General features: G+C 43.2%; 2 protein-coding genes and 1 pseudogene across 4 annotated transcripts; 1 reads left to right on the forward strand and 2 right to left on the reverse strand.

The window, feature by feature from the left end:
- Window positions 1–4,161: 4,161 nt before the first annotated feature.
- On the reverse strand, window positions 4,162–5,974 carry LOC147624506 (small ribosomal subunit protein uS10z/uS10x-like). Its single transcript, XM_086819526.1, has 4 exons — window positions 5,812–5,974; window positions 5,169–5,293; window positions 4,857–4,970; window positions 4,162–4,443 (listed from the first exon to the last, which is right to left on the reverse strand). The coding sequence occupies exons 2-4, from the start codon at window positions 5,287–5,289 to the stop codon at window positions 4,301–4,303; spliced, it is 378 nt and encodes a 125-aa protein (XP_086675652.1). The 5' UTR covers window positions 5,290–5,293; window positions 5,812–5,974; the 3' UTR covers window positions 4,162–4,300.
- Window positions 5,975–69,616: 63,642 nt separating this feature from the next.
- Window positions 69,617–120,714, forward strand: LOC147624507 (110 kDa U5 small nuclear ribonucleoprotein component CLO-like). Of its 3 annotated transcripts, XR_015269103.1 has the most exons (12): window positions 69,617–70,567; window positions 71,392–71,460; window positions 71,553–72,740; window positions 72,918–73,016; window positions 73,113–73,271; window positions 73,604–73,689; window positions 73,791–73,989; window positions 119,077–119,187; window positions 119,305–119,511; window positions 119,585–119,698; window positions 119,839–119,917; window positions 120,065–120,714. XR_015269103.1 is itself a non-coding variant. In XM_086819527.1 (11 exons), the coding sequence occupies exons 1-10, from the start codon at window positions 69,782–69,784 to the stop codon at window positions 119,678–119,680; spliced, it is 3,000 nt and encodes a 999-aa protein (XP_086675653.1). In that variant the 5' UTR covers window positions 69,617–69,781; the 3' UTR covers window positions 119,681–119,698; window positions 119,839–120,714. The 3 variants fall into 3 exon arrangements, 2 of the variants coding, with proteins under 2 accessions (XP_086675653.1, XP_086675654.1); XM_086819527.1 differs by having other exon boundaries at window positions 119,839–120,714; XM_086819528.1 differs by lacking the exon at window positions 119,839–119,917 and having other exon boundaries at window positions 120,065–120,275.
- A 5,566-nt stretch (window positions 120,715–126,280) lies between these two features.
- The window catches only part of LOC147624508 (uncharacterized), a 1,310-nt pseudogene continuing 538 nt past the window's right edge, over window positions 126,281–127,052 (reverse strand).

A 127,052-nucleotide genomic window follows, 5' to 3' on the forward strand; every position in this document is an offset into this window, starting at 1 on the left:
TACCTTATCTTCAAGCTACTTTGTGTTAGTAGCCAAAAAAAAATGCTTCTTTAGCTCATTCAGGGAGTAAGTTATCCATAGGCTAGTCCACATCACTATAGTTATCCATAGGCTAGTCCACATCACTATTTCTTTGCCTCTGCTTGCTAATTCTTGATGCGTCACTGCCTTCTTCCGTTCCACTTTTAAATTTGTAAACTTCATCTTCCAGACATCAAGATTTCGCATCAATTATGTTTTGCATTTGAAGTTCCTCCACTTTTTAATGCCACCTTTTGGCCTTGCTCCTCTTCTTCCCTCCTATTGACTTTCTAGATTTTGGTTTCTGGTCTTGTTTCAGTAATCTTCCCATATTTCTCCTCCCATGTTGCCCTTTCCGCTCTCCAAATTTTGGTCCTCCTTCTTGTAGGGGATTATTTGTCTACAAGTGAGTGTGGGAGCCTCCCATGATAGCTTTCAATTTTTGCAAATCATCCTCCCACGTCTCCTTAATCCCATTGATGGCATGCTCCTCCCTCCGCATCAAGCTTGAAGACTTTTGGGTACGTATCAGCATCCGCAGTACTACGAGTCATGCTTCAGCTTCCACTAATTTCATCTTGTCCGTGTTTGCTCTTTGCTACACAGTTTTTAGTATGTCTTGATGCTCCTCAAGTATCTGATTCATTTTGGCCTTTGTGCCTTTAAGTCAAACGAGGGTTGTGTCCAGATCTTGTTTCATCTTAAGTCCTTTCTACTCTTATCTAGACACAATGCCATTCAACTCCTTGATTTCCCTTGCCATCCATTTGTTTGTCTCTTATGGTCCTATCACCCGTGTTGCAACTCCTTATTCTAGGCCAGTTCTCCCTTCAATTCTTCACCTCCTCTTGCAAGGACAAATCCTAACTTATTGCATCCGGCATATGCAATTTCCTTCTCCTTGAGATTTGTTTATAGTCTTTAAATTTCACTTGGCCCCTTCGTCATGCATGTCTATAAATATTTTTTATGGCTCCCCTTGATCCCAATCCGCGTCAACTATTTTTAAAAACCTCGAGGTGAGACATGAAGTGTCAAGTTTGGGATTAGTATAGATGGTACAGGCTATGGAAGCAACATCTATAATTTACCTTCAAGCTTTGTGATGCCACTCCATGCTTGTATTTGGCTTTGTGCCTCTTGCAAGTAGCCTAATGTGATTAAGTCTTTTCTCGCCTCTATGCTCGGCTAGGTGCTTTGGCTTGTTGCTCCTTGCTCCAACTCTAATTTCTTATTTTGATTGTTTCTACTCTTCCTTTCATTGAATTTTAAACTTCTCTTATTTGGCAACCAATGTTCTATTATAGAGTCTTCTTGAGCTAAGGGAGAAGTAGTGGTACTATGACCACCCCTACCTTGAAAACTTCTAGCTCTTCATGTTCTTTATAGAGTCTTCTTAGGCTAGGGGGGAGGGGTGGTACAACGTCCCCACCACTCACTTGGAAACTTCTAACTCTTGATGTTCTTTACCTTTTATAATTTGTGCTTCTCCTGTTGGTGCACTTTCTCTGCTCCCCCTTGAAACATGGCTTTAAGATACCCTCTTGTCTTAGAATCATTGTTGGTTTTAGATGGTGGGGATCTTATTAAGAACTCAAACTACCGTGGTTCCTACCTCTGTAGCCTCCAATCTTAGTTTTATTGTTTAGTTTACCTCTTGAGATTATTAATATGCTTCTTGGGATTGTTGATATGCATCTTGAGATTGTTAATATGCTTCTTGAGATTGTTGTATAATATCTCTACCCACGCTATCTTGGTTCTTGCCCTCAACAACCTTCATGTGAGTCCCCTACCCCTCTATGTGTTGTCTAAATGTTTTTTCCTAATCAATAAATGCCTAGTCATTTCATCGCACACTTACATGTAGAGCTTGATGAAAAGTCTACCATCACAGCAACCTCCGTGTAAGACCCCTACCCCTCTATCAATGGCTGAGACCTGAAGTGTCAAGTTTGGCAACAATGTAGATGGTCTTGGCCATGGGAGAAACATCTATAATTAACCTTCAAGCTCTGTGTCATTGTTCCATGCTTGTACTTAGCTTTGTGCTTCTTGCAAAGAATCCTATTCTTCTATGCTTTGCTAAGTGCTTCAACATGCTACTCCTTACTCCAAATCTAATTTCTTATTTTGCTTGCTTGTGCTCTTCCTTTCGCTGAATTTCAAAACTTCTCTTCAATCCTTGTCCAAAACTGGCAACAATCAATGTTCTATTATGGAATCTTCTTGGGATAATAGGATAGTACTAGTACGACAACCACCACCCCTACCTTGGAAACTTCCAACTCTTGTTCTTTGTTGGGTGAGGGGGCAAGGTGGTGGTACAACGGCACCACTACCTTGGAACCTTCTAGTTGTTTTTGCTCTTTGCCTTATGCAGTGTGTGCGCCTTATTAGCCTATTGCCTCTACTCTTTGAAACAAGGCTTCTAGATGCCCTCTAATGTTAGTTTTATGGTTGGGTTAAGACACTTCTTGAGATTTTTGTGTAGGATCAGCCATGCTACCTTGGTTCCTACCTACCTAACTTCTTAGGTAGTTTGATCTTCTTCTTGAGATTATTAAAAGGTTATTGTATAGAACCTCCACACATTCTACCTTGGGTTCCTACCCTCTGCAGCCTTAACCATGCCATAAATTTTTTCTGGGACATACGATAGGCTTTAAGGCAAATTTATCATCTCAACCATCAACTTATTAACCTACTTTTGGATGTACTCGTCTTCTAGTCAAGTTTGTCATCTCGACCACAAACTTCATTTGTTTTTATCTATTTTCATGAAGGGTTCCTGTTGTTATCTTATTATCTTTTCAACCAAACTACACAATGAGATCCTCTTCATCTATGGTCTCTCATTCCACAAATAGTGTAAATCCTTTCACCACAGAGTGTGGCATTAAGTTATACTTATATCTTTATGGGAGGGTAATGGTGCTAGACCTCTTTAAATGCTCCAATTGCTCCTGAAATCTTTAGTTCTGCAAGGTCACCCCATGTGAGTTTCATATACCTCCAATTTCTATTGAGACAATCTACACACTTGTCTACTTCCTCTTATGGAGAGCCTAGCCTTATTCGAGGTTAGATATTTGAATTCCTCCATCTTGCTTGACACAACAGAAATAAACGCAATGACAGGGAAAATGAGATGCAAGAAATTTGGATGTTTGGAGGAAATGTAGAGAAAGCATAGCATTTATAAAATTGAAAATCTCAACTTCACACAATCCACTTGGATTTTAGACATGAAATGGACGATTGGTGAGTGACTGTTTCTTGGTTGTAGTACGAAGCCCATGATTGATTAGCCTCTTAAGATTTTTCATAATCCTATGTTAATTGATCTCTTTAGCATCAAATCAGAGACGAGAGAGAGAATGATGAGGTAGAGGTATGAAAATGTAGATGTGACCACTTTCCCTATGATCCATGCAACCTAGCTAAGGATGCTAATTTTGGTTTTAATGGCACTTCTATGGTAGTTTGATTGCCATCTCTCTTTACTTTACATCTACCCTACATGCCAACACCAAACACCTGCACATTTCCTTTTGGATCCTCTTTTTCTTTTGATCCAATTTTTTATCACTCTTTTGATCAGATTCTTGATCCTTTTTTTTACATATGATCCAAACAGAACCTTAGGCCTAGGCCTAAGAAAACAAGGTTACAATAGGATAGGGGATTGAAAGAAAGAGCATAGCTCTGGATTCCCGCTTTCTCAATGTAAGAGAACCAGAGCGCATAGGCCCAAGGAAACAAGGTTAGAATACAATCAAGGATGGGGCTCATTAACAAGGTTAGAATACAATCAAGGATGGGGCTCATTTAGAGTTGATGTCCAATTATGCCTTACACATTGACTGGTAAATCAATTTTCTAATCAAGACAGTACACACCTTTTGGTGTGCATAAGCAAGTACTTCCGAATTCCCTAAAGAGAGAGAGAGAGAGAGGAGACTAAATACACAATCCTTGCGCTACATAATGTAGACAGACACAAACAAGCACCTTTATATTAGACTCAAACAAAGGAACCATAGATTCAGGCTCAACATGATCCGATGAAGACACTACGGAGCAACTAGAGAAATGAATAAACTAAATCTTCTGAACATGCACACCAAAACATTAACCTCACATAAATCATCCACTGCACATTAAACTAGATAGAATCAAACTTCAAAAAGATTATCCTGCCACAATCAAGTAGCAAGTACTATCTCTCACTGCTACGTATTACTATATCTGGACTTGCTAAAAAAAAAGGCAGACCTCAAACATCTGCAATGGTAACCTCCACTTCCACTCCAGGCTCAATTGTAATGGAAGTGATTTGCTTCACAACCTCAGAAGAACTGTGAAGGTCAATCACCCTCTTGTGTACACGCAATTCAAACCTGTCCCATGTGTTTGTTCCTGCAGAGAAATAAGCCAACATGTAGTGTCAAGTCTTCTGAACAACCCAGATAAGCTCTTAATCATGCAGGTAGAGACAGCAGCAAACATCACAACTAAACAGGTGATGTCAGCATTCCTGCCTACTAAATTACATAAGATGACCAACAGTTAATGACCAAAGATCCAAGAAAGGTTAAAAAATCCAATAGTTTCCAACTTACAAGTTAACACAGTTTTCTAATTTCAAACCATCAAGCTTTATACTTATATTAAAGTAATTGTCCAGGGTTGATGATAATGGGGCAAAGTCACCCATTTTTAATGCTGAATGGGAGATCAGAGGCATTCACCCACTCCTAAGACCTTTTCAGACATAAAACTCTGGCCTTCCTACTAATCCAGATCACAACGAACAAGGTAAGTGGACTCACCTTCTCCACACGGAGACTTGCGGGTGGTGATGTGAAGCACCTTGGTGGGCATTCTCACAGGCCCCTTCACTTTGAGCCTCTTGTCCTTAGCTCCCCGAACCAAATCAGCACAAACTGTAGCGAAGTAAGCATAAAGCAAGTCGCCAGATAAGTCATGTATCCCTGTCGGGGTTTATTTTGAATTGAAGCAAAACTAATACAGGCTTCAAAGTTATCATCAACATATCGAAGTCATAGCAATCCAACAGGACCTGGTTACAAATCATCTAGACACTTTAACAAACAAAAAATCTGGAACACTGGAAAACTGACCTTTCTCTAAATTCTTTACATTCTTAGAAGAGAGGGTGATCCGGATCCTGTGTACAGCTTCCTGAGCTTCCTCGACACCTGCCTTGCCAGGCTTCATTGGAGACATAGTAGCCATCGCCATGTTTCTAAAATCAATAAAATCACAGATTTCACGTTAAGGAGATAGCTTTTTCCAGGATAACACATAAAAGAGACAGGACGTTCTTCAGCTGCTGATACATGTCAAAATAGCTAGAGATGCCCAAAAATCCAGCATACAGGCGTTATGAAACCTAACACAGAAACAACATCTCGAGAATGCACAGAAAACACACCTATGCACAGGGGCCAACAACACGAAAATAAAAGAAACCTAGAAAGCGCGGCTCAGCCGTCTTCAACGATGAAGTCCTCAAGAAAACATATATATCATGAAGCACATGCGCACAGAAACCTTGGAAAGCCCTAGCAATAAAATTTCTGACGAGACCCTGAAATCTTGAAGGAATCCGCGCCAGGCACTTTGGAAAAACCTTAAATTGATGAAGCAGATGCCGCAACACAGAAACCTTGATGAAGCAGATGCCACAACACAAAGATCTAGAAGAAACCTTGGGATACAGATGAATTGAGATCACTGTGTTCGAGAAAGAGAAAGACATACCTGGATGGGTGATGAGGAAAGATCCCCCGAGACAGACACCAGCTCCAGCAGCTGGCCGCTTGCTGAGGGGATGTGGCTCGCGCAGATGTACAGCTTCGAACTCTCAATCGTTGAAAAAAATACTGCCGCAGCCTCGGCAATAAATCTCAGAACTAGGGTTTCCAAAGCTCCTTGCCTTCACACTTGTCCTTCCACTCTTCTTGGGCGCCCGGACACCTCACACATTGCAATGAGAGTCTCAAATTTTTAAGGTTTAGTTATTAATCAAATCAAAGTATGAAGACAGTGCTTGTTTAAAAATGCATTTTTCTATGTTTAAAAATGCATTTTTCTACCACTTGAGCTACACGCCCTTTGGGTTCCACAATGAGGACAAGGGTTCGATACCTAGGGGCTACATGATGAACGGCAACACACACGGCACGCACAAATGCACCCTCCTGAAGATAGTGCTTGTTTAAAAATGCATTTTTCTACCACTTGAGCTACACGCCCGTTGGGTTCCACAATGCGGACAAGGGTTCGATACCTAGGGGCTACATGACGAACGGCACGCACAAATGCACCCTCCTCGAAAAAAAACTGCATTTTTCCCAGAGACACCTGAGATCGCATGAGCCTTTGCCAAGACAGTGAGATTTTTACATCACAATTCTAGGTTGAGATTGTATGAGCCTTTGCCAGGAAGGTGAGATTTTCACATCACATTTCTAGGTTGACTCTAGCCACAGCCCCTCCATCCCTTAAAGCTTAAACATTCCATGGCCCTCAAAAGGCCATTCGTGTCCATGGTCATCACCACTTTTATGGTAAGTGATGGGCTTGGAAGAATCTACGAACATCCCTACATACAAGATTTGAGGACACCCACACATGCACACTCTGATCATATATTAAACATGTCCATTCAATATTGAAATGATGAGTAATTTTTTGTCTCCTCTCAAGGGTAACACACTATAATAAATGTATGGTATCACTCCAAGTGTATAGGAGACTGTTCTTTTATTAGGTCTACTTATATATGTGTTAACAATTACATCAGATATATTTTTTATTAACCTCCCATGTATGAGACTTATAAGAGTGGAGTGATGTTAATTTTCATCTTGCCAAAAAAAACTTAAATGAAATGATCTATACATTTCAAAAATTATTTCTATAAATGTTTACATAGAGTGATATTTTGGATATGCTTATGTAACACTATTATGGATTGAATTAGTAATATTACCTACTAAGGAGAAAGATTTAGCATCTTTTAATATTACCTACTAAATGAGAAAGATTTGGCACCTTTAAATTTTCCCTTAAATGGAATGTAATTTTTACTTGTGAGCAAAGTCTTGATGAGCTATAAAATAATAATGTTTTTTAGAAAATGGAGACCATTAACATTCAAGAAAACAAGATGATTTTTATGAATTTCACACTCAAACATATATATTAAACAAAACACAGCTTCATAGAATAGAAAACATATAAAAAAACATAACAAATTAAAAATCAATGAAAAAAGTTACATTGATAGCATCAAGTTTGACTATTCTTCCTCACTACCTACACCATCACTGGCATCTACAATATCAATTGCATTGCATGATGATGTGTAGTCGATGCATCTTCCTCGGCACTACACAACAACATTTCAAGAGAGATACCATGATTTGATAAGCTTTAGGTCTGCCACCTAGTGCGCATATTTGATACAACTTGTTGAAAATCCCTCTCGTACAACCCACGTAATTTTTTCCTTAAAATAGCTATAGTTGACTTCCTCATATATCATGTCTTTGTAAGAGAAAAGTCATAAATAAGTATATCCACCTCATCGAGTTGAAGGCTCCTTCATGGTTGGCCTTGGTGAGGAAATGGGTTTTAGGATGTCTTCCCACTTTTATCTCTTCAGGGTGGCAGGTTGGGACTTGGGGTTGTCAAAGAGACGTTGCCTCATAAGCCAAGAAAGGGCAAGGTAAGGCACAAGGGATGGAAGCTCCAATGGCATGACAAAGGATCTTTGTAAGCATGTGGACACAACGTAACTTGCCTACCGAGCACTTGCATGAGCTTTGGAGTTCATCGATAAAAGCTTCGACCCAATTTGGTAGTTGGGCCATAAAGTACCTTGGCTAAGATGCTGGTGAGGGACACCCTATTGTGTCTCGGCCCCTAGCCTTTTGTGGTGAGTGTAGAAAGTGAGCACACTAGCTAGGGGCACCTACTCGGGCACTATGATGTCTTCAAATTTAGCCCCATTAGAACATCTTTAGTGATGCTGAACCTTGCCCATGGCTCACTTCTTACTATGGAATTTTGATGCCGTGTGGCTAGGAGGTGTAGGGCTATTTAACAAGATCCTTGGTGTGAGGAGTCTTGTGATGTGACCCATCTAGCATATCGACATTCCCTAAATTGTCCATATATGTGGTAGGAATCAATGTAATGCAAGGGTGAGGGAGATCCCGGCCCCATGGTGATTGGTTTCAGAAAGTCGTGACCTTATCAAGGACGTGAATGAGGGATCTAGGGAGCATGAATTGTCCCTAATGATGAGTGTCAATTTGACAAGTGGATTAGGGAGATCTAAAGGCCATTTTCTAGGTTCCCCACATAATGAATGTGCATATGGCTTACCAGCCATAGTTTCTCCGTGAATGTTCCTTGTGCAAGGGATTAAATCTTTAGTTTGAGTATGTGCACAATCATTGTGTGGGAAGTACGGGGTCATTTGTGAAATGGCTTTTATGGGTTGGTTAGGTTTGGAATGGGATTTTAAACTAAGGCATCATTAGAGTAGGATATCAATGCTAATAAAGATAATTAATGTATGAGTCTAGGCTAATCACAACATTATGACTTGCATTAGTGAGAATGAGCTTCTTACATCAATTTGTAGCCATCCATAAGATAAGACTTCTTTTGGGACCACATGAGGTGTCCACATGTTACATGCCACTATTCACTTTAATGCCACGAACGAACTTGGTTGCCCATTCATTGTTTGCTACCAGCACTTACCGCCACGAGTGCTGGAAAGTTCCAGAATCCATTATTGCTTCGAGCGGGTAAATTAATTCTACTGGGAATAATCGTATTTCCTTCCCACATGGTTCTCACATAAATTCAACCATATATATTTTCCCATATCCTAAATCATAATGGAAATGACATAAACCTATATGGCTTGACATGCACACATACAACACATTTTTTACACTCCCCTTGGTGCCCAAATGGGTCTCATCCCAAGAGAGTAATGTGACACTCTTTGCTCCCACTTGATGGAGACACAATACATCACTTAGCCTACATCATCGGTGGGGCTAGAGGTGATTACGTCAACATGACATAATCATAGACATAGAACATAATCATAGGCATCGTCATATCTAGAAAATGTGTTCTTTTGGAGTATCATCTCAAGAGTTGCTTCTACCATTACATTTGATTATTTATTCTCCTCCAAGGGCCAACATTTCTTCTCAAGGTGGCCTAACTTGCCACATGCATCACATACAAGTTTGGGCTTTTTTCAATGATGACATTAGGCCATTATATGCCCCATTCTTCCACAATGGTTACATTTTGACATTGGACTTGTAAGAAAGAAGTCTCCCTGCTATTTATTGAGCTTTGTTATGTACCTTCTTTTAGCTTCTTATCCTCTTCAAACAAGGAGGATTTTACACCTTCAAGAGTAAAATTTGGAAGATTACTAACAGTTGTTACCACCGAAGAAAGCTCATGAGGCTTCAAGACTGCCCTATTACATCCTTCTCATTCATGGGTGCCTTGATACATGTAAGTTGCATCATAATACTCCTCATCTTATCAACATACTATTGTGGGAGGTTGACATGAACCTATAAAAATGATTGCAATAAATAAAATATTAGAAAATAAACATAAAAACAATATACTCAATATTGGGTCCAATCTGCCCCCACACAAGAGTGAGCCACACTTTCTCTTAGTGTACTTATATATATTTCATGAGTAGCCTTTGGGGCTCAAAAATAGTATACTTTTACAAAAATGTCAACGTCCTCAAGAATAGTATTCTTCAAAAGTGGCTTGCTTCAAAAATAGTTTTCTTGAGTGTGCAAGCTAGGATTAGTAGACACAAGGGAGACTAGATAGGCATCTGTTGTACATTCTAATATCCAACAAGGTACAAGGGGAGTAGATGCCAATCTTCATCGAACACAACAAAGTAGAAAAACATGTCTTGAAGCTAATATAAAATGGTAACAAAGGTATAAATTGGATCTATGCCATTAAAGAGGAGAATATCTCTCTTCTCATCAATATACGGAGCATAAATTTTCCCTGAGGCCACTCTATGCTCATCTATACGTGGAGAGATGAGAATTGACCTATTATGTGTAGGAGCATGCAAGAAAGTTGGGTGATCCATATGAGAATGTCCCCTGGGCCATTCTCATATGCCCAAGAGCATCGAGAATGGGCCATTCTTACACTTGTTGTTGTGCATGAAAAGAATGGCCCTAGAGCCATTCTTGTTGCCCCATGGCCATTCCATCAAGCCCATTCTAGAATGTCCCCTGGGCCATTCTCATATGCCCAAGAGCATCGAGAATGGGCCATTCTTACACTTGTTGTGCATGAAAAGAATGGCCCTAGAGCCATTCTTGTTGCCCCATGGCCATTCCAACACAACCTTAAGATTGAAAGAGGATGCAACAATGGCCTTGGAGAATGGCCCTTGGGTCATGAATGGCCCTGGGATAATTCTTTGACTTGTTGTGGTGCAAGAAACGAATGGCCCACGGGCCATTCTTGCACTCATTGTGCATGACAAGAATGGCCATTCTTTCAGACCACTCTTAAATACTCTTTCAAGCCTTATTTGCCCATGAAAGTGGCCCTAGGACCATTCTTGCACCTGAGGCCATTCTAGGATACGTCAGGGCCACTCTTGCATGTTGTTTGAGGCCTGTAAGGCAAGTAGTGGCCGTTTCTCGCACCTCCTGTGCATGAAAAGAATTGCCCTAGGGCCATTCTTGGATGCCTCATGGCCATCTCAAATATGACCTTGAGGCCATTGGGTCATGCAAGAATGGCCATGGGGCCATTCAAGGATTCCCCAGGGCCACTCTTACATGTTCTTTGAGGTCTTTAAGACAAAACAAGGGCTTTATTTGCCATGCAAGGATGGCCTTAGGGGCCATTCTTAGATGCCCACGAGCATGCAAGAAAGTTGGGTGATCCACCAAGCCCATGCTAGAATGGCCCTAGTGCCATTCTTGCATGCACAAGAGCATCAAGAATGGCCCATTCTTACACTTATTGTGCATGAAAAGAATGGCCCATTCTTACACTTATTGTGCATGAAAAGAATGGCTCTAGGGCCATTCTTGGATGCCCCATGGCTATTTCAACACAACCTTAAGAACAAAAGAGGATGCAAAAATGGCCTTAGACTTAGAGAATAGCCCTGGGATCATGCAAGAATGACCCATGGGAAATTCTTGCATGCCCTAGGGCAACTTAGAGGGTGCTTTTTGAGGCCCTTATATCAAAATAATGGCCTTAGTTTCCGTGAAATAATGGCCCTAGGGCCATTCTTGCACTGGTTGTGCAAGAATGCCCAAGAGCATGCAAGAAAGTTGGGTGGCACCAAGGCTAGAATGGCCCCCGGCAATTCTTGCATGCTCATCAAGAATGGCCCTAGGGCCATCCTTAGATGGTCCATGGCCATTCCAATATGATCTTGAGGCTCGAAGAGCATGCAAGACTGGAATGGTCCTGGGACCATTCTTGGAAGAATACACTAGGGCATTGCCAAGAATGGCCCTAGGGCCAATCTTGATGTGCATAAAAAGAATGGCTCTATGACCATTATTAAATCATTATATTATGTATACAAGAGACTGTGCATAGCAAAAAAACCTGACTTTTCATATGTAGTTTGGACCTAGGGCCATTCTATTGTGCATAGAAGAGATAATAATAACTTCCACAAAATATTTAACTAGACACCTTAAGGTAAACGACAAATTTATATTCAATAAAGAAAAAGACATTTACAAAATCAATGTCACTAGCTCATGAGACTCCTTGTAGGAGAAAGCTCTCTTAGCATCTAGTGAACAATTTCACAAATTATTTTCTTTTCTCTGAGCGTATAAGCTTAGAAACCAAACCTTCAGTAGAAATTTGTCTCACAGGCAAGGATTGGGCTTCTTCAGCTGCTTGCAAAATAGATGCTTGGGAGGTAGAAGTAGTAGTTGGTTGTGGGTCCTCATCAGGGATCTTTGCCCACTATCTAACACTATGATCCAACTTTGCAAACGCCAATAGATTGGAATGCATGTCATCACGGTCTTGAGCTCTCTCAACTAGACATATTATCTCTCTTTTTGCCTTCAGTGCTTACTTTGACACAAAGCCATTACTATATGCATCAATCATCATAAGATCTTGCATACATAGAGTCTTTATGCACTAATGGATGACCATGGCCATTTTCAATTGTAAAAAGACTATGGGGTCCATACTCTTTACTTTATCATACTCCAATGGTAACATAGTTGCATCTAAGATGGGACCCTGAGCACCAACATAGTTGTCATAGCCTTCATATGTGTTTTCCTTGCTCAAAAAAATAAGCACACTGAAGAGCTCGATTGCACCGCTGCATGGTGCATCATGCACAAAATGTAGAGCACTATAGAACATTCTATACCATCTAGGAGCTTTCTATAGAGCATCTTGCAGACGCACAATATCAACAATCTTTAAAAAGGCAAGGAATGCATATTATGATTGTGAAACTGCCATGATGCCATTTAACAATTGAGAAAATCTCTCAATGCTCAACTGTATCTATCCAAGACACACAATCCAATCGGCATTTGATTTTGATAAAATCAAGCTAAAAAGTGTTTTCCTTCCATCTCTAAGCTCAATGGGAATATGCCATGGAAGATTAGTCACAACTTGCTCTTCCCTATTGATAGCAACAATCCATTGTATGTAACCCTTTGCATCTGATGGAAACTCTAAGTTCGTCTTACCAACCTGGAATCTTGCCTTTATCCATGGCTCACACTTTCGATGAAGCACATGGTAGACACTATCATTAATGTGATAAGTTGAAGCTAGCTCCTTTCAGTACTTGCATTTCTTTGAATCATTAACATTGTTGAATTGAAACAATAGCTGTTCTTACAAAACCTTATCCTGCTTCAGTAGCATCACTCTATCAACCATGTCAATCTTTTCCTTGTCTCTGCAACCCCCTTTGAGAGCAAGATGTCCCCTTTCAAAAGCTCTGTTTGATCACGTCCTCTTCTAAACCACACAAGCATCTGAAATGAGATGGATTAGGCTTCTTTCCCCCAAGTTCACCATTACCGACATCTTTTATAATCTTTAGCCAAGTATAGAAGATGTCATTGGGGCATGTAACCATGTGTGCCTACTTCTGTGCAAAGTAGGCACCCATTGATGATTCGGCACTCAAAGATAAATTATGTCATCAACGAAAAAACAAACAAAACATAAACAACAAGATAGTTCCAATTCTGGTACATCAAAAAAGCTATCAAATAAGATTAAAAACATAAGATACAATGACTTACATCCCAATTTACATGAGAAGGGTGTCCCTTTGGGACTCCAATTGTTGCTGGTCTTGAAGGCTTTTTATAATGCTTATACAATACTGGCTTCTCAAGTGCTTTAATATGTCACTATAGGGTTGCTTGGTGAATAATGCTTGTGCCTCTAGATTTGCCATCTTGGAGATGGCCACCGTCATTCACAACAATCCGAGCCTTACGATACCTATAAACATCTTTCAAGTAGAGTAAGCTCGGATCAAGATTATCCTATGATACAATTACCTTTGCAGCATAGATAGAATGCTGGCCATCTATGATCCAATATGCATATTTTTTAACATCCACTGCCCTTCGATCTTCCTTGGCTAGTGGCTTGTGTATCCCTTCAGAAATTAGCTTGATAGGCATTAGGTACGCACATGAACAAGGATTGTTTGCCTTTCCAACAAACCATCCACAAATTTTCTTTGCTTTGATAATGTCCATGGGATGACATATAGTGTGGCTGGGTGTTACCAAACAATTCTCCACGGGGATTCCGTACTCAGTATATAAACCCAGAGGAAAATATTGTGCATACTGCTCCATCTCTCCTAAAGGGGAAGCCTTTGCCTTTTTTCCTTTCATAACTGGATCTTTTAGGTTAGAAATGGTTAGAGTGGAGCCCCAAGTCTCTAAAGTTGTGGCCACCTATTGTACCTTTGACTTTTTTTATCTTTTTTTGTTACTTTCTTTTGTAGTATCACAGTAAAAGCATTGAATAGCATTTCACAAGTAATGTCGGAGATAGTCAAGTTCCACCCTCTAGAGAACATAGAGTCCTCTTGATCAACCCTCATACGATCCCTCCTATATGCAGTGGGAGAGAGTTGGTACGTGAGATCCCTCCTATATGCAGTGGGAGAGAGTTGGTACGTGAGATCCCCATGGGTCTCAACATCAATGCATTTGATTTCTTGTAGGGCCATTCTTCCACCTGTTCTGGATGAAAAGAATGGCCCTATGGCCATTCTTGGATGCCACCATGGCCATCCCGAAATGACCGTGAGGCCTTGGGGTCATGTAAGAATGGCCCTAGGGCCATTCTTCCACATGTTGTGCATGAAAAGAATGGCCCTATGGCCATTCTTGGATGCCCCATATCCATCCCAAAATGACCTTGAGGCCTTAAGGTCATGCAAGAATGCCCCTAGGGCCATTCTTCCACCTATTGTGCATGAAAATAATGGCCATTTGGCCATTCTTGGATGTCCCCATGGCCACTATTTCATTCTCTATGATGCATTTCAAAGTAAAACAGTGGATATTTGAGGCCTTGGGGTCATGCAAGAATGGCCCTTACACCTATTGTGCATGAAAAGAATGGCCCTTAGACCATTCTTGGATTCCCCAATGGCCATTCCAAAATGACCTTAAGGCCTTGGGGTCATGCAAGTTCTTCCACTTGTTCTGGATGAAAAGAATGGCCCTATGGGCATTCTTGGATGCCACCATGGCCATCCCGAAATGGCCTTGAGGCCTTGGGGTCATGCAAGAATGGCCCTAGGGCCATTCTTCTACATGTTGTTGCATGAAAAGAATGGCCCTATGGCCATTCTTGGATGCCCCATATCCATCCCAAAATGACCTTGAGGCCTTGGGGTCATGCAAGAATGCCCCTAGGACCATTCTTCCACTTGTTGTGCATGAAAAGAGGCCATCCTTGGATGCCCCATGGCCATTCCAAGATGACCTTGAGGCCTTGAGGTCATGCAAGAATGGACTTTGGGGTCATTCTTCCACCTGATGTGCATGAAAAGAATGGCCCTAAGGCCATTCTTGGATGCCCCATGGCCATCCAAAAATGACCTTGAGGCCTTAGGGTTATGCAAGAATGGTCCTAGGGCCATTCTTCCTCATGTTGTTCATGAAAAAGAATGACCTTGAGGCCTTAGGGTTATGCAAGGCCATCCCAAAAATGACCTTGAGGCCTTAGGGTTATGCAAGAATGGTCCTAGGGCCATTCTTCCTCATGTTGTTCATGAAAAAGAATGGCCCTAGGACCATTCTTGGATGCACCCATGGCCCCTTGGGGTCATGCAAGAATGGCCTAAGGTCCATTCTTGGATACCCCCATGGCCACTATTTCATGCACTGTGATGCATTTTAAAGTAAAACGGTGGATATTTTAGGCCTTGGGGTCATGTAAGAATGGTCCTTACACCTATTGTGCATGAAAAGAATGGCCCAAGGGCCATTCTTGGATACCCCATGGCCATCCAAAAATGACCTTGAGGCCTTGGAGTCATGCACAAATGGCCCCACGGCCATTCTTTCTCGTGTTGTGCATGAAAAAGAATGGCCCTAGGGCCAATCTTGGATGCCCCCATGGCCATCCCAAAATGACCTTGAGGCCTTGGGGTCATGCAAGAATGGCACTAGGGCCATTCTTCCACCTGTTGAGCATGAAAAATAATGGCCATTTGGCCATTCTTGGATATCTCCATGGCCACTATTTCATGCTCTGGGATGCATTTCAAAGTGAAACAATGGATATTTGAGTCCTTGGGGTCATGCAAGAATGGCCCTTACAATTGTTGTGCATGAAAAGAATAGCCCTTGGGCCATTCTTGGATGCCCCAATGGCCATTCCAAAATGGCCTTGGGGCCTTGGGGTCATGCAAGAATGGCCCTACGGCCATTCTTCCGCCTATTGTGGATAAAAAGAATAGCCCTATGGCCATCCTTCCGCTTGTTGTGTGGATGAAAAGAATGGCCCTATGGCCATTCTTGGATACCCCCATGGCCATCCCAAAATGACTTTGAGGCCTTGGGGTCATGCAAGAATGGCTCTAGGGCCATTCTTCATATGGTGTACATGAAAAGAATGGCCCTTGGGCCATTCTTGGATGCCCCCATATCCATCCCAAAATGACCTTGAGGCCTTGGGACTATGCAAGAATGGCCCTAGAACCATTCTTTCACATGTTGCGCATGTAAAGAGGCCATCCTTGGATGCCCCAATGGCCATTGCAAAATGACCTTAAGGCCTTTAGGGTCATGCAAGAACTACCTTTGGGGTCATTCTTCCACCTATTGTGCATGAAAAGAATGGCCCTATGGCCATTCTTGGATGTCCCCATGGCCATCCCGAAATGACCTTAAGGCCTTGGGGTCATGCAAGAATAGCCCTAGGGCCATTCTTCCACATGTTTGGTATGAAAAGAATGGCCCTATGGCCATTCTTGCATGCCCCCATATCCATTCCAAAATGATCTTGAGGCCTTGGGGTCATGTAGGGCCATTCTTTCACCTGTTGTGCATGAAAAGAGGCCATCCTTGGATGCCCCATGGCTAATCCAAAATGACCTTGAGGCCTTGGGGTCATGCAAGAATGGCCTTTTGGGTCAGTTCTTCCACTTGTTGTGCATGAACAGAATGGCCCAGGGCCATTCTTGGATGCCCCATGGCCATCCCAAAAATGACCTTGAGGCCTTGGGGTCATGCAAGAATGGCCCTAGGGATATTCTTCCTCATGTTGTGCATGAACAGAATGATCCTAGGGACATTCTTGCAAGAATGGCCCTAGGACCATTCTTGGATGTCCCCATGGCCACTATTTCATGCATTGTGATGCATTTTAAAGTAAAACGGTAGATATTTTAGGCCTTGGGGTCATGTAGGAATGGTCCTCACACCTGTTGTACATGAAAAGAATGGCCCTAGGGCCATTTTTGGATGCCCCATGGCCATCCAAAAAATGACCTTCAGGCCTTGGGGTCATGCACAAATGAAAAAGAATGGCCCTATTGACCATTCTTCCACACTATGTGTATGAAAAGAATGGCTCTATGGCCATTATTGGATGCCCCCATATCTATCCCAAAATGACCTTGAGGCCTTGGGGTCATGCAAGCATAGCCCTAGGGCCATTCTTTCACCTGTTGTGCATGAAAAGAGGCCATCCTTGGATGCTCCATGGCCATTCTTTCACCTGTTGTGCATGAAAAGAGGCCATCCTTGGATGCTCCATGGCCATTCCAAGATGACCTTGAGGCCTTGGGGGTCATGCAAGAATGGCCTTTGGGGTCATTCTTCCATCTATTGTCATCCAAGAATGGCCTTGGGGCCTTTCTTGGATGCCCCATGGCCATCCCAAAAATGACCTTGAGGCCTTGGGGTCATGCAAGAATGGCCCTAGGGCCATTTTTCCTCATGTTGTGCATGAAAAAAATGGGCCTAGGACCATTCTTGGATGCACCCATGGCCCCTTGGGGTCATGCAAGAATGGCCCTTGGGCCATGCTTGGATGCCCCCATGGCCACTATTTCATGCACTGTGATGCATTTTAAAGTAAAACAGTGGATATATGAGGCCTTGGGGTCATGTAGAAATGGTCCTTACACCTGTTGTGCATGAAAAGAACGGCCCTAGGGCCATTCTTGGATGCCTCATGGCCATCCCAAAAATGACCTTGAAGCCTTGGGGTCATGCAAGAATGGCCCCAAGGCCATTCTTCCTCATGTTGTGCATGGAAAAGAATGGCCCTAGGGCCCTTCTTGCAAGAATGGCTCTAGGACCATTCCTGGATGCACCCATGGCCCCTTGGAGTCATGCCATAATGGTCCTTAGGCCATTCTTAGATGCCCCCATGGCCCCTTGGAGTCATGCCAAAATGGCCCTTGGGCCATTCTTGGATGGCCCCATGGCCACTATTTCATGCATTGTGATGCATTTTAAAGTAAAATGGTGGATATTTCAAGCCTTGGGGTTATGTAGGAATGTTCCTTACACCTATTGCATGAAAAGAATGGCCCTAGGGCCATTCCTGGATGACCCATGGCCATCCCAAATATACCTTGAGGCCTTTGTTGCAGTCATGCAAGAATGGCCCTTAGGCCATTCTTTCACCTCTTGTGCATGAGAAGAATGACCCTAGAGCCATTCCTGGATGACCCATGGCCATCCCAAAATGACCTTGAGGCCTTTGTTGCAGTCATGCAAGAATGGCCCTTAGGGCATTCTTCCACCTCTTGTGCATGAGAAGAATGGCCCTAGGGCCATTCTTGGATGCCCAATGACCATTCCAAAATGAACTTGAGGCCTTTGGGTCATAGAATAATGGCCTTGCACATGAAAAGAATGGCCCTATGTCCATTCTTGGATACCTTCATATCCATCCCAAAATGACCTTGGGACCTTGAGGTCATGCAAGAATGGGCCTAGGGCCATTCTTCCACCTGTTGTGCATGAAAAGATGCCATCCTTGGATGCTCCATGGCCATTCCAAAATGACCTTGAGGCCTTGGGGTCATGTAAGAATAACCTTTGGGGTCATTCTTCCACCTATTATGCATGAAAAGAATGGCCCTAGGGCCATTCTTGGATGCCCCATGGCCATCCCAAAAAATGACCTTGAGGCCTTGGGGTCATGCAAGGCAATGGTCCTAGGGCCATTCTTCCTCATGTTGTGCATGAAAAAGAATGGCCCTAGGACCATTCTTGGATGCATCCATGGCCCCTTGGGGTCATGCAAGAATGGCTCTTGGGTCATTCTTGGATGCCCCCATGGCAACTATTTCCTGCACTGTGATGCATTTTAAAGTAAAACGATGGATATATGAGGCCTTGGGGTCATGTAGGAATGATCCTTACACATGTTGGCATGAAAATAATGGCCCTAGGGCCATTCTTGGATGCCCCATGGCCATCCCAAAAATGACCTTGAGGCCTTGAGGCCTTGGGGTCATGCAAGAATGGCCCCACAACCATTCTTCCTCATGTTGTGCATGGAAAATAATGGCCCTAGGACCATTCTTGGATGCACCCATGGCCACTATTTTATGCACTGTGATGCATTTTAAAGTAAAACGATGCATATATGAGGCCTTGGGGTCATTTAGGAATGGTCCTTACACCTGGTGTGAATGAAAATAATGGCCCTAGGGCCATTTTTGGGATGTCCCATGGCCATCCCAAAAATGACCTTAAGGCCTTGGAGTCATGCAAGAATGGCCCGAGGGCCATTCTTCCACATGTTGTGCATGGAAAAGAATGGCCCTAGGACCATTCTTGGATGTACCCATGGCTCCTTGGGGTATAAGAATGACCCTTGGGCCATTCTTGGATGCCCCCATGGCCACTATTCCGAATGGCCCTTAGGCCATTCTTGGATGCCCCCATGGCCACTATTCCGAATGGCCCTTAGGCCATTCTTGGATGCCCCTATGGCCACTATTCCGAATGGCCTTGGGGTCATGCAAGAATGGCCCTAGGGCCATTCTTGCTCATGTTATGCATGGAAAAGAATGCCCTAGGACCATTCTTGGATGCGCCATGGCCATTCCAAAATGACGAAGCACCAGGAAAACGAAACTCAAGTACAAAGGCCTAGGACCCTTCCGAGTGTTTGAGATCACACCTTAGGGGTCGGTTAGAATTGAGACAATTAACGACATACAGATAGAGGATTACGTCAACGGAGCAAACTCAAAAAATATTTTGGACCACTAACCCAAGAGATGCTCTTATAAGAACATCTCTTAAAACAACAAAAGCAGCTTACAAATGAAAAAATCCAACAAGCTGAAGAAGAGGCTAAGGCAAGGGAGGCCAAAGCTAAACAATTACTCCAGAAGAGAATGTTTCACATAAACATGGCTTCCTTAACTCTCCTGGAATGAAGAGGAACTAAACATTGAGCCAGCACGACTCAGGGTGGAACTCTCTATGGCTAAATGCCATGCAACAAGCATTGCATTAATAGATACAGGATCAAGTCATAACTTGATCTCATATGAGACATGGGTAGCCTTAGATAAACTGTACCTTGAGCCCACCAATGCACAAGTACATAGTGTGCACTTGACAACTATGAAAGCTGAGGGATTTTTAAGTGTTAACATTTCCATAAAAAATAATGCCTTGGTTGGGAAGGGGTTTGTCATGCCTGCAGGTTCCATGGAAGAGCAAAAGATCTTAGGACGATCCTAGATTTATGCCAACAAATGTAACATCCAATGGGAGAAGAGGATAGCACTACTGAACGAGGGCAACAATTTCATGTTTGTACCCTTATGGAGCCTAACAAACACAAGGAAGCAAGCCATGATTGAGGAGATAGCAATACCAAGCACGGTGACATAAACTCATGAAGCAAAAAAGGCAGCAATTCCGTAAACCCTACACAAAAAACTTCCTAAGTCACAGGGTACACAACAATGGGTGCCCAAGTTCAACTTAGAAACCAGCCCCACAAGGGGTAGAAGGGGGTTAATAAGGAAACAATAAGAAGGGTTCAAAAGGAAGTCAAAGATCGAAAATGGCCTTCACAATCAGGTTTGCGGCACTCCAAACAAATCAACACTCCATAAGGCATTCATAAGCAATGGGTCCAAAAGGATTTGACTGGCACAAGGTTACTACTAAGGCAATACGACAGTGTGGGTGCCCAAACCCCACCCACTAGTGGCCACCATTGCAAACACACCCGAATACAAAAGAAAGGGTAGTAAAAGCATGCAGAACCAACTCCCAACAAAAACCAATGCTCAAACTGCACAAACATTGGTATGGAGGAAGAAAATATCTCAACAAGATAGGTTAAATATTGCCAAAACAATACCACTAAACCACTTCGATCAAAGAGCTAGACAAGGACCTTGTGAAGGGAGAAAAAAAGTTTAGCAAAGGGACACGTATAAAAGCCCCAATCCATAGGACTCAGTAGTAAAACTGTTCAGTTGGGTGGAGAGCAGAATCACTCCCACACGAAACTAAAATGCCTGCAACAACACCTACCCAAAAGTGCCAAGGAATTACCTTGGTTCACATGGCAATAAAAGATGAAGGTATCCATTAGTCATGAAATGGATACAAGGTAAAACTGGGCATCATTCACTCCTTTATATGTATGTTTGAGTGACTGAGCATGAAGAAAAATAGAAGTTAGCAATCTTGCACACTCATGATCCGAAGAGGTTCATGCTGTGAAGGTACTATGAGAACTCCTCAGTGGGGGCACCACTTTTATGAGGGAGGATTCTAGAGGGGTTGCCTCTAACACTCTCCTAGATCCCTAGCTCACAAAACACAAGGAGGAGAGGCAGACAAGGTTAGCGTGATATGACCTTTCTTGATTACCACACATGGAGGGAGGTTGTAATTCACCAATACAATAGGCCAAGTAGACCATGATGTGGACTTGAAGCCAAATGGGTTAACACCATCCATGCCCAAGCCAAGGCATAAGTGATGGGGCTCATCTTTAAACTCTGGCCAATTGATGCTCCACATGTTGCCATGCTGGTGAATCAGCTATCCTCATGATGCCATCAGTTGAGATATGAGTAGCATGCCATGTCATGAGTTCTACAATCCCCTTACATTTAAACATGTGTTGGATGTGAGGAATGATAGGGAAGTGTCTCAACACCTTCTGGGGAACTTTGTCTCCCTATAAATCATCCCTATAGTGGCTCTCCCCACATTGTAGACATTGTGTTGCATCTTATCAACCCCTCTAAATAGCATGCAATCATTGGGACATGCATGTATTTTTGTGTAATCCATACCTATCATAGAGAGCATTTTAGGACACCCATCTCGTGAGTTTGGTAATAGATTTTGAGGGGGAAGAATCTTCTTAAGAAGCCTACAATATAATATAAGAAATCATATGTCAAAATATTAGCAAGGAGAGTATATAAAACATAAGACATTTTCTATTTAGAATGAGGCGGTCTTACTGAAGAAGACTTGCGAGACTTGCATCACTCCATCCATAAGTTGTTTGCAAGTTTAATAGCTCTAAGTTTTCTTGTAGTGTGGAGTACGAACATTCCTCATACAAAGAGATGCTTGCCTCTCTGTGCAAGGTTTCCTCCTCTTGTAACATTGGAGCTTGCTCACTATCATCTATGACCTCCTATCTAAAGAAGTCATTCACCATGTCGTCCATGATGAGATTCTCTTCCTCCTCATGTGGAAATGGTGGAGGCACCTCATTCATTGGTTGGGGACAATGAGTCTCAGAATGCTTTCCATATGAAGCCTTGCCACCTTCTGCGCTCTACCCAATGTCACCAAATGGTGTGGCATGTTACCTAGCACTCTCCTATGATTCTCATCCATGTCATCATCCGCACTTGGTCATACTACCAATGCCTCATGAAGACCATATGTCATCATCCGCACTTGGTCGTACTACCAATGCCTCATGAAGACCATATGTCCGAACATGCTCAATTATTATACGACATTGTCGTATATATTGTCCCTTAAATCAATCACACACATAACAAATTTTTTCTCTTAACCATGCCTTGGAACCAACTTCCGGCCCTTGATTATCAATGTAAAACATTTGAAACCTGGCCAAAACTGATTGTGTTAATACAAAACATGAGAGCTATGCAAAACTTATGACAGAAAATTATCCGGGATTTCATTGCTACATAGAAACTACAACAGTGAAATATCGCTATCTAGCAGTAAAATTAGCAAAACGAATTTTGTTGTTGGTGGGTAACGACTTGAAAACTGGGACTCCCGCCTAAATCATTGACAATGGGAGTTAATCTTTCTAGGCTGCACATGCAAAAGCTACACCCGCATAACATCTATTCCTACCACCACACCTCTTCTTTCAAGGCTATTCCATCAATAATCTCTTCCTCTCCAAGGTAAGTACCCCTTTCTTGCTTTCTCCCAAGCTTTCAGCTTCAATTCTTTCCATTATTCCAAGCTTTCATAGAAAGCTTATACATAGCTCTAGAGATGTAAGCTTATACGTAGCTCTATGTAAGCTCTATGTAAGCTTATACGTAGCTCTATGTAAGCTTATACATAGCTCTATGTAAGCTTTTCTTTCCCGTCCCTTCTCTTTCCTTCCCCTTTCTCCCTTCCCGTCTCTTTCCTCACCTTTGCCCTAACCATAGCCCTATGCATAGAGCTCTAGTAGAGAGCTTTGATGGAGAGCTCTAGTAGAGAGCTTTGATGGAATCAAAGTTATCTATGAAGCATTCTATACATAGAGCTTGGTTTAGGGCAACATAAATTAATTTATTTCAATCATTTATGCATTAGGAGTAGGGTTTAGGGTACTTGACTCTTTTTCCTCTTGTTCTCCTTGCTTGATAATATGTTAAAATAAACTAACATTTTTATTTATTATGTTTATTTTTTGTAGGTTTATTCAAGTGATCAAGGATTTAGGTCAATCCTCTCATACGGCTTCTCAAAGAAGAGGTAAGCCCTCTTTTTCTGTTCTTTGTTTATGCTTCTTCTCTTTGTGTTTTTGCACCCTTGGTGGGTGCCGAGGATTAGGGTTAGGTTAATAGGCTTATGCATAAGCCCTTATGCAATAGGCTTATGAATAGGCTATGCAAAAGGCTTATGCATAGGCTATGAATAGGCTTATGCATTAGGCTTATACAATAGGCTATGCATAAGCCTTATGCAATATGCTATGCGTAATATGTTAAAATGAACTAAAATTTTGATTTATTATGTTTCTTTTTTGTAGGTTTATTCAAACAAACAAGGGGTTATGCATAAGCCCTTATGCAATAGCCCTTATGAAATAGACTTATGCAATAGCTCTTATGAAATAGGCTTATGCAATAGCCCTTATGCCGAAGTCCTTATTCATGATCCCTTATGCATAGCTTTTATACATATAGGCTTATGCATAAGCCCTTATGCAACATGCTTATGCATAAGTCTTATGCATAGGCTTATGCAATAGCCCTTATGCATAAGCTCTTATGTATAGCCTTTATACATATAGGCTTATACATAGTCTTTATGTATAGCCCTTATACATAAGCTCTTATGTATAGCCTTTATACATATAGGCTTATGCATAAGCCCTTATGCAACAGGCTTATACATAGTCTTTATGCAATAGGCTTATGCATAGGCTATGCAATAGGCTTATACATAGTCTTTATGCAATAGGCTTATGCATAGGCTATGCATGAAGTTTAAATGTATTCACCTTCACTTTTTCTCATGTTATTTTTTGTAAGTCTTGCATTGTTGTCCCCTCCTCTCCTTCAGTTGACATTGTTGAGGTAAGCTCTCTTATTCATTCAACCTCATGTTTATTGCACCCTTGGGTGCCAGGTTTAGGGTTTAGGCTTATGCATAGAGATATGGGGCATTATTGTAGGCCATTTAGAATTCTGTTTATGTCAAGTTAGGAGTGGTTATCCACAAGTTGGTAGTTATAGTGGAGGGGGAGTCTTCGATCTTCTCACTATCCTTCTCTTGTAAAAGAGAAGTTACCTTTGGCTTTAATAATGGGGAGCGTGTGGAAAGTCCTCATAAGCTATCATTGTTATGGGTTACCACACCTCCAAGAGGGAACTCAATAATGCATTCACATAAAGGAAGAGAAATAGAACACAACTATCGTAGGGCACTTTACCAATGCTTCAAACTTGAGTCCCTTGAGGCCTCCAAGCTCACTTGTTTAGCTCCAAACCTCCAAGCTCCACCTCCATGTTGTCACCGTAGAGTCGCTCGCACCGTCACATAAGGCAATCACTCTCTCTCACTCTTCCACACAAGCATAAAACATACAAGCATAGAAGAGGCACAATTGCTAGAATGCTCTCTCTCAATCTCTCTCAATCTCTCTCAAGACACAAAGAAGAGCTCTCAATAGCACAAAGGGAGATTGTGTCTTTTCATTTACGAGAAAATGCCTCAATCTCTCTCAATCTCTCTCAATCTCTCTCAAGACACAAAGAAGAGCTCTCAATAGCACAAAGGGAGATTGTGTCTTTTCATTTACGAGAAAATGCCTTATATACATTTGGCCCTTATTCACACTTGGGCGCCCAAAACTTACTTAACTAAGGCCTTAGGTAGCTAATATCTCATAGTGTACAACTTTTATAGTGCCTTTTCATGACACTTATGAATGTCCTCAATTGAAGGAGCACATTTATTAATCCAAAATGGGATTAACATCCTCCCCCTACCTAATGTAGGTTCTGTCCTTAGAACCTGTTATCAAGGTCGAAAGACCTGGTCACCAAACTCATGACGGTAAAAGTTTTGGCGTGATTGAAGCTTTTTTATGGTTCTTCTCTGAGTGTGATTGCCAGAACCCTGTGTCCACCATGTCCTCAAATGTGACATGCATGTAGGCAGGAAGACATCGCAGGCAATGATAGTACAACATCATGCCCCTATCAGATGGACCTTGATTCATGTCGAATTGCAGTTGTTCAGCTTCATATCCATCATATGGCTCCTTGGGTTGATCAATCAGGACCACATGCAATTTTAAGAATCTAACACTGGCCACTATTGCTAGGTCCAAGATACGATGCCATGCCTATATCCAAGTTAGCTTCTATTTTCTTTGCTCCCTTATGTCTGTAAATGTTGCTGGCATGAAGATTGGGAAGTTATAACAGACATGTGAGTCGCACTGCTTGGCCTCTTGAAACTCCAGCGGAGTCCATCTTCTCTTTAGTGGCATGTACAAGGGGTCAACTCGTTGAGTTGGGGGCGCATACATATAGACATGGCTGTATTATGGAATTGTTAGGAATTCCTTTCTCCAGTCTATGATTGTTGCATAGCCCCCTCGTGTGTGGACTGGGTGAGCTTTTCTCCACCTACAAAAGCAATAACTGATCATGAATGTAACTACTCGGATTTCTAGTAGGTCGACCAATTATGGATTGGCTAATTTGGTCTGTCATGCCACGTTAGACCACAATGTACCCTCTCCAGCCAAAGATAATAGTTCTTCTAAATCTGGGCAAGGTGCGCATAGAGGGTATGGTACATAATGTTGTTTTGTTGCATGACATCGAAGTAGGCCTCAGCTAGAATCCTTCAAGTTGGCTCAAATGGTGTTATTTGCATTAACACCTTGAACATTAGCTTTGGCTTTAGTAGTGGATTGCGAGCTCGAATGAAGCCTTCATACTCTACACCAGACAATGAATCCAAAATAGTATCATCAGTAAAAGCTTCAATATTGTCTTGGGGGAGAGTATGGCATACCTCCTAAGTTTGCCACGGGGGAGATGGGTGAGGTGCCAGTATCTCCTCGGGGGCGAGAGGGTTAGTGGGAAAATCTATATGTTGATTGTGAGTGAGAGTAGAAAAAATGTAGTCGACTTGAGACTAGTTAGTAGTAGGCAATGCATTTGGATATGGATTAAGTAGTTTACCTCATGAGTTTGCCATGGGGGAGACGGGTGAGGTGCCAGTATCTCCTTGGGGGCAAGAGGGTTAGTGGGAAAATCTACATGTTAGTGAGTGAGAGTAGAAAAAATGCAGTCGGCTTGAGACTGGTTAGGAGGCGGTGCATTAGGATATGGATTAAGTAGTTTACAAGCAACATTAGAATATACTGGGTAAGTGGAGATGGAAGATGAAGTTTGTCTCTTCCTCCTAACCATGGCCTGAGCTGGGGGGGTGGGTGGCTAGGTTTGTGGGATTTCATAAAATCTTGAAGTTCAGTGATATCTTCTCATGACTTATGTTAGGATATTCAATATGGGTGTTATCAAAAGTGCAAAGGACACTAGTTAACATGGATTCTAAATGTTTGTAGATATTATGGTATAGTTTTAGAATACCAAAAGGGTGATGTAAAGAAGGCTCACATAAGTTTAAGTGCTAGTGATGAGTATTGTAGACTTCTAGCCACCCATGGCTTATAATCCATTGATAACTTTGTGCTACCACACCTCGTAGTTGGCCGGTGTTTCGGGAATACCATATGGAACAAACAGATTTAATTTTTCGACACTATTGTCCAAGATTTCAAAGTTTTGGAGTACCCGACACTAACTAAGAAGGTTTAATACAATAGGGTGCAATGGATAAAAGTAAATACCTTATGGATAAGTTAATACTATATCTCCCCACAAAATATCTTGTGGATTAGTTAATACTATATCTCCCCACAAAATTTCCATAATGATAGTGGGATCAGCATCACGCTCAATATTTTGCTTAATGAGGGTTAGTTCACCTAGGCTTAGTTCCTCATACATATTTATATCATATTGAAGTAATGAGAGGGTTAGTGCAGACAAAAATAGAGTAAGAGTTTGAGGAGGCACCCGAGGAGTTATTGGCCAACTGACCTATCTCCGAGGCTCGCTCAAGGAGTCGACACATTTCATCTGTAGGCTCTTGTCTTTGATTGCGGTCCTATATAGACAATTGGCATTGCAATTCTTGTAGATGGGAGTCGTTAGTGCTTGCTGAGGAGGTTTTATATGGTTGTTTCTTGGACCATCCGTGCAGCATCCAACTCCTTGAAGTGCCTTGTTACTTCCTCCTGGGCACGTCTGGCGGTAGCCTCTCTTTCGTGAGCTTCTGTGATTCTCTGAAGTCTTTTAGTAGCCAGTCTTTGACTGTCTTGTAACTGTTGGGTGACTTGTGCCATTGCCTCTTGGTGTGCTATCACCATTCTCTATAGCTCAACTTGATTGGTGCTAATGGTATCACTAAGGACTCTCACCTTTTTTACATGTGCCTTGTTTGTCTATTCCCTTTCTTATTGTTGCAAGTGAGTAGCTCTGCTTTCTACTTCCTCTCCAGACTTAAGGATAATTGTTGGATCTGACTTTGGAGCTCCTCTTCTTTGGCCAGGGATGTATGCTGGAGCTCGTGTACCTGTTGAGTATGAATGGCTGTTAGCTCGTGGTTGTGGGTAACTTCCTTCTGAAGTTGCACTTTAGCCTGCTCCAACTTCGCCTTAAGATCTATATTCTCTTTAATTCTTTGGACAATAGTTTGGCTGAGAACCAATTATTATTTTCTAGTGCTTTGTACCTGGTCTCTTACTCCTCGGTGGCCTTTAAATTCTTCATGATCACATCTCGATGTGTGGCCTCTGTTGCTGTCAAGTGTTCTTTTAAGTTTTGTACTTGTGTGTTGGACTCTTAAACTTGCTTCCAAAGTGCAGCATTACGATCATGAAGCATATGTGTAGTGAGGAGATGGCAGCACCATACTTGTTGCTCCTGCTCCCAAAGTGCTGCACTTGTGTCTGCTGCCCCTTCCAGTCCAACATGTGGCAGGTTCAGTAGCCATCTAAGCCTTCCAAAGTTTCCTGTAAGAATTGTTCATAGTCTATATTCTGTAGAAATAATAGCTGTGGTATTATTTCTTCGTCCTCCAGACACCTTCTTTTGCTCGCACTGGTGTATCTTCATCTCTTGGTATTTTACCTATATCCAGTGGTGCTGTTGGATCTTGTACTGGGATTGATGTTGCTGTTTCAAGCTCTCAAGATTCTTCAGTCGCGGCACTACTTCTATTGCTGTCTCTGGCTCCATTCCCACGGGTGTGTTTATCATAGTAGAATCCTTAAGCGGAGACAGGTTTTTAAATATTAGCTGAGTTGGGCTTTGAGGAGGAGTCATCTGCTATGTTTGTTCTTGTGTGGCCTCACTGACAGTGGCTTCTTGTAGTTCCAGTACTTCCTGGTATGATTTGATCTCTTGTGCGAGCTCAGCTTCAATCCGTTGTGTTTCCTCAGCCATGTCTAGAATGATGCCCCTCATCTTTCTTTCCATCTTCTTTTTTCTTCCTTTCTTGATCTCCTTCATTATGGTTGTTGTTTCCATGAGGACAACTTGCCCTTCTTGCATCTCTGTAGCAATCAGCACTAGTTGCTCTAGAAGGAGTGCCAATCGCATCTGCTCTGCTGGTTCTAGTTTTGGAAGGGTTCTCTGAGCCACGTGGTCTAGGACTTGTATCATGAGGTATGGGTTACATATCTTGGATTGATAGGCTTTGAGGTAGTTCTCCATTTCCCGATGTATGTAGTATGCCTAGTCCTCCTCCTTCTCTTCATGGACTTTTGCGATTCTGTTTAGCGGTACCTTGTTATAGAGCAGTCCACTAGCTTCACCTGCATGATTAAAGACATTGCCATGTATGCCTTCTCTATTGCCTCATCTCTGATATTCTCATATTCAACTCCATTGGAATTATAGGAGCTCTTCTTCGGCATAGCATCCAGGGGCATCTTGTCAAAGGCATGGGCATGTATCTTGACTGTGGTAGGAGCTGCAGAGCTTCACGGATTAGATCTTCCGTGTGATCGGGACCTGCTTTGTTGTGCCATCGGCCTTCGTTACTGTATCCCACTTGGTGGATTTGTCATATGTTTTGATGTACTCGGCACAAAGCTCCGTGTCGAAATTCTTGGGAAGAACCTATGCCATTCTATAGAGGCCCACCTTCTCCAGTTTGTCCTTTACTTTTGCCTCTTCTAGAATTTGGAGGCACTCCGAGCTATGGTGCTACAGCGCCATCTTTCCATGTGCCATATGGATCTCCTTGCTGATGATGGCACCATGGAAGGCTTGGGCATATGGGCCTAGGTAATTCATCTTTGGTCCCCGTGTTGGCCTCTTCTTCTAGCTCACCAGGGAGCCCGTAACACTGGCATGTGTTACTACGGGGATCTCTGTGTCGCTTTGGGGTCTGAGGTTAACATCTGTACATGTAAAGAAGATCAGTCTCTAGACTGGTGGGGCAGGTACCATTCCTTGTTTTTTTTTGTATGAATGGCAAGAAGGTTATTCATGAAGAGAAAGCTGTTTTAATGGTGGAGCAATAAACAAGGTGTGTTAGTTGAAGAGGTCAATTATGTAGGGTGAAGGTGCAGGTGCTCAAACCGTGAAAGTGCAGGTCGTGAGGAGTAATCTCGTGAGTCCAGAAAAACTCGTGAGATGGAAATCCGTGAGAGTTAATAGCATGAAGTGGATTTCCGTGAGAAAGAATTCCGTGAGAAGGATTTCCGTGAGAGTTAATAGCATGAAGTGGATTTCCGTGAGAAAGAATTCCGTGAGAAGGATTTCCGTGAGATGAAAATTTGTGAGAGTTAATAGCGTGAGTTAAAAGCGTGAAGTGGTTTTCCATGAGATGGAAATCTGTGAGAAGGATTACGAAAATCCATGAGAGTTAATAGCGTGAAGTGGATTTCCATGAGATGGTGAGATAGGGTGAATTGAGATTCCCCATGCATTAATTTTTTCTCATAGGGCTTGGGAAAAATGCACAAAATCTTGCCCCCCATCTCCCTTCTGCCTTTTCAAAAACCCTTAGGTACTATATCTATAACTACACTACAAGTATACATATTTCTACCACCTACTATTTGCCATATTTTTTCTCTCATCTTTATATATATATACTTGCACAAGTAAATAAATCCTAAGTCTATTTCCTCATATATATTTATGCCTAAGATATCTTTTTCCTAAAAGTCTCCTTTTGCACCCAACCTATCCTAAGATATCTTTTTCCTAAAAGTCTCCTTTTGCACCCAACCTACTATGCCCTATCCTAGCTATGCTATGATACTACTATATATATTATTTACACCACCATATTGTATTTATTAGAGTTCACACCTAATAGATACAAAAGCCATGCTACACCATATATATATATATACACATATATGCTATATAATATCATTTTTTCTCCCTCGTTATCAATCTCCACTCTTCCACCCTCTTTTTCCTCGACACCACTTGGTGGGGCTCACATGAGCCTACCCACGCCCATGTGTTTACATGGCTCCCACTTGTCCCACACGCATGCTAGAAGGCACAAGATCGAAGTCGAGGTGGTAGGGGCTGCGGTTGTTGGATCAGCTAGTTTTGCCGTGTACGAGAAGAAGGAAGAGCATACAGGGGAGCTTGGAGCGCTTGCAGCTCTGGTGCCTTTGCTATGTATGAATCTCATAAAGCTAAGATAGACACTGAACATGCTGGAAGCTCCCTCCTCACACCCTCATGCATAGCCTCTCCACCCAGGCCCACGTGGGCCACGTCGAGCCATCCTACACACACATGCCACACTCCATGTAATTGTTAAAGGAGGCCGCCCTCTTGCATGTGCGATCTGTCTGCTACTCGCCCTGGGCATACAGAAATAATTTATCATCAACCTACAAAAGTTAAGACCATCTTTGGATTATATATATATATATATATATATTCCTAAAAGTAGCCTCACTAGTCTTAAGCCCACACAAGGCCTACCTTTTGAAAAATATGTAAGCCAATAAAGGCATGTGAGGATGCACACTTTGCTACAAGGATACAAGGCTCCAAAAGAGATATTCAAAGGTGGTCTCTACTTCATCAACAATTTCCAACCTTTCATTTAATAAGGCATGTAAAGTCTACCTTCCCTTTTTTGTAATAAAGAAACAAAATATCAAAGCTTGGTATTATCTCAAGATTTTCTTTTGTGGAGAAACCCACCATCTCTAGAAACATCCATGAGGTTCACTAAGCCTCTACACACCATCTACATATCCTTGGAGAGGCTCATTTTGGAGAATTACTTGGAGATATTTTAGCTCATGTAACCCCAACTCACCTTGGATATCCAAAGTATCTCCATCTATCAAAATATCCTCATCTATCCAAAGTATCCCGCCACATGGCAGGCTAAGAGGACACCAAACCTTGTAATATCTCATGATATGAAATATCTTTGTACTCTTGGAGGCCTATAAAAAGGGTCATAGTCTTGGCACCAACACAAGAGAGAATAGAGATCCATCCATAGGAGCCATTACCCTTCATCTCTATCCATCATCCTTAGGCTATCACTCTAGTCATCCTCTCCATCCTCAAGCCTTGTTATCCTTATGCTTGTATCCCTACTTTTCATATCAACAAGGTTGTATTGTAGGCTTTTCATATCATCAAGTCCATATCCTCTCTCTCTCTCTCCCTCTCCCTCCCCCCCCTCTCTCTCTCTCTCTTATTTTAATAGAATATTTGTATTCCGTGCTTAAAGTTTCTCTTCGGTAGAGTCTTAATGTGCCCCGTGCATGTGAAGTAAGGAGGAACAAGAAAAGGTGTGGGCTTGCCCCTACTCTCTTCTCCACTAGGCTTGGTGTGTCACTAGAGGGTTGAGGAGGAGCTCCCTTAAGAGTGCGGTCCAAGGCCTTGAGTGTTTTGGTGTGAGGTTCAAGAGACTTTTCCTTTGGAGCCCTTTCCATCGTACCTTGAGCCTTTGATTGAGGAGCTTGAGACACTATGGCGAGGTATCAAAGCACATGATGTTTCAAGGCCAATAAATAGGTGTGAGGCAAAGGTGAAAGGAGTTTTGCTTTGGACGATGCATGACTACCCCGATGGGATGTCTAGACACTTAATCTTCTCTCAACTTCCATATTGGTTGTGTGACATGAAGATCAAACATCTCTTAAATCCCATACATATCTTTAAGAATGTGGCAACAAATATTTGGGACCATTTAATTAGTAAAAGAGATACAAAGGGTGCAAGGGATGACTTATAAAAAACTTCAAAGTGCATGGTGAATTGAAAGTGAGTACCAAAGGCACCATGGGTATTAACCAAGAACGAGCACAATAAGGTAAAAAGTGTGATTGCCTCTTTTTGTACACCAACAACAGTAATGCACATTGAAGGGTGCCTTCACAAAGACCAAAAAGAAAGGAGAGGTACAATTATATAGCCTCAAGACACATACTTGGCACAAGATATTATAGGTATATAAATATTCGCTTATTCATTTTCTCTTTATGGTACATAATTTGTAGGCTCCATTTTTTTAATGCATAGTTTATTCTTCCAATTGCTATAGTTAGTTGTGGAGACAAGAAGGTGAGAGAGGCTATTTACAAAATGGGAAGCTTGGTGAGGTATGAATCTTCTCTTCAATTCACTAGCTAAGCTATATTGCATATTTGGTATTCTCATGCACTCACAAGTTATGTATTGGTAAATAGTACACATGATTGCTATGTATGTAGGTACATATCCTTAAAGGAGATAGATCCTACATTCATTGAGATGGCTCATCTCAATGCTATTGAGACAGTGTGTATAATCGATGACAACTTTCCTAGAATAATTCTCACTAGCCAATTGCATCTTGTGGTGCATTTGGTTGGTGAAGTGGCGCTTTGTGGTGTTGTTCATATTCAATGGATGTTTTTTCCTTGAAAGATTCATGAAAAACTTAAAGGACTTTGTGAGATAAAGATCATGGCCATAAGCAATCATGGCAGAGGGATGGTTAATGCAAGAGTCTCTTGTGTATATCTCAAAACATCTATCTCGCATAGACCCTTCCATGCCACAATTGTGGAGCAATGAGGAGGATGACTAACTAATCACTAATGTGCCACAAGGAAAAGGAAGGCCACGAAGATTGGATGAAGCATTATGCCACAAGGTGAATACATTCTGCATTCTAAATAGTCCCATCATGGAGAAGTGGATTGGGAGATACAAGGATAAAATTAATAGATGAAAGAATGAGAGAAGAGCTTTCAGAAGAGCAAATAGACGCTTGCCATTCCCGCCTAACTTGGAACCTCTACTACCAAATGTGATCAATATAGAATGGCTTCACATGGCAATATTAATGGCATCGCAAAATGGAGAGATGATCACAAGAGAAGAGCATGAGTATGCAAGAGGATGTGACCCTTAAGTAAGTACATTCTTCATCTTTGTCTCATGTATATACCTTGTTTAATGCACTTAATAAATGTCATGCTTTTGTTTAATGTTAGTACAAACTATATAATGTAATATGGTTAGAGAGAAGGCACTTTCGCACGAAGCGTGTGGATTCTAAAAGAAACACATTTGATTGTGGTGTGATGGCAACTTTTGAGGAAAAAAGTCGAGCTAGCAGACATGATACCAATGTCATAGAGGACTATCTTGAGTATTGTAAAACTATTCAAGATATTCTTGAGGTTGGATTTAGAGCATTTAGTCTATTCATCTTTGATGTCAAACAGTTCAAGGTGATATATAAAGGTGAAGAAACATCCAAATGGGTTCTTTCAAATTGATTCCACCAAGTTTTTGAATAATGAGAAAGATACTTTCATACTATCTCAACACTGTCAACATGATAATGCTTCATTGGATAATGATAGTGATAGTGATATTGATATGGAACCCCATCTTTTCATTGAGCTTCCATTAGATATAGACATTGATAAAACAACACATATGGATTTATTACAAGATGGGATAGATTCATGATCTTGACATTGTTTCCTTTCTCAAAAGTTTTCAACTATGTTTTTATTTTTTGCTCAAGACATGGCTCCAAGGGTTCTGATGGATGTTTTTTTAAAACTATAATCATTTTCTGTCTGTATGTGACATGTATAACTTAAATTCAGCATCTAACAACTCTCTGGAATTTTATGCAACAAAAATAACAGCGTAATTTTGATGCTCAATAGCAAAATTACAGTAGCAACAAAATTTTGCTGCTCTACAAGCAGCTGAGCAATACCCAAAAAATACCCAAAAATGAGTAAATGCCCACATAAGATGATGAGTAAATTCTCACATAAAATCCAATGAATAAAAGAAAATATCCAAAAATGAGTAAATGTCCACATAAGATGAAGAGTTGACTGAGTACAAGGTTTATTAGTTAAAAACTATGAGATATTACAACAAAAATAGATATTTTGGTATAATGATACATTTTTGACACCTTGGTAAGGAGGGGGGGAGACTTCAAGGAGGTGCCTATTTCACACATGTGGTGGAGTTTTTAACTCAAAAAAATTGTGATATTTTTATCTCTCCTCTCTCCTAGATCAAACCAAATCAAAAGGGAGTCAAACTAGGTCCAAATCTTGTCCAAATTCAACCAAACTAAACTTGAAAAATTCTAGAACCTAGTTGGACTTGGTTAGAGGCCTACCTCACCTATAAAGAGATCCTTAGTCTTTTGTAAAAAAAATATATGAACTATACCATGCCAGTATTACATTAAAATAATAATATTTTTATTATCCCTTAAAAATCCTCTACTTTTGGAGAGAGTGGAGCCTCTCTCTCTCTTCAACCATCCTTGGAGCTTTCCTTTCAACACACTAACCAATTGATTGGTTGGGGGCTTCTTCTAAGATAGAGAAGTAAGCAAAAATAAGAGGTAAAGTGTAATTTTATGATTTTTTCTCTACTATTCTCAATGTTTTCACTTCTCAACCCCTCTCAAGCTTGAGAAGTTTCTAAATTAAGTGTTTATAATGCAAATCAGGCTTTTCTTAAGAGTTATAATGAATAATTAAGAAAAGTTTACATTTATGCTTTTTATGTTTATCTCTCTCACCCCCAAAGAATGGTCATTCCTATGACCAATTCTCTATTCAATTGATGCTTCTCATGGAGAAATTCTCAATTCACAAATCAAACTCTAGGCTTGTGAAGCTAGAGGTTAAGAAAATAGTTTTTTTATACTTATATGCTAGTAAATTATGGTAATCTTATGAGTTAAATCCATAAATTATATTTAAGATTAAAAGATCGTTATACTATCATAATTACATTACTAAGTCTTATTCTTTTTAAAAATATTAAAAATTATCAGTAATAGCAGTAAAGCTATGGTAATTTTTTTAAGAAATTGATACATAATTCCTTCTTATGCATAACGTGAAAAGAGGACTTCCTACCATATTCTAGGATTGAATATCCTAGGCTAAAAGAATGATTTTCATCACATTCAATGAAAAACTAATTTTTAAGATTTATGTATAATTAAATAATTAAGAAAAGAGAAAATTATGATAATTTTATTTAAATGATAAAAGAGAAATTTCCATGACATTTAGAATTCAATCATTTAAATAGAAAGAGTGAAATTCTTAGCATATTGGAATTAATGGATATTTTATTTAAATTTAAAGAGAAATTTTAGATAAATTTATTTTATGCATGAGAAATATTTAAATGATAAAAGAGGAATTCCCATGACATTTGGAATTCAATCATTCAAATAGTAAAAGTAAAATTCTTAGCATATTGAAATTAATGGATATTTTATTTAAATTCAAAGAGGATTTTTAGATAAATTTATTTTATGCATGAGAAATATTTAAATGATAAAAGAGGAATTCCCATGATATTTGGAATTCAATCATTTAAATAGTAAAAGTGAAATTCTTAGCATATTGAAATTAATGGATATTTTATTTTAGATAAATTTATTTTATGAGAAATATTTAAATGATAAAAGAGAAATTCCCATGACATTTAGAATTCAATCATTTAAATAGTAAAAGTGAAATTATTGGCATATTGAATTAATGGATATTTTTATTAAAGAAAAGAAATTTTTTAGATAAATTTATTTGATGATAAAAGAGGAATTTTCATGACATTTAGAATTCAAGCAATTAAATGTAGAAAAAGAGGAATTCCCATGATGTTTGAGATCCAAGAAATTAAATGGAAAAAGATGAATTTTTAGTATAATTCAATTTATGAATATTTATCAAAAGTGAAAATATGGGTAGAATTGATTTTTGTAAATCCCATGAATTCTTTTATTCAAAAGAAGAATATTGAATATAATTCATTTGAGAAATTGAGAAAGAATATGAAAATAGTCATCGAGAAAAAGAATCTTTATCTAAGCCAAACAATTAGTAGAAATTTAGAAAAAGTTCCATTATCGATATCGAAGTAGAAACAGCTACTAAATGGGAATAAGATGTGAATGGGATGCGATAGGATGTGAATAGATGTGATAAGATGTAAATGGGATGTGAATAGATGTGATAAGATGTAAATGGGATGTGATAGGATGTGAATAGATGTAAATGGGATGCGATAGATGTAAATGGGATGCGATAGGATGTGAATGGATGTGATAAGATGTGAATGGGATGTGATAGGATGTGGTGTGATGAAAATGAATGTGGATGAGATGTGAAGTAAATGGATGTGGATGTGAATGATGAGATGAGAATGAGATGAGAGGATATGTGAAAGGGTGAGATGGGAAGTAAATGAATGTGGATGTGTATGTGAAAGAATGTAATGTAAATGGATGTGGATGTGTATGTGAAAGAATGTGATGCAAATGGATGTGGATGTGTATGTGAAAGAATGTAATGTAAAGGGATGTGGATGTGAAAGTGATGTGGATGTGGATGAGATGTGATGTGCTGAAAAGAGATGTGGATGTAAATGTGATGTGGATATGGATGAGATGTGACGTGATGTAAGGGGATGTGGATGTGAACGTGATGTGGATGTGGATGAGATGTGATGTAATGTAAAGAGATGTGGATGTGGATGAGATGTGATGTAATGTAAAGAGATGTGGATATGAATGTGATGTGGATATGGATGAGATGTGATGTAATGTAAAGAGATGTGGATATGAATGTGATGTGATGTAAGGGAATGTGGATGTGAATGTGATTTGATGTAATGTAAAGAGATGTGGATGTGAATGTGATGTGGATGTGGATGAGATGTGAATATGAATGTGATGTGGATGTGGATGAGATGTGGATGTGAATGTGATGTGGATGTGGATGAGATGTGATGTAATGTAAAGAGATGTGGATATGAATGTGATGTGATGTAAAAAGATGTGGATGAAATGTGATGTGATGTGAATATATGTGGATGTGAAGTGATAGAGATGTGAATGTATGGATAGATGTGGATAGTCGTGCATGTGAATGATTAGATGGATGTGGATAAATGAGATGGGATGTGTATGAATGAGATATGATGTAAAGTAGATGGAATGAATGAGATATGATGTGGATAGATGTGGACGTGATGTAATGTGGATAGAATGTATGTGATGGAATAGGGATACAATGAATGTGAATGGATGTGATGTGATGTGAGTCGAGATAAGTGTGAATGGGTGAGATGTGATGTGAAATGGATGTGATGTGATATGATGTAAATTGGGATAGATGTGAATGGATGATATGTGATGTGATGTGAATCGAGATATATGTGAATGAATGAGATGTGATGTGAAATGGATGTGATGTGATATGATGTAAATTGGGATAGATGTGAATGGATGATATGTGATGTGAATGGATGTGATGTGAATCGGGATAGATGTGAATGAATGAGATGTGATGTGAATGGATGAGATATGATGGGATGTGAATCGAGATAGATGTGAATGAATGAGATGTGAGGTGAAATGGATGTGATGTGATGTGATGTTATGTGGATCGGGGTAGATATGAATGGATGAGATGTGAATGAATGTGATGTGATGAGATGTGGATATGGGTAGATGCGAGTGCATGAGATGTGATGAGTATAAATGTGGAAAGATGTGATGAGATGGAAAATGATGGAATGGATGAAGGACGATGGGAATACATATGATTGGACTTGGATTAAGTAATGTGGATTGATGTGGAATAATGTGGAAAGATGAGAGTTCGTTATAGAAACTGTATTTATGACCTATTTTTAAATGACTGTTTTATGTCAAGAATGCTAGGGAAGCATTTTGACCGTCTTGTGAATGAGGTTGTGGAGGCCTAAGTGATAAAGTTGCAATAGCTGATGGAGAGTCAACGGAGGACGTCTCGCGTAGCACAGTCGGCCGAGGTCTTGACCAGCCTCGGTTCGATTTAAATGGTGAGCTTCCGGTACGGTGGATGAGGGACCAAGGAAGCGGCCTATGAGAGTGAAGCGCTAGGCGACCTACAAAGAATCCTAGAGGGTGCTGACCATAGGGCTCTGGGTTATCGAAGATACCCACGCGTGCATCGAGGAAGATATTGGAACAAGGAATAAGAGTTGTTTTCTGAATTTGGGTATGGATCTGGTTGATTGACCTTGCTGGTCCTCAACGAATGAGTCCATGGCTCTTTTATATGGATGTGTTGGTTGATCTTGCCGATCTTCAAGGTCCTTGAGTGGACAGGTGGTAAGCGTTCTGGTTGCCAATGATGCCATAGGTACACCGATGAAGGAATGATTGGAAACTAGAATTCAACAGGATATTTTGGAGGATTATGATCAGTGATACTATGATTTCATTAAAAGATTGTTTTAAAGTTAGCTGAATCTGTGAAACAAACAATTTCATATTGGGTGTGTAAGTGGTGTGACTATCTTGAAGTTTGCATGAAGCGCTGGCTAGGGGACCTGGGAACTCTTTTCCCTGGTACCAGGGACAAAACATAACCAAATTTCTAAACGGATTCTATCACTATAGTGGTTGGACGGTTGGCTAACCCATGGGATTGGATGGGGTTAGGCTAGACTGATGGATCCCTAAAATGAGACTCAATTTTGTTATGGTACGGTCGATGAAGTAAATCTCGGACAGTCCTTGTTCTATGGAAAAGAATCAACGGTTGTGCCTCTCGATGAGGAAAAAAGCGTTGGTCTGTATGATCCAAGTGCAAGTCTTTTCCTTGATCTGACCATGTGACTTATGGGTTCGGTCAGATCGGTTTGGTTACCTTGACTATGTTAGAATAAAAATATCCCATGGAGGAATCACCCGTGCTTTTTGGGTGAGGGAAGTTTTTTCAGGTTCATTTTTGGAAGAACCGAGGGATTAGTCTCTTGTCCGAATATCCGTGGGCGAGGCCCTGAGAGTGAGAGGCTCTGTCCCACGCAGGAAGTGCTACTTCCGCTGCTAGCACCCCCGAATTCTTTGCATGGAGGGGGCAGGGATATTTCAACCATTAAGACTCTTCGATTGGGTGAGCTTTATATTTGGCCAAATATCGATAAACATTGCCTTTGGTTCTTTTCTAATTCCGTCTAATTAGATGATGAAAAGAAAAAGTTATAAATAGATGATTATACAATATATTATATAGTCGGAGCAAAAAGTTTTGTTATGACATGGGTTAAATAAAATGAATCTACAATCCTCTATAAACATTTGTTTCCATGGTCACAATGATATTTTCAGGGAGAAGGATGGATTGTAGGAAACAAAGGTTTTCAAGAAAATCTTCACAAGTTCTATTCTATACCCATCACGAATTATTCCATATTGTTCCATTAGTTAGCAAAGTTGAATGTTTGGGCAAAACACTCATGTGTTGCCTATAAGTACTATAACATAATAGGATTCATGGTTATTTTCCCAGATTTTAGCCCATTCGTCCTCTTGTTTCCCACCATTAAATATATGGATTAATGCCTGGAAGAGATGTGCATTGTGTGTTGAAATGTAAGCGAGACAGAGGCATTAAGTCATAAGTTGTAGAAGTTTGGGTAGCTGGCATGGATTTATACTAATTATTTTGGCAAAAACAAAGTCATAATATATTAGTTGCAAAATAAATTTGAAATAATATTACCTTGATCTTACATGTAAGTTTTTTCGAGAACATGCCCGATTTGTTAAAAGCGGTATTGTTGAGATGATACGCGACTAAATGTTGAAAGTTTCAAAAAGAAAGATTTCTCCATAAACATTCAAAATTCTTCTCGAGTTTAAACCTTGATGTTCATTTGTGAAGAAGTAAGATATATATATAGAACATACTCAAAGGTGAACTAATTTGGGTTTTCGGTTCGCTCTCATCCAATATTGATGGCTTGTCAGTCCCATTGATTGTAGTTTTTCCTTAGCATAAACAAGGATTTTAAATTTAGCTAAACTATATGTATATATATATGTATATACAAGCTAAACTTATGTTAGAATTAAGCAAAGAGGGTGGAGAAAAAGGAAACATGCGGCATCGCACAAGGGGGGGGGGAGTCGATGGGGGCAGTGCACAGGGGAGAGAGAGGCTTGCTTCAAAAATAGCTTTCTTGAGTGTGCAAGCTAGGATTCCTTTTACAAATAGGTGTGAGCCTTAAACCTTATAAAAGTGCACATGTCTTAAGAATTAAAATATGCACTAGGGAGCTTTCACATGTCTCAATTAACATATATACATTGCCAATAAATATGAAGTGTCCAAATAAATTAATGGCACTTGTCATAAATTAATGGCGCTTGTCATAAAATCAAATATTATTTGTTGATATTCAAAATTTATCATCTCAAAATATATTTTATGATCATCACCACTCCATTATCCTGTCTAATGATCTACACTTGCATCAACTAGCCAATCAATTAATAAATTAATTGATGAAAATAAACATCCGTATATCAACAAGATGATGCAACTAATACTTTCCACGCATGTACGGATTCACCTACGTACGCGTAAAGTAAGATATGATCGCTCGAGTTTAGAAAGGTGTCCGAATCTAAACCTGCCTGGAGAATTCATAACATAAAAACTTGGGAATACCTTGAGATCATCTCCATTTACTACCCCCCAAAGCTCTTTTTTCATAGTAGATACATGGCTTTTGTTTGCCATGTATAGAATCCTTCACCACTAAATTTATCCACTAAAATTTGGTTAGCCATGGCTCAATGAGGAGGGTCTTATTGAGATTTATAGTTGTATCTTACATTGTCTACTCCCTTACAATGATTTGAATAAGATTTAGCTTAAATTTAAGTGCTAATCTTGATTAAGACCACTAATCACTCACTAATCCCCAATATATAGGCAGTTTTCAAGTAAACAAATAGGATAGTTGTACTCACAATTGAATCAAGTGCTTTAAGAGAGTGAAATAGCATTAAGTGAGAGAAGAATTAAGCTAATGAGACTTGAGATTAACACACTTAATCAAGGGTCTAGTAAAGTTAGTGAAACCTCAATGGAAAGAAGGGTGCAGGTCCGGATCTCACTCTACGCACCACCAAATGTGATTCAGAAGCCACTAGTGTGTCAACATGATCAAAAACCCCAGGACTAGCTCAAATGGTCATGAAGATGCACGATGGTGAATGGCCATTTTTCCCCAAATTTCTGAGCACCAACTACTACAGTGTAGAATTTGCTCGATTCTTGATTATTTTGCTCGACTTTTTTGGTGTGTGCGTGGATGCCTCAAGGTGCAAGCTTATGGATAAGGTTGCTTGTGATTAGTTAGTGGCTTAATTAATCTTAATAATACTACTAATTATTGTTGATGTTGGGCTGAGAATGCAATGGTGAGCCTAGCCATAATACCAAGTTGAGAAAATACAAGATTTGAGAAGGCTATGGAGTGTGTGGGAGTTGCAAGAGAGAGCTATGGTGGGTGGAAGATGAAACAAGGCATAATTAGAGTATAATATCGACACTAATAGAGATAATTAACGTATGAGTCTAGGCTAATCACAACATCACGATTTGCATTATTGAGAATGAGTTTCTTACATCAATTTGTAGATAGGATCTTCTTTTTGGACCACATGAGGTGTCCACATGCTACATGCCATTATTCACTTTAATGCTACACATGAACTTGGTTGCCCATTCATTGTTCCTACCCACATGGTTCTCACATGACCTCAACCATACACATTTTCCCATATCCTAAGGTTTCTACACATAAATCATAATGGAAATGACATAAACCTATATGTCTTGACACACACACATACATTTGGCACCATATTTTCAATAGTATGGTGTGCATGTGTGGGCACATGCGGGCGTGGGTTGTGCATGTGAGAGTAAGGGGTGTGCATGTTTTTTTGTTTTTTTATCATTTCTAGTTTTGTTTTAGGCTTTTGGGTTTTTAATTATTCCTAGTAAATATGACTATAGAGTGAGGGTATTATGTTACATAGTTACATATGTACAACTAGAGGTTCAGGGTTTTTGGCTTACTGTGTGGGCTCAATGAGCGAAGGCAAAGACCCACTTAACATCCATGACAAAGACTTGGACACCACCACTATTGGCTTCACTAGTGCACTTGTTTAAACTTTGGCCTTCTAGTGGGCAAGTTGATGTTGTGGCATGGCACACGGGGTGTTAAGGCCATAGTTATCCTCATGGGTCGTCTCGGGAGCATCTTGGAGTAGTTCCAAGGGAGTATGTATGCAACTGTTCCCCTGAACTTGTGTGGCACTTATCTCATCTGAAGTGGGAAGATCCTGTAATGGTGAGAGGTTTTTGAACACAAAGGTGGCAGGGCTGGTTGGTGGTGTTTTTTATTGACTCAAGAACTATGGTTTCTGAGGGTAGCTTTCCTATTAAGCTCATGCTCTCCACTCTCAATTATGTGGTTTTGACCTCTGATGTTGCTTGTTATTCCTTGAGAGCCCCTCTGCTGATACGAATCTATGTGGCAACTTCTTCCTACAGGCGCTTTGTCTCCTCTTCCACTTGCTGTAGGTTGCCCCTCATCTTTTTAGGTTTTCTTGTCTTCTTAACTTCTTTGATCCCCTTGGCAATGCCCTGTATTTGCTCCTTTGTTTCTTTAAGGATAGCTTGTCCTTGTTGCATCTCTCTAGTATGTTTGCAGTTGGATCCTTTTCTCCATTGGCTTGTTATATTTTGGCTTCCTAAGTGACTTCGGGTATGGGGATGTTTCCTACATGGCTTAGACCTTTCATGAGAAGGTAAGGGTTGCATATTTTAGACTAGTGAGACCGAAGATCTCCATTTCCCTGTGGATGTACCATGCCCAATCATTGGATTTCTCCTCATGTACTTTGGTAATTATGTGGAGAGGAATCCTGTTGTACCTGTCCACTGGTTTCACTTGCATGAGCATTGACATCGCTCGACAAGCTCTTTCATCTGCTTCCTCTCGTATATGTTCTCATACTTAGCCCCATTGGAATTAAAGGAGACCCTCTTGAGCATGTCCTCCATGGAATTTGATCCTCCAGTGAGTGCACATGTGATTGAACTAGAGGGGGAAACTCTAGTGCATCTATGATTAGGGCTTCAGTGATGAGAACATACTCTTGAGATCCATCTGGCTTTGTGATGGTCCCCCACTTTGTATTCTTGTCATAGGTCTTGATGTATTCTACACATAATGATAAGTTGAATGTATGGGAAGTATGTCTACCCCACCTTCTCCAACTTATAGTGCACGCCAATGTCTTTGAGAATCCTGAGGCACTCCGGGCTATGGTACTGGAAGAGGGATGTACCTTGATTGGTCTGGATGTTTGTTTGGAGCATTGTCCCTTGTAAATCATGTGCATATGGCCCTAGATATGTCAAATATGTGCCCCTTTATGCCTGCTTTCTTTTGACGGCTGGTGATCATGATGATCGTGTTTGCGATGGCTTGGGTGATGGCCCGGGTGATGGCCCGGTTCCCTTCACACTCCGGGTTGGAGGAAGGATGCCATCTGTAACATTTTGAAAATTTAATTAGTCACTAGTGACTTGTAGGAGCTCGTGGTAGTGGTGCCTCTTTTGTGTGTGTGTGTGTGTGTGCGCGTGTGTGTGTGTGTGCGCGTGTGCATGTGCGTGTGCATGTGTGTGTGATTTTCTAAGTGATGGTGGATGATGGAAAATGTGTTAGTGTGGTGAGTAATCAACAACAAGGGATGGATGGATGTTAGTGTGTTTTTGGTGAAATAGCAAGGGAAGCTCATGAACCAGTAGTGCATGAAGTGTTAGTTCATGAAGTGTTAATGCATGAATTGGTCAAGCTGTGAACTATTAACACGTGAAGTGCTAGGTCGTGAAATGTTACCACGTGAAGTGTTAGGCCATGAAATGTTGACTCTTGAAGTGTTAGGCCGTGAAATGTTATTTTGTGAACTAGCTTAACACGTGAAGTGTTAACTCGTGAAATAGCACTATGTGAATTATCAGACTGGGATTCATGGCTAGATGATTATGATGTGCTGTGAACTATTCCTTGAGTGATGAATCATTATTCATTAGTTAGTTTCTTGTGAGTTAGTAGGAGCAGGAGTGATATCGTAAAACAATAGACCATTATTTTACGTTATAAATCCCGTAAGTTATTTGATGAGAAGTGATTTGAGGAAATGATGCAATAGGAAGTTTAAAAGAAAAAAGAGAAAAGAACAAGCAGCAGATGCAAGCATTAGGGTCATGATCATGTGCACATAATCATAGATTTGTTCGATTAATAAGTACGATTGAAGTAATCCATAGGCAAGTTGAGAGCTCCTACCTGAGAATGATGACCGCACGTAAGCAGACGATGATGGTGATGTGTAGGACAAATGGGATGTCGATAATTTTGCAAGCACACAGACGAAGGCAGAGGAGAACTCTCAAAAAAAGACAATGAAAGATGCATGAAAGAAGAAAGGTGAAGTATTTATGATTTAGCTGTTGGCACCGACGACCATCTTGATTGGGTATGACATGTGTTTGAGTGCGATACGTGGAGGCTTTTTGATCGTTTAACGGCATGAACTGGCATGAGTCGGTTCACGATGTGAACTAGCTTGAAGTGTTTCATGACGTGAAATAGCTCGGAGCAGTTTATGATGTGAAACAGCTCGTAGTGGGTGGTACACGAGATATGAACTAGCCTCATTCCTCTTGCATTCAAATGGTGATACCCTATGGATTTCTATATGGTCAAACATTCCAAGGCATTTCACAAACCATTGGCATGGTTGGTGAGATTATGGGTGATATGTGGCCAGTGGGATGACAGGCTGTGTGACAGCCATTTTGGATTACTAGATACTAACATAGTTATAGCGCCAACTCATTTAGTCGGGTTTGGTTGAGTAGAGAAGAAGAAGATAGAAGAAAATTCAGCTATCCATCTCTCTCCTGTGTGTGTGTTTGCTTGCTAGGGTTTGAAGCTCTCTCTCTCCCCCACACTCTTTATGGTATCAGAGCCTCGTTCGTGTGAGAGCTAAGGAGGTAAGCAAAAGGCAAGAACAAGCAAGGAAGGAAGTGGTACTACACGGGTAAGAGAACCATCATCTCTTTGCCCTTCTTGGCTTAGGTACAACACCCCCTCAGTAGCTCTGGGAGCTACACATCTCCAATTAGAAGCTGTCTTCGTGGGAGTGAAGCTACAAGGCAGGTATAGTGTAAATCAATCAAATAGATCACTATTAAGAATTAATAGTAGAGAAGCCAGGGCCATGTCTCAACCCCTAAGAATGAGGACAATGTTTTTCAGCCAGATTCGCGTTTCAAGCACATTACGGCCCTCGATTCGTCACTGCATGGTATTTTCAACAGTTTTTTAAAAGTTCTGGTAGAGAATTGTTTCTGCTCAAAATCTACTTATTGTAGTGTAGCAGTGCATTTTGGAAGTGCAGATAGGGTTTGCACATGTATTGTTGCTCTAGTCACATTTGGTGACATTCGGGCTATGCTGAAGTATCATTGTTGCAACAATTACATGAGATACTACAGCATTACAGGTTGCATACATAAGTTGTCTGTTTGCAGGTTATTTGATTGCTGCAGGAAAACATGTCTGATGGAATTAATCAGATTAGTAAGAAGCTGGATAAGAATAACTTCCATGCCTAGAAGTTCAGAATGACCAATTTCCTAATTGGGTAAAGGATTTTGGGATTATATAGAAGGAGACAATGAGTTATCTGAGGAGAATGCCACTCCTACAGATATAAAGGCATTCAAGGATTGGAATCAAGGTGCAAGAAAAGTCATGTATTGGCTTTTAATTAGTGTCACAAACACTATGATAGGACACATACATGATGCAAACACTCCAGCAGTTGCATAGTAGAATCTGGTTTAGATATTCCAGACTAACACAAAGGCAAGGAAGTCGCAGTTAAAGCAAGAGTTGCATACTGTGGAAAAGAAAAGCATGTCCATCAATGAATATGCCTTAAAGATCAATGGCATTGTGGAATCCCTTGGGTCTATCAATGTATCAGTGGAGGATGATGATGATTTGGTGAGTGTCTATCTAAATGGGCTTGGCAAAGAGTACAAGCCATTCAAGACCTCCATTGTAGTTAGGGAGAATATTCCCAACTTTCGGGACTTGATATCTATGCAGATCATAGAAGAAAAGGCTTTAGATGAGGATTCTTCTTCACAAAGCAAGAACACATCGGAACAGGCCTTCTACTCTAAATCAGGTAGAGGCTGTGGTCGAGGCCAAGGTGGTGGTCGACAAGGAAATCAGAATTCTAGACAATAATAGTCCAATGATTCCCACAAATAGCAATTATACACAGGTGGAAGAGGCCAACATAGAGGGAGGGGGAGCCAAAGAGGCTGAGGTGGTTGGCAAATAAATCAAAATGCAAATAGCATAAAGTGTTATTACTATGGCAAACCAGGACACATGGCAAAGGATTGCTACAAAATGCAAGATAAGATTAAGCAGCAAGGCAACTATGCATCATCTAGCAACAAATATGGAGGTCATGATAGAAGTGAGCAGCTGTTTTTGTGATGCAGCACATGCTTAGTTCCATAACAGGGGATGTGTCAAGATCTCAAAATATATGGTATGTGGATTTTGGCGCCTCTAACCACATGACCATTCATGCTGAGTGGTTTAGAGATATGTAGAAAATGAAAAAACCAGGTTATGTAGTAGAAATAGGTGATGATACTGTGCATCCCATTGTGCATGTTGATAAAGTTCCATTGTCTATGCAGGATGGCAAAATGAAGTACTTGGCTGATGTACTTCATGTTCCAAATATTACAAAGAACCTAGTTTCTGTTGGACACATGGTTGAGCAAGGTCTGCAAGTTATTGCGCCAGCTTATTTAGTCGGGTTCACATTATGAACCGACCCTTGTTTGTTCTAGTAGTTGAGTACTAACCCATATAGTTTGTACTCTTATCTTTATGTTATGTTGGTTGAGGAGAGAAGAAGAAGATAAAAGAAAATTCAGCTATCCATCTCTCTCTTGTGTGTGTGTGTTTGCTTGCTAGGGTTTGAAGCTCTCTCTCCCCCCCACATTCTCTTTAGAGCCTCGTTCGTGTGAGAGCTAAGGAGGCAAGCAAAAGGTAAGAACAAGCAAGGAAGGAAGCGGTACTACACAGGTAAGAGCACCATCATCTCTTTCCCCTTCTTGGCTTAAGGTATTAGAGCCTGGTTCGTGTGAGAACTAAGGAGGCAAGCAAAAGGTAAGAACAAGCAAGGAAGGAAGCGGTACTACACAGGTAAACAGTGCAGCAATGCATTTTGAAAGTGTAGACAGGGTTTGCACATGTATTGTTGCTCTGGTCACATTTGGTGACACACAAGCTGTGCTGAAGTATCGCTGAGGAGATACTGCTGTATTACAGGTTGCATATAGAAGTTGTATGTTTGCAGGTTGTTTGATTGCTGTAGGAAAACATGTCTGATGGAATTAATCAGATTGTTAGTGAGAAGCTGGATAAGAATAACTTCCATGATTGGAAGTTCAGAATGACCAATTTCCTAATGGGAGTAAAGGATTTTGGGATTATGTAGAAGGTGACAATGAGGAGCCTCCAGAGTTATCTGAGGAGAATGCCACTCCTACAGATATGAAGGCATTCAAGGATTGGAATCAGGGTGCAAGAAAAGTCATGTATTGGCTTTCAATTAGTGTCACAAACACTATGATAAGACACATACATGATGCAAACACTCCAGCAGTTGCATAGTAGAATCTGGTTCAGATGTTCCAGACTAACACAAAGGCAAGAAAGTTGCAATTAAAGCAAGAGTTGCATACTGTGGAAAAGAAAAGCATGTCCATCAATGAATATGCCTTAAAAATCAATGGCATTGTTGAATCTCTTGGGTCTATCAATGTATCAGAGTAGAGGATGATGAGTGTCTATCTAAATGGGCTTAGCAAAGAGTACAAGCCATTCAAGACCTCCATTGTAGTTAGGGAGAATATTCCCAACTTTCAATGAGTGTCTGATTTGGTGAGTGTCTGTCTAAATGGGCTTAGCAAAGAGTACAAGCCATTCAAGACCTCCATTGTAGTTAGGGAGAATATTCCCAACTTTCACGACTTGATATCTATGCTGATCATAGAAGAAAAGGCTTTAGATGAGGATTCTTCTTCACAAAGCAAGAACACGTCGGAACAGGCCTTCTACTCTAATTCAAGTAGAGACAGAGGTAGAGGCTGTGGTCGAGGCCAAGGTGGTGGTCGACAAGGAAATCAAAATTCTAGACAATAATAGTCCAATGATTCACAAACAGCAATCATACACAGGTGGAAGAGGCCAGCCTAGAGGCAGGGGGAGCCAAAGAGGCTGAGGTGGTTGGCAAAGAAATCTAAATGCAAATAGCATAGAGTGTTATTACTATGGCAAACCAGGACACATGGAAAAGGATTGCTACAAAAAGCAAAATGAGATTAAAAGTGGGAAGTTGCAGCAACAAGAAGGCAACTATGCATCATCTAGCAAATATGGAGGTGATGGCAGAAGTGAGCAGCTGTTTGTGATGCAGCACATGCTTAGTTCCATAACAGGGGATGTGTCAGGATCTCAAGATATATGGTATGTGGATTTTGGCACCTCTAACCACATGACCATTCATGCTGAGTGGTTTAGAGATATGTAGAAAATGAAAAAACCAGGTTATGTAGTAGAAACAGGTGATGTAGTAGAAACAGGTGATGATACTGGGCATCCCATTGTGCATGTTGATAAAGTGCCATTGTCTATATAGGATGGCAAAATGAAGTACTTGGATGATGTACTTCATGTTCCAAACATGTTCCAAATATTATAAAGAACCTAGTTTCTGTTGGACACATGGTTGAGCAGGGTCTGTAAGTTATAGCGCCAGCTTATTCAGTCGGGTTCACATTATGGACCGACCCTTGTTTGTTGTAGTAGTTGAGTACTAACCCATATAGTTTGTACTCTTATCTTTATGTTATGTTGGTTGAGTAGAGAAGAACAAGATAGAAGAAAATTCAGCTATCCATCTCTCTCTTGTGTGTGTGTGTGTGTTTGCTTACTAGGGTTTGAAGCTCTCTCTCTCCCCCACAGTCTCTTTATGGTATTAGAGCCTGGTTCGTGTGAGAGCTAAGGAGGCAAGCAAAAGGCAAGAAAAAGGAAGGAAGGAAGTGGTACTACACGGGTAAGAGCACCATCATTTCTTTCCCCTTCTTGGCTTAAGTACAGCACCCCCTCTTGGCTTAGGTACAGCAAGGAACGAAGTGGTACTACACGGGTAAGAGAACCATCATCTCTTTCCCCTTTTTGGCTTAGGTACAGCACCCCCTCAGTAGCTCTGGGAGCTACACATCTCCGATTGAGGAGCTGTCTTTGCGGGAGTGAAGCTACAATAGGCAGGTATAATGTAAATCAATCAAATAGATCATTATTAAGAATTAATAAAGAAGCCGGGGCCATACCTCAATCCTAAAAATGAGGACAATGTTTTTTAAGCCAGATTCGTGTTTCAGGCGCATTACGGGCCTCGATTCGTCACTGCATGGTATTTTCGACGGTTTTTTGGAAGTTCTGATAGAGAATTGTTTTTGCTCAAAATCTAGTTATTGCAGTGCAGTAGTGCATTTTCGAAGTGCAGACAGGGTTTGCACATGTATTGTTTCTTTGGTCACATTTAGTGACACACGGGCTGTGCTGAAGTATTGCTGCTGTGCAGCAAATACAAGAGATACTATTGTATTACGGGTCGCATACAGAAAATGTCTATTTGCAGGTTGTTTGATTGTTGTAGGAAAACATGTCTGATGGAATTAATCAGATTGTTAGTGAGAAGCTGGATAAGAATAACTTCCATGCCTGGAAGTTTAGAATGACCAATTTCCTAATGGGTAAAGGATTTTGGGATTATGTAGAAGGAGAGAATGAGGAGCCTTCAGAGTTATCTGAGGAGAATGCCACTCCTACAGATATGAAGGCATTCAAGGATTGGAATCAGGGTGCAAGAAAAGTCATGTATTGGCTCTTCAATTAGTGTCATAAACACTATGATAGGACACATACATGATGCAAACACTCCAATAGTTTGCATAGCAGAATCTCATTTAGATGTTCCAGACTAACACAAAGGCAAGGAAGTTGCAGTTAAAGCAAGAGTTGCATACTGTGGAAAAGAAAAGCATGTCCATCAATGAATGTGCCTTAAAGATCAAGGGCATTGTTGAATCCCTTGGGTCTATCAATGTATCAGTGGAGGATGATGAGTGATGATTTGGTGAGTGTCTGTCTAAATGGGCTTGGCAAAGAGTACAAGCCATTCAAGACCTCCATTGTAGTTAGGGAGAATCTTCCCAACTTTCAGGACTTGATATCTATGCTGATCATAGAAGAAAAGGCTTTAGATGAGGATTCTTCTTCACAAAGCAAGAACATGTCAGAATAGGCCCTCTACTCTAATTCAGGTAGAGGCAGAGGTAGAGGCTGTGGTCGAGGCCAAGGTGGTGGTCGACAAGGAAATCAGAATTCTAGACAATAATAGTCCAATGATTCACAAACGTAATCATACACAGGTGGAAGAGGCCAGCCTAGAGGCAAGGAAGGCCAAAGAGGCAGAATGAGATTAAAAGTGGAAGTTGCAGCAAGGCAACTATGCATCATCTATTAGCAAATATGGAGGTGATGAACAGAAGTGAGCAGCTATTCGTGATGCAGTACATGCTTAGTTTCATAACAGGGGATGTGTCAGGATCTCAAGATATATGGTATGTGGATTTTGGCACCTCTAACCACATGACCAGTCATCATGCTGAGTGGTTTAGAGATATGCAAAAAATGAAAAAACCAAGTTATGTAGAAACAAGTGATGATACTGGGTATCCCATTGTGCATGTTGATAAAGTGCCACTGTCTATGAAGGATGGCAAAATGAAGTACTTGGTTGATGTACTTCATGTTCCAAATATTACAAAGAACTTAGTTTTTGTTGGACACATGGTTGAGCAGGGTCTGCAAGTTATAGCGCCAGCTCATTTAGTCGGATTCACATTATGGTCCGTATAGTGTACTCTTACCTTTATGTTATGTTGGTTGAGTAGAGAAGAAGAAGATAGAAGAAAATTTATCTATCCATCCCTCTCTTGTGTGTGTGTGTGTGTGTTTGCTTGCTAGGGTTTGAAGCTCTCTCTCTCCCCCACATTCTCTTTATGGTATCAGAGCCATCGTGTGAGAGCTAAGGAGGCAAGAACAAGGAAGCGGTACTACACGGGTAAGAGCACCATCATCTTTTTCCCCTTTTTGGCTTAGGTACATCACCCCCTCAGTATCTCTGGGAGCTACACATCTGCGATTGCGGAGCTATCTTCGCGGGAGTGAAGCTACAAGGTAGGTATATAAATCAATCAATAAGATCACTATTAAGAATTAATAGAGAAGCCGGGGCCATACCTCAACCCCTCAAAATAAAGACAATGTTTTTTCAGCCAGATTCATGTTTCAGGCGCATTACAGGCCTGGATTCGTCACTGCATGGTATTTTTGACAATTTTTTGGAAGTTCTGGTAGAGGATTGTTTCTGCTCAAAATCTAGTTATTGCAATGTAGCAGTGCATTTTGGAAGTGCAGACAGGGTTTGCACATGTATTGTTAGTCTGGTCACATTTGGTGAGACACGGGCTGTGCTGAAATATCGCTGCTGGCTGCAGCAAATACAAGAGATACTGCTATATTATGGGTTGTATATAGAAAATGTCTGTACAGACAAGGCTTGCACATGTATTGTTACTCTAGTCACATTTGGTGACACACGGGCTGTGCTGAAGTATCGCTGCTCTGCAGCAATTACAAGAGATACTACTGTATTACGGGTCGCATACAAAAAAATGTCTGTTTGCAGGTTGTTTGATTACTGCAAGAAAACATGTCTGATGGAATTAATCAGATTGTAGTGAGAAGCTGGATAAGAATAACTTCCATGCCTAGAAGTTCAAAATGACCAATTTCCTAATGGGGGTAAAGGATTTTGGGATTATGTAGAAGGAGAGAATGAGGAGCCTCCAGAGTTATCTGAGGAGAATGCCACTCCTACAGATATGAAGGCATTCAAGGATTGGAATTAGGGTGCAAGAAAAGTCATGTATTGGCTTTCAATTAGTGTCACAAACACTATGATAAGACATATACATGATGCAAACACTACAGCAGTTGCATAGTAGAATCTAGTTCAGATGTTCCAGACTAACACAAAGGCAAGGAAGTTGCAGTTAAAGTAAGAGTTGCATACTGTGGAAAAGAAAAGCATGTCCATTCAATGAATATGCCTTAAAGATCAATGGCATTGTTGAATCCCTTGGGTCTATCAATGTATCAGTGGAGGATGATGATGATTTGGTGAGTGTGTCTAAATGGGCTTAGCAAAGAGTACAAGCCATTCAAGACCTCCATTGTAGTTAGGGAGAATATTCCCAACTTTCAGGACTTGATATCTATGATGATCATAGAAGAAAAGGCTTTAGATGAGGATTCTTCTTCACAAAGCAAGAACACGTCGGAACAGGCCCTCTACTCTAATTCAGGTAGAGGCAGAGGTAGAGGCTGTGGTCGAGGCCAAGGTGGTGGTCGACAAGGAAATCAAAATTCTAGACAATAATAGTCCAATGATTCACAAACAGTAATCATACACAGGTGGAAGAGGCCAGCCTAGAGGCAAGGAAGGCCAAAGAGGCTGAGGTGGTTGTTGGCAAAGAAATCAAAATGCAAATAGCATAGAGTGTTATTACTATGGCAAACCAAGACACATGGCAAAGGATTGCTACAAAAAGCAAAATGAGATTAAAAGTGGAAAGTTGCACAGCAAGGCAACTATGCATCATCTAGCAAATATGGAGGTGATGATGACAGAAGTGAGCAGCAGTTTGTACAACACATTCTTAGTTCCATAACAGGGGATGTGTCAGGATCTCAAGATATATGGTATGTGGATTTTGGCGCCTCTAACCACATGACCAGTCATGCTGAGTGGTTTAGAGATATGCAAAAAATGAAAAAACCAGGTTATGTAGAAACAGGTGATGATACTGCGTATCCCATTGCGCATGTTGATAAAGTGCCATTGTCTATGCAGGATGGCAAAATGAAGTACTTGGCTGATGTACTTCATGTTCCAATATTACAAAGAACCTAGTTTCTATTGGACACATGGTTGAGCAGGGTCTACAAGTTATAGCGCATTTAGTCACGTGCAAATAGCATAGAGTGTTATTACTATGGCAAACCAGGACACATGGAAAAGGATTGCTACAAAAAGCAGAATGAGATTAAAAGTGGGAAGTTGCAGCAAGGCAACTATGCATCATCTAGTAAATATTCAGGTGATGACAGAAGTGAGCAGCTGTTTGTGATGTAGCACATGCTTAGTTCCATAACAGGGGATGTGTCAGGATCTCAAGATATATGGTATGTGGATTTTGGTGCCTCTAACCACATGACCAGTCATGCTGAGTGGTTTCGAGATATGCAGAAAATGAAAAAACCAGGTTATGTAGAAACAGGTGATGATACTCTGCATCCCATTGCGCATGTTGCGAAAGTGCCATTGTCTATGCAAGATGGCAAAATGAAGTACTTGGATGATGTACTTCATGTTCCAAATATTACAAAGAACCTAGTTTCTATTGGACACATGGTTGAGCAGGGTCTGCAAGTTATAGCGTCAGCTCATTTAGTCGGGTTCACATTATGGACCGTCCACCCTTGTATGTTGTAGTAGTTGAGTACTAACCTATATAGTGTGTACTCTTATCTTTATGTTATGTTGGTTGAGTAGAGAAGAAGAAGATAGAAGAAAATTCAGCTATCCATCTCTCTTTTGTGTGTGTGTGTGTGTATTTGCTTACTAGGGTTTGAAGCTCTCTCTCTCCCCCACATTCTCTTTATGGTATTAGAGCCTAGTTCGTGTGAGAGCTAAGGAGGCAAGCAAAAGGCAAGAACAAGCAACGAAGGAAGTGGTACTACACGGGTAAGAGCACCATCATCTCTTTCCCTTTCTTGGCTTAGGTACAACACCCCCTCATCAATAGCTCTGGGAGCTACATATCTCCAATTGAGGAGTTGTCTTCATGGGAGTGAAGCTACAAGGTAGGCATAGTGTAAATCAATCAAATAGATTACTATTAAGAATCAATAGAGAAGCCGGGGCCATACCTCAAGCCCTAAAAATGAGGACAATGTTTTTTCAGCCAGATTCGCGTTTCAGGTATTTTCGGCAGTTTTCTGGAAGTTCTGGTAGAGAATTATTTCTGCTCAAAATCTAGTTATTGCAATGCATACAGAAGTTGTCTGTTTGCAGGTTATTTGATTGCTTAGGAAAACATGTCTGATGGAATTAATCAGATTGTTAGTGAAAAGCTAGATAAGAATAACTTCCATGCCTGGAAGTTCAAAATGACCAATTTCCTAATGGGTAAAGGATTTTGGGATTATGTAGAAGGAGACAATGAGGAGCCTCCAGAGTTATCTGAGGAGAATGCCACTCCTATAGATATGAAGGCATTCAAGGATTGGAATCAGGGTGCAAGAAAAGTCATGTATTGGCTTTCAATTACTGTCATAAACACTATGATGATAGGACATATACACTTTCGGGACTTGATATCTATGCTAATCATAGAAGAAAAGGCTTTAGATGAGGATTCTTCTTCTACTCTAGTTCAGGTAGAGGCAGAGGTAGAGGTTGTGGTCGAGGCCAAGGTGGTGGTCAACAAGGAGATCAAAATTCTTGACAATAATAGTCCAATGATTCACAAACAGCAATCATACACAGGTGGAAGAGGCCAGCCTAGAGGCAGGGGGAGCCAAAGAGGCTGAGGTGGTTGGAAAAGAAATCAAAATGCAAATAGCATAGAGTGTTATTACTATGGCAAACCAGGACACATGGCAAAGGATTGCTACAAAAAACAAAATGAGATTAAAAGTGGGAAGTAACAGCAAGGCAACTATGCATCATCTAGCAAATATGGAGGTGATGACATTAGTGGGCAGATGTTTGTGTGATGCTTCACATGCTTAGTTCCATAATAGGGGATGTGTCAGGATCTCAAGATATATGGTATGTGGATTTTGGCGCCTCTAACCTTATGACCAATCATGCTGAGTGGTTTAGAGATATGCAGAAAATGAAAAAACCAGGTTATGTAGAAACAGGTCATGATACTGCGCATCCCATTGCGCATGTTGATAAAGTGCCATTGTCTATGCAGGATGGCAAAATGTACTTCGGTAATGTCATGTTCCAAATATTACAAAGAACCTAGTTTCTGTTGAGCAGGGTCTGCAAGTTATAGCGCGACCTCATTTAGTCGGGTTCACATTATGGACCGCAAGCTCATTTAGTCGGGTTTACATTATGGACTGCCGACCCTTGTATGTTGTAGTAGTTGAGTACTAACCCATATAGTGTGTACTCTTATCTTTATGTTATGTTGGTTGAGTAGAGAAGAAGAAGATAGAAGAAAATTTAGCTATCCATCTCTCTCTTGTATGTGTGTTTGCTTGCTAGGGTTTGAAGCTCTCTCTCTCCCCCACATTCTCTTTATGGTATCAGAGCCTGGTTCATATAAGAGCTAGGGAGCCAAGCAAAACGCAACAATAAGCAAGGAAGGAAGCGGTACTACATGGGTAAGAGTACCATCATCTTTTTCCTCTTCTTGGCTTAGGTACAACACCCCCTCAGTAGCTCTGGGAGCTACACATCTCCGATTGAGGAGCTATCTTCGTGAGAGTAAAGCTACAAGGCAGGTATAGTGTAACTCAATCAAATAGATCACTATTAAGAATTAAAAGAGAAGCCGGGGCCAATAACTCAACCCGTAAGAATGAGGACAATGTTTTTTCAGCCAGATTCGTGTTTCAGGCACATTACGGGCCTCGATTCGTCATTGCATGGTATTTTCGGCAGTTTTCTGGAAGTTCTGTTAGAGAATTGTTTCTGGTCAAAATCTAGTTATTACAATGTAGTAGTGCATTGGAAGTGCAGACATGGTTTGCACATGTATTGTTGCTCTAGTCACATTTGGTGACACACAGGCTGTGCTGAAGTATCGCTGCTTCAGCATAATTACAAGAGATACTACTGTAGTACAGGTCGCATAAAATACAGAAAATGTCTATTTGCAGGTTGTTTGCTGCTGCCTGCAAGAAAACATGTCTGATGGAATTAATCAGATTGTTAGTAAGAAGCTGGATAAGAATAACTTCCATGCCTAGAAGTTCAGAATGACCAATTTCCTAATGGGTAAAGGATTTTGGGATTTTGTAGAGGGAGGCAATAAGGAGCCTCCAGAGTTATCTGAGGAGAATGCAACTCCTACAAATAGAAAGGCATTCAAGGATTGGAATCAGGGTGCAAGAAAAGTCATGTATTGGCTTTCAATTAGTGTCACAAACACTATGATAGGACACATACATGATGCAAACACTCCAGCAGTTGCATAGTAGAATTTGGTTCAGATGTTCCAGACTAACACAAAGACAAGGAAGTTGCAGTTAAAGTAAGAGTTGCATATTGTGGAAAAGAAAAGCATGTCCATCAATGAATATGCCTTAAAGATCAAGGGTATTGTTGAATCCCTTGGGTCTATCAATGTATCAGTGGAGGATGATGATGATGATTTGGTGAGTGTCTGTCTAAATGGGCTTGGCAAAGAGTACAAGCCATTCAAGACCTCCATTGTAGTTATATGGAGAATATTCCCAACTTTCAGGACTTGATATCTATGCTGATCATAGAAGAAAAGGCTTTAGATGAGGATTCTTCTTCACAAATCAAGAACACATCGGAACAGGCCTTCTACTCTAATTCAGGTAGAGGCAGAGGTAGAGGCTGTGGTCGAGGCCAAGGTGGTGGTCGACAAAAGGAAATCAGAATTCTGGACAATAATAGTCCAATGAGTCACAATCATACACAGGTGGAAGAGGCCAGCCTAGAGGCAAAGGGAGCAAAGAGGCTGAGGTGGCTGGCAAAAAAATCAAAATGAAAATACCATAGAGTGTTATTACTATGGCAATTCAGGACACATGGCAAAGGATTGCTACGAAAAGTAGAATGAGATTAAAAGTGGGAAGTAACAGCAAGGCAACTATGCATCATCTAGCAAATATGGAGGTGATGACAGAAATGAGCAACTATATGCAGTACATCCTTAGTTCCATAATAGGGGATGTGTCAGGATCTCAAGAGATATGGTATGTGGATTTTGGCGCCTCTAACCACATGACCAGTCATGCTGAGTGGTTTAGAGATATGCAGAAAATGAAAAACCCAGGTTATGTAGAAACAGGTGATGATATTGCACATCCCATTGCGCATGTTGATAAAGTGCCATTGTCTATGCAGGATGGCAAAATGAAGTACTTGGCTGATGTACTTCATGTTCCAAATATTACAAAGAACCTAGTTTCTATTGGACACATGGTTGAGCAGGGTCTGCAAGTTATAGCACCAGCTCATTTAGTCAGGTTCACATTATGGACCGCCAACCCTTGTATGTTGTAGTAGTTGAGTACTAACCCATATACTGTGTACTCTTATCTTTATGTTATGTTGGTTGAGTAGAGAAGAAGAAGATAGAAGAAAATTCAGCTATCCATCTCTCTCTTGTGTGTGTGTGTGTGTGTGTTTGCTTGCTAGGGTTTGAAACTCTCTCTCTCCCCCACATTCTCTTTATGGTATCAGAGCCTGGCTCATGTGAGAGCTAAGGAGGCAAGCAAAAGGCAAGAACAAGCAAGGAAGGAAGTGGTACTACATGGGTAAGAGCGCCATCATCTCTTTCCCCTTCTTGGCTTAGGTACAACACCCCCTCAGTAGCTCTGGGAGCTACACATCTCTGATTGAGGAGCTGTCTTCGCGGGAGTGAAGCTACAAGGCAGGTATAGTGTAAATCAATCAAAGAGATCACTATTAAGAATTAATAGAGAAGCCGGGGGCATACCTCAACCCCTAAGAATGAGGACAATAGGAACCAAAGGCTAATGAAAACCTTGAAACACAAGAAGAGATGGACACTGATAACATGTGGATGGGGGTGACATCTAGAAATGCCACTATGATAACATGTGAATGGGGGTGACAGTAGAACCCATCAATGAGAAACCAAAGGCTGATGAAAGCCTTGAAACACAAGAAGAGGTGTACAATCTACCTAGGGTATCTGTAAGAGGAGAAGATTGACTCTACACAAGAGAGGATATACAAGAAATGATCAATGATCCCAGATTCTTGCAGAGCATGGAACTTTTAATCTAGGAAAGGTGGGCTAAGGTCGCTAATAATGAGCCAGGTGATGAGGATTTACCCGGACCTGCGATATAGAGCCGCCAATGCCAAGAAAAGCGGACGAATCAACAGAACATGCATCCATGCCAAAACATCATCCCCAGTCAAGTGAACAACAGCAAAGGCAGCAAATGTATCTCGTTATACAATAATGGGTTCCCAATAAAGAGAATGTGGAGGAGAGAGAGAGCTTCAAACCCTAGCAAGCAAACACACACACACAAGAGAGAGATGGATAGCTGAATTTTCTTCTATCTTCTTCTTCTCTACTCAACCAACATAACATAAAGATAAGAGTACACACTATATGAGTTAGTACTCAACTATACAAGGGTCGGTCCATAATGTGAACCCGACTATATAAGCTGGTGCTATAACTTGCAGACCCTGCTCAACCATGTGTCCAACAGAAACTAGATTCTTTGTAATATTTGGAACATGAAGTACATCAGCCAAGTACTTCGTTTTGCCATCCTGCATAGACAACTGCACTTTATCAACATGCACAATGGGATGTGCAAAATCATCACCGGTTTCTACATAACCTGGTTTTTTCATTTTCTGCATATCTCTAAACCACTTTGCATAACTGGTCATGTGGTTAGAGGCGCCAAAATCCACATACCACATATATCTTGAGATCCTGACACATCCCCTGTTATGGAACTAAGCATGTGCTGCATCACAAACAGCTGCTCACTTCTGTCATCACCTTCATATTTGCTAGATGATGCATAGTTGCCTTGCTGCAACTTCCCACTTTTAATCTCATTATGCTTTTTGTAGCAATCCTTTGCCATGTGTCCTGGTTTGTAATAGTAATAACACTCTATGCTATTTGCATTTTGATTTCTTTGCCAACCACCTCAGCCTCTTTAACTCCCCCTGTCTCTAGGCTGGCCTCTTCCGCTTGTGTATGATTACTGTTTGTGAATCATTGGACTATTATTGTCTAGAATTCTGATTTCCTTGTCGACCACCACCTTGGCCTCGACCACAGCCTCTACCTCTACCTCTACTTGAATTAGAGTAGAAGGCCTGTTCCGATGTGTTCTTACTTTGTGAAGAAGAATCCTCATCTAAAGCCTTTTCTTCTATGATCAGCATAGATATCAAATCCTAAAAGTTGGGAATATTAACCCTAACTAAATGGAGGTCTTGAATGGCTTGTACTCTTTGCCAAGCCCATTTAGACAGACACTCACCAAATCATCATCATCCTCCCACTGATACATTGATAGACCCAAGGGATTCAACAATGCCCTTGATCTTTAAGGCATATTCATTGATGGACATGCTTTTCTTTTCCACAGTATGCAACTCTTGCTTTAACTGCAAGTTCCTTGCCTTTGTGTTAGTCTGGAACATCTGAACCAGATTCTACTATACAACTGCTGGAGTGTTTGCATCATGTATGTGTCCTATCATAGTGTTTGTGACACTAATTGAAAGCCAATATATGACTTTTCTTGCACCCTGATTCCAGTCCTTGAATGCCTTCATATCTGTAGGAGTGGCATCCTCCTCAGATAACTCTGGAGGCTCCTCATTGTCTCCTTCTACATAATCCCAAAATCCTTTACCCACCATTCTCCTCAGATAACTATGGAGGCTCCTCATTGTCTCCTTATACATAATCCCAAAATCCTTTACCCACCATTAGGAAATTGGTCATTCTAAACTTCCAGGCATGGAAGTTATTCTGATCCAGCTTCTCACTAACAATCTGATTAATTCCATCATAGATGTTTTCTTGCAGCAATCAAATAACCTGCAAACAGGCAACTCATGTATGCAACCTGTAATACAGCAGTATCTCCTCTAATTGTTGCTGCAATAGCGATACTTCAGCACAGCCCGTGTGTCAGCAGATGTGACCAGAGCAACAATACATGTGCAAACCCTGTCTGCACTTCCAAAATGCACTGCTACACTACAATAACTAGATTTTGAGCAGAAACAATTCTTTACCAGAACTTCCAAAAAATTATCGAAAATACCATGCAGTGACGTATCGAGGCCCGTAATGCGCCTGAAAAACGAATCTGGCTGAAAAAACATTGCCCTCATTCTTAGGGGTTGTGGTATGACCCCGGCTTCTCTAATAATTCTTAATAGTGATTTATTTGATTGATTTACACTATACCTGCCTTCTTGTAGCATCACTCCCGCGAAGATAGCTCCTCAATCGGAGATGTGTAGCTCCCACAGCTCTACTGAGGGGGTGTTGTCCTAAGCCAAGAAGGGAAAAGAGATGAGGGTGCTCTTACCCGTATAGTACTGCTTCCTTCTTTGCTTGTTCTTGCCTCGTTAGCTCTCACACTAACCAGGCTCTGATACCATAAAGAGAATGTGGGGAAGAGAGAGAGCTTCAAACCCTAGCAAGCAAACACACACACACACACACATGAGAGAGAGATGGATAGCTGAATTTTCTTCTATCTTCTTCTTCTCTACTCAACCATGAAGAGAATGTGGGGAAGAGAGAGAGCTTCAAACCCTAGCAAGCAAACACACACACACACACATGAGAGAGAGATGGATAGCTGAATTTTCTTCTATCTTCTTCTTCTCTACTCAACCAACATAACATAAAGATAAGAGTACACACTATATGGGTTAGTACTCAACTACTACAACATACAAGGGTCGGTCCATAATGTGAACTCGACTAAATGAGCTGGCGCTATAACTTGCAGACCCTGCTCAACCATGTGTCCAACAGAAACTAGGTTCTTTGTAATATTTGGAACATGAAGTACATCAACCAAGTACTTCATTTTGCCATCCTGCATAGACAATGGTACTTTATCAACATGCACAATGGGATGCGCAGTATCATCACCTGTCTCTACATAACCTGGTTTTTTCATTTTTTGCATATCTCTAAACCACTCGGCATGACTGGTCATGCGCCAAAATCCACATACCATATATCTTGAGATCCTGACACATCCCCTGTAAGCATGTGCTGCATCACAAACAGCTGCTCACTTCTGTCTCATCGCCTCCATATTTGCTAGATGATGCATAGTTGCCTTATTGCAACTTCCCACTTTTAATCTCATTCTGCTTTTTGTAGCAATCCTTTTCCATGTGTCCTGGTTTGCCATAGTAATAACACTCTATGCTATTTACATTTTGATTTCTTTGCAAACCACCTCAGCCTCTTTGGCTCCCCCTTGCCTCTAGGCTGGCCTCTTCCACCGGTGTATGATTGCTGTTTTTGTGAATCATTCGACTACTATTGTCTAGAATTTTTATTTCCTTGTTGACCACCACCTTGGCCTCGACCACAGCCTCTACCTTTTCCTCTACCTAAATTAGAGTAAAAGGCCTGTTCCGATGTGTTCTTGCTTTGTGAAGAAGAATCCTCATCTAAAGCCTTTTCTTCTATGATCGGCATAGATATCAAATCCCGAAAGTTGGGAATATTATCCCTAACTACAATGGAGATCTTACTCTTTGCCAAGCCCATTAGACAACACTCACCAAATCATTATCATCCTCCACTGATACATTGATAGACCCAAGGGATTCAATAATGCCCTTGATCTTTAAGGCATATTCATTGATGGACATGCTTTTCTTTTCCACAGTATGCAACTCTTGCTTTAACTGGTAACTTTCTTGCCTTTGTGTTAGTCTGAAACATCTGAACTAATTCTACTATATGCAACTGCTGGAGTGTTTGCATCATGTATGTGTCCTATCATAGTGTTTGTGACACTAATTGAAAGCCAATACATGACTTTTCTTGCACCCTGATTCCAATCCTTGAATGCCTTTATATCTGTAGTAGGAGTGGCATTCTCCTCAGATAACTCTGGAGGCTCCTCATTCTCTCCTTCTACATAATCCCAAAATCCTTTACCCCCCATTAGGAAATTGGTCATTCTGAACTTTCAGGCATGGAAGTTATTCTTATCCAGCTTCTCACTAACAATCTAATTAATTCCATCAGACATGTTTTCGTGTAGCAATCAAATAATCTACAAACAGACAACTTCTATATGCAACCTGTAATACAGCAATATCTCCTGTAATTGCTGCAGTAGTGATACTTCAGCATAGCCCGTGTGTCACCAGATGTGAGCAACAATACATGTGCAAACCCTGTAAGCACTTCCAAAATGCACTGCTGCACTACAATAACTAGATTTTGAGCAGAAACAATTCTCTGCCAGAACTTCCAAAAAACTGTTGAAAATACCATGCAGTGACAAATCAAGGCCGTAATGCGCCTGAAACACAAATCTGGCTGAAAAAACATTGTCCTCATTCTTAGGGGTTGAGGTATGACCCCGGCTTCTCTATTAATTCTTAATAGTGATCTATTTGATTGATTTACACTATACCTGCCTTGTAGCATCACTCCTGCGAAGATAGCTCCTCAATCGGAGATGTGTAGCTCCCTCAGTAGCTCCCAGAGCTACTGAGGGGGTGTTGTACCTAAGCCAAGAAGGGAAAAGAGATGAGGGTGCTCTTACCCGTGTAGTACCCCTTCCTTCCTTGCTTGTTCTTGCCTCCTTAGCTCTCACACGAACCAGGCTCTGATACCATAAAGAGAATGTGGGGGAGAGAGAGAGCTTCAAACCCTAGCAAGCAAACACACACACACACACACACACACACACACGAGAGAGAGAGAGAGAGATGGATAGCTGAATTTTCTTCTATCTTCTTCTTTTCTACTCAACCAACATAACATAAAGATAAGAGTACACACTATATGGGTTAGTATATGGATAGCTGAATTTTCTTCTATCTTCTTCTTCTCTACTCAACCAACATAACATAAAGATAAGAGTACACACTATATGGGTTAGTACTCAACTACTACAACATACAAGGGTCGGTCCATAATGTGAAGTCGACTAAATGAGCTAGCGCTATAACTTGTAGACCCTGCTCCAACATAAACTAGGTTCTTTGTAATATTGGAACATGAAGTACATCAGCCAAGTACTTCATTTTGCCATCCTGCATAGACAATGGCACTTTATCAACATGCGCAATGGGATACGCAGTATCATCACCTGTTTCTACATAACCTGGTTTTTTCATTTTTTGCATATCTCTAAACCACTCAGCATGACTGGTCATGTGGTTAGAGGCGCCAAAATCCACATACCATATATCTTGAGATCCTGACACATCCCCTATTATGGAACTAAGCATGTGCTACATCACAAACAGCTGCTCACTTCTGTCCATCACCTCCGTATTTGCTAGATGATGCATAGTTGCCTTGCTGTAACTTCCCACTTTTAATCTCATTCTGCTTTTTGTAGCAATCCTTTTCCATGTGTCCTGGTTTGCCATAGTAATAACACTCTATGCTATTTGCATTTTGATTTCTTTGCCAACCACCTCAGCCTCTTTGGCTCCCCCTGCCTCTAGGCTGGCTTCTTCCACCTGTGTATGATTGCTGTTTTTGTGAATCATTCGACTATTATTGTCTCGAATTCTGATTTCCTTGTTGACCACCACCTTGGCCTCGATCCAGCCTCTACCTTTTCCTCTACCTGAATTAGAGTAGAAGGCCTATTCCGACGTGTTCTTGCTTTGTGAAGAAGAATCCTCATCTAAAGCCTTTTCTTCTATGATCAGCATAAATATCAAGTCCCGAAAGTTGGGAATATTCTCCCTAACTACAATGGAGGTCTTGAATGGCCTGTACTCTTTGCCAAGCCCATTTAGACAGACACTCACCAAATCATTATCATCCTCCACTGATACATTGATAGACCCAAGGGATTCAACAATGCCCTTGATCTTTAAGGAATATTCATTGATGGGGATATGCTTTTCTTTTCCACAGTATGCAACTCTTGCTTTAACTGCAACTTCCTTGCCTTTGTGTTAGTCTGGAACATCTGAACCAGATTCTACTATATGCAACTGCTGGAGTGTTTACATCATGTATGTGTCCTATCATAGTGTTTGTGACACTAATTGAAAGCCAATATATGACTTTTCTTGCACCTTGATTTCAATCCTTAAATGTCTGTATATCTGTAAGAGTGGCATTCTCCTCAAATAACTCTGGAGACTCCTCATTGTCTCCTTCTACATAATCCCAAAATCCTTTACCCACCATTAGGAAATTGGTCATTCTAAACTTCCAGGCATGGAAGTTATTCTTATCCTGCTTCTCACTAACAATCTGATTAATTCCATCATACATGTTTTCCTACAGAGCAATAACCTGCAAACAGACAACTTCTGTATGCAACCTGTAATAGAGCAGTATCTCCTGTAATTGCTGCACAGCAGCGATACTTCAGCACAGCCCATGTGTCACCAAATTATGACCAGAGCAACAATACATGTGCAAACCATGTCCGCACTTCCAAAATGCACTGCTGCAATACAATAACTAGATTTTGAGCAGAAACAATTTTTTTACCAGAACTTCCAGAAAACTGTCAAAAATACCATGCAGTGACGAAGAATGGAGGCCCGTAGTGCGCCTGAAATGCGAATCTGGCTGGAAAAACATTGTCCTTATTCTTAGGGGTTAAGGTATGGGCTTCTCTAATAACTCTTAATAGTGATCTGTTTGATTGATTTACACTATACCTGCCTTGTAGCTTCACTTCCGCGAAGATAGCTCCTCAATCGGAGATGTGTAGCTCCCACAGCTACTGAGGGGGTGTTGTACCTAAGACAAGAAGGGGAAAGAGATGATGGTGCTCTTACCCGTGTAGTACCGCTTCCTTCCTTGCTTGTTCTTGCCTCCTTAGCTCTCAGACGAACCAGGCTCTGATACCATAAAGAGAGTGTGAGGGAGAGATAGAGCTTCAAACCCTAGCAAGCAAACACACACACGAGAGAGAGATGGATAGCTGATTTTTCTTCTATCTTCTTCTTCTCTACTCAACCAACATAACATAAAGATAAGAGTACACACTATATGGGTTAGTACTCAACTACAACATACAAGGGTCGGTCCATAATGTGAAGTCGACTAAATGAGCTGGCGCTATAACTTGCAGACCCTGCTCAACCATTTGTCCAACAGAAACTAGGTGCTTTGTAATATTTGGAACATGAAGTACATCAGCCAAGTACTTCATTTTGCCATCCTGCATAGACAATGGCACTTTATCAACATGCGCAATGGGATGCGCAGTATCATCACCTGTTTCTACATAACCTGGTTTTTTTATTTTTTGCATATCTCTAAACCACTTAGCATGACTGGTCATGTGGTTAGAGGCGCCAAAATCCACATACCATATATCTTGAGATCCTAACACATCCCCTACTATGGAACTAACCATGTGCTGCATCACAAACAGCTGCTCACTTCTGTCCATCACCTTCATATTTTCTAGATGATGCATAGTTGCCTTGCTGCAACTTCCCACTTTTAATCTCATTATGCTTTTTGTAGCAATCCTTTTCCATGTGTCCTCGTTTGCCAAGGTAATAACACTCTATGCTATTTGCATTTTGATTTCTTTGCCAACCACCTCAGCCTCTTTGGCTCCCCCTGCCTCTAGGTTGGCCTCTTCCACCTATGTATGATTGGTGTTTGTGACTCATTAGACTATTATTGTATAGAATTCTGATTTCCTTTTTGTCGACCACCACCTTGGCCTCGACCACCACAGCGTCTACTTGAATTAGAGTAGAAGGCCTGTTCCGATGTGTTCTTGCTTTGTGAAGAAGAATCCTCATCTAAAGCCTTTTCTTCTATGATCAGCATAGATATATCAAGTCCCGAAAGTTGGGAATATTCTCCCTAACTACAATGGAGGTCTTGAATGGCTTGTACTCTTTGCCAAGCCCATTTAGACAGACACTCACCAAATCATCATCATCCTCCACCCACTGATACATTGATAGACCCAAGGGATTCAATAATGCCCTTGATCTTTAAGGCATATTCATTGATGGACATGCTTTTCTTTTCCATAGTATGCAACTCTTGCTTTAACTGCAACTTCCTTGCCTTTGTGTTAGTCTGGAACATCTGAACTAGATTCTACTATATGCAACTGCTGGAGTGTTTGCATCATGTATGTGTCCTATCATAGTGTTTGTGACACTAATTGAAAGCCAATACATGACTTTTCTTGCACCCTGATTCCAATCCTTGAATGCCTGTATATCTGTAAGAGTGGCATTCTCCTCAGATAACTCTAGAGGCTCCTCATTGTGTCCTACATAATCCCAAAATTCTTTACCCATTAGGAAATTGGTCATTCTGAACTTCCAGGCATGGAAGTTAGTCTTATCCAGCTTCTCACTAACAATCTGATTAATTCCATCAGACATGTTTTCCTGCAGTAATCAAATAACTTGCAAATAGACAACTTGTAATAGAGCAGTATCTCTTGTAATTACTGCAGAGCAGAGCGATACATCAGCACAGCCCGTGTGTCACCAAATGTGACCAGAGCAACAATACATGTGCAAAACCTGTCTGCACTTCCAAATGCACTGCTGCACTACAATAACTAGATTTTGAGTAGAAACAATTCTCTACCAGAACTTCCAGAAAACTGTCGAAAATACCATGCAGTGACGAATCAAGTCCTGTAATGCGCTTGAAACGTGAATCTGAGTGAAAAAAATATTGTCCTCATTCTTAGGGGTTAAGGTATCGCCCCGGCTTCTCTAATAATTCTTAATAGTGATCTATTTGATTGATTTACACTATACCTGCCTTATAACTTCACTTCCGCGAAGACGGCTCCTCAATTGGAGATGTGTATCTCCCAGTGCTACTGCGAGGGTGTTGTACCTAAGCCAAGAAGGGGAAAGAGATGATGGTGCTTTTACCCGTGTAGTACCGCTTCCTTCTTTGCTTGTTCTTGCCTTTTGCTTGCCTCCTTAGGTCTCACATGAACCAGGCTCTCTGATACCATAAAGAGAATGTGGGGGAGAGAGAGCTTCAAACCCTAGCAAGCAAACACACACACACAAGAGAGATGGATAGCTGAATTTTCTTCTATCTTCTTCTTCTCTACTCAACCAACATAACATAAAGATAAGAGTACACACTATATAGGTTAGTACTCTACTACAACATATACAAGGATCGGCGGTCCATAATGTGAACCTGACTAAATGACCTGGCTCTATAACTTGCAGACCCTGCTCAACCAGTGTCCACCAACAAAAACTAGGTTCTTTTTGTAATATTTGGAACATGAAGTATATCAGCCAAGTACTTCATTTTGCCATCCTGCATAGACAATGGCACTTTATCAAAATGCGCAATGGGATGCGCAGTATCATCACCTGTTTCTACTACATAACCTAGTTTTTTCATTTTCTACATATCTCTAAACCACTCCAGTATCATCACCTGTTTCTACTACATAACCTAGTTTTTTCATTTTCTACATATCTCTAAACCACTCAGCATGACTGGTCATGTGGTTAGAGGTGCCAAAATCCACATACCATATATCTTGAGATCCTGACACATCCCCTGTTTATGGAACTAAGCATATGCTACATCACAAACAGTTGCTCACTTTTGTCATCACCTCCATATTTGCTATATGATGCCTAGTTGCCTTGCTGTTGCTTTCCACTTTTAATCTTATTCTGCTTTTTGTAGCAATCCTTTGCCATATGTCCTGGTTTGCCATAGTAATAACACTCTATGCTATTTGCATTTTGATTTCTTTGCCAACCACCTCAGCCTCTCTAACTCCCCCTGCCTCTAGGCTAGGCTCTTCCACTTGTGTATGATTACTGTTTTTGTAAATGGTTGGACTATTATTGTCTAGAATTCTGATTTCCTTGTCGACCACCACCTTGGCCTCGACCACAGCCTCTACCTTTTCCTCTACCTGAATTAGAGTAGAAGGCCTGTTCCGATGTGTTCTTGCTTTGTGAAGAAGAATCCTCATCTAAAGCCTTTTCTTCTATGATCAGCATAGATATATCAAGTCCCGAAAGTTGGGAATATTCTCCCTAACTACAATGGAGGTCTTGAATGGCTTGTACTCTTTGCCAAGCCCATTTAAACAGACACTCACCAAATCATCATCATCCTCCACCCACTGATACATTGATAGACCCAAGGGATTCAACAATGCCCTTGATCTTTAAGGCATATTCATTGATGGACATGCTTTTCTTTTCCAGAGTATGCAACTCTTGCTTTAACTGCAACTTCCTTGCCTTTGTGTTAGTCTAGAACATCTGAACCAGATTCTACTATATGCAACTGCTGGAGTGTTTGCATCATGTATGTGTCTTATCATAGTGTTTGTGACACTAATTGAAAAAGCCAATACATGACTTGTATTACAGTGGATTTTTACAAACGGTGACGTAACGTGTTGAACGACATAGAAGTAACGTTCTGAAAGCGACAGAGCAAAAAGTAACAAACTTTCACCCAAAACCTTTCGACACATGCACAGATTATAACAAATTAATAAATAAAAAAAACTTTTTGGGTCCTTATTATTTTTTCTTAGATTTTTGTCATTGCTTGAGATGTAGAGCTAGGAACCTTTATCAATATACATCACAATACAACGTGCTTTTAAATCTTTGTCTGTGCTCTTAAACCTTTACGAGCGAGAGCTCAGAAGCAGCAGAAGCAGAGAGAAGAAGAGCTCACCATGGACGATACGCTGTATGATGAGTTCGGAAACTATATTGGCCCAGAGCTCGACTCAGACGAGCAAGATTCAGAAGCAGAGGAGGACGAAGAAGAAGACGAGGAAGCAGCACAAGAAGCTGATGGCCATGGCCATGGCCGTCTGCAGGACGGGAGGGGGGCCGATGCAGGAGATGGCGAGAATGGCTATGGAGTTGACCTCGCAGAAGAAGACATGGAGCTCGACACCAACAACGGCATTGTCCTGGCTGAAGACAGGAAGTACTACCCTACCGCCATGGAAGTATATGGCGAGTCTGTCGAAACCCTAGTTATGGATGAGGATGCGCAGCCACTTGAACAGCCCATTATCAAACCTGTCAAAACCAAGAAATTTGAGGTCGGCTTCAAAGAGGGCAGCATGCCCTCCCATGTCTCCACTGACTTCCTCCTTGTCCTCATGTCCAACCCCGTCCTTGTCCGTAACGTTGCCCTTGTCGGACACCTCCACCACGGGAAAACCCTTTTTATGGACATGCTCGTTGAGCAGACCCATGACATGAAGACCCTTGACCCCAACAGTGAGAAGCACCTTCGGTACACTGACACACGAATCGATGAGCAGGAGCGGCAAATCTCCATCAAGGCTGTGCCGATGTCCTTGGTTCTGGAGGATAGCAACAAGAAATCTTTTCTTTGCAATGTCATGGATACACCAGGGCATGTGAATTTTTCGGATGAGATGACTGCCGCACTGCGGCTTGCAGATGGTGCCGTGCTCATAGTTGATGCTGTCGAAGGCGTCATGGTACTATTCTCTGCTGGAATCTCTTCTGTTCCATGGATCAGTTGCATCCTCTACATTAGAGTAGTGGCATCATCTTGATTCTGCTTAGATTAGTGTCATAATCATAGGTTAAATTTTACATTGATTAATGGCATTATCCACATTTAATCAGTGGCATCATCTACATTGTATAGTGGTATCATTGGCGTTATGCATAGATTAGCTGCATCATTGGCTTTTGTTTCATAAAATGCTATGAAATTTCTTGATATGATTTTTATTTTGTAGATTAAGGGGAATTCTTTTTTTCTTTCAACTGGCCTTTGGCCCATCCTCCCATAGTTACCAAATTTCACCATCCGTAGACAGCCACAGCCACCCGTAGGTGCTTATTTATCCACCCGTAGGCAATGCTACTGAAGAAGCACCTAGGGGGGTTTTGAACCCAGGACCTCTTTGTCCTAGGCAAACACCTTCACCACTTGAGCTATCACCTCATTGGCTTTTGTTTCATAGATCAGAATCATCATCTACATTATGTCTATGTTTATCATGAATATGCAAAGCTGCATACCTTTTTTCATGAAGTAGTTTAGTGTTTACACCCTGCATGTTGTTGTGATTGTTTTGTGATCACGCTTGTTTCTTCAAACCGAGGCTCTTATAAATTTGTATATCTGTATGGTGTGTGGAGCATGTAGTGTACACAAGCTTGAATCATCGAGTACATATACTTCTGAAGAGTTTGAATGGTTTTGCAAGGGTTTATATAATTTCTTGCTAGCAAGGTAAAGCTAATGAATCGCATTGATGAGGTGCTGTTTGTCGCTCTCCTATGCTGGCAGGTGAACACAGAAAGGGCGATCCGGCATGCTATACAGGAAAGGATACCGATTGTTGTCGTTGTGAATAAAGTAAGTGTGTGATATTGGACTCTCTCTTATCTAACACTCTTGTATATCTGATTTGTAATGAATCTTCATTTTTGCCCCAAATTTTTTGGCAGGTCGACAGGCTTATCACGGAGCTGAAGTTACCGCCTACAGATGCTTACCATAAGCTGCGTCACACTATTGATGAGATCAATCAAGTGATTGCCAGTTTCTCCACAGGTGCAGATGACCCTCAGGTCGTTGATCCAATTCTTGGGAATGTTTGCTTTGCAAGTGCAACTGCAGGATGGTCTTTCACTCTCTTATCATTTTCCAAGCTTTATGTCAAATTGCATGGCATCCCGTTCGATGCAGCACAGTTTGCTTCTAAGCTTTGGGGTGACTGGTATATTCATCCTGACCGGAAGTTCAGGAAGAAAGCGCCTCCAGGTGGAGATAGAACATTTGTGCAATTCATTCTAGAGCCACTTTACAAGCTTTACAGTCAAGTGATTGGAGAACACCGGAAAAACGTGGAAACAACGCTGGCAGAATTAGATGTTACTCTCAGTAACGCTGCATATAAGTTGAACGTGAAGCCACTGTTGAAGCTGGCTTGCAGCTCTGTATTTGGTTCTGCCACTGGCTTCACTGACATGCTGGTTCGTCACATTCCATCTGCAAAAGCAGCAGCTGTCAACAAAGTTAATCACAGCTACACAGGGCCTCAAGATACTGTTCTTGCAGATTCTATGAGGGAATGCGACTCCAAGGGGCCGTTAATGGTCAATGTCACAAAGCTCTATCCAAAATCTGATTGTAGTGTATTTGACTCTTTTGGGAGAGTGCTTAGTGGTACCCTTTGCACTGGCCAGACTGTACGCGTGCTAGGTGAGGGCTATTCTCCAGATGACGAGGAAGATATGGCCATCAAGGAAGTCACAAAGATGTGGATCTATCAGGCACGTTACCGCATACCCATAAGCCAAGCCCCAGCAGGTTCATGGGTTCTTATTGAAGGGGTGGATGCATCTATCACAAAGACAGCAACATTGTGTCCTGAGTATTATGATGAAGATGTGTATATTTTCCGGCCGCTTCGGTTCAACACATTGTCAGTAGTGAAAACTGCCACAGAACCTTTAAACCCTAGTGAGCTGCCAAAGATGGTGGAAGGCCTTCGAAAGATAAGTAAAAGCTATCCACTGGCAATAACAAAGGTTGAGGAGTCCGGGGAGCATACTATCCTTGGTACTGGAGAAATCTACTTGGACTCCATAATGAAAGATCTAAGAGAACTCTACTCTGAAGTCGAAGTAAAGGTAAGGAATTCTCCTTGTTGAGATAGATACAAGGTGGATGGGATCATCTATAGGGGTCGGGGTTTGAACTCGCCCCCTTCTCTGAGGAAGATAGCCACTCGGACAAGGGATGGGATAGTTGCTCTGCAATCAATACAAACTAGGCATAGAGTGGCTTATATCATGGTTTCAATGCAGGTAGCAGATCCTGTGGTATCGTTTTGTGAGACTGTTGTAGAAACATCCTCTTTGAAGTGTTTTGCTGAGACACCAAACAGGAAGAACAAGATTACGATGGTGAGTTATATACAGGACACAGGTTTCCCCTCTTATTAGGACACCTGTTGGGACAAAGATGAAGTAAGATTGTTTATGCTTGCATGAATTATGCAGATTGCAGAACCTTTGGAGAAAGGCTTAGCTGAAGACATTGAGAATGGAGTGGTCAGTATAGATTGGCCTCGAAAAAAATTAGGTGACTTTTTCCAGGCAAGGTACGACTGGGATCTACTAGCTGCTCGGTCAATATGGGCATTTGGTCCCGACAAACAGGTTCTCTCTCTCTCTCTCTCACACACACACGCACGCACGAACGCATGCACGCACGCACACGCACCCGCATGCCCACTCGCACATGCATGCCTGCACGCACCCGCAGACTTCCAGTTCCACTACCACTTCCACTTTCACCTCCACTCCGAGTCACATAAACACTCACATTCACACGCACACACGAAATGCATGCATGGGCATGCACAGATGCACCCAGATATCCACTCATACTCACTCAATCGCTCATGCCTGCCCACTGCATGTGAACACCCACATGCACATGTGCTTTATGCACCTTCTTGTCTTAATGGTGTTCTTGCTGTTTTGAACAGGGGCCTAACATTCTTCTGGATGATACTCTCCCTAGTGAAGTTGACAAGGGATTACTTAATGCGGTTAAAGACTCTATTGTTCAAGGGTAAGTTCTTTTTTGAGACTTCAGGAAATTTTTGCTCGTGCACAGCTTTGGAGCTCTATATAGCAATAATGAATTTTACAAGCTTTTTTTAACCCTTCCAGATTTCAGTGGGGTGCTCGGGAAGGTCCTCTTTGTGATGAACCAATTCGAAATGTCAAGTTCAAAATTCTTGATGCAACCATAGCTCAAGAACCGCTTCATCGTGGAGGGGGTCAAATCATTCCCACATCCAGGAGAGTTGCATATTCGGCATTTCTTATGGCAACACCTAGGTTAATGGAACCAGTTTATTATGTGGAGGTGCGTATTTTAGTTCATGACTGGAAGCCTGCGGAGATTTCTCTCCCTCCCTTGTCCCCCCTCTCCCACAAAAAAGAAGCCCTCACACTCACTCTCTCTCTCTCTCTCTCACACACACACACACACACACACACAGAGCAAGCAAGCGAACGAGAGAGAGAGAGAGAGAGAGAGAGAGAGAGAGGGACAGAGGGGGATTTTATTAACGTTTAGAAAAGACCCACCGGGTCTATGAGACCAACGTGTATTACAAAAGTTCCATGTGTAAACTGTGAACAGGGAAACAAAAAGTACTGAAAAAGAAGACCCACTTATGACACAGACCTTCCATATAGTGTCGGAATGTGCAGTGGAAATGAGACAACAATCAGAGAGCAGAAAACTGCAGAAGAGCAAGAGAGGAAAGATGGTGTCGAAGTTCGAACTCTACTATATACAAGAGTATATCTGGTACGAAACTGGGGGGGGGGGGGGGCAAGAGCCCCAATATATATGGGCTGGGGCTGCAGTTGGCCCTGTCTAAAACAGGCCGATAGCCCCAAAATGTCCCTTGACTAGGTAAAAAACCAGTTGGCCAGCAGTAGGCAAGTCGACCAGCCCACAACCAGAAAAATACGTGGTCGGGCAGCACCAAACAATGGGCCCCTCTTGAGCAATGTATGGTGCACATTTGTACGGCCCCCATTATAAGGAGAAGCCATTGGTGCACATATCTTTAGCGGGAACCCCAGCTTAGATGTTGGAAGGGGTCGTAGTTGTGATCGTTGATGGTTAGGAGATGATGAGGGGTACAAGCGTTAACTGGGGCCCAAAAATTTATAGGGATATTGCTTCGAATATTCCCTCGGATACTAATTTCATTGTTAGTGGGCGGTGGTTGGTTGGGACGCGTTATGAATATGTGGGCGGTGAGTCGCGTGAATGCTGCGTAACCGTTCACGTCTTGAATGCATTCATTGCACTACCTCCAGCACTATAAATGGACATAGTTGGCACAAGCAAAGACATCCAATGCTTGTGAGCATATATTCCCTAGTCTCAATACGTCCTTCATCTAGAGTCTGTTTAGATCGCTATCTAAGCTCTACACTAGAGCGCATGGGTGGACAACACCCATGCGCATGTGAGCATATATTTCCTAATCTCAATACGTCCTTCATCTAGAGTCTGTTTAGATCGCTATCTAAGCTCTACACTAGAGCGCATGGGTGGACAACACCATCATATCATACCTATCTCTTGTTTGGTATTATGCATTATCGAGTGTACTTTCTCCGCTGTGCCATATTCTTACAAACAACACCTTCCCACGACTACTACTGGAAAAATGGAAAAAACATGAACATGATCAAGGAGTCCTCATACGGGCAAGCACACCCACATCACTGGCCCTCACTCCCTACAACGTAATATGGAGAGGGTGGGACTCGGGAGAGGGAGAGAGGTAGGGGAGAGAGAGAGAGAGAGCTTGAGAGCTTGAGCTTGAGCTTGAGAGAGAGAGCTTGAGAGCTTGAGCTAGAGAGAGAGAGAGAGAGAGAGAGAGAGAGAGAGAGAGAGAGAGAGAGAGCTTGATCCTTGAGAGAGAGAGAGAGCTTGAGAGCTTGAGAGCTTGAGCTTGAGCTTGAGTCTTGAATGATGAGAGAGGGAGAGACCTTGAGAGGTCTTATACAAGGGCCAAGGCTCAAGCCTGGAGGTGAAAGCCTAAAGGGATCCAAGGGTCAAGGCCATGTGGCCCATGGCACATGTGACATGCCCAACTTCCAAGGGCCAAACGGCTACAACAAACGAGCAAAAGACACGCGAAAAAACGGGCGCAAAAAAACGATAAAAAATGGGCAAAAGAAAAGGTCAAAAACGGCGTTTTTGCCAGGTCTGTTTCGCAGTTGTCCAGTCCGGTACGGTACGCTGGTACGAAAGTCGTTTCGTTTCGCTCGACCAAAACGTCCGCCGGCCTGAAAGACGTTTCGCATCCGTTTTGCTTTGCTCGTTTCGACCCGTTCCGTACTTTACGTACTTGTGGTGCAGTACACATCCCGCATACAACTATGCATCCTAGTAGAAGGGAGCCATAATCTTTATCCATAAACATCCAAATCCCTAAAAAAGAAGTCCAAGAAGTGGCTGGAAATCATAATACAATGATTAAATACTCTTGCCTTCAGTATTTCTTCGTGATGGAAGCCTTCAAAATAGTCCCCACACAGCTGGTATACTTCATGGCAGTCTTTAAGTGATAGAGAAAGTGAGTAGCCATCATTAGGGCAGCTTGTAACGGTGGTAGAGGCTAGTGTGTAGCAAGAGAGCCTCCCTAAATGAAGAAAGAGTGCTCCAATTTATAGATTTGGGACTCCCATGAGTGAATGGAAAGAGAAGGCTGTGATGACAAGTGGAGAGTTGAGGGGACAAATGTGAGGACACTTGTCTCACTTTGATCCACTTTCTTGCCATGTGTCCTAATTTAAGAGATGGTTCCTCCCATAAACTTCATCTCTAAAAATATCTTGTAGACATTCTATCAAAGGTGCTTAAGCAAGCCCCCTCATTTGCTTAGCTTATGGACGTAATTGTGAAAGCATACACAGGTGGAAGTGATCATCATATAGACAAAGTAGAGAGTCAAAGAGGGACATAATAGGTAATGATGAAGTGCTATTTTCATAGCATGAGATTACAGTCAACAGATGGGCTTCATACAATATGCGTTGGGATTGATTGGTTGCAACAAGTGGGAGAGAGGTCCTTTGTATAGGAAGGCCATGTAGGTGGCGACTTCACAAGGAACTGGCCGAGAGCAGTCCACGATTCACCATGCACATAAAATTCTAACACCCCCTATGCAAAAGTGCTCCAAAAAACGTAGAAGAGAGGAAGGGAACAAAATGTAGACGATGGAAGCCGGGACCTAGACCTCTGATACCATGTGAAAGTATGCATAGGCGGAAGCAATCATCGTATAGACAAAGTAGAGAGAGTCAGAGAGAGGGAGAGAGTAGGCAATGATCAAGTTCTATTATCATAGCATGAGATTTACAATGGGGTTGTACAACCAGTGTAACATGTAGCGGATTTGTGCGTAATGAAGGATCCTGTCACACCTTCTTTATCCTGAGTTTTGCGAGTCTTTAGCAATCCACTTTTAGCACTTCAAACTTTAAGAGATTAGAGAGAGAGTGATAGAACTGTACACCGTATTGAGTCACTGAAGTATTTATTTTATTATCTCTGAAGAGAATGACTGAGGGGCTGACTTTGGACTATAGATAAGCCAAACGCAAGACCTTGGAAAGACCAAGAGCTTTGGACTATAGATAAGCCAAACGCAAGACCTTTGAAAGACCAAGAGTCGGGTTGAACTGTACGCGGCTGTAGAAGCACCAATGATGACCGATCTCAAGCCTATGCACTCTTCCAATGGAATGTAGGAATGCTGCAAATTCGAGGCTGAGAGATGGGGCCGATTGGGACTGTTCTAGGCTGTGAATGAATGCTGAAAATGATTGTATGAAAGCGTTTTACCTTCACCGGAAGGGGCTGTAGAAAAATGATGATATGATGAATGCTGAATTCTGCATGAAGGCTGAAAATGCAGGTTCTGTAGTGCTTCCTTCATTGGCTGAATATGGCTGATGCGTTTGGTGAAATATGCTCTATGTGCACGAGCGATGAAGCTCCACGTGACTGAAGACTAAAACGCTTGAAGGCTGAGGAGTATGATATGAATGAATGATGGGGAATGATGCTATTTATATGGAGTCTATGGGCTGGTCGGTTGGCTGTAAATCTGGCTGACTGGCTCCCTAAAGCTACATGATTGAATAATATGTGAAATAATGGTATTAAATGCTGAAAAAATATGAAAAAAATGCCAAATAATTAGGATAAAATAGTGGATGATATCCCGAGGTCTAGGTGGTCTATATGCATATGGGATGAATGCTATGCAAAATGCAAACATGTCTTGATGCAAACCCTAAGGGTTCTATGACTTCTATATGCATGAATGATTCTCTCCAAGTGGGTTAAGGGACTTTGACTGACTGACTGACAGACAGACAGACTCTCTAGACTGACTCTCAAAGGCTGAGGAATGACCTACGTAGCTCGTGCCTGACATATCCTGGACTGAGGATTACAATGGGGTCACGGTGTACGACAAATATCAAATCCTAAAGGGTTCTATTGCTATACAGTGTTGCACTGATGATGAGCCATCTTGTCACCATGCACTACAATGCAGAGTGCATGTGACAATTAGCAGATGGGCTTCAGACAATATGCATTGGGATGGATTGGTTACAACAAGTGGGAGAGACGCCCTGCACCAGGAACTAGCTGTTGACAGTAGCAGCCCACGAACAAAATTTCCATCGGAGTCGGGCCAAAAATAGCAACTCCTAAATTTTAGGAGAGTGATTCTTTGTATTCTAGGATAATCCCCCACTCCCAAAGCTTGTACTTTCCAAAAATTTTGACGACCTAGAGTCCACCAGACCCCTTTCATACTGGGAAATGTCCAGGCTGGTGACAGATGCTCGCCATGCATCAGGAATATGTTTCCATTTTGAAGAATGGCACTTGGGATTTTAGTTGACTTGCCTTTTGGCAAGAAAGCTATCGGTACGATGTGGGTCTACAAGATCAAAAGAAAGTTTGATGGTAGCATTAATTGCTACATAGCCAAACTTGTGGCAAAGGGCTATGCAGAGCAGAAAGGCATAGATTATGATGAGACCTTTGCACCCACAACTCGTATTACCACCATCAAGTGTAGCATTGCTATGGCAGCACATCATGGTCAGATTGTGCATGAGTTGGACATCAAAACCACCTTCTTGAACGGTGACTTGCATGAGGAGGTTTATGTATCTCAGCCTCATGGTTTTGTTCAGAGGGGTTGGGAAAACAAAGTGTGGAGGTTATGGAAAGCTTTGTATGGCCTTAAGGAGGCTCATAGAGCATGGTACCAGAAGATACATGAATACTTGGTTGCACATGGGTTTCGTAATTGTCCCACAGAGAGCACCCTCTATGTCAGGAAGATGAAGGTGGATGTGCTGGTTATCGTTTTTATACGTTGATGATAGGCTACTCATAGGCCTCGATGTTGAGAAAATTTCAGCTTTCAAGGCTGAATTACAGGCTTCTTTTGAGATGTCAAATTTGGCCCCCTTGCTTTACTATTTAATTATTCAATTCTCACAGTGTGATGATGGGATTGTCTTGATTCAGTCAAAGTATATATAGAGACTGCTCCAAAGGTTTAGTCTTGAGGATTGTAAGCATGGTTAGTTAGTACGAAAGGTACGATACGGTACGGTACGATAAAATACGGTACTAATTGGTACCTTAAAATTTTTTGAGGTACGGTACGATATTAGTACGTTTTTTTTTAAAAAAAATACTTCCTAAACTTAAAAATTGTAGACGAGAAGTTACAAAATAGTAGAACCATGAACATAATGTCATCATGCCATTAGAGTACAAAATTGCTACAAAAGGATAGGCCAAAAACTCATGGCATGGGCGACCGCCAACATGCGTACATACATGATACTGCATACTACAATACATCATCGATGGGCTAGAAGGAGATAGTTGCCCAATGCCTAGAGAGCTATAACATATCAAAAGTCTACATCATCACCAACATCTGCATGATCATCAACATGCTCACTACTAGAGTGTCCATCAAGAGAGTTCTCTGAAGAGGACTCTTCGAAGGTGGATGAGACACTCTGGGGATCATTCTTGCTAAGTAGATTGCCATCATCATCAAACAAGGGCTCTCTAGGCAGTGGGGTATCATCATGAGGGGGCAATGGAATATCATCATGAAGGCGGGGGGATTGGAGCTCGAGGATCCCCGCCTCACATATGTGCGAAGGCCACCCTTTGCCGATGTCGAAGGCGGAGGCCTATGAACTCCAACTGCTCGGCCCCGTCCATGCTGACTCCTGGTGCTGCGAGTATCTGCTGCCACAAGCTCACTATAGAGCTCCATGAAGATTGCCTCCTCCTCCTCATCAGGTTGTTGATTGACACTTGCAAAGTTTTCACTCGTCAAGGTGAAAGTGTCAACATTGACCTACACATTAAGGCACAAAAGTTAGAGTCTGTACAGTGTACACAAAACTTAAAAGTTATGAGTCATGACAAGTTAGAGTCTAGACTTGTCACTTACTTGCTTGGGACTACCCATACTAAGAATGCCCTGCATCATGCGCAAGTTAGTGCGGCAGTAGACCAACCGCTCCAACTGTCGTGTGCTTAGTCGATTGCGTATCCTCGTGTGTATGAGAGAATAGGAACTCCAGTTCCTCTCACATGCACCCGAAGAACAATCCTGGGCTAGGACCCTTAAGGCTATGGGTTGGAGATGCTCTAGTCCATACCCAAAATTGTCCCACCAAAAAAGGGGCTTCACAAGTGACTCCCTCCTCCAGCAAGTGGGAGACGAAAAGGAGGTTTGACCTCTCTGATCAACATAGTAGCCCAACTCCTCTAGAAAGGCATTGTGCTCATCAACTGGCACAGCTCGAAGCATATATGCATCCCGATCTTGTCGAAGCTCCCTATCGGTGCAAACTACTGGAGACTTGTAGGCTGGATGTACCAATGCTGCAAACCCGTGGATTGGTTTGTGCATCCACCTCCATCTCTTCTGTGCAATCTCCATGATTTGTGCTCGCTCCTCAGATGTAATGTCTGTGCAAGCCTCCAACTCCACAAGGGCAGCTCTAAAGAAGTGGACAAGAAGGCCCATGATGGACCCCTCGCAATCTGTCATCCGCAAGAGCCTATAGAATGGAGTCATAGCAATGACAATTGCTCGGACTCTAGTCCAAAATCTCTCCTCTAGGCAAAAGCGTTGCATGGCTTTGGCCTCTTCAGTGACGTGCTCATCCCAATCGTTCCACATGGTGGAAACAACTGTCTGGCGAAGGGCGGGCCTCACATCTTATAGACGCTCCAAAACCAGCCACATGTAGGCAAAGCGGGTGGCCGATGGCTTCTTCAAGTCAAGCTTGCTATGCTCACGAAACATAGCAAGCACCTTCACCTCTAGCATGAAGAAGTTGACAATAGATGTAGCTTGTTGCACAATCCTCTTCACCCAGCCGAGCTTCGCCACATCCTCCATGAGTAAGTCAATGCAATGACTTGCACATGGAGTCCACACAATGGTGGGGAATTCCTCCTCAAGCAAGCGGCCCATGCGTCGACAATTTGATGCATTGTCGGTGATGACTTGCACCACGTTTTGAGCCCCAACCTACATGGTAGATAAATCATATGAGTTGAGGGCTTTGCACAAATGACAAAATCAGCCACACTTACGTAAAATAATGCTTACCTCTATGATCGCTTGCCTAATATGGCGGTAGATGAAATTCCCGGTAGTCTTTCTCCCCCTTCTCCCGGTGTCAACCGCACGCAAGAAGTATGTGCCAAGCGGGCAAGACACAAGGATGTTGATAATGCCACGCTTCCTTTGATCACTCCATCCATCTGTGAGAATAGAACATCCATACTTCGTCCATGCGGCTCGAATCGGGTCAAGGGCTCGATCAATTCTCTCCTTCTCTTCATCAATCTTCCTCGCGCGCATAGCCGTGTAAGAGACCCCCGTCCACCCCTCACATGGGCCCACATTTGCAATCGCCGTCACCATCTTCTTCCATTGCTCCTTTTGGAGTACATTGAAGGCAAGATTGCATTCAATAATGGTGCGAGCAATCTCTATCTCCGCAAGGCGTTGTCGCTCCTCAAGGAATGCAACCGAACCTCTCACACTACCCATGACTTGGTGGAGAGAGGGTTGCACCCCTTCACGTTCCACCACCCTTTGCCTTTTGCCCGGTGCGGAGGCGGACCATGCATCCGTGGAAGTGGCAGTGGAGGATACACCAATGAAAGAGCCGGTGGCCGCTTCATCATGTGCCGATGGTGGTGCCGGTGCGCGTGTTGATGATGCTCCTCTACTTGAATTTGAGCCGCCGCTCATCTTCCACGAAATGTCATCGGGAATGCTTTGCGGAATCTCCTTGCATGGGGCAACTTGTCCCCCAATCTTCGAAAGGTGTTGGAGAAGCCTTGTTGTTCCACTAGTGTATGACTTGCCGCAATATCGGCATGTCCAATGATGGGAGTTGGACTTCTTGGTGTCCTTCTTCACATTGCGGCAATGCAAATCAAAAGCCTCATGCTTCTCCCGAGGCATGATGGATAAGAGAAGGGTTGAAGCGTGGAGTAGAGGAGAGAGCGTAGAGAAGATGAAGTATGGGAAGAGCTTGGAGGAAGAGAACTTGGAGTAGAGGCTCAAGTGGGATGGAAGGAGCTTGGAGGAGGGTGGAGGAGGGTGGAGGAGAGGCTTGGAGTAGGGGCTTGGTGCTTGAGGCTTGGAGTAGATGGAGGGTGGTGGAGGAGAGGCTTGGAGTAGATGGAGGAGAGGCTTGGTCCTTGAGGCTTTTATAGAAGGACTCAAGAGAGATGAAGGCAAACAACCAAAAAAATGGGCAGAAAACGGCTAGAAAAACGGGCAGAAAACGGCTACTTCCAACAGGCAGGAAGAGCTACTTCCAACAGGCAGAAACAGGTGAAATTTGTACCTGATCGTACGGATCCGCACGATACCGTACGGTACGATTCGTACGTACGGACAGATCTGTACGACGTACGGAACTAAGCCTGATTGTAAGCGTGTGGCTACACGAGTTGAGACAGGTGCCAAGCTTAGCATTTAGGATTCTGGTGAGCCTTTTGAGCAGACTCTATATCAGCAAGTTGTTGGATGCTTGATCTACTTATGCAACATGTGGCTAGACATTCACTATGGGGTCTCACAGTTGAATAAATTCATGCATAGTCCAGGTACGAGGCATTGGCAAGCTGGGTATTTCGCTATTTGCAGGGCACTCAGCACCTTGGATTGTTCTATCATGGGGGGAGGTGAGTCACAACCGCATGCCTTCAGTGATTCCGATCGGGCTGGATGTTACGACATGCGAGTGTCTACCAGGGGCTTTTGCTTTCATCTTGGTAATTCATGTATATCATGGCTGAGCAAGAAGCAGCCAACAATGGCCACTTCCAGCTGGGAAGCTGAATATAGGGAAGCTTTTGAAGGAGATAGCACATGCGGAAGCATAAACAGTAAACATATGAGAGAGTGCAAAGGAGATTGAGAGAGTTGGACAAGATCACCTTTTATAACAACAGTAAAGCTTTACAATAAAGGAGTGAATAATGGGGAACTCCTTATATAGTGCATGAGTGAGCTGGCCGACTACCTCTAGGGTGGCTGATTGTTCACAAGACAAATAAATAGGAGAAATACAATAAAATACCAGAGATAAATGGTAAAGCCCTAGAACATTGAGATGAACAATTCTAACACCCCCTCTGCACCTCATAGTGTCCAAGAGTCGGAAGAAGATAAGTCGATGAAGATGCAACCATGGACCCTCTAGCATTGCGAATACTCGAATTACCTCAGAGAGAGCACCCACCAACTTGTTTCCTCGAAACAAGATGCCACCACGAACAGCAAGGAACTTTGCTTGGCCACGAATTTCTACACAAGTGTGCAGTGAACTCCAAGAATAGATGGTGAGGTGTTGGACACACTGCGTCCATAATCCCCAATAGTGGACGGAACACATCACATCCCAAAAGCCTTGAACAATGAACTTGGAACAGATCCAGTTCATAATCTCAGTTGTACCAAAGATAACCATGTCTTGCCAAATGTCTAATGCTTGGAACTCCGAATCATGGTCCCCATGCACCAGTAGGTGGAGTTGTAATCAGCCCCCTCTCCCGGAGTTGTAATCAGCCCCCTCTCCCGTCCACAAGCCTCTTTTGGCTAGAAGCACATGGGGGGAAACTGCATGTGTACTAGAAGTGGTACTAGAATCTGTATCACTATCTTGTGTCGTGTCTTTGCCTTTTCTCTGAGATGAAGCCTTGCCCTTGGTCTTGTCCTTCTTCTTGGACAAACAATCCTTGGACATATGTCCTCTTTTCTTGCAAGAGAAACAGTGACTCCGACCCTTCTTTTGAACTGAGGAAAGTGCTTGGTCAGAACTGTTGACTGACACCCAAGGTTGCATCCAAACGTCGTTTGGATCTGATCCAAACGTTCGAAACGATCACTAACGTTAGTGAATGTGGGTCCTTGGGATTTTGATTGAGGGTAAAAAAACCCACGCACGTCAACATCAAGTTTTTTTTTCATGTTTCTTATGTGCGTGCAGCTCTCTCGCTCTTTGGCGGCGGGCGCTCGTGGGCTGGTCGTGCTGCGCTCATTGCCCAAGTCACTCAGAGTCAGTCTCTCTCTCTCTCTCTCTCTCTCTCTCTCTCTCTCTCTCTCTCTCTCTCTCTCTCTCTCTCTCTCTCTCTCTCTCTCTCTCTCTCTCTCTCTCTCTCTCTCTCTCTCTCTCTCTCTCTCTCGCCTTCGCTTCGCTACTGTCCACCTTCTGTTCGCGCCTCTGTGCGTAGCCGCCGCCTTCGCCCTTGCTCACTGCCCATTGGGTCTTCAGTAGACGCTTAATATCTCTCTCTCTCTCTCCCGCCTGCGCTTCGCTACTGTCCGCCTTCTGTTTGTGCCTCTGTGCGTAGCCGCCGCCTTCGCCCCTGCTCGAGCAGAGCGCATTTGCAGATTATGCCAGACGGGGGTATTGACAGAGGAGCATTTTGTTTGCCAGTGTGGTGCTTTGCAGGAGATCAGGGCATGCTATCCTGAGGTTTTTAGAGGGACCACATCACTCAGACTGGGAGAGATCGGACCAGAGACAGCTAGGCAGACTACTACTAGCACTACAGAGACACAGGGAGATCTTACTTCAGACACCCGCACATCATAGCGGAGGAAGAGAGTCCCAGTTGACTGACTTCTTCGAGAGATTGGCACCAGTAGCCCAGCCACACATTGGGAGTGACATCTCAGCGAACGGAGGAGATTCGAGCTAGGCGACGACCCAGACTAGCTGGCTATTAGACACCACGGCTACACCACAGAGAGATTGCGGCCATCCGGTCTCGACACCAGCAGGAGGTCCAGGAGCAGGTGGCACATTTTCGCTCTGATCCAGGACACATGTTCCAGACATTTACGGCATCCTCAGATCGGATGTATGACATATTGTACCCAGACTATGGGACTGGATGGAGTTAGGAGTAGATGACATATCATACTTGTATCACCCCTTCAGCATATAGAGATGCATTAGTAGCCCTAGTACTCCATCCACACCCTCTCGTTTGTACACCACTATTGAGTCCCCTATGGTCGTGTTGTCATACTTGTACATTTTATTCTCACTCCACATTTTCCTCTTGATGACTGGAGGAACATCATTGTACTACTTGTTTGTCTCATAGGCCAATTTTGGCCTTTTGTCTCTCTCTCTCTCTCTCTCTCTCTCTCTCTCTCTCTCCGCTTCGCTGTTTGCCGCCTTCTATTCGCTTCGCTATTCGCCGCCCGCAACTCTCTCGCCTTCGCTTCGCTACTGTCCACCTTCTGTTTGCGTCTCTGTGCGTAGCTGCCGCCTTCGCCCCTGCTCGCTGCCCTCTGGGCTGGCTTGCTATGCTGGCCCGTCTGCCTTTCCGCTAGCCCCTCCGCTTTCCTTTTCCCACCCACCCTTCCTCAGGTCCCCAAGGCAGCAACATAACTCTCTCTCTCTCTCTCTCTCTCTCCTCCCTGCTTGTGAGAAGCGTTGCAGAGTAAGCTCGAGGAATGGCTCCGAGTCTCCAAGAGAAGCTTGAGGCCCTCGAGACGGCAATGAAGGCACTAATCAAGGAGAACAAGAAGACATCCGATTCTAACCTCAATGAGGTGGAGAACAAACTACACCGGCACATCATGGCCCTCGAAGCACGGGTCACGGACCTTGAACAAGAGAACACAACACTCAAGGAGAAGGTGAGTACATTGAAAGTGGAACTGGTAGCCGTCAAGAACACCGAGAAGGAAGAAGGGGAGATCAATGACAACACTCTCACGGCCATCAAAGAAGAGATCTCCAAGGAGATCACAAAGGACATGGAGGGAAAACTCGAAGCCAAGCAGTCAGGATGGGTTGAGGTGGTGAAGAAGAACATCTGTAAAGAAGTGAGGGAGGAGACTCAAAGGGAAGAACACCAAATCATTCACACCACCATTGAGGAGAAGATGAGGCATGCCTGCCGCCTCAACATTCGAGTCACAAGTATAGCCGAGACACCCAACTCCACTCCCCAGAAAGATGGACAGCTTCTATACATGAAGCTCGGCTATAGGGAAGAGGACCCTCTCCCCTTCACCAAAGCATGGAGAGCCGGGAAAGACTCAACACGCAAGCGAGCCCTCATCCTACAGTTTGCAGGAGAGACGGAGAGGGTCACCTTCATGAGAAAGAGGGTGATTCTACGAGGATTACAGGGAGATCCCATCTATTTGGATGACGACCTTACAAGGATGCAGATAGAACACAGGAAAACATGCATGCCGAGAGTCCTACAGGCTTGGAAAGAGGGCAAGAGAGCATTCTATCGCGATGGCCGTGTCATCATCGATGGCAAGGCCACCGATTAGCGCCAGGCGGCCTATGGGACATCGGCTATGGAGGATCCAGATTCACAGATACACATAGTAGTTTGGAACTGCAATGGAGCACTTTGGACACATCTTGGGAGGATGGAGGAGGTCATGGAGGGACGGGACATCATACTACTTACAGAGATGCACCAGAGCCCAGAGAGGGGGCTACCCAAAGTAGAGGGCTATCAGTGGGAGTTTACATACAGGGGGACCACACGGCAAAGCACATCGAGAGGATCTGGAGGTATAGCGGTACTCTTCAAGCGAGAGCTACAGGAGCGCCTACAGGTGGTAGCACATGACCAGGAGGCTAGATACATGTGGATTAGACCGCAGCTCTCAGCAGACAGGGTGTTATACATTGCTCTATGCTACTTCTCTCCTAGAGGATCGAGATATGCCATGACAGTAGAGGATGAGAGTAGAGGCGAGGAGGAGGACACAGGGCCATTGGGAGAGTCACCATATGCAGCCCTTTCAGATGAGATCATACACTACTCCAACCTGGGGGAAGTCCTCCTTATGGGGGACTTCAATGCACGGACACAGAGCCGACAGTGCGACATTTATGATTTCGAGCACCCCGAGGTGATGCACACACTAGAGGTGGAGGACACGGGAGCTTGTAGGGTGTCAGAGGACATGGGGCCGGGTAACACCAGATATGGTCATCACTTACTTGAGCTGGGAGTGCGACACCATCTCGTTATTTATAACGGGATGAGACAGTGTGGCAGGATTCAGGAGCACTGACATGCTTTCCACGATCAGGGGGGTAGCACAGTGGACTACATCATGGGGTCCATGGAGACCACACAGGCAGTGACATCTTTAACTATCCCCCCCTATCCTATTGGTGCGGATCACACGTACCTCTTACTGTCACTGGCGAGCTCCACACCATGTAACACGCGGAAGCTCTGGGAGTCTTCTTTCAGCCCTAAACACTCTTGGAAACCTTCTGATGCAAAAACGCACCATCTGATGCAAAAACGCAGATATAGAGAGAGAGTAGAGAGAGAGAGAAGTGCTGGAAATTCAGTATATACTATGGTACAAAAAGGTACATGTCTGCAGCCCTTGGCTGCCTTCCTGAAAAGGTGGTAAAACACCCAAAATTCTGCCCTAGACTAGGACCCTACTGATCCAAACCCCTAGTGGGCTGAATGACTACAACATAGAGCAAGGGGGACTATTTTTAGCCCTTGGACTACATGGGGAACTGGCCGACTGCTGGTCGGCCAGTTACAAGTTCATAAAAATCCATTTAATGCAGCCCGACTAGATCTGCTTCATGTTCTTGATGCGCCTGCTGCCCACACTCTGCTGACGTCAACCGATAGCTCTTTTGGCAGCCAGCATCCTCTGTCCTGCACAGCAGCTGACAGCCCTCTGATCCATGCTTTGCTCCAAGTCCTGCTCCATGTCCATCTTCTACTGGTTCATGGTCTTTATCTGTTTGCCTCTTCTGGATCTAGCCCTGAGAATGTCCATGGCATCTGTGATGCACATGACATCCCCCTCTGCTAAACTTGATGACGGGAATCCAACCTGCTCTTGGATGACTGTCATCATCCCAATCCTGTCCCGAAGTCCCTATGTCATCTTCCATCCCTGGCAAACCTTTTTCTCTGAAAATCCGGTCTGTTCTCCAAACCACTCTGTCTCTGATGAAGATCTATGCATCTGGTCTTCCTCTAGTCCACAATCCATTCCTGCCCTGGCTCTGAAACACCGTCTTGGTCTTCATTCCTGGAACTGAGTCTGGCACTCTCACATCACCCTTGGAGGATCAACCTCCCTTGGGACCGTTACCTAAGAACCTATCTGGTTCACGGAACTGCCATCCCCATCTGGCACTGTGGAACACCACCAACAAACCTCCTGGGAATTCTTCCCGATTTGTGTTCTTGCCTTGGGCTTCGAATCCGTGTACTTTCCTGTACCTTGGACCTGTACACCATCATCTGGGACTGAATCAGTGTTTAGCTTTGCGGAGCCCGATGCTCTGATACCAATGTAACATGCGGAAGCTCTGGGAGTCTTCTTTCAGCCCTAAACACTCTTGGAAACCTTCTGATGCAAAAACGCACCATCTGATGCAAAAACGCAGATATAGAGAGAGAGTAGAGAGAGAGAGAGAAGTGCTGGAAATTCAGTATATACTATGGTACATGTGATATGCAGCGGAAGTCTTTGTATTGGTTGATCCTGTCACACAAATGCTCACACCGTCTTCTGTATCCTGAGTTTCGTGAGTTTAGCAATCCATTTCATTACTTCAAACTTTAAAGAGTTGAGAGAGAGAGAGATGAGAACTGTACACCAGATTGGGTCCCGAATTACCCACTGAAGGGCCCCCTATCCCGATAACGAGATAGTATTTGCTTTATTACTTTAGAGAGAATGACTTTGGACTGTAGATAAGCCAAACGCAAGATCTCGGAGGATCGGAGAGCGGTTGATCTGTACACTGCTGTAGAAACACCTCAATGACTTGATCTCGAGCCTATGCACTCTTCCCAAGGGCATGAGGAAGGGCTGCACACCTGAGGCTCAAAGAAGAAGAAGGTGGACTGTTCTACACTATGTTAGAATGCTGAAAACACATATGAATGCTATGTTACTTTCACCAGATGACTGCTGCATGTGTGGATGATGCATAGAAGGCTGGACACTGATGCAAACAATAGATTCAGGGCTGGAAACTGCTGTAGACTGAACCTTCAGGGCTGGAAACTGCTGTGGACAGAAACGCTGAAGTGTAGAGGTGCTGTGGACTGAAACGCATGAGAAACAAGGCTGCAAACTGCTGCTGTACGGCTGGGCAAAAACGCAGAGAAGATGCACTGTTTGCTGGCGTTGAACTATGCTGAACTGTGGGCTGAATCTGGGCCTGAACTGATGCTGAATTCAGGGCTGAATGATGCTGAAGGCAGGCGCCTAGGGCTGACTGAAGCTATGGTTCTCAAGGGGCTGGGGAAGCAAGCTTATGGGCTCTAGGGCTGGATTAGTCTTGGGCTGAAAGCAAGGAGAAGGAGAGCTCTTAGCACAATGAAGACTGAATGAGAAAAGAGGCTCTAGGCAAGCCTATTTATACTAACTGGAGGTTGGTCATTTAATAAAGTTAATATTTATAAATGCCCAATAATGCAAATAATGATAAATAAATACTAATAAATATGGAAAAAATACCAGATAAATCCCAGTAAATTCCCTAAGGCTTTGGGGATGTTCTAAATGATGCATAGGCATATGTATGCATATTATGCAAGATGCAGAGTGCTTTCTGATGCAAACCCTAAGGCTTCTACTGACTCTACATGCATGAATGATTCTCTCCAAGTGGGTTAAGGGACTTGACTGACTCACTAAGGCTGAGGAATGACCTACGTAGCTCGTGCCTGACTTATCCTGGACTGAGGATGTACAATGGGGTCACGGCGTACGACAATTATCATCCTATTGGGTTCTAAAATTGTACAACTGCTGCACTTCTGATGATGAGCCATCTTGTCACCATGCACTGAGTGCAGAGTGCATGTGACATTCCCTCCTGATTAGCTTGGCGGCAGGTTCATGGCTTCCAAGTAGTCCGCCAATAACTGGGGGTACTCCTGGAAGAACTCCTCGTCGAGCCATACGGCTTCGTGGGTACCTCGATCTCGGAACTTCGTATAGAACTGACGAATCCGTCGACCGGAACCATGCTTCCATCGATGAAGAAGGATCTGCTCAGGCTCAATAACTTCTGCCTCGTCTACCACGTCTGGTTGCTGTTCATCTGAAACATCAAACACTTTTGGACCAACATATGGTTTTAGCCAAGAAACATGGAAAACATCATGCATTGTCCTGAGACATTACTTATCTTCTTAACTATTGGAAAAGGGCCAAAACTACGGAATGAAAGCTTGGGACAACGTTTGCCCACTTGTTTCAATCTCTGCTTCATGATACGCAAATAGACCCAATCCCCTTCCTTGAAGTGGACATCTCGTCTAGATTTATTTGCCTGTCTGCTATATGCTTCCTGAGCTTTGGTCAAGCGGTCTTTGACTGACTCAATGATCTCGGAAAATGCTTTCGTGGTTTTATTAGCCTCTAAAGATGGAGACACCATTCTCGTCAAAAGAAGAAAAACGGCGACCAAAGGCTGCTTCATATGGAGTCCGTCCGACACTGGATGAATGAGTGTCGTTTAAGATAGCTTGGACCAATGGAAGATAGTGCTCCCATTTGGACTGCTGGTCATGACAGTATGACTTGAGGACATCAAAGGTCAACTGATTATAAATTTCTGTCTGGCCATCTGTCTGGGGATGGAATGCACTAGACAATTGCAACTTTGTTCCAAAGTTTTCAAATAATGCCCTCCAGAAATGCGAGGTAAACTTGGAATCTCTGTCTGATGTTATGGTGCTAGGCAAACCACAAATTGGATACCAATGCGTGAGAAACAGACGGGCTACGTCCTCGGCTGTGGCCGTATGCTTGCATGGGATGAGCATGCAGAACTTACTAAAGCGATCCACAATGGTAAAACACTGAGTGTTACGGGATCCAGTGGATGCTGGTAGAGGCCCTACAAAGTCCATAGATATGTCGATAAAAGGTCCGTCGGGGATAGGCAAAGGTTGAAGTAAACCTGTCTTCTTTGTATGGGGAACCTTGACTTTTTGACAAATCTTACAGGCTTGTACATGTGCATAGACATCACTCCTCATCTTTGGCCAATAAAAGGACCGTTCTAATTTCTCGAGGGTACTGTTGATACCCCTATGTCCTCCAACTAAGGAGTCATGGGCATCGTGGAGAAGAGCAGAGCGCTTTTTCCGAGTAACACAGAGATGGTTTTTGTAGAACAACCAACCGTTCTGTACTGAATAGTAGCTAGGCTCAGAAGTGAGGGCCAAACTATACTGAGTACCAAACTCAAGAGAGTCGACATATTGGTCTTTCATACTATCCAGGTCCTTCTCTGTGATTTCGAGAATGGTAGCTTCTTGGATTGCTTGGATGCTGGACTTTCGACTGAGAGCATCTGCTACTGGGTTATGCTTACCAGGAATGTATTCAATCATACCTCCAAACTGTTGGAAGATTTGACTCCACCTGGCCTGTCGATCACTCCACTGGGCACTTGGCATAGTTTGAAGCCACTTAAGTGCTTGGTGGTCTGTTTTCACTGTGAAAGCCTGTCCATAAAGAAAAGGCTTCCAATGTTTGAGCGCTGTGATCACACCCAAAAGCTCTTTGTCATATACCGAATAATTCTTTTCGGCGACATCCAACTTTCTGCTGTAATATGCCATGGGTCTATTGTCCTGCTGGAGGACTGCACCTATGGCTACATTGCTGGCATCGGTGATGACCTCGAAAGGTTCGTCCCATGATGCTAATTTTAATACAGGTGCTTCTGAGGCAGCTTTCTGGAGTGCACGGAATGCATCAAGTGCCTTACCTGTAACTGAGACTTTCTGCTTGCGAGTCTTCACCCCCTTGAGCAAGTCGGTAAGAGGTGCTGCAAGGTTGGAAAACTGATGGACATGTGTGCTATAGGCCTGACAAAGACCTACGAATGAACGGATTTCTTGGGCGGTCTTAGGAATATCCCAATCTAAGATCTCTTGAACCTTTGATGGGTCCAGTCTAATCCCATTGGAACCGATGATGTAGCCCAAATACTGAACTTCCTTAACACCAAAGATAGACTTTTTGGCGTTTATGTAGAGCTGATTATCTCGCAAAAGTTGCAAGACTTTCTCCACCTCTTTCTCATGCTGCTCCGCAGTGGCTGAGAAGACTAGTATATGTCATCAAGGAATATGAAAACACACTTCCCAATGTGGACTGCGAAAATCCTAGACATTATCTTATTGAACGTTGCGGGTGCATTTGTAAGCCCAAAAGGCATGACTACGAACTCGTAGTGACCACGCTCTGTCCTGAAAGCTGTTTTTGGAATGTCAGCTTCAAAAATGCGGACCTGATGGTAACCACTCTTGAGGTCGATCTTAGTGAAAAACTTAGCACCGTCTAAACGCTCCAAAATGTACTCTATCCTGGGCATAGGAAACTTATTCTTGATAGTGAGTTTGTTTAATGCCCTGTAGTCTACACAAAGGCGTGCAGACTTGTCCTTCTTTTGGAAAAATAGGATAGGTGCAGCAAATGGGGAGGAAGAAGGCCGAATGAATCTGGCTCGGAGAAGCTCAGATAACTGCTTTTCCAACTCGCCCTCTATAAAGTCTTGGAAAGACGATAGGGAAACCTGCTAGGAGAATCTGATCCAGGGACCAAATCAATGTGATGGTCCTCAAGGCGAGAGGGTGGGAGACTGGGGGGGGAGATCATCCCTAAGCATAATGTCCTGGTGTCTAGATATGAGGTCTGCTAACTGAGGGACTGAAGATGTAAGGGATGCTACTAATGAGGGAGGGGCTGTTTGAGCACGAACATAAAGGAGTGCTCCTTCTGCTCCCTTGCGGATAGCTCGTCTGACCTGGAGATGTGAAATCAATGGGATGCCAAGAATGCTTCTATCCCCACGAATCATGACAGGCTCAGGAAAACCTTTACAAATAGTAAAAGTGTCCTGTCCCCAATTGGGAATAGGTTCATACTGACGGAACCACTGAATTCCTAAGATCATGTCACACCCTAACAAAGGGGAGACGATAAAATCTCGTTGAAATGAGGCCTTCTGAACTTCAAAGGCAAACTGCTGTGCCTTTTGGGAAATGTGGGTGAGAGATGGCGTCTTCAGAACTACCCATATCGAAAAGGACTACAAACTGTCGGCCCTGGGCAGAGCCATAAGCTCGGATAAGGCTCTTCTGAGCAGCATTGCTCTCACCCTCCTGCTTAGCATCAAATACCACGGATGGCATAGGATGCATGGAAGGTAAAAGTTGAATTGCATTTGAGGTAGTAGGCGGGGCTGGAGGAGCTGGGGAGGCTGTGGCAACTGTGGCAGAAGGAGCTTTGGCAGCTTGTGCCGCTTGCTATTTGTGGTAATCCTTCTTACCATGCCCTATAATATGACAGAAAAAACATCTATTTTCTGACTGGTACTTCCTTTGCTCCTCTGGAGGAAGATAACCTCCAGTAATGCCTGCTTTAGCCTTTTCATCAGGGGTTTTCTTAGGTTCTTTATCCTTCTTACCCCCTGAACTGGAGCTATTACTGCTGTCCTTCTTAGCATCTTTAGAAGATGCGTTACCTTTCCCTGTCTGTGCAGCTGATTGCTGCTGCTGGGGTTTGGTACTGGATTGAGATGCCTGCTTGGGCTTGCTCCGTTAAGCTTCATTTCTTCATTCTGAGCGAGAGTCAAAGCCCGGTCATAAGTACTTGGTTCAAAGTTATGAACTGTAAACCGAATGTTGGAGTCCAATCCACGAATGAATTGCTCCATCTTGGCCTGCTGAGATAACCCTAACTGTTGTGCTAAAGTAATAACCTTACGGGAAAACTGAAGCACTGGGGATCTGTTCTGTCTGAGTCCATAGAACTCGTCTTTCAGACCGGTCATGTACTGGGGCGGGAGAAATCTGGTCTTCAGGTCATGGACAAAGATGTCCCAGTCAAAGGCTGTGACACTTGTGGCCTGGGCTGTATGAATACTAGACCAATGCTGCCACCAAGTGACTGCCTCACCAGTGAGATGGGGAGCCGCTAAGTGGACTTTGTCTCGTGGGTCTGTGATCCTAGCTAATGGAAAATGAGCATTAAACTGATGAACAAATTGATTAACTGAAGAATGATCACACTTACCATCATACTTGCTGAAATTTGGTTGACTGCGAATGATGGTGGTTGATGCTGCTGCGGGTTGCTGGCTGGTGACACCTATGACTGGGGAGACTGAGGAGAGCTGCTGATACCTCAAGTGTATGGCCTCCTTTTCCCGTTGGTGTTCGAGTAACATACGTTCTCGATCAAGCTCACGTTGGTGTTCCCGAGCGGCGAGTTCATCCTGACGCCGATCTTCGTCGATCCTGCGTTGGGCTTCCTCATAGTCCCGTCTTTCTTCTTTTTCTCTTCTCCTTCGGGCCTCGTTCTCTCTCCTTTGTTGTTCCATCTGAAAGAAGAGGGAGATGTAGTCGGGTGCTGCTGGAGGTGTAGAAGGACGTGCTGCTGTTGCCTCCAAAAGTTGGAGACGCTCCATAAGTAGCTGGTTCTGAGCTCTAAGAAGAGCTATGGTGTCTGCTGTAGGCGGAAGAACAAGATCTCCTTCGGGGGCGACGTCTTCCGGCTGATGAGTACTCTCTCCTGTAGACATGATGCTGAAGTCGGTGGTCGTGCCGGAATGCAATCTAACCATCCAAGGATGCCCCCACGCTAGGATACGGTGTGTGTGGACTATCTGAATCTGATACCAATGTGATATGCAGCGGAAGTCTTTGTATTGGTTGATCCTGTCACACAAATGCTCACACCGTCTTCTGTATCCTGAGTTTCGTGAGTTTAGCAATCCATTTCATTACTTCAAACTTTAAAGAGTTGAGAGAGAGAGAGATGAGAACTGTACACCAGATTGGGTCCCGAATTACCCACTGAAGGGCCCCCTATCCCGATAACGAGATAGTATTTGCTTTATTACTTTAGAGAGAATGACTTTGGACTGTAGATAAGCCAAACGCAAGATCTCGGAGGATCGGAGAGCGGTTGATCTGTACACTGCTGTAGAAACACCTCAATGACTTGATCTCGAGCCTATGCACTCTTCCCAAGGGCATGAGGAAGGGCTGCACACCTGAGGCTCAAAGAAGAAGAAGGTGGACTGTTCTACACTATGTTAGAATGCTGAAAACACATATGAATGCTATGTTACTTTCACCAGATGACTGCTGCATGTGTGGATGATGCATAGAAGGCTGGACACTGATGCAAACAATAGATTCAGGGCTGGAAACTGCTGTAGACTGAACCTTCAGGGCTGGAAACTGCTGTGGACAGAAACGCTGAAGTGTAGAGGTGCTGTGGACTGAAACGCATGAGAAACAAGGCTGCAAACTGCTGCTGTACGGCTGGGCAAAAACGCAGAGAAGATGCACTGTTTGCTGGCGTTGAACTATGCTGAACTGTGGGCTGAATCTGGGCCTGAACTGATGCTGAATTCAGGGCTGAATGATGCTGAAGGCAGGCGCCTAGGGCTGACTGAAGCTATGGTTCTCAAGGGGCTGGGGAAGCAAGCTTATGGGCTCTAGGGCTGGATTAGTCTTGGGCTGAAAGCAAGGAGAAGGAGAGCTCTTAGCACAATGAAGACTGAATGAGAAAAGAGGCTCTAGGCAAGCCTATTTATACTAACTGGAGGTTGGTCATTTAATAAAGTTAATATTTATAAATGCCCAATAATGCAAATAATGATAAATAAATACTAATAAATATGGAAAAAATACCAGATAAATCCCAGTAAATTCCCTAAGGCTTTGGGGATGTTCTAAATGATGCATAGGCATATGTATGCATATTATGCAAGATGCAGAGTGCTTTCTGATGCAAACCCTAAGGCTTCTACTGACTCTACATGCATGAATGATTCTCTCCAAGTGGGTTAAGGGACTTGACTGACTCACTAAGGCTGAGGAATGACCTACGTAGCTCGTGCCTGACTTATCCTGGACTGAGGATGTACAATGGGGTCACGGCGTACGACAATTATCATCCTATTGGGTTCTAAAATTGTACAACTGCTGCACTTCTGATGATGAGCCATCTTGTCACCATGCACTGAGTGCAGAGTGCATGTGACAGTACAAAAAGGTACATGTCTGCAGCCCTTGGCTGCCTTCCTGAAAAGGTGGTAAAACACCCAAAATTCTGCCCTAGACTAGGACCCTACTGATCCAAACCCCTAGTGGGCTGAATGACAACAACATAGAGCAAGGGGGACTATTTTTAGCCCTTGGACTACATGGGGAACTGGCCGACTGCTGGTCGGCCAGTTACAAGTTCATAAAAATCCATTTAATGCAGCCCAACTAGATCTACATCATGTTCTTGATGTGCCTGCTGCCCACACTCTGCTGACGTCAGCCGACAGCTCTTCTGGCAGCCAGCATCCTCTGTCCTGCAGCCGACAGCCCTCTGATCCATGCTTTGCTCCAAGTCTTGCTCCATGTCCATCTTCTACTGGTTCATGGTCTTTATCTGTTTGCCTCTTCTGGATCTAGCCCTGAGAATGTCCATGGCATCTGTGATGCACATGACACCTATTGGTGCAGATCACACGTACCTCTTACTGTCACTGGCGAGCTCCACACTAGCACCCACACAGCCCACACATGCATCACATACAACTTTCTACTTCACCCATGACTTGGCAGACATATATGAGCATCATGTATATGATGGGCTATTCCAGATGGATCCCCTGTCACCTCTAGACACACTCACCACCCAGCTATCATCTCTACTACATACGGCCGCCACCCACAGCTTCCCCCATCATACACACATTGCACACACAGATAGATCTGGGAGCATGCCCCAGAATCGGTGGTATGATGATGAGTGCATAGAGCTATATAGACACCTCCGTGCCCAGAGAGCACTGGGGACCATTACACATAGACAGGCAAGCCGACAGACGAGGATCCTCACACGCTGTAAGAGGCGTGCATATGAGGAGGCACAGTACTGGGATATATACCACCTACTCATGAGCAGAGATGCAGCCACTGCATGGCGCAGGATGAGAGAGCCTCGCCCTCGTACCCCGATTGAGGATCCACACACATGGCGCATATATGCAAAGAGCCTCTACCATATCCCTCAGCAACCACCCATACCACAGCCATAGGAATCCCGCCCTACCACCTCTACTTTCTTTACCGCCTTGATGGTAGAGAGAGCTATCCGCCGGTTACAGCATGGGAGATCGGCTGACCGACCACACAGGTATACAGAGTGAGCATCTTATTTATACAGCTGACACACTGGGACCCTTTGTTGCTCACCTCTTTAATAGGGCACTAGTGGAGGGCCTACCAGTTGAGTGGACTATGCACACCATCGTGCCTCTCCACAAAGTGGGAGACATGCTAGACCCCAGCAACTACGGGACTATCATGATTGGTCATACATTGGTCAAACTTTATGACGCAGTGCTCGAGGCAGAGTTGAGCTCATATGCAGAGGAGGAGGAACTGTGAGCACCAGGGCAGGTTGGATTCCGACGAGCTTTCTCCACTATTGACCATATATTCACTCTGAGATGTCTGATTGACCAGGCTAGGGCGCGGGAGAAGAGATTATACTGCTGCTTTGTGGATTTCCGCAAAGCAATTGATACGGTGCCGCGAGAGAGACTCTTCCAGCGCCTACAGTCATTGGGGATCCCATGAGAGAGAGTTTGGGGCATCTATGCTTTATATGAGCAGGTCTTTGGGTGCATACGATGCCCCGGGGGGCTATCTGATGTTATTGCTAGCACCATAGGTGTGAAGCAAGGATGCCCACTCTCTCCTACACTATTTGGGCTATACATCGATGAGGTGGCTGACTTCATTGGTCACGGTGGTGGGGACGGGGTAGACATCTCAGGTACCACAGTCCACATTATGCTATATGTAGATGATATTATTCTGGTCTTTGAGTCGCAGATGGGACTATAGCACCATCTCCATGCACTCGATGACTTCTGCACACAGAGGGGGTTTACAGTGAACCTTGGGAAAACCAAGGCCATGATTTTCCACACCTCAGGGCCGGTTCGACGACATCTTCACACTAGCAGGAGGACAGGTAGAGGTGGTAGACTCATATGTGTACCTGGGGATTACATTTACGACTCCGCCAGGAAGATTTACTATGGCACAGGTGTTAGGCAGCTAGGGATAGACTCACACAAGGGTGTGGAGCTCTGGCCATGCTAGAGAGCCAGTGTCACCAAGCACACTTCCAGGAGCCCCGCACGAAGGGGTGGTTGTTTGACACACTAGTCACCCCTGCTTTGATGTATGCTGCAGTAGTATGGGCACCTGGGCTCGCCACCTCCACATGGTCTGAGATAGAGAGGCCTCAGATTCTCATGCTCTCATGGATGATTCGCAGCAAACCCTCCGTCCCACATGACATTGTCCGGACGGAGTTTGCTGCACCTCCTATGCTAGTAGAGGCCCTCTTCCAGACGATCTGCTTCATACAGAGGATCAGAGATATGCCATCAGATCGACTCACATAGAGCTTTTGATGCGTCCAGGCAGCTCGCAAAGAGTGGAGATAGGAGATCATGGTATTCACAGATGATACAGTGGCTCACTCAGCATGGTCTTGACATAGATCACCTGCCACCTTTCCAGTATGATATACATGCACCACACATCCAGCTCTCTCACAGTGAGAGGAACAGAGTCCTTCGACAGGATTTATGGCAGCGATACACTCAAGAGACTTGGATTACACCCAGTCAGCCTCTACCGCTGAAGATGCTATACTACAGAGATCAGTTTATGCGTATCTCAGCGGATGGATTCATACAGAGACCTGGATACATGGATGTGTACATGCCTCACAGTGCCCGAGTGGTGATTGGCCAGCTCAGAGTGTCATCACACCAGCTTGAGATTGAGGCAGGTAGGGCAGCACGGATCCCCAGAGCAGAGAGGATATGCAGACTATGCCAGGAGGAGGTTGAGAGTGAGGAACATTATGTATGCAGATGCAGAGCATATAGTGTCATTAGAGAGAGATACACCACCATCTTCAGTGGACATCCCTCACTCCTCTAGATCATGGAGTCCGCAGACCAGGGCAGATTTGGCCAGTTCTTGCTAGAGACAGTGCGACAGAGAGACACTGCTATGGACTCGTACCACAAGGAGAGGTGGGCGACAGCTCTAGCTCACTGATTTCTTCCAGAGATCTATCCGAGTGCCTATCTTGACACAGGAGGCCTCAGCGCGTTGCGGACCTCGGAGCCAGACGGAGACCGAGAGCACCAGTGACCAGGCTACCAGACTCCCAGACTACATCAGAGGGAGATCACAGAGATACGGGCTCGACATTAGCACCATATCCAAGAGCGGCTAGCTCACTTACACTCACACTCGGAGATCATGCTCCGAGGTATTTTTGCCTCGCCATCACCTATGTATCACATATTACACCCCCATTATGGTACTGGTTGGAGCTAGACAGATCTGCATTGCATTCTTGTATACCCTGCGCATATAGGTTGCATACTGAGCTTCTAGCAGTAGTGCTCCATCCATCACACCCCCCCACTAGCTCAGTACTTTCATAGTTTATTTCATGTTCATTTTGTCCTTTTTTTTCTGGACATCCAGAAGACATTGACAGTTGTACATTGATTTATCTCATAGGTCGAGTTCGGCCTCTAGTAGACGTTAATATAGCTTTCCTTCTTTCTCTCTCTCTCTCTCTCTCTCTCTCTCTCTCTCTCTCTCTATGACATGGGGCATCTATGCATTATATGAGCAGGTTTTTGGGCGAGTCAGATGTCCAGGAGGCATGTCCGAGACTATTGCTAGCACCATTGGTGTGAAGCAGGGATGCCCACTTTCCCCCACGCTATTTGGGTTATACATTGATGAGGTGGCTGACTTCATTACACGGGGAGGCGGAGATGGAGTTGATTTAGCAGGTACCTCAGTACATATTATGCTCTATGCTGATGATATTGTATTAGTGTCTGAGTCTCCAGGTGGTCTACAGCAGCATTTACATGCACTCCATGATTTTTGCACACAGAGGGGTCTTACTGTGAACCTTGGGAAAACCAAGGTTATGGTCTTTCATACATCGAGACAGGGCAGGAGTCAGCTGACATTTACTCTCGCAGGATGCCAGGTGGAGGTGGTGACATCATACGTGTACCTAGGGGTTACCTTCTCTGCAGCAGCCACACGCTTCACCATGGGTTCAGCAGCCAGAGCTAGATTGACACGGGGATATGCAGCATTGGCTATGCTAGAGAGACAATGCCACCAGGCGCATTTTCAGGAGCCCCGGACGAAGGGGTGGCTATTTGACACATTAGTCACACCGGCATTGATGTATGGAGCAGCGGTATGGGCGCCAGGCCTTGCTACCCATTGGTGGACACAAATAGAGAGACCACAGGCCCTCATGATGGCACGCATGATACGCAGCAAACCGTCAGTACCTCATGACATTATCCGAGCAGAGTTTGCTGCGCCTCCTATGATGGTAGAGGCCATATTTCAGACTATATGCCTGCTAGACAGATTCAGAGAGATGCCACAGGACAGATTGTCATACAGAGCTTTTGAGGCATCTAGACAGCTGGCTGAGGCAGGAGACAGAGGATCATGGTATGCACAGGTCACACATTGGTTCTCACAGCATGGCCTAGACATGGATCATCTACCACCATTCCAGTATGATAGGGATGCACCACATATCCGTCTCTCTCATAGTGAGAGGAACAGAGTATTGAGACAGGATCTATGGCAGCTCTATACACGAGAGACATGGATATCGCCTACACAGCCTCTTCCACCGAAGATGCTATACTACAGAGATCACTTCATGAGTATCACTGATGATGGATTTATAGAGAGGCCTAGATACATGGAGGGCTTTTTATCACACGGCTCCCGAGTGGCTATTGGTCAACTCAGAGTTTCATCACACCGATTGGAGATTGAGACTGGCAGAGCAGCACGGATCCCCCGAGAGGAGAGGGTATGCAGATTGTGCAGAGAGGAGGTGGAGAGTGAGGAGCATTATGTATGCAGATGCAGAGCATATACAGCCATCAGAGAGAGATATCCCATTCTATTCAGAGAGCCACGTTCCCTACGCCAGATCTTTGAGGCAGCAGACCAGCGCATACTGGGGAGATACATTCTAGACATACAGCGCCACAGAGAGACATTATTACAGGCTCAGACAGCTCCAGAGGGGGGGAGACAGACACAGATTACTGCATTTTTTCAGAGATCCATCCCCCTCCCAGCCCCTACACGGCAGGGAATTACTCTCCAGAGAGCAGAGACACTTAGAGCCCGCAGGAGACAGAGGGCACCTGGCTTTCGGACACCACGCCTATACCAGAGAGAGATGACAGAGATCAGAGCTCAGTTTCACAGAGAGGGTGCGGAGCGACTGGCTCGCTTTAGAGCACACCCAGGCATGTTCTTCAGGGAGCTGTGGACACCCCCTTCACTGATGCATACCATTCTATACCCCCAGTATGGTACAGGATGGAGCTAGCTAGGTTGCATATCATGATTGTATACTCCATGCATATAGCTTTGCATTTTTCTCCTAGTAGTAGAGCTCCATCCCCCGCACACCCAGATTCAGCTTTTTTTTTTGTTGTTCAGTACTTTTTCATTTTGTTGGGATGACAGAGGATACCCCATACAGGTACTCCGATTTGTCTCATAGGCCGAGTTCGGTCTTTTGGAAGACGTTAATAAAATCTTTCTTTCTTTCTTTCTTTCTCTCTCTCTCCCCCCCACAAGGCTCTCTCTGCTGCACCTCCCTAGACCCCTACACACATTCGGAAGCATAAACAATAAACATATGAGAGAGTGCAAAGGAGATTGAGAGAGTTGGACAAGATCACCTTTTATAAAAGTAGTAAAGCTTTACAATGGCAATGGCAAGCAACTGAGTGTTGAACTATGTGCAAGGGAAAATGGATAAAGGAGTGAATAATGGGAACTCCTTATATAGTGCATGAGTGAGCTGGCCGACTACCTCTAGGGCTGGCCAACTGCTCACAAGACAAATAAATAGGAGAAATACAATAAAATACCAGAGATAAATGGTAAAGCCCTAGAACATTGAGATGCACAATTCTAATAGCTTTTACAGTTACAGTTGAGTTTATTTGGCTCAGACGCCTTATGGCTGGTTTGAGTGTCGGACAACAGTTCTCCACCACCATTTTCACTGATAGTCAGAGCGCATTGGCAATTGTGAGGAACCCAGTGTGCATTATTATTATGTCAAGGAGAGACTATATGTAGGGGAGATCAGCTTGGTTTATGCGCCTACACATGACAACGTGGTATATTTCTTCACAAAGGCTCTTCCTTGTGAAAAGTTCGAAGCTTTCCTCAAAGCTTTTGGCTTGTTGCCTTTCGGGGATTGATCAGCCATCCTTGCATCATCACTCTAGTGGGGGTTGTTGACATCTATGTCATATGGGGAGTGGTGTGTGATCACTAGGATGTGCCGCGATATTTTTCTCTCTCTTTAGGAGAGGTTTTCCCCCCGGAGCTTATATGTATGTAAACTTGTCCTTATATCACTATAAGGCTCACTTATTATTGTACTTTTGGTACCTTATCGATAATACTGTTTTGTGCCTCTCCTGTACTCTCACGACTGTGTCTCGACACTCTGTGCGTGTGTGTGTGTATGTGTTGACTCTTGTACTTGGTTGCAGCCCCTACTCCAACAAGAATGTCCACATGGCACCCTAGGATAATGGGGCACGTGACAGCAGGAGCTCGTAGCAAGGCAGGAGGGGGCTTAGGCGGAGCAACCGAAAGGAATGGGACGGCAAGGGGGTGTACGCATAGGCTGCGCTGGGGGTTGGGGGGGGGGTTGTTTGATGCATGATGGGGGATGACATGCTAGCTACGGAGTTCCAGCTCTTGTTCAAGCTATGCAATCTTGTCAGTATGTAGAACTGGAGTTTCGTAGTGAGCTCTAGTGGAGACACCCATATGCGGCTCATGTGCAGCCCTTCCAGATCGAGATGGATAAGGTGGTTGATCTCTCGCCCGGGAGGGATCAAGAATTGGTGAATCAAGGCCATAGTTGTATGTGGGACGCGTACCGTAGCACAGGTACGTAAAGTACAGGACGGGTCGAAACGAGCATAGCGAAATGGATGCGAAGCATCTTTCAGGCCGGTGAACGTTTCGGTCTAGTCAAACAAAACAACTTTCGTACTGGCATACCGTACCGTACCGGACAGTTGCGAAATGGACCTAGAAAAAACGTCGTTTTTGATCGTTTTTTTTTGCCCGTTTTTTATTGTTTTTTTTCGCCTATTTTTTTGCGTGTGTCTTTCGCCCATTGGTTGTAGCCGTTTGGCCCTTGGAAGTTGGGCATGTCACATGTGCCATGGGCCACATGGCCTTGGTCCTTGGATCCCTTTAGGCTTTCACCTCCATGCTTGAGCCTTGGCCCTTGTATAAGAGCTCTCAAGGTCTCTCCCTCTCTCATCATTCAAGGCTCAAGCTCAAGCTCTCAAGCTCTCTCAAGCTCTCTCTCTCTCTCTCTCGGCTCAAGCTCTCTCTCTCTCTCTCTCTCTCTCTCTCTCAAGGCTTAAGCCTTAAAGGCTCAAGCCTCAAGCCTCAAGCCTCAAGCTCTCTCTCTCTCTCTCTCTCAAGGCTCAAGCTCTCAACCTCTCTCTCTCTCTCTCTCTCTCTCTCTCTCTCTCTCTCTCTCCCCTACCTCTCTCCCTCTCCCGAGTCTCGCCTTCTAGGACCTACTACCTAGTACCTAGAGGCTAGGCTCTAGCCTCTCCCTCTAGGCTCTCTCTCTCTCTCTCTCTCTCTCTCTCTCTCTCTCTTTCCCTCTCTCTCTCTCTCTCTCTCTCTCTCTCTCTTTAGACTTTGCCACTTTGGCAATGAGGTCCGGAGGAAAGGACAAGCATGAGGCTTTTGCCTTATACACCACCACTGGTGAGAAACCTACCGGTAATTCGGGGTCATGGAAATGTATGTGTAACTTTTGCAAGAAGGGTTACACAAGTAGCGTCACAAGGCTCCTTGCACATGTGTCCAAGCTTGGTGGGGAAGTGGCGCCGTGCAAGGAGATTCCCCAAGAAATTGCGGATGGTATAGTGAAGAAGTACTCGCACATCTCCGCATCCGTGACTCCTTCGTCCATCCCATCCGGCTTCGGCTTCGGCTCTGGCGGTTCCAACTTCCAATCAAAGAGGCCAAGGGAGGAGAGCTCTCCGGTTTTGAGGCAAACTGCCATCGGTGCAACATTAACCTCACCTATGTGAAGGCGAAGATTGAAAGCCGCGAATGAGGAGATTGCATGCACGGTGGCAATCTCTCCTTCAATGTGCTCAAGGTTCCACTATGGCACAAAATGGTAAAGGCCATTGCGGAGGTGGGGCCATCCCATGGTGAATGGCATGGTATCACCTACCATGAGATGCGTACCACGGCGCTTGATGATGAGAGGCAAAGGATCAACGACAAACTCACACCCGTGCGGGAAGGATGGGTGAAGTATCGTTGCTCTATCCTCTCCGATGGATGGAGTGATCGAAAAGGAGGTATCATGAACATCCGTGTTTCATGTGCTCTCGGCACATACTTCTTACGCGCCGTGGATACCGGAAAGACGGAGCAAAAAACATCGGGGGACTTTATGTATCGTCACATCTGGCAAGCCATCATAGAGGTATGTACTATGTACTATGTTCAAGCTTCTAACTTCTAAGAATGTCATTGCATTTGCCAAATTGCAATTGTGTTACTTGTAGGTCGGACACGAAAATGTCATTCAAGTCATCACGGACAATGCATCCAATTGCTGCAAAATGGGACGCTTGGTAGAGGCGGAGTTCCCATCCATTGTATGGACTCCTTGTGCCTCCCATTGTCTAGACCTACTCATGGAGGATGTGGGGAAGCTAGAGTGGGTGAAGAGGGTGGTTGCACAAGGCCTATCCATTGTGAATTTCTTCACAAAGAAGGTAAAGGTGCTCGTTATGTTTCGTGAGCAAAGCGACTTGGAGCTTAAGAAGCCCTCTTCTACACGGTTTGCCTACATGTGGCTTCTCTTGGAGCTGCTATATGACGTGCAACCAAAGCTCTAGATGACCGTGGTCTCCCCGGATTTCGTTGCATGGCTAAGAGAGGATTTGGTGACTAGTGTGGATGAGGCCCGAGGCGTTCAACGGCTATGCATGAGAGAGTCCTTTTGGCGCGAGGTGCGTGCCATTGTCATTGTGGTGACTCCCTTGTATAGGGTCTTGCGCATGGCCAACATGGAGGGCTCCACATTGGGGCTACTCACCCACTTCATGCGAGAGGCTCTAGCGGAGATTCGTGCGACCACCCTGCTTGATGAGGTCGACCCCGACACTCCTATGGAGGGGATTAGGTAAATCCATGTCCCATGTTTTCAAATCTCGTTTTCACATTTCTTTCTCGTTCCTTAAAGACTTAACCTTAAAGTGAAATTTTTGCATTCTAGGGATCCCACCGAGCCTCCACCCACTCCGCGACGTGATTCGATCGTGGCGCTTGTGGAGAGAAGGTGGCGATGGATTCATAGACCTATCCATGGTCGTCATATGACAAATTACACCTTCTGTAGACTTTGTATCTCTAAATGTGTACAAATATCTTTTTTTCAAGTGTTTTTTGAAGTGGATCGTACCTCAATCGAACTTATTTTTCAAAATATAAGTCCTGTACCGGTACCGTTTTTCGTACCTTCGTTTCATACCTGACAACTATGATCAAGGCTGTACTCCAAGGGGGGGAGGTGACTGGTCCATCTGAAGGCCATTTGTGTCAAACCAGCTAACCACTCGTGAATACCAAGACCTCCTCTGCCCCTCTCAGGTAAGGTGCATGGAGGACTCGAGACGAGCGTGCACGAGAGTGAAAGAAAGAAAATATATCGTTGTCTTCAAGAGGATCTTTGAGACTAGAAAGGTAATACAATGTATCCATGATGAATACTGAACCATGGAAAAGAAAAAACTCTGCGAACATCTCCCCTCTTTGATGGGAGCTCAACATGTTCTCGAAGGAGATCCTGGATCTGCAGCAGCAGCCAGGTGCAGGGATGAGGCCTCTGAAATCTGGGGCGTTTGCCTCCCAGAAGGGGTCGTGCATGCTCAGTAGTGACACCCCGTGTATGTGGGGCCAGAGGATCTCGGTCCGTGTAGGCCGCGTGGATGTTGCTGGTCCTACTGCTGCTCCTGTCGGGCACGATAGTCGGTGGCTGTGCCCCAAAGAAATCTGTGATGGAGGTCTGTGAGGCGCCTTGCTGACACCTCCTCGGAGTGCTGCCTAATCATGAACCCTCTGTGATGCCTAGGCTCCAATAAGTACTTGCCTAAACATCTCCGATCTTCCTACTCCAATAAGCACTTGCCTAAACATCTCCGAATCCGTCCTGGAAGAGAATGAATTCTCCTTCAGATCTCATAGTAGGGTGGGGATTGAAAAAATAGTGCTCCTCGTCCTGCACCTCACCAGTGGTGCATACTCTTCATATACTTGCATCTCGTGGAATCCCTTGGCTCTGCCAGCAGACTCCACCCAAGGCGATGTGAAGATACCCTCAGTTGGCCAAATGCTATCCACATGGCATGAGAGAGAAATGAAATGAAATGTTATATTAACGTCTTCAAAAGGCCATAATGACCTATGAGACCAAAAGTTACATCATGGTGGATCTGATACAATGTCTGGATTAAAAAACCCAGAAAATGAAAAATAAAGATGATACTACTGGCACCTAGAAAATGAAACTGGAACTGGAAGGTACACTATGGAGGTACCTCCATCTCATAATATGTGCCGCATCGGACACTGGCGGATCTCCTCAATATCCTCTGTGGTCAGCATCCTGACTGGGTGTCTCGCATGCCTCGCAAGAATAATCCGAATCTGCCGCTGCAACCTTCGTCTATGCTGGGATGCCCTCCTCCGTAGTCGTGGGCGTCTGGACCACCCAAACTCAATCGCACGATCAATCAGTGTACCCCTGGTGTGGGCGGTATCCATGTCCTGCTGCTGCTGTGGTCCATCTGGCGCAGTGATGGTGGATCATGCATTGTTGACATTGACTATCTCTTTTCACTTTACCACAGCTCAGAGGACACGAGGGGCAGATCACACTCGATATACTTTTACCTCAGAGACTGATGCTGTCTACACAGATGGGATTTATAGACGTCTGTACACAGAGGAGCAAGGGAGACCTTTGGAGGAGTTGACCCATATACTGACAGAGACTTTACATGATGCAGCGAGAGAGGCATATCCACATACTCAGCCTGGACAGAGACAGCATTCTAGATGTATGCCCCAGAACAGCTGGTATGATGAGGAGTGCAGAGAGACCAGAGCCCGGACTGCAGCGGGAGGTTGCTTTGGGAGTCACTACTCACCGATAGTCACGTATTGCCTTCCGACGCCTTGTGCGAAGGAAGAAGCGGGCCTTCCTTGCTCAGCTAGAGCAGGAATTATACCAGCTGTTCTTGAGCCAGGATTCGAGGGAGGCTTGGCGTCTGTTTCATGAGTCCTCCCCTGCTTTGGCCATCACTTCTACAGAGGTCTGGGGTAGTTATGCAGCATCTCTATATACAGTTCCTGGACAGACACTTTTTCCTGACCCGCCAGCACCTGCCCACAGACATTTTCTTTACCGCAGAGATGGTAAGGAAGGCCATTGATAGGATGAAGACTGGGAGAGCATATGATCACGATGGATTGGTTGCTGAGCACTTTATTCATGCGAGAGACATGCTGGCAGAGCTTCTAGCAGTGATGTTCAATCGTGCTATGTGCGAAGGCTTACCCGAGACTTGGAGTAGGTCCACCATCGTGCCTATCTTCAAGTCAGGGGACCCTATGCAGCCAGGGAATTATCGCACTATTATGATTGGTCACACACTAGCACGATTGTATGCATCCATTCTTGAGCAGCAGTTGAGTAGATGGGCAGAGAGAGTTGGCATTCGAGCAGAGGGACAGGCAGGGTTCAGGAGAGGTTTCTCTACTCTTGACCACATCTTGACTCTGCGGGCCATTATTGAGGAGGGCAGGTCGCATGGGTGACGGATTTATTGTAGCTTTGTGGACTTCCGCAAAGCATTTGATACAGTGCCCAGAGCCAGATTGATGAGGCGATTACAGGAGATGGGGTACCCACAGAGCTCATATGGGGAATTATGGCTTTATACAGATCAGTTGGTTGCAGGATAGGTACGCACTCCAGAGGGGGTCTCTACTTTGGTTCACTCCACTATAGGAGTGAAGCAAGGTTGCCCGTTATCTCCTTCACTGTTTGGTATGTATGTGGATGAGGCTTCTGACTACATTGAGAGATTGGGGGACAGAGGAGCCCAGCTAGCAGGTACATGGATCCCACTATTGTTATATGCTGATGATATTGTGTTGATCTCTGACTCTCCTGAGGGTATGCAGCGTCATCTGGATGCTTTACATGAGTTTGCACATGATAGTGGATTGTCTGTCAACCTTGGCAAAACCAAGGTTATGGTGTTTAACACCACGCCACAGTGGGTTAGGCGATCAGCTTCCACATTTACATATGGGCAGGAGATTGTGGAGTATACAGATGCATATACATATCTTGGGGTAGTATTCAGTGGGCCAGTGTTTTCGATGAGGAGAGCAGCAGAGACTAGATTGACTAGAGCACATGCAGCCCTGGGTGGTTTGGAGAGGATGTGTTCGCAGGTTCAGTTTCAGGAACCTCGAACGAAACTCTGGCTTTTTGACACTCTAGTGACATCAGCTATGCTTTATGGAGTGCAGATATGGGGACCTTCAGTGGGCCATCACAGCGCAGGCGGGTGGAGAGGTATGGAGAGGCCTTTGGTATCTATGATTGCTAGGCTTATTAGAGCCAAGGCTGTGGTACCTCATGAGATTATTCGAGCAGAGCTGGCGGCTGCCCCTCTGGTGATTGAGGCTCTTACGAGATCAGTCTCCTACATACATGGCTTGTGGGATCTCCCCCGAGACAGATATGCACGCCTCGCCCTGGAGTCCTCCCGACAGTTAGCTTTACAGGGAGACACGGCTTGTTGGTATGGACAGATGACATCTTGGTTCCAGGCACATGGTTTTAGCATGGACAGATTGCCTCCCTTCCAGTATTCTCTGGAGGCACCCTCTCTCACTCTGTCACCAATTGGCCGACCATTTGGTCCATTCCTACTTTTTGCGTCTCGTTCACTTGAGGCCAGGCCGGTGTCTCATGTGAAGAGGCCAGTATTTTGCTGACATGGACGGGAGCCAGACTGGTGCCACCCGTGTGTTAGCAGGATGGTGTCATATGGACGGGAGCCAGATCAGTGCCACCCGTGTATGACCTGGACTGTGTTCGATCCATGGGACTGTCACGCCATGGAAGGGCCAGTATTCGTGCCGTGTTTTACCTATGGGACTGTCACACCTAGGGAAACTCGTGCCTGGAACTGTGTCTTACCTATGGGACTGTCACTCCATAGGAAGACCAGGTTGTTATGTTTTATGTCGTGCCAGTTTTGTGCCGACAGATATTTTGTACATGTTCCATGAACGGGAGATATGTCCATGTTACTTTTGCACATGCACACATATTTTGCATGCTTGAAACTGTTTTTGCATGACATGTATTCGTGTGTTTGCCTGCCTGACGTGTTACTTACTGAGCGGGGACGCCTGCCAGTGAGTCGTGAAGTGTGCCCTGTATTCTGACAAGTTTCAGTGCATGTGAACAGGTGGTAAGTATGTCGCACATGTTTGTTTTAATGTGTTATATTCTAACCCTTTGATTTATAAGGTTAGGGGTTCACATTCATTTAAAAGTGGGCACCCCCTTTGGGCACCCACTTTGGGGCCAAGGTGGGGAGCCTCACTTTTAAGTGAGTGTGGGGGTGGGCATGGTCACCAACCCCCACAAGTCCCCTTCATGCATGCGTGGGTAAGACTAAGGTTAACTACACTTCAGTTTTTATTAAAAAGAAAGGGCCCTCTTCAAGCTATCATGCATCGCTTCTCTCTTACGTGGAGAACCAGGCGGCTACCATCTCTGCGCTTGCTCTTCTACCGGCTGGAGTTCACCTTGTTGCTGCTTCAGGATTCTACAGTTACACAAGAGGCGGCTGCCCCTCCATAGGCTGGCTGCAACTGCCCCTCTACAGGCGACTCCTCCCATCTCTATTACTGGCGACTGAATTCTACTGCAGGTGGCTGCGTTGAGTTACCTGAAGGCTGCGCTGCCCCCTGTGCGTTGGTGTTTGCTCCTCTACAGGCTGGCTGCCACTGTTATTGTACCTCCTTACTGCTACGACTGCCTTCCCTACAGGCTGCCACCCTCTACACGGCTGTACCACAGCAGGGGACTTTCTCATTACAGGTTGGCTGCAACTACCCTACAGGCGGCTGTGCCCTTTTTGGTGGTACTTATCGTGGTGAATCTTCACGAGGCTACTCTTTCTCCAACAAAGGTGGTTTCAAAGAAAACACAAACACTACAAGTTTTGGTCTTCTATCAACCATCTACAAGTAAGTGATTTTCAGATTTGAGTAAAGCATTTAATATTTAAATCTGGTAAAAGATTCGTCCTGCTCGGCCTACACCCGTTCGGTGCCGGGTTGTCCAAGCTATATGGGCGAACCTCGGTCCAAAGGTGCTGAGATCGGGAGAGCCAGGCGTTAGTACGAGAGCGCCTGTCTGTGCGTGGTCTCGGAACACCAGTGTGGTGCTCTCCGCGGAGTCCAGTGAAAGCACAGGACCGTAGCGATTGGACCACACTAGTGGTCAATCTGCTTCGAGCCACTACATCGAAATTCGAGTTATTTGTTTAATACTGTTTTCATATGTACATGGACATCATCTGGTTCTCAGAACCCATGGAGCATTGTATTCTTTAAATACTCCCAATAAATATATCATATATTGAGGGGGGGGTCGGCCCGTTCCGGCCCCAGTGCTGGTGTCCATCTTTCCATTTCTGTTCATTCAAATTTCAAGTTGTTTTAAGTTGTCTATTTCATATTGGTGGTTTTAAAAGTTGTGCTATTAAACGTGTAGGTGTCCAACTGAGTCTTTCCCACTTGACGGGATCGGTTTCATTGGTATCAGAGCACGGTTGTTTCCCTCTTCCTAGTGGGGAAACGAACCTGTGTATTGGACATCCCGCTTATAGCAAACTTTGAACACAATGGACAGCCAAGGCAACCCTTTGGAAGTACCAAATTCGAGGGGTCTCTCTAGTGCTTCTCGTGGGTCTGATGCCCTGCAAGGTAGACACAAGCCTCTTGAAAGGGTTCTGGATAGTGAATCCAAAGGTCAACTGTCTCCAGGAAAGACAGTTATGCTTGAACAAGACCCTGATGCTATGAGGGCTGAAATGGAACATATGAGAAAACTTTTGCAGGCTCAAGAGCAAGAATTGAAGTTTTTGCATGAAGATCCTCATCTGCAAAGTGCTATTGAAGCCAGGAAGGCTGATGCTATGGTTGATGTAACCTTTGAATCTATGGCTCGTGAAGTGGGCAAGAAACCAAGGGAGTTGGCACTTGCCTATCTCCTTCGCAAAGGTGATATCAAAGAGGGGGATGACGGAGAGCTAAAATTCAGAAATCCACCTCGTTTAAAGCATGGAGATCCTGCATCCCAGAGGCTGAAATCTTATATGCAAAAGGAAGAGGTGACTGTCACTTCTCGTCATGCATCCTCTCCCCAAGGCACTAAGCCTGACAGAAATATGTATGCCAGTGCTCATGGAGGACACGAAAGTCACATGCATGCAAGATATGTATCTCATGGTGACAGGTCTGCTTCCAGAAAAATTTTGCCTTCTGAGTTGTCTCATGGAGAGACCATGCCATATGCAGGTAAGTCACATGCATCTGAGCTTCGAGTTCGTGGAGCACATGCCACCGTGCCCCATGAAGCTTTTATGACGGCGCATGGAGCCCATGCAGACAGGGCTACCCCGTTGGATAAGGGGAAAAGAAAAAGAGAGGACCATGAGCCTCATGCTAGGAAGCTCAAGGAGTTCAAAGCAGGTGATAAATCTGTCAAATTTGATGTCTTTCATGGTGAACATGATGCTTCTAAGGTGCTAGCGTTTGTGGCACAGTTCGACATTGCTTTTAGCGATGAAGACTTTACAGAAAAGTCGAAGGTGCGCCATGCTAGTATGTTTCTGAAAGGCACTGCTGCTCATTGGTGGATCACCGAAAAGATCACCAAGGATCCCATCTCTACTTGGAAGGAATTCAAAGATAGGTTTTATGCTCAGTTCCTGCCACCCAATGCAGAGCAAACTCTCACTCAAAAGTGGGACAGGCTGGAACAAAAAGATAATGAGAGTGTGCAACAGTATGTGAACAAATTTTGGAAAGTGTTGCTGGAAGTGACTCCCTTCATGCTAATCTCAGAGGAGGAAAGAAAGAGGAAGTTTCGTTCTGGATTGCAACCTGCTTATAGATCGGGTATTGAATTGCACCCAAAACATACGTTGCAACAACTCACAGCTTCTGCCCTTGCTACAGAGCAATTGGTGCTCAAGATCAAGCAAGATCAAGGAGGTTCCAAGGCGAAGGACAAGGCTGCCCCAAATCAGCAAAAGGGTGGACAGCCACCTAAAAAGAGCTTCCGGGAGCCTTACAAGGGTGGTAAAGCTGAAAATAAAGAACAGGGCCCAAGAAAGAACAAATTTGGATTAACCCCGGAGCAAAGAGAGCAATATGCTAAGGATGGAAAATGCTTTTCTTGTGGTAGCAAAGACCACATGTTTCGGCAATGCCCAGATCGCAAACCAAAGCACGAGGACAAGCATACCAAAGCAAATGTTCATGCAGTTCCTGACGTGCAAGGTAATACAGGTCATGATGCTAAAGAGAGAATGGTTTGCAAGGCATGGGGGCAAGTTAAGGATCAGCCCGCACTCTTCATGTTTGATGACTGTGCAACTGACAATTTCATCTCTATGCAAATGGCAGCTGCATTGGGTATTGAGGTTGAAAACATGGGACCTCAGATTGAAGCCGAAGCTGCATTCATTGGTAAAGAGGTGCAGGTTACCCCTTTGATTGGGAAGTTGCGTATCCATATACAGGGCTATCTTGACAATGAGCATTTTCTAGTTGCTCCTCTAAATGGATGTGATGCATTGTTGGGCAAGCCCTGGCATCATAGGCTTGAGCCCCGCAAAGATTACAAGTCAAATATGATTTCTTTTATGCATAAAGGCCGCATGCACTTTATTGATGCTGGCAAAGAAGGGGATTCCATCCCAGTTGTATCACACATCCAAATTAATAAAGCAATGAAAAAGAGTCTTTCAGCGTACTTGATTTTTGTGCGTGATAGTCTTGTGCCAAATCATCAAAGTGTGGATGCTATGTCTAATGATAGGCTGAATTTTCTTAATGCATTCAAAGACTGTTTTGCTGACTCATTGCCAGGTGAACTACCTCCCCAAAGGCCCGAAGATCATTGTATAGATCTTGTGCCAGGTAGTTCTCCACCTAACAAACCCGCATACCGAGTGAGTGCTGCACAACAAGAAGAAATTATGAAGCAGGTAAATGAGCTTTTAGAGAAAGGTTTGGTTCAGCCCAGTTCCTCACCTTACTGCTCTCCTGTGCTTCTTGTTCAAAAGAAGGACGGATCATTCCGTATGTGTGTAGACTATAGAGCTTTGAACAAGCTTACCATCAAGAACAGATTTCCTATTCCACGTATTGATGATATCTTGGATAAGCTTGATGGCTCAGCTTGCTTTAGCAGACTTGATTTGAAGAGTGGTTATCACCAGATACGTGTGGTACCGCAAGATGTCCATAAGACTGCATTCAGGACAGCCTTCGGATTATATGAATTCTTGGTAATGCCTTTTGGTCTCACCAATGCTCCTGCTACTTTTAATCGTATGATGGATAGGATATTCCGATCCCATCGCAAGTTTACAGGAGTCTTCTTTGATGATATCTTGGTTTTCTCCAAGAATGAGCAGGAACATAGAACTCATTTGGTCACAGTGTTCGAAGAGTTGCGGAAGCATAAACTCTTCGTCAATGCCAAGAAAAGTGAGTTTTTCCTTTCAGAGATTCATTATTTGGGTCATATTGTATCCAAGCATGGAGTTACAATGGATCCTGCAAAGATACAGACTATTCGGAATTGGCCCGAATTGCAAAACGTACATCAAGTGCGTAGTTTTCTGGGATTATGTTCATACTACAGGCGTTTCATAAGGCATTTTGCTATGATTGCCACTCCTCTACATGATCTCACGAAGAAGAAAACTGTTTTCAAATGGACTTCAAAGGAACAGGATGCTTTCTTGCAGCTCAAGCATGCGATCATATGTGGTCCAGTATTGATTGTTCCTGACTTGCACAAGTCATTCGTGGTTGAATGTGATGCTTGTGGTGATTGCATAGGAGCTGTCCTAAATCAAGAAGGGCATGCAGTTGCATACGAGAGCCGTCGTTTGCATGATGCTGAGCTTCATATGGATATCTATGAGAAAGAGCTCTTGGCTGTAATTCACGCCTTAAAGATTTGGAAACATTACCTTCTTGGGGCTGAATTTGTGGTCAAGACAGATCATCAAAGCTTGAGATACTTTTTATCTCAAACCAAGCTTTCAGAGAAGCAAATGAGAATGGCGAATTTTCTTTCCATGTTTCATTTTCAGATTGTGCATACTCCAGGAAAGAAAAATGTGGTGGCCGATGCACTATCTAGGAGGCCTTATATTGCTGCAGTCTCAGTGGCCTCTCATGGAGATCTATCTGCTATGAGAGATTTGTATCATTTGGATGCTGATTTTTGCCATATATGGACTGATTTGATGGCTGGTCATTCACATGCCTCTTATGTTATCAATGAGGGTTATCTCATGAACGATAATTGCCTATGTGTGGTGAAGGATTTGCGTCCAAAGGTTATGGACGAATGTCATGCTCCACCTTATGCTGGTCATAGAGGTATTATGCCCACTACTCGCATGATTCAGAGGTACTTCTTTTGGCCAAGCATGCGTAAAGACATTGAGGCTTATGTGCGTGAATGTATCACTTGTCAAAAGGTGAAATTCGACAGGCAAAAGCCTCCAGGTTTGCTTCAGCCATTGCCTATTCCCTCGCAACCTTGGGAAAGTATCACGATGGATTTTATTATGGATTTGCCCAGATCCCAGCATGGGAATGATGCTATTTGGACTATTGTGGACAGGTTTAGCAAGCAAGCTCACTTCTTGCCCGTCAAGAAAACCATTAAAGCTGATCATATGGTAAAGCTTTTTCTTGCTAATATTTTCAAGCATCATGGTATTCCTAAATCCATTGTTGGGGATAGAGATCCCAGGACTACAAGCCTATTTTGGAGGGCTTTGTTTGATAATATGGGTACTAAGCTTGAGTTTTCATCAGCTTATCATCCCCAAACGGATGGCCAAAGTGAAGCTGCGAATTCAGCTGTGTTGGATTTATTGAAGTGTTATGTGGCAGATCAAAAGAGTGCATGGGAGAAGTATCTTCCACTTGTTGAGTTTGCCTACAACAATACAATCCATGCTTCCACAGGAAAGGCTCCATTTGAGGTTGTTTATGGCAGAGTGGTCTTGCCACCCATCCTTCGTACCAAGGATGAGATTTTTGCAGCTGATGAATATGTTCGTGACTTGGATGTTGCCTTTGCTCAGGTGCGGACAGCCATTGCAAGATCTCAGGATAAGCATAAAAAGGCTGCTGACAAGCATAGAAGGGACATGGAAGTCAAAGAAGGTGATTGGGTATTGCTGAAATTTGAGAAGGCTAGGCTTCGAAAAAGGCCAGGACGAGAAGGATCATATCCTAAGCTTTCTCCTCGCTATTATGGACCCTTCAAGGTGATTCACAAAATCAATGAAGTGTCCTACAGGCTTGCTTTACCTAGTCATTGGAAGATTCACAATGCTTTTCATGTGAGTCTATTTCGGAAATATGTGGGGCCAGATCCTGATGAGCCTGTCACAGAAGATCCGCCAGAAATTGAAGAGCTTGAGGAGATCCTCCAGCCAGAACAGATTGTTTTTCACAAGGAGAGAAAGCTACCTGCAGGAAAGCTTTCCAGGAGATACCTTGTGAAATTTAAGAATTATTTGCCTATTGATGCCAAATGGGTAAATGAAGATTATTTTGCAGATTATCCGCAGTTGCTGCAGGCATATCTTGAGGCTTTTAAGTTGAGGTCAACTCTTTAGAAGCCCGGGGGGATGTCACCAATTGGCCGACCATTTGGTCCATTCCTACTTTTTGCGTCTCGTTCACTTGAGGCCAGGCCGGTGTCTCATGTGAAGAGGCCAGTATTTTGCTGACATGGACGGGAGCCAGACTGGTGCCACCCGTGTGTTAGCAGGATGGTGTCATATGGACGGGAGCCAGATCAGTGCCACCCGTGTATGACCTGGACTGTGTTCGATCCATGGGACTGTCACGCCATGGAAGGGCCAGTATTCGTGCCGTGTTTTACCTATGGGACTGTCACACCTAGGGAAACTCGTGCCTGGAACTGTGTCTTACCTATGGGACTGTCACTCCATAGGAAGACCAGGTTGTTATGTTTTATGTCGTGCCAGTTTTGTGCCGACAGATATTTTGTACATGTTCCATGAACGGGAGATATGTCCATGTTACTTTTGCACATGCACACATATTTTGCATGCTTGAAACTGTTTTTGCATGACATGTACTCGTGTGTTTGCCTGCCTGACGTGTTACTTACTGAGCGGGGACGCCTGCCAGTGAGTCGTGAAGTGTGCCCTGTATTCTGACAAGTTTCAGTGCATGTGAACAGGTGGTAAGTATGTCGCACATGTTTGTTTTAATGTGTTATATTCTAACCCTTTGATTTATAAGGTTAGGGGTTCACATTCATTTAAAAGTGGGCACCCCCTTTGGGCACCCACTTTGGGGCCAAGGTGGGGAGCCTCACTTTTAAGTGAGTGTGGGGGTGGGCATGGTCACCAACCCCCACAAGTCCCCTTCATGCATGCGTGGGTAAGACTAAGGTTAACTACACTTCAGTTTTTATTAAAAAGAAAGGGCCCTCTTCAAGCTATCATGCATCGCTTCTCTCTTACGTGGAGAACCAGGCGGCTACCATCTCTGCGCTTGCTCTTCTACCGGCTGGAGTTCACCTTGTTGCTGCTTCAGGATTCTACAGTTACACAAGAGGCGGCTGCCCCTCCATAGGCTGGCTGCAACTGCCCCTCTACAGGCGACTCCTCCCATCTCTATTACTGGCGACTGAATTCTACTGCAGGTGGCTGCGTTGAGTTACCTGAAGGCTGCGCTGCCCCCTGTGCGTTGGTGTTTGCTCCTCTACAGGCTGGCTGCCACTGTTATTGTACCTCCTTACTGCTACGACTGCCTTCCCTACAGGCTGCCACCCTCTACACGGCTGTACCACAGCAGGGGACTTTCTCATTACAGGTTGGCTGCAACTACCCTACAGGCGGCTGTGCCCTTTTTGGTGGTACTTATCGTGGTGAATCTTCACGAGGCTACTCTTTCTCCAACAAAGGTGGTTTCAAAGAAAACACAAACACTACAAGTTTTGGTCTTCTATCAACCATCTACAAGTAAGTGATTTTCAGATTTGAGTAAAGCATTTAATATTTAAATCTGGTAAAAGATTCGTCCTGCTCGGCCTACACCCGTTCGGTGCCGGGTTGTCCAAGCTATATGGGCGAACCTCGGTCCAAAGGTGCTGAGATCGGGAGAGCCAGGCGTTAGTACGAGAGCGCCTGTCTGTGCGTGGTCTCGGAACACCAGTGTGGTGCTCTCCGCGGAGTCCAGTGAAAGCACAGGACCGTAGCGATTGGACCACACTAGTGGTCAATCTGCTTCGAGCCACTACATCGAAATTCGAGTTATTTGTTTAATACTGTTTTCATATGTACATGGACATCATCTGGTTCTCAGAACCCATGGAGCATTGTATTCTTTAAATACTCCCAATAAATATATCATATATTGAGGGGGGGGTCGGCCCGTTCCGGCCCCAGTGCTGGTGTCCATCTTTCCATTTCTGTTCATTCAAATTTCAAGTTGTTTTAAGTTGTCTATTTCATATTGGTGGTTTTAAAAGTTGTGCTATTAAACGTGTAGGTGTCCAACTGAGTCTTTCCCACTTGACGGGATCGGTTTCACACTCTTACACGAAGAGAGATTACCAGACTCATCCGTCAGGATTTAGTTCAGCTGGACATTAGGAGGACATGGATACAGCCGACTGAGGAGCTGGGCACGAAGATGGCTTTCTACAGAGAGCATTTTCTTCAGCTCACAGCAGATGGTTTTGTGATCAGACCCAGTTACATGGATGTACACTTGTCTCATGCAGTACGATGTGCTATTGGTCAGATTCGCACATCCTCACACCAGCTTGAGATTGAGATTGGCCGATATAGAGGTATACCAGCTGAGGCCAGGATATGCCGAGTATGCCATGGGGAGCCAGAGACAGAGCTGCATTATATATGCCATTGTACTGCATACTATGAGATACGTGGTCGTTTCCACTGTTTATTCAGAGAGGGTTTTGGACCACTTTCCAGAGTCATGGGGTACCAGGACCAGAGGTGTTTGGGATTGTTCTTGCTTGAGCTGCGGAGACATAGAGATAGCCTGCTTAGGCGCACAGAGAGCCAGACTCAGAGGCCACAGAGAGAGAGAGAGAGAGAGAGAGAGAGAGAGAGAGAGAGAGAGAGAGAATCTTCTTGTTGACATTACAAACATTGCTGTCTTACACTGCCTACATTACTGCAGATTCAAACACCTGCGGACTGCATTGCAGCAATTTACTCTGTGCTTGCAAAACGCCGTGGGCATGCGACTGCTGATTTGCCGAAGCCTGGCACACCTGCATATATAGTCAAGGTAAAGCTTACTATGTTGTCAAAGTAGATTGCAAGTATTTGTCTTGCACAACTTCTTGCTTCCAAAATGCACACATTCTAGCTTTTTTTAAATGTGTGTTGTTATTGGATTTTGCAGGCCTTCTTACCAGTGATAGAGTCGTTTGGTTTTGAGACCGACTTGCGGTACCACACACAAGGCCAAGCCTTTTGCTTGTCTGTGTTTGACCATTGGTCTATAGTGCCTGGAGATCCTTTGGATAAGTCTGTCTCACTCCGACCCTTGGAGCCTGCACCGGTACAGCACTTGGCTCGAGAATTCATGGTTAAGACTAGACGCAGAAAGGTAATTGCTGATGCTTGGTGCTTTGAAGTTTCTGGTGGATTTCACGCCATAACCTGTGTGGTGATGTGGATAGGGCATGAGTGAGGACGTAAGCATCAACAAATTTTTTGACGATCCTATGCTACTTGAGCTTGCTCGGCAAGATGCTGATCTTCAGCAAATCCTTTGATTTTGACAAGGACACAAGGTATTGTTTTTCTATGGAGCTATTGTAAGAGTTGTCTGTGATTAGGTCTGTAATTTATGTGCACCTTCCTCAGGCTGTCTGTAGGAATTGTCTGATTAGTTCTGTGTTTTTTGTGTGCACCTTCTTTCTGCTTTCCCAAGTGGAGATCCTGCTGATGGGCTATTGAATCCCTCACCATGCTCAACCCTGCTGGGAGCTAGGAGAGGCTAAAGCATGCCGGTAGGCAATGAAGGGCCTGGTGGTCCATAGTCGCATCCCCTATCAACTGGGCTGCACAGCTGTAGACAGTCTTTTCATGAAGTATCACCTAATTGGTGCCTTTTTTTTTTTGTTTGTTTGTTTGTTTTGTTTTGTTTTGTTGAGCAGCTCATATCTTTCACAATTCAGGCTTCACTGGGAGCTTTTATATGAAATTTGGAGGGGATTTTTGGAAACTGGAGGTTTTGTTGCTGTGTTTTTATCCCTTTTCAGCTCATCATGATTGATTAGCCACCAGTGATGAGCAGCTCTATACTTTGCAGATATGTTGTTTTCATATTTATTCAATCAAAAGTGAATCCAGAGGTTGAACTGAACAGTTGCCATGTATGCAATCAAAAGTCCAAGGTCAAATCTATGCCACCCAACAAACAAAAGACTTGGAGGGTCTCTACCGACTCCAACCAAAACCTGCAATGCTGTTGCAAAATTGTGTTGAAATATTTGCCACTTGAGAACCCAAAGAGCTAAGACGTGTCATCACTGCAAAAGCCTACACTCATCTGCTGTGGAGTGCATCAAGTATTGATGCAATGGAGGCATTCTTGCTGGCATGAAGCTTTCAGACAAAGTTAAAAGAAAGTTCAACTTTTACCTTTTTTAAACAATAGATGACTGTTTTAACCCTGAAACTTGCTCAAAGCCTTACTCAAAAGTGTTGGAAAAGCTGGCCAGGACAAACCTACATGTTTGGGGTTTTGAAAGCAGATCAACGTTAAGCTTCAGTTGCAAGTAAGTGCATGCTCCTTATGGATTTTGGAATGCTGCCATCTTCCTCAAAGCATCATGGTTTTGGTGTTGTTTAAATGGTGTGTTCTGTTTCAATATCGACTAACGGACTTGTATCTTGCTTTGACCTCGATGAGGTGTGTGAAGCTTTTGTTTACACAGGGCATCCATTTATCTTAGTACCATTGATTTGAGGGCTTCATTCCATAATACCTACTGTTACAAAATGTCAACTTTTAGTTTTGTAAGGCACTACAAGGAAGGCGGTTTAATTTACAGCTTTGTGGATAGATGGTTCCTTACAATGCGAATGTCTAACCACATGTTGCTTTAAGCTTTTTTGGACTTTTTTGGTAGTGCTTAGTTTCATGATTCTCTTACGTCACTTCACTACCAGCTTGCCCCAAGGCATGTTTACATATACACAAAACTGCTTCATCAGTTCATTCGTGTCACTTTGCCCATGTTTCTTTGTGGGTGGGAATAATCTTGTGAAGAAACATGGTGTGATACAACTAACAAGAGATGCAACAGGTTCTTGCCACAATTTTTGAGCCTTAATTCATTTCAACGAGTTTATCTAAGGTCCCCGTATTTACACTATCTTAAGGTCACCTTCTAGTACACGTTTAAGTACGCAAATAAAAAACATGTTGGATGTAATGGTTGAATACCAAGATTTATCTAATACAAGCTTTTAAAGATGGGACAACCTTGTTGGACTAACTTGGGTGTCTTCTTGATGTAATCCTCAATATGTTGTCACAAATCTCTAATTTCTTGGAAAGTAGGTTGATAATTTGTGCTTTGGGGTGCGGATGCTCGAAGAGAATTTCGACAATGTAAGGGTGGTTATTGGAACGACGTTACCAATATGAAATTTGGCCGTGTACATGTGAACACATGGCACTAGTGGGGATTTAGGCCATGTGCACAGATGATATTGAGGTAGTAGGCGAAATTCTTAGAAGTACAAGAACGCGGATAGGTGATTCTTAAGTTTACATATGCATACATATCATTGATGTTTACTTGTACTTCATTTATGTTACATAATGTGCATCGTTTAGTTGAACGAGGATATCCGGACGCTAGTGTGTAGTGTTAGTGAATTGGTATCGTGGGTGATCTCGCATTAAGTACTAGTTACCTAGTGCTATTGATACAGCTTGAGACCATGCTTGAAGGGTGTATATTGTTGAGAAGTGTAGCAAGTAGTGTCATGTTTAACGATTGTGTGGTCGAAGTGAAACAAGTGGACTACATTAGACAATTGTATACGGTTGAAGTATAATAAGTGGTTTATGCAAATGATGTGCTATGCTAATTAAAGTGTAATAAGTGGTAATACAGGCTATATGCTAGATGATGTGTAATATAATACTTTTATCAATGTGTAACTAGTGGTGAGTGTAGTGTTTGTGTCTATCAACGTTTCATATTGGGATTAATTGTTGCAGAGATAGCAATTAATTAGAATAACTAATGTATGTTTATGAGATAAGTGATGAGTAGTGCGTGTCTCGTAAGGATATCATCTCGGATTGTTATTATTTTGATGGTCATGTGTCAAATGATTGTACATATTATTTATGCGCGTTTGTGCGTGGCGTTGCTATATTATGTTAGAAGAGTTTGCTATATTAATTCTAGTGCTTGAGTTACTTTTGTAAAAGTAGAAAAGCAAGTCTAATTTTATACGCACAATTATTATTAGCTTTTTGGGCTATATTTTGAATACAATTTAAAAAAATACTCATATGGTGAGAGGAGTTGCATGCATGGAGACCTAATAGTGTGTTATGGTGATGTTTACTCTATTTTCTTGTTCTATGATATGTTTTAATCTTGCCAATTTAATTCAAGTCTATGCTTTGTTGCTTGATAAATATGTAAGTGTTATTAATTTTTCAAGAAATACATGAGGTCTCATAATGGTGGTATCAAAGCTATGGATACTTACACTTGAAGAAAAGGAAGTAGCTCACAAAAATCCAAAGGATTAAGAAGATAAAACCTCAAGAACTCTTAGACAAAGGTTTAATGGTTTGTAGAAATTTTGTGGACCCTTGGATGGAGATTAGAATCAAGGGCATGTATTTTCATCTTTCTTCTTCACTTGATCGACGACACGGTAGATAATGTTCTTGAAAAAAAACTGGATGGACGGTGATTTTTAATTTTTTTTTCTCAATTGCGCGCAGCGGCGATGCGGGTAGTGGAGAAGCTTATTAAAAAGCTTAAGCTTTAAGGTAACTAAGCTTTAAAGCTTATTTAAGCTTTAAAGCTTATTTCTATAAGCTTTTAAAAGCTTATAAACACGTGAAGCTTTAAAAGCTTATATTTCTTTAACCTTATACAATCTCTTATAAAGTAAAAAAGAAAGGCAAGAGAACTCTATAAAATTTCTACTTCTTCTAGAGGCAGTTCTTGTGTATATTTCAGCAAGTGGATAACTTCACGGTGGTTTTTTAACGACATTTCACGACTCTTTTAAAGACTTCTTTAGTACGTTATTATTTGGAAAAAAAATACCTAAAAGGAAGGCAAGGCATTATTCCAGCCCTTAGTGTCGTATACTAGTTGTTTGTCGTTGTTAAGACACAATTATTATTTAATCTTGTTTACCTTTAATTACTTTCAACTAACACCTCCCCTTGACTGATTAGCTCACTATGGCCAACTATGTACGTCACAGTGTGGAGAATACTTCCTAACATGAACATCACAACATGACGAAGTCATTGACTTTGATTGAATATCATAGTATGGATGATAGAAAAAGCTATCAAACTTACAGGCTATGGATTTGCAGTGGGATCGCTTTATGGTTATGGGTAGTGTGATTGATGGTTGCTCGGTCCCGTTACATTGATATCAGAGTATGTGTCCCTTTCTTTGGGAAATCGTTTGGGGCTTGGAATCATTCAGCTCACTATGGATATCCCTATGAAATCATTGAGATCTAATCTGCAAACCCTAATCTATTGTCATGGACTTAATCAGAGCTCACTATGGCTTTTCATGTTACTTAATGTGGAGAACACTCCCCATTATGAACATGTATGACATGATCGAATCTACTAACTTTGATGCTTTGATGCACTAGATGCAGGAGCTCATGGGTTTGAAGGATAATCTAGCTATATAGAAAGCCTTGGAATCCCAAGCTAAGGCTTATGCACAGGGTGTTACATTTTATGCTCTTGCTACTAAGATGGGTGTTGATAAACCCTTGTGATTTGGCACTTGCATGTGATCTCGAATTCGCGGATTGGTAACTTAATGTTTAGAAATCCTACCCACATAATATTGATATATTGCATGGGGAAAGAGAGCAAGACATGACTACAAAAATTCTCCCCATAGGGATATCTCACCCAATTGATTTTGGCCAACATCAAGGAGTTGGCCACACATAAAAAGCTTTAATGCTGTAATTTGGGCATTTTTCTCCATTTGTTGCTGGTCAACAATACCTGGAGACTAAACCAACCAGCAGCAGCAGCCAACCTCGTATATAAAAGCAAGCGCTTCATTCCTTGGTAAATCATTCATCATCAGAAAAGTTCAGCAGCATCAGTCCCAAGTAGTCCCAGCATCCCAAGTCCTCCATGAAGAGCATCTTCAGCATTCAGCCAGCATATGTGCATCCCTCAGTTTTGGGATTGCATAGTGGTCATTAAAGAGCAATTCAATAGAGCTTGGACAGCATCTGGATCAGCCTACATTTGGTCTACATCATCCTTGTGTCTGGGAGTCCTCAATCATGATTCATACTCATTGTAAGTTCTCCAAAGAAATATAAGCAAATACTCCTGCTTGTAGGGGGGCCCTTCAATGGGTAAATTGGGACCCAATACTGTGTCGACTCTTATCTGCTTTCTCTCTCTCTGAGTGAAATTGCATAGACTCACGAGTATAAAGAAGGCTTTGTTGCGCATTACGACGATCAACCTAGTGCATGCTACAAAAGGACTTTGTTTTCGATGTGCCCACATGTTCAAAGATTGTCCCGACAAACCCAAAGCTAAAGAGTTGGAGAAGGATGGAAGAAAAATGGATAACTTCGTTCTTGATGTTCTAGGATCATCTCTAGACGAATTGGAAGAACTCTGCTTCGCTTGGGGGCGAGTTAAGAACAATTGAGCGTTGGTTCTGTTTGACACAGGACCACACAAGAACTTCATTTCAGATGAGTTTGTAGAGCGTTTATGCATTTGATGCAGACTCCATCCACAACTTGCAATAGAGGTTGTGGGAATGGGAAAGAGCTATGTAGCCACTTCGGGTCAAGGAGGATTTTGTAAAGTATTTGAATGCAAGTTATGGGCATTTGAAGCTAAAAGAGAGGAATGATGGAGGTAAAGCAAGTTCTGATCACACAGAAGTAGTAAGGGTAAAAAGATCACATATCGTTAGAGATCGGTAGATGACTACAGTCTGCAAGCAGGAGTTCTGCAAGCAGGAGACATAAAAAAAGAAAAGCAATCTTCCAAACCTATTCTTAATTTTAAAGTAATGATACAAGCATGTCTATTGCCATGCTTCAAGTGTTATGGTATCTTAAAACTCGTAGTAGCGTGAAGATTTTATATTGTACAATCTCGTGTTCTAAATGGGTATTTGTTCTAGATGGTGCGACCAATTCCATTATTTTGTTTTGTTTTTTTACACTATTGTCAACAATTTTTGCCAATTCACATGTACAAGGTCTTGCACATACTAGCATACTCGAAGCTATATAGTAAGTGTATTTACTAGTTTACCTATATCATAGGTAGGAATAATTAAGCCATTAAGAGCGTAGAAAGAAAAAATATATAAATATATAAATTACTTCTAAGCTTTGCAAAGTCCTTTTGGTCTTTTCCATGTTCCACATAAAAACTTCTTGTAGTACTAATTACTTTTCCAAATGCTATAGTCTGTAAGGCTTGTTTTAACAAGCGGAGTTTTGTCTATTCTTGCCATACCTTATGTATAGTATGTTTTCATCATAATATATTTTTCAATTTTTGGAATTTGGGGATCTCCGACAATCATGTCAGCTTTAACTAATTGTGGTTTACCTTCCCTAATTTCTTTAGTAAGTAGTGCTACAATTTCTTTTTTATTTTTGGGACCCTTCAATATAGCTAAAGCTTCTGTATGTAGATTTGCTTGCTTCTATATTGTGGCCATTAAAGAGTAAAATGTTTATTATTGGTTATATCAGGTGAAAATTTGGAATGCTGGCTAGATTGAAGTCAAAATTAAACAAAACCTATGGATTGTACATGACTAGATGATGATTTCATCTTCCATGGAGAACATAGTACAAAATGGGATATCGTCTTTGTAACTCTCTCTCTCTCTCTCTCTCTCTCTCCCTCTCTCTCTCTCTCTAAACACCTTCCAACAAGCCCTTAAGAACCCTTCTCTTTGGCTTACAAAGAAGATTCTGACGCAGTGGCCACATATGCATGTTTTGGCGGGTGTTGGATAATGTAACTATTACATTGACAGATCCTGCATTTGTACCATCTCTGGGTTCCAGGGTGTAAAGAACCGTCATCACACGAGCCCTCCTTTGCCACAAACCACACATGAGCCCTAGATACCCTTTTGAGTTTCATTTTGCAGAACCCAATCACAATCAATCTGGCCCACCATCAGGAAGTACTTTTCATACAGATCTTTGGCATTGTTAATAGCTTTCTTAAGCAGAACAGCCTCTGCAGGTGCTAGACCACGCTCATGAATGTCATGTCCTAAATCTAGGGCCTGCTCTCTGTGGTCAACCCTAATTTGTTGAACAACGTTCTCGTCTCCCAAACTGATGCCTGCCATTGACACATAATTCAAGGCAAGGAAGAAGAGAGAGAGGAGATAGGAAGTGACCAAAAGGACTAGGAGAGAGAGACAGCAAGAGAGGAGAGTATGTGCAAATGACGTGAAGGAGAGAAGAGAGACAGAGAGATGACAGGAAGGAGAGAAGGAGATTGAGAGTAAGAGAGAGAGAGCTCTTTAGAACAATCCCAAGAGATAGAAAACGAGAGAGAGAACATATATATATATAGATACATACACACACATACACACACACATATATATTGCACGTTCTTAAAAGGTGAGTTTGGGCATGTTCTTGGATTCATCTAGGTATATGTATATATATACATATACATATACATACATACATACACACACATATCTCTCTCTCTCTCTCTATATATACACACACACACACACACACACATATATATGTATATATGTATGTATGTATGCATATACATATACATATACATATATATATATATGTGTGTATGTATGCATGCATATACATATACATATACATATATATATATATGTGTGTGTGTGTGTG

Source organism: Cibotium barometz, chromosome 25 (genome assembly GCF_041138505.1).
Source record: "Cibotium barometz isolate CiBa-2024 chromosome 25, ASM4113850v1, whole genome shotgun sequence".
NCBI lineage: Eukaryota > Viridiplantae > Streptophyta > Polypodiopsida > Cyatheales > Cibotiaceae > Cibotium > Cibotium barometz.

Bases quoted from the DNA above. Each gene is read 5' to 3' on its own strand.
- LOC147624507 (XM_086819527.1), top strand. From the start codon at position 69,782: ATGGACGATACGCTGTATGATGAGTTCGGAAACTATATTGGCCCAGAG. The intron at 72,741-72,917 runs GTAAGGAATTCT...GTTTCAATGCAG, and splicing joins ACTCTGAAGTCGAAGTAAAG to GTAGCAGATCCTGTGGTATC. The intron at 119,512-119,584 runs GTAATTGCTGAT...TGATGTGGATAG, and splicing joins TTAAGACTAGACGCAGAAAG to GGCATGAGTGAGGACGTAAG.
- LOC147624506 (XM_086819526.1), bottom strand. From the start codon at position 5,289: ATGGCGATGGCTACTATGTCTCCAATGAAGCCTGGCAAGGCAGGTGTC. The intron at 4,971-5,168 runs GTCAGTTTTCCA...ACTTCGCTACAG, and splicing joins TGTAAAGAATTTAGAGAAAG to TTTGTGCTGATTTGGTTCGG. The intron at 4,444-4,856 runs GTGAGTCCACTT...ATTTCTCTGCAG, and splicing joins CAAGTCTCCGTGTGGAGAAG to GAACAAACACATGGGACAGG.